This window comes from Narcine bancroftii, chromosome 12, assembly GCF_036971445.1.
Source record: "Narcine bancroftii isolate sNarBan1 chromosome 12, sNarBan1.hap1, whole genome shotgun sequence".
Lineage (NCBI taxonomy): Eukaryota > Metazoa > Chordata > Chondrichthyes > Torpediniformes > Narcinidae > Narcine > Narcine bancroftii.
The window spans coordinates 21750072-21894250 of NC_091480.1; the positions used below are offsets into that span (position 1 = coordinate 21750072).

General features: G+C 40.8%; 2 protein-coding genes across 2 annotated transcripts; both read right to left on the reverse strand.

Moving 5' to 3' along the window:
• Window positions 1-26842: 26842 nt before the first annotated feature.
• pdia2 (protein disulfide isomerase family A, member 2) lies at window positions 26843-48639 on the reverse strand. The gene is made up of 12 exons (XM_069904875.1): window positions 48564-48639; window positions 46322-46486; window positions 45076-45282; window positions 40851-40984; window positions 40591-40728; window positions 38221-38337; window positions 36325-36450; window positions 35304-35498; window positions 33356-33476; window positions 29089-29270; window positions 28157-28258; window positions 26843-28051 (listed from the first exon to the last, which is right to left on the reverse strand). The coding sequence occupies exons 1-12, from the start codon at window positions 48637-48639 to the stop codon at window positions 27953-27955; spliced, it is 1662 nt and encodes a 553-aa protein (XP_069760976.1). The 3' UTR covers window positions 26843-27952.
• Window positions 48640-50086: 1447 nt separating this feature from the next.
• Window positions 50087-100128, reverse strand: arhgdig (Rho GDP dissociation inhibitor (GDI) gamma). Its single transcript, XM_069905083.1, has 6 exons — window positions 99854-100128; window positions 84324-84500; window positions 69148-69231; window positions 58655-58731; window positions 54704-54767; window positions 50087-52087 (listed from the first exon to the last, which is right to left on the reverse strand). Exons 1-6 carry the CDS (start codon window positions 99924-99926, stop codon window positions 51888-51890), a joined length of 675 nt encoding a protein of 224 aa, XP_069761184.1. The 5' UTR covers window positions 99927-100128; the 3' UTR covers window positions 50087-51887.
• Window positions 100129-144179: the final 44051 nt, after the last annotated feature.

Here is a 144179-nt window from a genome sequence, read left to right on the forward strand (position 1 = left end):
CGCTCCTCTTATAATGTCTTAAAATCACAATCCCTCCCCTAAATATCAAAAAATGAAAAGATTTTAAAAAATATATTATTTACCCCAAAAGAAAAACTGGCCATGGTAAACCCCACGAGTGGCAGATGACTATCAAAGATTTCAGTGCCATCTGCCAGCCAGAAATATATTCATTATTCAATTCAACCCAGCCAAATACAGTAAATCTATTCAACCTACTGACTCCAATCCCAATGATTGTTCCGGGTCTTCAATATCAATAAGACTTTGAGTTAACATTTCTTTCTTTCCATTCTTTCTATGTTTCCCATTCTTCCCATTCCCATTCCCATTTGCCCTTCTTTTAGGTGACAGTGGTTAAGATCGACTATTTCCTCGCAAATCTGGTAATGAATTGGCAAAAATTAATGCATCATGACCATTTTCAAATAATTGAGATTGAAAATTACCATAAAAGACTTTTAACACTGCAGGGTAATGAAAAGCAAATTTGTAACCCTTCCGCCACAATACTTCTTTAGCCGAATTAAATTCCCGGCATCGCCTAATAATCTCCTGACTCAAATCTGCATTAAAAAATATTCTATTATTTTGAATCATCATTGAAGTTTGACTTTGTCGGGCCGTCTGCACCGCCAATCGTAGTATCACCTCTCTGTCCTGATATTTCAAACAACGAATTAAAACTGCCTGTGGCGGTTGTCCCGGAAGCGGTTTCTTCCGTAACGCTCTATGTGCCTGCTCCAACTCTAAGCCCTCCGAAAAAAAATTCCTTGCCCAACATCTCGCGAATCCATTTCTTAAAAACATTTATTGGATTGGAACCGTCAATATCTTCTGGAAGACCCATTATTTTCACATTATTCCTCCGACTTTGGTTTTCCAGTGAATCAATTTTCTTCAATAATTCTTTCTTCTGAATTCCCCAATCCTCAAAAGAATCTTCCACTTTCTCCATTTTTTCCTTATAACGTTCAACTTGATTTTTACATTCAAGAAAAGCTACTTCAATTTTCTTAAAATTATCTTGCACTGTATCCATTGATTCGATACACTTATTGACATCACTCTTGACTACTGTCATATCTTCAGACATAGTATTCATTTTAGTTGTTGGGGTGCCTCTGCTCAGGCTCCCCCACAGCCCACATTTGGTCCAATAGCTCCCAAACCCTTGAGCCACCGTGCATGCCCGGTAAGACAAAATAAATGTGTTATTTATATAGACCGCGCGGGTGCTTCTTCCGACACCACCCTGTGCGTCCCCGGCCCACCCGACGGCATCACGGTCTCAGGGGCTCCTCTCTCGGCCAGGTCGCCCACACGCCCGACTTCAAGGGCATTGATTTTAAACGTTACAAGCAGAACTAATGATATCAGTGTCATACCTTTCTGAACAGATTAACGGTATCCCTCGTGATGCCATACTTAACAAAATGTTTTGCATGGTTTGTGATGCCAAATTTGGAGATCAGGAATACCTTCATCAGCCTCATCAAAAAATTTGAATGTCACCTTTCAGGTCCTGTTTGGAAATGAAATATGTTTTATTTAAATTAAAAATACCTGTTCTATTACAACACGACAGAAAATTTAGTGTTACTTCCGTTCAAGCCACCTTCGAAAGGGCTATGTAAACTATTCACACTAAAGTTATCACCAGGGATTTCTTGGCTATATGTCTGTATTAAAAACTTCCAGATTTTAACTAGTTGATGAGTGAAAGGATCAATATTTTCTATTTCTATCTTGTTAATCTTGATGGCTAACAACTTCTCTGTAGTTAAAGCATACATTGAAAAATCTGGATGAGATCTTTCATTTTTATCAATTCATTTCCCAGTGTAACTTTGAGATTTACAGGGTTCAATTAAAATTGGTTGATATTCTTTAAAAATATTTAGAACATAATTTTTGACTTTATAATTCAACTCTGATTCATGTAACAAAATATAGACTTTTGTTCTTTGTCTCATTTGCCCCACCTGCTTCCATTTCCAATTGTTCCCCTCTTTCTCACTCCAGATCTCTTTCTCTCACTCTTTCCTCAAGATTGACACCATTTGCTCTCCGTTAATACATTTATTTTGTTTTATTATATTGTATCACTCCTTTGAGACTCATTTCTTCTTAACAAGTCTTATATTTCTTTCTATTTTATTATGCTATTGTTTTATCTTGTTATAATTTGTCATTATTTTAGTGTTCACATTCAACTGCGATCTTGGGGCCAGAGTTTATTCTCAGTTTCTGCCACGTCATTATTTTCCTTCAACTCCTCCTGTTTCCTCCTCAGTGTTCCAATTCACAGGAATCTGCATAAATCTGAATATAAAGTGCAATGCATCTTGCTTGATATGCCCTTCAGACATTAACTTTAGCAGCTGTTACAAGTTAAAATCCATCTGTGATCTAGTGGGTGTTTGATGCAGAGTTACAGTGAAAGAGATGTGTCCTATGAAGAAACTAATCTGGAAGTTCAAACAGGCATCATGGATCAGAGCATGCATGTGGTGGAGACCACAAATAAGGATACTGAAGATGGAAAAGTATGGAGGGTTATGGAAACAGGGGGTTTTGAAGGAAACTAATGAAGCAGCATGTCAGACTTTAATTATAAAGTAAAAACTTGCTGTTATGGTTTAATTTCAAAGGCATGGGGTGAGAATTAGGAAAATGAATCACGGGGGGGGGTGATGATGGTGGGTATCTCCACACACATGACCCCTGCAATTCCCTCACCTCCAGGACATCCTTTTATGCAGCTTAGCACTAGCTGTTGGGTGCTTTAATGTCTGATGAATCTCTGCACAAAAGATATCCTTAGCAGAGATAGAGCATGGGGAGTGATCTCTGCAACTCCCACTGGGAGATTTGGTATAACTCTTTCTGTGCTACTGCAAGTTTGGCCAATCTGATGATTCTTCATGAGGAAAACAATCTGTCATTAGCACTGAGTGCTGTAATGGTGAAACACACTAATACCATTCATTTGAATAGGTGCATCAAATGGATTTCCTTAAACAAAACCTACAACCACCACATCTTCAGAATCAATAAAAGCTTCAATTCGAGTTATACTGGTCAGTCATTTGTCCTTCTCTTTAACCAGGTGATAATGGAAGATTTGTTTATTACTCCTGAAAAAAAAGGATTCAGAACAACAGAGCATTTACTATTTATGAAAATGCTGATTTCTGAATGTGTTCATTGAAATTCATAGATTATTAACTCAAGAAAAAAAATCAATGCAATTGGTTTCCCTTTCTTGATCTGGGACTTATTATTAAATTTTTCATCTCTACCTGGGGTGCCTCAAGGCTGTTAGGATGCCAATCCATTAATATGTACTATAATAAAAATAATTATATCAGCTGCAAATTGTGTCTGAAAATATCACTTAACTTTTCATGTGTTGTCCTATACTTATGTAACAGATCGTTCATCAATAAATTAATATTATGTCAACTGCAATATTGCATCAGCTTATAATGAATCTGGTCATATCTTTAACTGATTGCAAATGTATAAATCAAATTATTTGATTGATTCCAAGATTCCATATTATTAAACCCTGCTTTAAATGTCAGTGTGAATTAGTCTGACCCAAGTTAACACGTAGATTAATAAAATGGAGGACTAATGTCGTACTTTTAATCTATGGAATATATTTCTTGAAATCTTGACATTGTTGTCTTAATCTGATTCATAATCTATGGGTTCTTGTGCTGTGAGGTAGAAATTTTCCCTTGCCACATGCACTAAATGCATGATATGATGTATTATGTTCAGCTAGCTCAATGCTATTCACCACGAATAATGCAAAGCTGATCAATACAGTAAAACCCCAGCAATCCGGAATTCAAGCAACCAGCAAAAAAAATCACGGAAAATATATAGGTAAAAAACGCTGAAGTTTAAAATTGGTCACCCTGCCATTAGTTCGCCAATTCAACATTACGCAATCTCAAGTAACGCATTCAACCCAATTAACAAAAACATGATTTTATTGAATTCAATCGAACCAAATTTCAGAAGTGGAGTGTCGCCTGCATGTGTTTTGAAGAAATTAGGGTGTTCATAACTAAATGGAATTTGAAGTGCAGAAGCAAACAAAGTAGACCATGTGGCCCAACAGGTCTGCCCTGATAATAAAGGTCCACAGAAGCTTTGTCCCAGTTCTTTTGATCTTATGCCTTCAACATATCCTATTATTCAGGCCTACGTTTTTCATACCGTGATGAAGGGCTCAACCCCGAAACGTTGGTTATGTATCTTTACCTTTAATATATAAAGTACACTGTCTAATTTGCTAAAGTTCCCAGCATTGCTTTTACCTCCTATTGTTCTGTCTCAGCTCAAGGACTTATTCAGCTGCCCCTTAACTAGCTCAATGCTATTCATTCACCACAAAAATGCAAAGATGATAAATGCAGAAAAACCCCTGGTATCCAGAATTCATGCAACAGCCAGCCTCAAGCAACCAGCAAAAAAAAACACAGTAGGTAAAAAATACAGGTTTAAAATTAGTGTGCCTCTCTGTTAGTTCATCAATCGCACATTACACAATCCCAAGCAACAGGAAAATTCACTTATCTAGCATCTACCAAACCCCATAGATGCCAAGGATTTTACTGTATCACAGTGTCTGTCTCAATCAATCTTTTCTATACATGGCTCATTGTTTTAGATTCTCCTCTTATACTGAATCAGCATTTATTTGTTTTTATTTGTACACAGAACATTCTTCCAGATGACAGTGTGCACCATTTAACTTCATTCCCCATGATAATAGATTTTCAGGGTTTTTTTTTTGATGAGGTAATAAAACGTGAAAAAAAGCTGTTCTGGTGAGTGTAAAAGATCTGATAGCACCAGCTTGCTTTGTTCAACTTACACCATCAAAAGCAATTTAAAAATGTTATTGTCTATTTATTTTAGTGTTTGTGAGTTCCTGTTCTCAGCAAGTTATCGGACATGCTTGTCTGCATATCAACAGGGTGCCCACTTTAAAAAGGGAAGCCTAGAATGTGGTAAGATGTTAAGTTTAATTTTTTTGTTCAAGGAGTGAGCAAGGCTACTATAGTGATGGAGTGCTAGTGATCCTCCTGACCCCAAGAGGGAGTCAGAGACTAGTTTGTTGGCCGCTTCGATTGGATTCAAGATTGATGCCTCCACACGGTCGTGAGTGAGTTCTCTAGCTAATAAAGTATAGTTGTTTTAAAAGAACCCAAGTTTCTTTATTCTTTCTTCTTCTTTGGCTTGGCTTTGCGGACGAAGATTTATGGAGGGGTAATGTCCATGTCAGCTGCAGGCTCGTTTGTGGCTGACAAGTCCGATGCGGGACAGGCAGACACGGTTGCAGCGGTTGCAGGGGAAAATTGGTTGGTTGGGGTTGGGTTATTCCTCCTTTGTCTTTTGTCAGTGAGGTGGGCTCTGCGGTCTTCTTCAAAGGAGGTTGCTGCCCGCCGAACTGTGAGGGCCAAGATGCACGGTTTGAGGTGATATCAGCCCACTGGCGGTGGTCAATGTGGCAGGCACCAAGAGATTTCTTTAGGCAGTCCTTGTATCACTTCTTTGGTGCACCTCTGTCATGGTGGCCAGTGGAGAACTCGCCATATCACACGATCTTGGGAAGGCGATGGTCCTCCATTCTGGAGATGTGACCTACCCAGCGCAGTTGGATCTTCAGCAGCGTGAATTCGATGCTGTCGGTCTCTGCCATCTCGAGTACTTTGATGTTAGGGATGAAGTCGCTCCAATGAATGTTGTGGATGGAGCAGAGACAACGCTGGTGGAAGCGTTCTAGGAGCATAGGTGATGCCGGTAGAGGACCCATGATTCGGATCCGAACAGGAGTGTGGGTATGACAACGGCTCTGTATACGCTAATCTTTGTGAGGTTTTTCAGTTGGTTGTTTTTCCATACTCTTTTGTGTAGTCTTCCAAAGGCGCTATTTGCCTTGGCGAGTCTGTTGTCCATCTCGTTGTCTGTTGTCCATCCGATGAAATGGTGCAGCTGAGATAGGTAAACTGGTTGACCGTTTTGAGTTTTGTGTACCCGATGGAGATGTGGGGGGTGCTGGTAGTCATGGTGGGGAGCTGGCTGATGGAGGACCTCAGTTTTCTTCAGGCTGACTTCCAGGCCAAACATTTTGGCAGTTTCCGCGAAACAGGACGTCAAGCGCTGGAGAGCTGGCTCTGAAAGGGCAACTAAAGCGGCATCGTCTGCAAAGAGTAGTTCACGGACAAGTTGCTCTTGTGTCTTGGTGTGACTTGCAGGCGCCTCAGATTGAAGAGACTGCCATCCATGCGGTACTGGATGTAAACAGCATCTTCATTTTTGAGGTCTTTCATGGCTTGTTTCAGCATCATGCTGAAGAAGATTGAAAAGAGGGTTGGTGCGAGAACGCAGCCTTGCTTCACGCCATTGTTAATGGAGAAGGGTTCAGAGAGCTCATTGCTGTATCTGACCTGACCTTGTTGGTTTTCGTGCAGTTGGATAACCACGTTGAGGAACTTTGGGGGGCATCCGAGGCGCTCTAGTATTTGCCAAAGCCCTTTCCTACTCACGGTTTCGAAGGCTTTGGTGAGGTCAACAAAGGTGATCTAGCTAATAAAGTATAGTTGTTTTAAAAGAACCCAAGTTTCTTTATTACAATAAAAGAAATATCACAGTTACAGATCTCAGCTTGATGAGTAATTTGGCAAAAATAAAGAATGAAGAGCAGCAACTAGAAAAACTTGTAAGGATTAAATGCTTGTGACAAATGTGACCTGTGCAATTCAGAGGGTTCTTTCTGTCTCCTTCCACGAAAAATTTCAGAGCTGGGAACTCGTGAATATTGAATTTCTTTACAAGGTCCTTTTCTTCTGAGGCATGAATCTTGCCAAGTTTAGCTTCATAATTTTCATTCTTCAGTTGTTCTGAAGCCTTCTCAAAGTCAACCCACAAAACATGTGAAGGGCCAGACATCTGTAAAAAAAAAATGAAACAACTAATTTAGCACAATAATTTCTGCTAAATTAGTTTCATTTTAAAAGTTTCGAAACCATGCCCACCAGGGTAAGGCTTCCTGCATGAATTAGTTTTATATAAATTTTCTTCCCGTTGCTGTAAAGATTCATATAATTGTGCCCCAGAAAGGCTTTGCAATTTGCAAATAAGCTGATCTAGCTAACCAAAACAAAAAGAGAGACAATGTTGGAAACACTCAGCAAGTTGGATAGTCAGTACTTGTGGAGAGAATCAGAATTAATGTTTCAGAACCCAAGACCCTTCATCAGAACTGGGAAAGAGGGTAAGTAAGATGGGAGTCAGAACTGGAAAAGGAGTTTTCTATACAATCGTTGCCTGGCCAGTTCCAATTTAGGACATCTGATTACTAATGAGGCTGATTGGATACGTTTGTAAGGATACAGTGATCTTCATTTTCCTGATAAAATAGCTGTCTATCCAAAAATTATAGGTCAAGCAAAACAAAGGACAGCATAGTCACAATCCAATATTTTTTTATCTTTAGGTGATTAAGTTGAGTGGAAAACCCAAAATACATTTTTTTCCAGGTTTTGACTTCGAGCTCGCGTGGCCGATGGTTGACACAGAAGTCAATGTTGTTGAGGCTGAAAAAGTGCTGGAGGTGAATCCACGGATACTCTTCGCCTCTGAGGAGACTCTCATTTGTTTCTTTTTCTTATTATTAGGGGCGCTGGGCAATGCTCATGGTGACTCTTTGCCTTACAGCAGACAAAAGTTGTTTATCATGCATATTACATTTTGTGTCCATCATTGTTCTCGATAATAAAAGGAACCTTAAACCTACCTTTTTTTTTATAGAGTCCTTCTATTACTTGCACAATTGTGCTTCAACCATACTTCATGGCAGGTGGAATAAAATGTGGAAGAATGTGATTTTCCATTTTGGTGTACATAACAGAAATTAAATGGGATGTTATTGACTTGTGCTGATGTTGAAAGAAACCTAATTGTGCTTCTCCACAAGTCACTGCATGGAACAAGGCAGTGACTGATACTGATCAATCCCTGACTACTGAATCAATTACTCAAAAGCCAAAACACAGAAATGCTGGAGGAAGTCAACAGGTCTTGCAGCATCCTTAGGAGTTAAAGATGTATTACCTTGAAGAAGGGGTCAAGCCTGAAACATTGATTATTTATCTTTATCTTTGCTACATCAAGTACTCTGTTTGACCAGCTGAGTTTCTCCAATATTTTGTTTTTACAAAGATATATTACCAACATTTCAGCCCTGAACCCTTGCTCAAGGCCTGAAATGCCAGAAAAATATCTTTACCTCCTAAGAAAATTATTGACTCGTTAAGGCAAAACTTTCATTGCTGATTCACATTTCCAACCCATTTCAGTCAGTGATTCATTGAGTTCCACAATATTCAACCAGAGTCTTGAACCCAATTCGCCCATACTGACCATCAAGCACCCATTCACAATCCTAAGAAAATTCCCCCCCCCAACATTCACATAATCCCCCCCCCTCCCCCCAACCCCCAAGGATTTTGACCAGACACCTACATAGCAGATTTGTACACCAGCTGATTAACTCGCACATATTTGGGATGTGGAGAAAACTGGAGTCCTCGGAGGAAACTCTCACGATTACAGGAAGAAAATGCAAACTCCACAGAAACAGCCTGACTTGAAGCCAGGCTGAAGCCACAATTGGTGGCTAGCTTTCTGTTGGTGGCAAAATAGAATGAAAGTCATACGCTTCAGGAATTTGCGACGGTTTGGTATGACATCCGAAACCCTGGAAAATTTCTACAAATGTGTGGTGGAAAAGGTGCTGACCAGCTGCATCATGGTCTGGTATGGGGACACCAATACACCCGAGCATAAACCCCTGCAAAAGGTAGTGGACAGCCCACGTCATCATAACCCTACCCAACATCTTTAGGGAACACTGCCATCGGAGAGCAGCAGCAATCATCAAGGATGCAGGTTCAGGAACAGCTGCTCCCCCTCCGCCATCAGACTCCTCAACCACAAACTCAATCAGAGACTCATTTAAGGACTCTCACTTTTGCCTGTATTGATTTTTTTTCTCTCAGCATTGCAGTCAGTTTGTTGACTTGTGTACTTTGCGTAAAGTTTTCTTTTCTTTTCAATTACTATCAGTAATTGGTACTTCTCCCTCACCTGCAGAAAAAAGAATCTTAGGATTGAATGTCATGTCACGCGTGTATTCTGACAATAAATCTAAAATCTGAATCTGAACCGGCCACTCCCCAAATAGTGCTTCTCCGTGAATCCAAGAGGAGCTTGTATCTTGTATCTAAGCCTAAAGGTTCTGCTATTCTGAGTTTGTTGCTTCTATACTTTCAGTACACTTGGGGAAAGGTGAACTAACGGGGATTCATCATCATCGAGGGCTGGAAGTGAGGGTATTGCTTTCCTGAAGAGATTCTATTAAAACCTTGGCAGTTGGGATACTTTTATGGTGGCATTTAGTTCAGTAGCGCAGGGGGACGGGGCAACAGAAGAGCAGCCAGACCATACTTCAGAGGAGGAGACGGTTCCATAGGCAACCCTAATTGTGCACAGAATCATAGTGAACCAGTGTATAAAAGAATATTTCATCAAAAAGGCAATGAGGCAGCCCTGCCAGATGTTGCCTAAGGGTCTGCACTCACACATATCCACATGCATGGATCCTTTTAAAATTGATCATTGCAATCAACTTTTATGGCACAGATTCAATTCACATAGCTCCGAGGTATCTCTGTAAAGCTAGTCTGAGAATATACATCAACCAACTGATGTACTTTACAGGCAACATGGGAAATTCATCTTTCTCAGCATCACAATGCTCTAGCAGAGAGCGTGGATTTAGTTTCACAGGTCGACTGGCCCTCTAAGGTCTTGGACACCATTTTGCCAAAGATAGCACCTTTAGTGTATAAAATATATAATTTCTGCTCTTTTTCTGCCACCTCTGACTCAATACCACTATTGTCAAGGCAATTTTGGGGATGTACACTCAGAAACCACATCTCATCATCCGACTGGGCACATGACATTCCTAAGGGCTCAACGCAGATAATGAGCCGTATATTCCAGTGAAAGCTCATGAACCTTTAATGCTAATGCCATTTTTTTACAGTCCCGAGATGCTGCGTGATCTGATGAGTATTTCCAGCATTAACTTTCTTCTCAAATTTGCAACAGCTGTCATACTTTGTATCATAATTCCAGCACTTTTGTTCTCTTTATATTAGCAAAGCTAATGAAAACCTCGTACTATTGATTTTTATTTGTTTTTAAGAACTGGCTTTGAATTCTAAGAGAATATCCAAAGCTGCAGACGTGGAAACACTCAGCAGGTCAGAAAGCATCAGTGAAAAGAGAAACAGAGTTAAGATTCTTTGGTCTGGAACATTAACTCTGCTTCTCTTTCTACGGATGATGCTTGATCTGGTGAGTGTTTCCAACAGTTTCTGTTGCATAATATCAGCATTGTTTTAAATTCTCTAGTATCATTGTTTTATCGCTTGATATTCCATATTATTTAATGCTTATATTGTATCAGATTCTACGTTGTTAAGGGATTATTTCAAATTGTAAAAACAATAGCAAAGCAATTTATTGCTGTATCAAATTCAATTATAATGTTTAAAAACACCCAGAAATGCTGGAGGAACTCAGCAGTCTCTCAGGATTCACAGGAGGCAAGATATATTACTTACGTTTCGGGCTTGAGCCCTTCTACAAGGTGAAACCAAAACAATCTGAATAGAGACTGAAGAATGGTGGGAAAGGAGTCTGGACCACCAGCCAAAAGGTTCTAATTGGATATGATAAGAGGAAAGGTGAGAGTTGACTTTAGCCCTGTGAAAGAAGAGAGAGAGAGAGGAAGAAAGCGAGAGAGTGCGCTGGGAGAAAGGTGACAGGGGTAAGAAGGAGGGGGGTGGTTTAATGAAAACTGGAGAAATTGATGTTAATGCCATACAGATTGATATCCAGATGGGGAGATGAGATGTTGTTCCTCCAATTTATGGGTGGTCTCAGTCTGGTAGCGTTTGAGACCATGGACAGACATGTCAGTAAGGGAATGGGATATGGAATTGAAATGGGTAGCCACTAGGAGATCCACGCTATCGTGGTGAACAGAGTTGAGGTGCCCATCTAAGTGATCTCCCAATCTGCATCCAGTCTGTCTGATGTAAAGGAGACCACAATGGGAGCACAGGATGCACTAGATGGCCCCTGCACAATTCAAGTGTTGCTTAATCTGGAAGTACTTTTTGGGGCCCCAACTGCTGGTGAAGTGTGGGTGCAAGTGAGGCAGCTACTGTGTTCACAGGGGTAGGTACCGAGGGGGCGACTAGTGGGGTGGGTGGAGTGGTCAAGGGAGTCCGGGAAGGAGGAAGGACTTTTGTGTTTTACTCAATTTAATTGACGTTGTGCCAAATAGTATATGAAACCTTTCCCCATATTATGAAATAAATAAAAATAGGAGGATTTAGGCTAAGGATTAGTGGTAAATTATTCTGCTACACTAGAAGGCACTGGTTTGATGTTTAATTGGATTCCAATGAACACTGTTCCCTCTCGGCTTCATTTTGCACTAAGAAAATTAATGTGTGAACAAAAGGTTAGTATAATTAATAATTATACTTATTGAAAATAATCTCTTAGATAACTAATCAGTTAAACAAGAAGTTAATCATACTTGTATTGTATTAAAACAATACAGTTTTATTAGCCATGAAAGATAGGCTGTGCCACAATGATCTTGAAACAATTTCAAGTTTACATTTACATAGACATTCAGTGCTCACAGGAAAAATACTTCCACAACCCAAGAGTTATTGTGCACGCTGACTACTAGCTTTTGCTGGCGACACTTTGCTGCCATCTCCTGGTTCGATTACCAAATACATAAATCATTCCTGCTGGTGATAAATGATCCACGTCCTCACTGAATACACTGAACCAAGGCTTTGAGAGAGGCGAACAAAATTCTGAAGGGTTCAATGGAACAATTGAACAATTTGATGAAGTGACTCTAAAAGGATTGACAAAGAATTCAAATTTTGAGCAGCAACTTTTTCTTACCTTGAAAAGACAGCAGAAACAGACTCAATACTAACTGTCAAGGGTGAAATAGGTTAAAACTTGAAGGGTGAAAGTTAATAGGAGGGTCAGAAGGAAGGGGAAATTACACTTACTGCAATGGTCTCTTTGAGAGAAAGCACAGGCATGTTAAGCCAAGGAAAGCTATGGTTAATTCGATGAATTCTGATAATGTTAATGGTGTAGCGGCGGCTACTCTGCTCCTGCAATAACACACACAACCAGACGGTTTGAGCTCAGTGTAGTTTATTGCAGCCTGCTGGGCTACACTTATACTCGCAGCCCAGACTTGGCTGAGAACCACGCTGGAGGGCTCTGACGACATCTGGGCATCACATGGTCCCCAGCGCAGATTTCTGAGCCCCGAGCTGTAAGGAAGGGAAAACCCTGATGGCGCTATTTTGGCCAGCTGCCCCGCTTTACAAGTGGGGCCGGTTCGCCTGCCTTGTGGTGAGCTGCCACACAGCCCCCCCAGAACCGGTGCCAATGTCCTTTTTTGCCGGGCGGCCTCGCTTCTTGGGCTGGGCAATGACCATGGGCTCAGTGGGATCGATGTGCGCTGGCTTCAGCCTGTCCATGGTAAACAGCTCATGCCTGCCACCCAAGTCCAGTATGAACATTGAGCGGGAATGCTGTATAACCCTGTACGGCCTCTCGTACGGTCACTGCAGAGGTGCCGTGGTCGGGCCCCGCCAAACAAAAATGAACTCTGTGGAAAGCAGCTCGCCAGGAATGTGAGTTGGCTGGGTGCCATGCCTGGGTGGTGGTAGGGGTTCGAAGGAGTCCAAGCATGCCCTGAGGTGAGGAAGTAGTTCATGTGGTGACTGCTGGGGATTGTGAGGTGCATTAATGAACTCACCAGGTAGAGCCAGCGGCGCGCTGTAGACCAGCTCAGCTGATGACGCCTGCAGATCTTCCTTGGCAGTAGAGTGCCTTGGTGGCCTCGAATGCGGTGCAGGCTTCCGGGTTCTAAGCGATTATCTTGTGCTTGGGTGTGATGAGGGCGAACAGCGACTACATGATGCGCGCAGCTCCCAGGATAAAAGTTGACCATACCCGCCAACTCCTGCAGCCCCTTGAGGCTGTTCGGGTGTGGGAACTCCCTGATGGCGGCAACCTTCGCAGCGGTGGGCATGGCTCCTTCGGCCGTGATGTTATGGCCCAGGAATTGAATGGACTCTTTCCCAAACTGGCACTTGGCCGGGTTGATGGTAAGGCCGAAGTCAGCCATCCAGGAAAAAGGGCACATAGGTGGGCCCTGTGTTGCGCCCGGTCCTTGCTGGCGACAAGGATATCGTCCATATAAATAAAGACGAAATCCAAATCCCTGCCCACAGAGTCCATGAGGTGCTGGAAGGTCTGATGTTTTGAGCCTGAACAGTATGCGCAAGAATTTGAACAGGCCAAAGGGGGTGATGATGGCCATCTTGGGTATGTCCTCAGGGTGCACCGGGATCTGGTGATATCCGCACACCAGGTCAACCTTGGAGAAGACCCTCGCGCCGTGCAGGTTGGCCGTAAAGTCCTAGATGTGAAGGATGGGGTAACGGTCAGGAACGGTTGCCTCGATGAGCTGTCGATAGTCTCCACAGGGACCCTAGCCGCCAGAGGCTTTCAGGGCCAGGTGGAGCGGTGAGGCCCAAGGGCTGTCAGACCGCCGAATGATCCCCAGCTCCAGCAGGTGCGAAAATTCCTCCTTCACTACCTGGAGCTTGTCAGGTGGGAGCCGGCATGCCTTGGCGTGAACCGGTGGGCCCTGGGAGGGGATGTGGTGGAATACCCCGTAGCGCAGCGAGGCAGTGGAGAACTGTGGCTTGAGGAGTGTCGGGAACTCATCCAGGATCTGCTGGAACTCGTCTCTGGGCATGCTGATCATGGCCATCTGTGGTTGCTCCAAGCGGGAGGCGTTGAGGCAAATGGCCTGGAAGGTACGGGCGTCCACCAGGCACCTACCTCGAATGTCCACCAAAAGCCCGTGTGCAAGGAGGAAGTCTGCACCCAGGATGGCAGTCAGGAGGGACGAGATGGTGAACCTCCACATGAAATTCTGTTGGCCGATCTGGAAGTGGACTGTCTTGTCTCCATACATCCGGATTGCCATTGCGTTGGCCGCACAGAGGGGAGGTCCATGAGGTCGATTCCTGGATTTGATGCCCGTGGCCGGTATGATGCTGATCTGGGCTCCAGTGTCAACGAGGGACTGCCGGCTGCTGACTGAGTCCCGCAGGTAGAGAAGGCTTTGTCCTTGACCAGCCGCCGCAGCCATTAACAGCGGCCAGCCTGGTCATTTCCCTGGAACGAGCAGGACTGACGACACTTCTGAGCCTTGGCTCCCCAGTGCTGGTGGTAGAAGCAGAGGCCTGAAGCGGATGCTGTGGAACCTGCTGAGAAACACGCTGGAAGGTGCCGGCGTCATCCAGGTGTCACATGGTCCCCAAGCGCGGGTTTCTGAGCTGGAAGGAAGGGAAACCCATGATGGCGCCATTTTGGCCAGCTGCCTCACCGCATGGCTTACAAGTGGGGCCGGTTCACCTGCCTCGTGGTGAGCCGCCACAATGGAATCTAAAAACCAGAATAAAATATCTGCCAATTTGTAACAATTGATGATTGTATTTAAGCTCTGCTGTAGGAAATCAAGCTGGGTTCCTTTCTTCAATTGACTACCTGCTGTAATTTTAATTGAGTTGTAAAGGGGATGAACTGAGAGCTGCCCTTTAGTGCGACAATTTCTAGCTAGTAGTTGCACATACCCATGCTGTGAGTGTGTCAGTGGTGGATTAAACTCCAGCCAGGCCCCCCTGACCTTCTGCCCCACTCTTTGCTGAATAAAGTGACATTAATTTACGTTAAATAACTTACATTAGGGGTCTCCGAAGTGGTCGATATTGACTCCTAGGGGTTGATGAGACTATCCAAGGGGTTGTAAAATGCCAGGCCATTGAAAGGAGGCTGATAAAGACCGGGGTATCGATTGAACTTTTTGGGCCGAAAGATTTTTAGAGCCTGTGATCCTCGCTCCTGCTGGGAGCCGAAGGTCCCCTCTCCTTCTGGGAGCCCAACATTCCCTCTCCTGCTGGGAGACCGAGGTCCCCTCTCCTGCCGGAACCCCAACGTCCCCGCAACGCCTGATCCTGAGGGAAGCCTGACATTCCGACTCCGGCTGGGCTCCCCTCCCTTTGGGCCCCTTGACTTAAGCATACTCAGCCTAATGGTTAATCCACTGTGGGTGGGGTGTGTGTGTGTGTGTGTGTGTGTGTGTGTGTGTGTGTGTGTGTGTGCATGCGCGTGCATGCGTGCGCGGATAACAATCAGTTTGTTATTGTCATAGAGGCAGATGGAGTTTAAATTTAGAAAATTTAGAGAATCCATCACCAGCAAGAGGTGATGGTTTTCATGAAGGCCAGGAAATATAAATTAGATTTGGAGAAAGTGAAATATTAATTAGGAAACACAAATAAGTTTAAGAGGGAAAAGTAAAGGAAACAAAGAAAATGTTTTTTGTTTAAAATAAAGCTCCAGTGGCAAATTCTTTGTAAAGGTGTGACATTTTTACAGGGATTTTTTTTCAGGTTTAGAGAGCTTGTTCAGTAGCAACTCACCTAACAGATGGTTTAAAGCTTATTTCTGAATAATTGGTTCTCAACTTTTTTCTTTCCACTCACATACCACTTGAAGTAATCCCTATGTCATCAGTGGTCTGTGATTAGTAAGGGATTGCTTCAGGTGGTACGTGGGTGGGAAGGTTGCGAATCCCTGCTCTAGACCCAATTGTTACTGAAGTATTTTGCTTGAGAAAAATTGTAATTGGCCCATTTCTTTTGGAGTTATGAAACCGTGCACATAACAAGTCATTTAGGTACAATTAAAACAGTTGTTTTCAAACTTTTTCTTTCCACCCACATGCCACCTTAAGCAATCCCTTACTAATCGCAGAGCAACAATGGCATAGGGAGTGGTATGTGAGTGGAAAGATAAAGGTTGAGCACCACTGTTCTAAATAAGACACCAAGTTTGGAGGTGTTTTGGACAGCAAGGAAGACTCTCAAACCTGGCAGTGGGAAAATTAGGCTGTAAAATGGCAGATGGAATTCAATGAGGGTAAGTGTGAGGTCACCTACCTCCAGGAAAGATATCAATAAGATTTCAAAGAGTGTAGAGGAAATTTACAAGGATGTTGCCAAGACATGAAGAGATCAGTTATAGGGATAGGTTAAGTAGGTTAGGACTTTATTCCCTGGAGCATCAGAGAATGAAAGGATATTTGTGGGGGTATGTAAAATTATGGGGAGATTTGTGGGGGTATGTAAAATTATGAGGAGTATAAAGAAGGAACAAACAAACAAGCTTTTTCCACTGAGGTTGGGATAGGCAAGAACCTGAGGGCATGGGTTGAGGGTGTAAGGGGAAATATTTGAGGGGAACCTCTTCACTCAGAGAGTGGTGAGAGTGCAGAATGGGGATCCTCACTTCTGGAGTTTGGGTAGTGTCAAAATGTTGAAACTCATTATATATGAGGTGTGAATGGTGCATCTGTTGATAATTGATCAGTTTCTTTAATGGTTACCAAATAGTGGGATATTCATCAATTTTACTCTGAAACTGCCTTGCAAGAATATGTCAAGAAACGCTTCAACATTTACAATTTACATTCATAAGGTGAAACAGTTTCAAGTATCCTTGAACTCTTGCAAGTTCTTGGCAAGGCCCGTGTGGATTTACAATAGGTGTCCTCTGCACCTAAATCTAACAGGACATTTAAATCAACGTCAAAGCTGAGAAAAAGTGGAATTTAAATATGACTATAAGCTATCTTGCCATGATATTTCACATATCAATGCTCAAGGTAGAACCTGTGCGCTGAATCTATCAAGAACCCAAGCTGATGCCACTTAACCAGACTAAAAATATTGCACACATTATAACACAGAGCCTCAGAATGAATAAACTTACGGAAGGTGACAAGGAGGAATTTGCTCTCTTTCAGCACTTTTTTTTTGGAATTTTTTTTTCAGAAATATACATCATAAAATCTTCAATAACACAGTATTAAACTTTTCATACAAAGAAGAACAAAAACAAAATATTCCCTTCCCCCCCCCCTCCCCCCCATACATATAGATCTGCAAACTGTCAGAGTTTACATATCTTTAAAATGTATGGAATACATTTGGGGAAATCACTTTTGTGTATATATGATATCCTTTCTGTTATTGTATTGGGCCCCTATGTACTCCAGGTATGGCTGCCAGACCTTGACAAAAGTGTCATGTTTATTCTTTAAATTATATGTGATTTTTTTTCCCTTAGGTAACGGCCGTTCATTTCCACAGTCCGTCATGATATAAGTAGAGGGGAGTCAGACTTCCAAGTGATCACAATGCATTTTTTTGATACTGCCAGTGCTATTTTTACAAATGAGGTTTGATATTTTGCCATTTGTTTGCTTATTTCAATAAAATTGCCTGGTAAATATAGCTCCAGTTTGTCCGCAAAGGCCGCTCCTGTTATACTGGTTAATTTTTCTGCAATATCTTGCCAAAATGGCCTCATCTTTACACACCACCACGTAGCATGTAGAAAAGTTCCTATTTCAGTCCCACATTGAAACACATCTCTGAAATTTCTGCTTTTGATGTATGTAACTTCTGTGGAGTAAGATATAATTGATGCAGAAAATTATACTGAACTAGTCCATTTCTTGCATTTATCATTGTCCATACACCAATCTGATCAGCTTCTTTCTGAAATTACTACACCTAAATCTTTCCCTTGACCTCTGTAAACCTGGATTTGCACTTTCACTTTGGAGAACATAGTACATTTTTTAATATAAATTTGGGTGTATTCCCCATTTTTTCCATTTCAATAGTTTTAGGTAGGTTTAACGTTGGTCCCCATTGATCTTTTAGAAATTATCTTAGTTGGAGAAAACTACAGAAGGTCCCATTGTCCACTCCAAATTTATGTTTCAGTTGTTCAAAGGACATAAGAGTTCCTTCTGTGTAACAGTCTTTAAAATATCTTATTTCCTTGTCATACCACAAATTCAATATTCTATTGCTTATGTTCATAGGCAATAACACATTTTTTTTACACAGTGGGGCTTTTATTGATATCCCTACTTTTTTTCCTATACATTCATTAATTTCCTGCCATGTTCTGATCATATGTATTAGTATGAGATTATCTGCCTATTTTTTAGTGAATTGACACCATTCATAGATAAAATCCTTTGCTTCCCCCTCCCCATTAAATACATTCTCATTTGAATTCAAGAGGGGGGTGTGGCTGTCTTTCATAAACAAGGCTGTGAGAAATCTAGCCTGGGCAGCTAGGTAGTATTTCTTAAAATCCAGAAGTCTAAGTCGTCCCATGTGATTTTTTCCAATGCAATTCTTAGTACCTTGTTATTCCATAAGAACTGTCTAATATGATTATTTAATAACTTAAAGTTTTTTTAGGTAACAGAATAGACAGCGATTGAAAAAGATAATGTATTCTTGGCATTACTTTAATTTTAACACAATTAACCATTCCCACTAAAGTTATTGGTAAATCCCTCCATTTCTGCTGGTCTTTTTCTATCTTCCCAAGAAGAGTAAGATAATTTAGTTTGTACAGATTCTGTAGATTATTGTCAGTTGCTATGCTAAGATATTTTATTCCATCCATCTTCCATTTAAATTTACTTCCTTTTTGATCCTTTTCACATTCTAAATGTGTCAATGGCATTATTTTATTGTATAGCAAGATATTCTTCCATATTTTTCTAATGTTCCTTGAAATTTTTCCAAAGATTTAACCGGGTCTGACAGGTACAGTAGCATGTCATCAGCAAATAGACTAATTTTGTGTTCTTCTTCTCCAACTTTGAAGTCCTTTATATATGAATCCCTCATTATCTCTGCTAGTGGTTCAATCATTAGAATAGAAAGCATTGGGGACAGGGGCATCCCTCTCTACTCAATCCACTCAAGAGAAACACCGCTGATATCTGGCCAATGGTTATAATTTTAGCTTGTGGTTTATGGTATAAAGTTTTTATTCAGTTTATAAATGTTCTGCTTATGCCAATTTTTTTCCAGTGTTTTAAATAGAAAGGACCATTCCAAACAGTCGAGTGTGTTTTTCACATCCAGGGAGACTGTAATACTTGGATTCCATTCGAATTTTGCCATGTGTATTATATTAAATAACTTCCCGAGTCTATTTGAGGAATGTCTTCCTTTAACAAATCCTACCTCGTCTGTATGTATCATTTTTGGCAAATATTGTCCTAATCTATAAACCAACATTCTTGCTAGTATCTTATAATCAGCATTTAACAGCAAAATTGATCTATGTGACAAAGTTTTTAATGGATCCCTATCTTTTTGTTTGGTGGTACTGTAATTATAGCATTTGAGAATGATTCCAGGAGGGTCTTTGTCTCTGCTCCTTGATCCATAATGTTAATTAATAGGGGCATTAGTAATTATTTGAATTGTCTGCAAAATTCAGGAGGGAATCTATCCTCCCCCGGTGATTTATTAGCCTGTAGGGTACCCAGGGCTTTTTCAATTTCTTCTCTTATAAAGGGATTGTCTATTTCTATCTTTTCTAGTTTTGGAAGTTCAACATTTGACAGAAATTCTTCCATTTCATTCTTGTCTCCTAGTAATTCTGATTCATATAATTTCACATAATATCATCTAAAGGATTCCTTTTGTTTATGTTAGAGTATCTGTCTCTGTTTTTATAGCATTTATTATTCTTAATAACTCCTGTTTTAATTTATCTTTATGTGCCATTTGCCTAACATAATATTTTTGTTTAGTTTTTAATATAGCCTTTTCTGTTCTATATGTTTGTAATGTATTGTATCTTAGCTTTTTATTCTTCAGTAGTCTGTATTCTCCTTTGATTTTTTTTCTAATTTTGTAATATCTTTCTCCAAACAGTTTACTCCTGCCATATATTCTCTCTAAGATTTTTTGTATAGGATATAATTTGTCTCCTCAGGTATGCTTTGAGTGTGTCCCCTATCAAAAAGCTATTATTAATAGATGGCTGACTTGCTTCACAAAATATTTCTGTCTCCTAATAAACTTGCAGAAGTCTGTTCTTTTGAGTAACATGGCATTGAGACTCCACCTGTATACTTGCTTTTTCATTATCGCAATAGTTAATGCTAGTGGTGAATGGTCTGATAAACACCTTGCTCGGTATTCTGCTTTTATCACTCTACTTTTTAGCTGGGCAAATATTAAAAATAATCTATATGAATCGTGTACCCTTGAGTAAAAGAAATAGTCTCTCTCTCTCTGGAATTTAATTGCCTCCATATATCGATAAGATTTAGATCCTTCCTTTCACCTTTGTTACTGTTCTTGCAGATTTATCTAATCTTGGGTCCAAGCAAAAGTTAAAATTTCTTCCAACCAGTATATTTTGTCTTCCCTCTGCCGTTTTTAAGAAGATATCCTTCATAAAGGCTTCATTTTCATAATTTGGGGCATAGATATTCATGTGTCCATGCTTCTTCCGAAATTTTACGATGTGCCATTACCTACTTTCCAGACCGGTCAACTGATGAGCCTTCTATTAATACTGGTTCTTTCAGCGCTCTCTCAAGGTTTTCTTTGGTTAGCACATGAATCTTGTGCCCTTTCTTGATCTTGTTTTGCTCACTTTTTTGTGCTCCATTTTCATGTCTTTCTTTTTTGACCTTGACCATGAGCTCAGCCCAAACTGAAGATAAAAAAGGCAGGTAATAAACGCACAAGGATTGAGATTCTCATTTTGCGGCAAGGGAAAGGAGCCAAGCATTCCATCACCGTCTATTTGTCGCTGCATGTAACTTTCAGGACAGTTTCAAGATAGCCAGAACAAACAGATCACATGATTGCAAAGCTTTACTTGGGAAATGCAAGGTAAATATCTGCAATCAAAGTGATGAATAATAACTCTTTCACCTTGCCACTGATACAAGGTCACCTCCATGTTCATTGATACCATTTATATTTGCGTTACAGCAAAGAAATTTAGGGCAAAAAATGGTTTGACACAAATGCTCCATACCTATAAAACTGAAAGAATTGTTTTTCTTTTAAGAAAACCTGCTGCACTTCAAATACTTGTACCCTGTGGCCTTACCTGTGAACATTACAGATATGGGAATTTTATGGCACTTTTTTCCCCACCTATGAGGAAGGGAAAAGAAAAGTTCTCTTACATATATAAAAACTAAACTAGCTATGAAAGTTTAATGTGAACTTATGATGACATTAAAATTACTCGCATCATTAATCCACTTACATTAAGCTGTATAAATCACAATGGGCAAATTATTTCCAAGCATTTAATTTCAAATTCACTGCTGGATAGTAAACGAAGAATAGCTGTCAAAAACAGAGATGGACAGAAATTGACTATTAGAGAATATGATGTTTAGAATACTTCAAGTTAGCAGAAAATAACACATCATGAAGGAAATAAACATGAGGTACCATCTTAGCTAGCAAACCAGAAATTCAGCAATGATGAAATCATTTAACATGCCACCGTATGGCAAACGACATACATGCACACATATGCTGCAAAACTAATATCCCACATTCCATAAAGATTCAAGCATCAAAAGTGCCTGAAATTGGGGACACCAACACTCCCGAGCATAAAGCCTTGCAAAAGATAGTGGACACAGCTCAGGACATCACAGATGAACCTTCCCCACCATCGAGAACATCTACAGGGAACGCTGCTGTCAGGGAGCAGCAGCAATCATCAAAGATCTACACCACCCAACACATGCTCTCTTCTTGCTGCTGCCATCAGGAAAGGGGTGTAAGTGCCACAAGACTCGCACCACCAGGTTCAGGAACAGCTGCTCCCCCTTCACTATCAGACTCTTCAACAACAAACTCAATCCAACTCATTTAAGGACTCTTAGATGTTTATTGATTTTTTTTAAATTCTCTCTGTATTGCACAGTCAGACTGTTTACATTCATTATCTATGTACAGCTCTTTATTTGTTCACATGTATACACTGTGTATAATTTTTTTTTGCACTGCCAGTAAGTGGCAATTCTGCCTTGACTCCAGAAAAAAGAACCTCAGGGTTGTGTGTGATGCCATATATGTACTCTGACAATAAATCTGAAATAGCTACAGCCTTCTCCAACTGTTGCTGCTCCCCTTCTCCCAATAGCTGCCCTACCTTGATTCCCAGTTTGTCTTTGTCCTGAGTTGCCGAGCAGAGTCTTCCCCAAAAGGAAGTTTGTCAAGTCACGTTTATTGTCTTCTGATTGCAAAAGTACAATCCAATGTAATAGTATTCCCCGGTCGGTGCAAAACTCACAGACACACAACTGGACATACACACATTCAAGCAAACAATACATATGCAGGTCAAGTATTCCTATATGAGATAAATAAATAAATATAGTTTTATGATCTCACATGGTTAGTGTGAGCAGATCCTTTGGTCATTCAGCATTCTCACTGCCGGTGGGAAGAACCTGTTCCTCAGCCTGGTGGTGCTGGCTCTGATACTCCTGTATCTCTCTCCCAATCTCTCTCAGCATCTGAAAGATGCTGGGTGCTGTGTGGAAGGGATCCTCAATTATTTTGCACGCTCTCTTCAGACAATGATCCCATTAGATCATGTCAATGGTTGAGGTGGGGGGGGAGTGGGGAGTGAGGAAATTGAGGTTCGAGTGATCTTCTCTGGGTTTTATTGATGTTTAATGCTGTCAGTGTAATAAGGGGGCCATCAGTTTACACCTCATAACTTAAAAGATAATGAAAATTCTTAAGATGTAAGTAAAAGGTGATGGACAGATTCTGAATTTCTAGCGTTTTCCTTGCAGAATGTGAAATTGTAAGGTAGAGGAACAGAGCAGAATAAAGAGATTTGTTTGCCAGATAACTGCAAAGCTGTGAAAGCTGGCAGGTTCAGGGCTGTTATATCTGATGTACTATTTACTACAGCAATTTTCATCCAAGTGGCAATTACATTTATTGAAATACAACAAAATTGGTGCTGCTCTGTTCTGGTTCTGATGATATAAATACACATAAATAAATTGAATGCAAGTTCTTCAAACTTGCTTTATTCTCAGAGTGAGACAGACAGTTAATAACTTTACCTTAAGAAATGTACCAGGGGTGTAGGTTAATTGGGTGGCAGAGACTCATGGGCCGAAATGGCCTGTTACCATGCTGTATGTCTAAATTTAATTAAAATTAATTTTAAAAATTATTAAATCAAATTTAAAGAAATGTGCTGCAGGACATTTAATAGTTAGTTGCAGTCATTAAATTCATACAAAAATAGAGTTGGTTTTGCTGTAGGAAAACATCTATAATTTTCAGTCAACAGTGAATATATTGTGTTTGCCAGTGATCTCCAAAGTAAAATCACACTTGCCTTGTATGGCTTCCTGAGTGGGATCTTCCATTATCCATTATTTTGTGGCTGCATCAACAGTGCAAACATTTATATAAATCACCTAACAAATATAAATAAAAATAGTGCACGACAAGTCAAAGTGAGGCAGTGTCTTTAGTTCATTGATCATTCAGGAATTTGATGGCAGCAGAGAAAAAAAGCTGTCCTTGTTCCATTGAGTGCTCGTCTTTAGGCTCCTTTACCTTTTTCTTGATGGTAGCAGAGAGAGGGGGGGCATGTCTGGATGGTGGGGGTCCTTGAGGATAGAGGCAGCTTTCTTAAGACAATGACTCATGCAGATGTCCTCAATTGAGTGAAGTCTAGTGCCTGTGATGTCACAGGTCAAGTTAACAGCCCTTTCGAATGTTTTCTTGTCTTGAGTGTTGGCACCTCCATTGATGCAACAAGCTAGAATGTTCTGCACACTGCAGCTGTAGAAGTTTTCAAGAGTCTTCGGTGACATACCGAATCTTCTCAAACACCTCCCAATGTATAGCCAGCCGCTGGTGAGCCTTCTTTATGATTGCATCAACATGGAGGCTCCAGGACAGACCCTCAGAGATGTTGACACCCAGGAATTTTAAGTTCTTGACCCTCTTCACTGCTGACCCCTCGACGAGGACTGAATCTTACAGTTTGGAATAGCTCATTTCACCCCAGCAAATCCTGATATATAAATGGGGCATTTTCTTATTGAGATCATGCTGTGTGGAGGTTTTGTTTGAGAAATCCCCAAACTCCAATAGATACCAGTGAAGAAACTTGGACAGTCAGCCAAGCAATTCAATTCCTTAACCCAGTTCAATGTTTTAAATGTTTCTGATATTTAGAAATATACAAAAATTGTTAAAGTCCATAAAAGTACATTTAAGCTGTTAAACGAAAACATTAATTAACACTTAAAAGACATTTTAAACCTTCAAATAAATTCAAACTCTGAAAAGAATTTAAACTAACTACTTTGCACTGCTGTGATCTATTCACTGCAGCTTCTCTACCTTTTGTTACTCTCTCTCTCTCACACTCTTTATCTTCCTCTCTCTCTTTCTGTTGAACATCATACATTTTTGCTATCTACCTTACCTATGTCCTTCCAATAACCCTGATAAAGTTGCAACCGGGGGTGTGACCACTGCAGCAGGGTTGCGAGAATTACCAGGCACATCTTGTAACAACTTCCAGTCTTCAGTGTTCATGACTAAGGCATTTCATTAGGTTCGTGGCGAGTTACTGATTTCCTCCTCAAAATCCAAGTTCATACATACAATTTGAATTGACCAACTTTGCAATATAGGTAGTAACAAAATCTGAAACATTCCTTCATTACTATCTTCCAATCCAGCCAGCTCTCCAGCTCTGCAGCGGAATTGGCTGATCCACATTATTATATTTGCCGTTACCGGTTTACAGCTCAGATCCCCAAACTGTGCAAAGTCCCTTCAAAAATAACAGACGATCTCTTCAACAAAATCAGCGCCTCAATGAACATTATTAGATTTTTAGCCAAGTGAAAGTGAAATTCCAGGAACTGTTAACATCTATTTTAATATAATTTGCAATTACTTACACTGAACCCAAGACTATACCCTTGACCACTAGTGCACAAATGTCGAGTCACGTTTTGCTTAAAATTAAGACGCACCCTGTATTATAGAAACATAGAAAACTTACCGCATAATACAACCCCTTAAGCCACACATGTCAAACACTGGCCCGCGGGCCAAATTTGGCCCATGATATAATTATATTTGGCCCGCAAGATCATATCAAATATGTATTAGAGCTGGCCCACTGGCCGCCGCGCCAGTATAGTGCATGCACAGCTAATACTACAAATCCCAGAATGCTTTGCAAATGCATTGGCGCCGACCCGTCAGCCCACTAATCGCCCCCATCTCCTCTCTTTACTTTTATTAGCATCTGCGACCTGTCGCCAAACTCACATGTAATAAACCCCTTATGAAAAATGGCCAAACAAAAGACAGAAAACAGGACCTTTCATTTTAAAAAACAAACCTGTTTGTCTTGTGTGTGGAGCCAGCATGTCTGTAGCTAAAGAATATAACATACGACGACACTATGAAACAAAACACCAGGACAGGTACAAGGAAGCAAAAGCTCCAGAAGGTGGAGGAGATGAAAAGAAGTCTGGTTTTACAGCAAACTTTATTTTATATTTTATTTCTCATTTGTTAATGCTTCTTCTGGAAAGAGTTTAACCAAAACTATTATTAAACATTTATTTTAATAAGAAAAAGTTTAACATTACATATGTTGAAAGAAGAGAAAACATGCAGATGTTGTTGAAAATTTTCAATAAATATTTAGTTTGGCCCACGACAGTCCAAGTTTTTAATTTTGGCCCTCTGTGAGTTTGAGTTTGACACCCCTACCTTAAGCCCACAAAGTCCCTACCTTAGAAATTACTAGGCTTTCCCATAGGCCTCTATTTTTCTAAACTCCATGTACCTATCCAAAGGACCCTAACATATCCATCTCCACTACCATTCTCTGGTTTGTCTAGACAAAAACAGGCCAGACAAAGCCAAGATGTCAGGGTCGTGACATAATCTGATAGCTTTCATGTTGAGTTTTTGTCAATGAGAGAGAGAGATTGTCAATAGTGAGGAAGGAGTTGGCAGTGAGAGGGTGGTGGTCTATCAGTGGGGGAGTAGCAGTGAGTAAAATTCAGGCTGTGGTGCAGGGAGAGAGTGCCATTGAGCAGATGATGAGCAGTGATTAATGGAGTAGATAATGGAGGGAGATAGCAAGGGAGAATGAACAATAGATATACTTGTTCTTGGAGACCAGGTATTAGAAGCCTTCGTCTTATTAACAATACCTCCTTTAAATAAATATTTCATGTAGGGTAAATAATAGCTCATGAGCTAAATGGATGTGAATAATTGTACTCAATATCGAGCTGTCATTTAAGACACCATCACAGAGATATCATCTTTTATTTAATTGAAATCTATGAATAAGAAAGCTTCTACTTTGTGCATATTTTGTATTACAACTTGAATAAAGGATCCGTTTCACTTAAAACAATGCAAACAGTTCTACTTTCATTTTCACAAAAGGAGCCAAATGATGAGGATGAAACAAATGACTGGATTCTTCCAATTCCTACCCAGGATTACATAGGATCTCCTGGGCATTTGAGGGCTGAGAAAAGTTAAATGGGCAGTAGCTCCAATAATGATTTACTTGACTAGATATCCAGAAATGCGCAGTGAACTGCATAAATTCCTTTTTGGTCTCACACTTATCCCACCCACCTTGCTCTGCTCCCAACCCCAGCTGCGCTTATAAATTCGGACACAGAAGTACATAAAATTACTTAATGGCCTCCAAAGGAATTTATTAAAATATTGTTATAAACTCCTTTTCCACATTTGCTTCTTGCATTACAATAAACATTTGGGTTTTTTTTTACAGCAAAAATAGGGAAGAAGTAAAACACAAATGTCTGCAGAGACCGGGGGTTGGAGGAAAAGCACAATGCTGGAGAAACTCAGCAAGTCACACAGTGGACTTTATGTAGCAAAGATAAACAGTATTTGGGGCTTAAGCCCTTCATCAAGCTACTGGCAAAATGTAGGCAGGCACCCGAACAAAATGGTGGAGTGGAGGGGCAGGGGGTGGAGCGCAACCCCACAGGCAGAAGGTGATGGGTGGATAAGGGAGGGAGGGCAAACAGGGGTTGGGGAGATGGCTCTGTGAATGGACAGGGAAGGGAGTGGAGAGCTAGAGGGGGTAGGCTGGCAGATGTTAATGCCATCAGGGTTTTTTTCTCTCTTTATCTTCTGCAATTATATCCTAAAATATAACTGTATTTTGTATAATTGTAAATTTCCATAAAATATTTTAAAAAGAAAATAATATTAATGCCATCCAGTTGGAGAGTGCCTGGAGAGAATATTAGGTCTTGCTCCTCCTATTTACTGCCTTGGTTTGGCAATGAATGAGGCCAATGGACAGACATGTCAGCATGGGAAATGACAGCCACCGGGAGATCCCTGTCATTGATGCAAATAGAGCGAAGGTGCTCAGCGGAGCGATCTCCAAGTCTGTGTCCAGTCTCTCTGATGTCTAGTGCCCCAAATGGCGGTGAGGGAGGAGGTGTGGGCACATGCGGCACTTCCTGCCGCCTCAGGGGAAGGCAACAAGAGAGTGATTAGTGGGAAGGGATGAGATGACAAAGGAGTTATGGAGGGAGCTGTCACTATGGAAGGCAGAGAAGGGAGGAGAGAGAAAGATGTGTCTGGTATTAGGGAAGAAGGTCTCTCTTATTCAGAACTGTTCCAATAAGAAATTATTGATCTTCATGAAACCTTCTGTATTACCAAAGCTGTATTACTCCATTCTGTTTTGCACTCTCTAACTGAGATGATCATAAAGGAAACTACAATTCATTTTTTTCATTTTTACTGGATGTGACCTCATCATTTACATCTTGCTTGCTGGTTTTGTTGCTCTTCTCCAGAGGAATGTCGTCAATATTCTGCAATATTGAGGAAAATAATCACTCATTAGGAAATGGTTCATGTAACTGAGAATAGAAAATAAGATCTAAAAGAAATGCAGATCCAAAATAAAATGCACTGACTGTGTCATTATCATCTCCGCTGCCTTCTTGAGGTAATTCACCAGCATTGTCCAGAAACCTTGCAAAGGTTTCCAGATTTCTAGCTCCATTATAGTCCACAATCTGTGAAACAAGCCATATGCAACTTATTTGCCAGGATAAAATGCCTCCTTCTTTCAAAGTATTGAAATCTAAAATAAGTTCGAGCTCGATCTTGAGATTTAAGAATAGATCAGATAGGTACACGGATAGGAGAGGTCTGGAGGGCTATGGCGTGGGAACAGGTCAGTGGGACTAGTGGAATAGTGGTTGGCACAGACTAGGAGGGTCGAATGACCTGTTTTCTGTGCTGGAGCATTCTATGGTTCTAGGCAGCATTTTGGGAAGTAATGCATTGTCTGTATGAAAGAATGGACTCATCTGACTTGTAACATCAAGTAACTTGCAGCAAGACCAGTTAATCAGTCCCATCTCCAACTCATTCATGAACAACATGGCTAGATTGCTCAGTTGTTTGAATCCCTCGTGTATTTCTCCCACATGAAGATAGAGTGCCACGCGCCATTTGAAGTCCTCACTCGTGACCTTCCAGCACATGGACTGGAAAATGAGGGAAACAGACAGTCTCGTTGCTCTCTGGGATTACATGCCCCCCACCCCCCGATATGGTGGAATGAAATGGAGTTAAGTGTCTGTCTGCAATTGCTGGGGGTGGCGAGTGAAATACTCAAATGTATTGGAGAAATTCAGCAGGCCCCTCAGCATGCATAGGAATTAAAGGGCTCGACAAGATGGATGCTTCCTATGGATGGCCACCTGAGTTTCTCCAGGACATTTGGGTGTTGACTGTTACATAGCCCAGGTTTTCTACATATTTAATAGAAAGGCAGGGACTAATCGTAACTGCAACAAAATTGCCTCAAAGGTGGATCGAATGGGAACTCCCAACATGCCTTTCTTTCTGAGCCAGCAGGGAAATATTTGATGGTTGGGAATCCTTTGACTGTAACTGATTCCACTTCATTTACGGTAGCATCCATTTTTGCAATTACAATATTTTCGTGATCTTTGTACTTCTCGCCCAGCTGCTCCCAGATTGGAGCTAATTCTTTACAATGACCACACCAGGGAGCATCTGCAAGACCAAATCAGAAGAGCCATTGTTAACAGCTTTGATCTTTTCATTTTACTGAACTGATCTTGTTGATAACAGCAAAAGAACTCAACATTTTGCAGGAAAAGGATACCTGTGAAGAAGGGTGCCACCCAGTATCTAAAGCACCACACCTGTCACTAATCTCACACTGTTTACACTAAATCCAATAGTTAATTATTTTAGTAAGAATATTGCAGAAGTTTTGTGTTGTGGATCCTGGAGAATGATGGCATACAACAGAGGACTTCCCAGAAAATGAGAGCTGGCTTGCTTAAGCTCCTTCATTCATTGCATACTCCCTGTGAGTTTCTCTTGGTGCTGATTGCCACAAGAGGTTAAAATATCTTCGGTAATTCCACCGATTATCTGATGGAATGGTGGAGAGATTTTTTTTTTCATTCATTTAAAAATAGAAGAAGTGTTTAATCTGGGTAATTCAAACACCAGCCAATTTTTGTGCACGGATGTAAACCAGTTAAATCTGCTGATCTCAGCAGAACAATTTTTCACAGAAATATTCATTATTTCTGAATCAGTTTTGGATTGATGACGAAGCAGAATTTTTTTTTGTAAAAAAAACAAACCCTAGGATTCAGCGCTTCAGGCAAGGGAGTATTTACTGAGGGCATTAAATGTGAGGCCGGAAATTTTATGAAAGATAAAATAACAGATTTTGGAAATGCTGAAAATGACTCCGTCTGAAGCTCAAGTAGAACGAGACTAGGACAAAAACTAAACTCAGTCTACAGGCACAGGAGGGAGAAGCAGAACTCTTGGCCCTGCATTATTGCTGTTGAGCTGGTGGGTATGATTACAGCATCCATCACTTCACAATTCTGTCACTGAACCCAGAATTGCAGGTTGAAGACTGTATGGACGTGTCACTAGTTGTACCCTATTGACAATTGTTGTACCCTATTGACAATCTGCCCTTGGAATTGTTAGAACATGATTTTGGTGGGCATGCATGGTAGAGTGGCTTGGCCTATGTAGTGGTTAGCGCAATGCTGAATCTGGCACTGCCTGTAAGGAATTTTTAAGCTCTTCCCGTGTCTTTGCTCCAGTTTCCTCCCACCGTTCCAAACGAGCTGGGGGTGTAGGTCAATTGGGTGTAATTGTGCGGCACGGGCTCGAGGTTACCGTGTCCTAAAAAATAAATTTCAAAATTTTATAATTTAAAACAATTTTAAAGCACGACTGATGACTTGGGGACCTTCTCATATTTGCCTTCATCGTGTTCAGTAATTTTGGGGAAGTTTGCACAAGTGCTGCATTGTAAGTTTTGCATTAATTCTGCATCTGGCAAGGTCACTGTTTATTGTCCATTGCGAAATAGCCTTGAAAAAGTAATGTCAAGCCTTCATTTTAAGATTCTTGGTGTCACTGTTCAGGTTATACTACCCTTTGATCATATTTACACATCATATCATTTAAATACAAAAAATACAACTGGGGTTTTCCTGAAGAGTAATCTGGAATGAAAATATTTTAGCTGGTGGCATAATGTTCCTTGTAAATTTTGCCTCATATACTTCACATAAATAGTGATCAATGGGGGGAGTCAGAGGTAGAGAGGGTGAGTGAATTTAAGTTCTTGGGAGTCACTATTTCAGAGGATCTTTCCTAAATCCAACACATTAATAGCATCATGAAGAAAGCACATCAACGCCTCTACTTCCTCAGGAGTTTGCGGAGGTTCAGCGTGACACCAGAAACCCTGGTAAATTTCTACAAATGTGTGGTGGAAAGAGTGCGAACTGGGAGCATCACGGCCTGGTATCAGGACACCAGTACCCCTGAGAATAAAGACTTGCAAAAGGCAAAGGACACCATCGAGGACAACACAGGCAAAATCCTCCCCATCACTGAGAACATCAATGGGAAGCTCTGCCATCAGAGAACAGCAGCATTCATCAAGGAGCCACACCATGGTCTTGCTGCTACCATCATTCATGAAAGAGATATAGGTGCCAGAAGACTCATACCAGCAGGATCAGGAATACTTGCTACCCCTCCACCAACAGACTTCAACAAAAAGCTCAATCAGATACTCATTTTAACGATTCTTACTTCTGCACTTCATTTACATGTCTTTATTTGTTTACATGTGTACATTGAGTCCAGTTTTTTTGCCTCACAGCAGGAAAAAGAATCTCAGGGTTGTATGTCATTTATGTATGTACTCAGTAAATCTGAAATCCAAAGTAACTACGTCTACAGATGTAGATGTGTAGAGGACCAGCAGATGGCCACACTAACCTCTGGGACAGACAAGCTGAATTGTGTGCGCTTTCAAAAATTCTGAGGGAGTGGATTCCCAGTGGGCTAACCTTTCAAAGGCAGCTTGAGGAAAGGAGGGGTGAAAGGTAGTAACAGAGGACCCAGAAAAACAAGTCTAGGAGAGAACATTTATAAACTTACAAATAATTTTCTGGATTCCCAGTTAAAACAAATTCTTCAGCTCCACAGCAGACAAAGCTCTTAAAACTTCACCTATTCTGCCAGGCCATTACAAACATAAGGCAAAAACAAAATCAACCCCACAGAACAGGAATGAGTCCCAAGCCCGAGTCAGGAGAGATTGTCAGGGAATTTGGAAGCAGTGCTCTTATGCACTTGCTGCCTTCACTGTGCTCAGTGATTATGGGGAAGTCGAAGCGAGTGCTTCATTATAAATTTTGTCTTCATTCCTGGAGCTGGCAAAGTCAGTGTTTATTGGCCTTAAAAAAAATATTGGTGAGCCTTCATCTTAACTTTTTAAGCATTTTCAGAAAGCAATAAAGAGTCAACTCCGTAGTTTCTGATTCTACAGAAAAGTCAATACCTTCCCTAAAAATGAAGTGACAATCCAGGCGTGTCTTGGTCATGACAAAAGGTCTTTGACCTCAATTATTAATTCTGATGCATCCCCACAACTGAGACCTGACCTGTTGAGTATTCTCTGTTTTTAGTTTTAGTTTTGTGGGGTTACCACAATATCAGTTTTACTTCAGGGTCAAATCAAATAGCTCTGTGCTCCTTTTGCACAATTTATGGTGAGATTTAAGCATGTGTTCCCAGATCAATAATTCAAGTTTGGACTTGATCCTATGTTCACCAGAATCATTTTGCACTCTCTAGCCATGGAGTGTTGATGGAGAGATGAGAAATTTAAGGCAGTGGACTGTTTTGAGTGGATTTTTTTTTTTAGCATAGCTATGGAATGATTTACTTTTACATATTGGATATTTAGCTGAAAATTCATGGACCACAGAAAATTACCTTTGACTGAATTTCCCACGGCAGGTTGTGCATTGAACACACGTCAGTGATAAAAATACAGTTATCAACGTCAAGTGATTTAATATTTAACATAATAGTACAGGTTGTACCTCTCTTATCCAGTGTTCTGTGGTCCGGCAACTCCCACGGACCGGCATGTTTGAATCTGCCGCTGTTAGTACAAACTCCTTATAGACAGAATGGGACTCAATCCCCAGTCCTTAAGGTTGAACCTGCCGCGATTGGGACCAGGGTTCGCGTCCTGCGCTGCCTGTAAGGAATTTTTATTAACAGCGGTAGATTCAACTTTTATAGCGTCAGTGATCTGGACCGGGGTTTAAGTACTGCACTGCCTGTTAGAACTTTGTACCAATGTCCTGATCGCTGCCAATATTAAGGCATTGTGTTAACTGCTACACTAACTGTGCCACCCGCAGTATTATTTCCTGTTTTAAGCTTTGTTCTACCTTTGTTATGTTTATATAAGGGTCAATTTCCATTTTCCGGCATTTTCTGTGGTCCGGCAATGACCAAGCCCTAACATCGCCAGATTAAAGAGGTACAACCTGTATATAGTATTTCATAATACAATATTTAACATCAATATTTTTAGCTTTATATTTGTTGAAACTAGACTACGTGCACACACGCAGAGTGGACTCATTCTCTACAGGGGTAGAGTGGACCTATTCTAATCATTAACCTGGGTGCAATGAAAGTAAATTTTATCTATTGGAGTATGTCAATTATACTTTTTGAATATACAGACTTCAAAATCTAAAATATATGGACCAAATACTTACAGAACTCAACAAACACATTCTTCTTCTCATCAAAAGCAACTTCTTCAAAGTTCTTCCCAACTAGAACTTTAACTGGATTCTTGTCCCAGTCCTCTGGAATATCTTCACTCTTTAAATAAGGCTTCAAATGATTGAAGATATTTTCATTGTAGTGGATAGAATGGGAACATACATGATTAATAATTTAGAAATGTTGGTGACTAGAGACACTAGACTGCAGATGCTAGAATCTGGAACAAAGCAATATGTTAATTGCATATTGTTGATGAACTGAAAATGGAGATTGATCCGACATCCAGGATGTCATCTCCACTTTAGAAATAAGGTCACCCTAACCTCATGTACATATACAGAGGCTCATTCACTGAAGTAAAGGAGATTATTGGCCTTATTATCAACATCTGCAAGGTAAACCTTCTCCATTTTCTTGCTCTGTAAGCACAACAATGTCCTCTGACAATAGAGGTTCACAGCAGGATTCAACAAATATGCCTTTTATACAGCCCCTGCGTTCCAGGAAATTATTCCCAAATTCCCGGAGCGCAATCTGTGTAAAAAGATCGGAACGGGAATAAGTTCCGACATTTTACCTCCTCGACCCCTAGTAATTTTCACTGATCGCCTGCAGTTTAAACTGAACTGCAGGCTATCCGTAAACAATAGGCTAATGAATAAGACATCCAGCCTCCTTAAATTTGGCAGTTCAGGTATTCTGTCTAAACTCGCGGTGTGACACGAAAATTTGGAGCTTTAGCCATTCGTATGTGAACGGCCAGTCCCAGAAGATAGGGAGACACTTCAGAACTGAAAAATCACTTATGTAAAAAAACAAAATACAAACATTAAAAAGAATTCTTTCTCACAGCCATTGGTCGACTGAGGAAAAGGGTTTTTGAAAGTTAAGTCTGTAAAATCAAAACAAAATTCCTGGTCCACTGGGCAGGAGAGACCCCTCCCCTTCCTTGAATTTTTAAAACTTGCATAACCTATGGGGGACCCTGCAGTGAACTGAGATTCACTGGTGGTGTGTTATACTGATGGCCCCATCTACCCGGATATAACCCTGGTTTCCCGCCTAAACCCTGAGCCCCTCTCAAGACCCTCAGTTAGAAGCTAATAAAAGCACATGTTCTCCCTCCAGTCGTGAGAGTTTTTATTCACGCTACAGACACCTAAAAGCTTGGAGAGAAAGCATCAATGTTCCAAATCCACCTACTGGGTAAGCAAACTAGTCCCTGGAGCAGAATATCTCTGATCACATTAAATGAAGCTTGTGGAGCAAGTGCCTTCCTGCTGCTCCATTTCCTTACTTCCTTATTTGATGCAGAAAATGCAATCTGGAAATTAGCCCCTTTAACTCTTTGGTTAATATTTACAAAGTATGGAATGGTCTGATACAACTTTGAGGCCTTAGCTATTTGCACTACATTTTTCACTTTAACAGGAGTCCTTGGTACATGCAGCAACTGAGCATAGTTTGCAATGACTGAACCTGAAATTTTGGGGCTCACAGGAAAAAAAGAATCTCAGGGTTGTTTGTGATGTCATGTGCTCTGACAATAATTTGAACTTTGAGCTATGATGCATTTCTGTTTCACGCTTCAAACCTTATTCACAATAAAGTGCATATAAAATACAGTAAAATCCCCGTTATCCAGAATTCAAGCAACCTCAAAAATATTGCGGAATATCAATAGGTAAAAAACATGAAAGTTTAAAATTGGCGCCCACTAGTTTGCCAATCCTCGGAACATGTAATCTCAAGAAACCATAAAATTCACTTATCCAACATCTAACTATCTTCAGAGATGCCAGATACTAGCGGAAAACTTTCAAATCCATATCAAAAAGTAGGAATAATACAGTGAATTAATATTTTTACAATATTTTGTAAACTTCTCTCTCTAAGGCTAGAACGTCAGTAGAGATCTAACATTGTTGTGAATACCTCAAGATGTCCATCAAGACTATTCTGACAGAAGTCTCTCACGTTACTTGTGCTAATTTCATCAAATGGAAACTTGTATTTCTTAACACGGCTGATGTTAATTAAACGAATTGTTGGTGCATCTTCTTTCTTCACAGCGAAATAGTCCAGCACATGATCATTGTCGCCATTAACATCAATATAAACAAAAAGGACCTGAAAAATGGAAATGCCATGTTTGAAGCTGATCTCTAATCAGTGGTTTGCAACAAACATTATCCACTGAAATCTGGTAGTTGGAAAAAATACTGATTTTAATATAATTGATGGTCTAAACTAGAACTAACTGCACTAAAAACTAAAGTCACACAATGAAGCCTTGGGTCACGTTTAATGGCATAAAAACAGTCACTCTACCTTCTGGCCAATGTTATCTCAATTATTTGGAAAGATTATGTTCTTATGCAGCTGTCCCTTTCCCACCTACAGCATGTAAACTTTCCTAAAGTAATTCCAGCACTTTGTTCTCTTTGAAACTAGTGGCTGTATGTGGGTGGGTGTGGGGGTGGGTGTATGTATGAATGTGGGTGTGCGTGTCTGTGTGTGTGGGATCGGGCGCGCATCTGTGGGGGTGCGTATCTGTATGTGTGGGGGTGCACACGTGCATATCTGTTTGCGTATGCGCGCACAAGTTGTCATGATCTTGAAGATAAAGTTTTCAAATTGAAGAAAATGTTTTCACTACATGTATTACCTTGGACCAATTTTATACTGGAATTATAATTAGTTAATGATTCAAATGTATTAAAGTTCTATAGACATCAAAAAGTGTCAGAAAAACCCGTTTCTCAAAACAATTATATATAATACAACTACTAAGAATCAGACTTAAAACTTGCTTTTCAGAAGCCATTTAAAATTCAGTGAATCAAAATGAAAATGGGGAATAAGGAACCAAAACTCTTGCAATAAACATTTGTAATTGGTTCGCTGTGAAACCATTGGAGGGTTCAATAAACTTGCAGTCTTGAGAATTCTGTACCTTGCCTCTGAAGGAAGCTGCAGCATCTCTAAAATGCTCCAAACATTGATTCTGTTCCTTAATTGTCTTGTTGATGAACAACAGGATGTGGTTGTCAATTTTAACGTCAAAAATTTTGGCATTATTCTGCAAAATTAAAATATTGTGGATTAAAGGCAGCTGGACAGAAAGCCGCGTAGTTATGATGACAGGATCTTTATTACATGAAGCCAATTGATGACAACACGCAAACTACTGTAAACTATTATTTCTAGTGATACATATTATTGCACGCCTCTTGCCATTTTTTATTTAGGGCTGTAGAGATGATACGGAGGCAATGCTTTGTAAAACAGCCAAACAATTCCTGGAAAAACACTGAGATATTTTTTCTCAAGTCCCTCTGCATGGTTAATACCTCAAAACACTCTTGCCTAACCAAACCCTTCTTCCCCAATGTGCCCCAATGTTGTTTAGATCAGAGAAGAAGAGTTTTTCCATTCAAGACTTTCCATGTTAATTTATTTAGCTTAAGTTCGAAATCAAGTAACCAATCTTTCAAAATGTAACATATTGTTCATTATGTGTGGAAAGTTTATAAATTTACTTTATATTCTGCTCTTCACACCTAATCTTCAATCCATGACAATTTATCTCTGACATTTAAGAATATTTAATATTTTTGGGCAATCAATTTTTCCAATCCTTTATGGGTGTGGTTTTCCCAATACACCCAAATTTAGTTTTTAAAACTCAACTGTCTTTATTTAGGGATTATTAATTGATTTTTTTTTTACTGAACAAAAGGATGGTAGATTTAATTTGGACTGATTGTCAATTAAAACTAGTTTTATTCCTAAGAGAGAAAAACCACTTGGATTGAATTGAACTGTTTATTTCCATGAGTATCTAGATACAGTGAAAAACCTGCTAGGGTTTACATACTTCACATTGATAACTCATTTTGTATGTTAAGTGTTTGGAATTTATAACGAAAATCACCTAAGATAATTGGATCCCTGCTAATTTACCTGTGGCAAGATTTCCTCGCTATAAACAAGGCTCAGACAAACTTCCTGTTAAGGTTTCAGAATTGGGATAGGAAATAATGAAATCTTTCAGCCTGCCACCTGCCCAAACTCTAAATTTCCCATGATAATGAGTTCCAGAATTTCTGAATAAATAATGCTATTCATATGTTGCATATTTGTTTCTTCAAGTTTAAAACAAAAATGGTAATGGTTGTTGAATTTACACTGGAATGTTTTTTATTTCAAACTTGTTGCTAGTAATTATCTACCTTTAGACTAAGAATCATCCCAATACCAAAGCATTAAGGTGTTCCCACACACTCACAGGGAGAACTTGCTAACTCCACCCAGAGAGCACCAAAGGTCAGGATCAAACCTGGATCAATGGAGTTATGAGACAACAGGACTACCTGCTGTACCATGAGCTACCCCATGGTGGTCTATTTCCTGGAAACAAGCCTTTGCTATCATTTTCTGGGGAAGGTGCCCTCTTTCTTGTGAGTACTTACCCCAGGATCTGATTTGATGTGGCTTTACTGTCATTGCACAATGCAATTATGATGAAAATGTGTTCACTAAATCAATTTATTGTCCTACCCTAGTCATGTACTCCTCCAGAATAAATAATAGCTTTTTTGTATAATAGTTGGACTGACCAGATTCCTCAACAAATTATTCACTTACAGCTCTATCTAGTTTGCTATCAAAGTCAACTTTAAAATATTGGCCATGATGACTCTCAACTTCAATCATTGTTTCTCTCACAGAGAGAATTGGAAATTGTTCAGTACTTTTGTGGGTGTTTTAATTTTAGACCTTCAGCATTAACCGTCTTTTATTTTTCTTCTACCCGACTAAATGACTAATTGTAGGAAACAACACCTACCTCTTTCAGAAATTCAGTAACAAGATGCATCTCATTAATGTTGATAAATTTACTGAGTTCATCCTTTACCAAACCCGTTTCATTATCAATTTCAAAATCTTGTCTCCTGTCATCATACTAAAGAAAACATATTAAGTCAATTATATATTTGACAAAGAAATTCACTACTGTTCAAAGACAACTACTATCAATTAAGAGAAGGAGGCTGTTTTGTACAATTAGGAACATCAGCAAAATGCTGTTAACAAAGCCGAGGGCTCACTTTCTGCAATTTGCACAAATTAAATTATTTTTTAATGATATAAATCCAGGTAATTGTCTCACAGCTTGAAAGTTAGCAGCCAGTGCAGGTTTGAGTGGAAATCCTAGATGACATCATTATAATTGAGGATGTGAGTGCAACGAATCACAAAGCAGGGTTTAAAATGTATGCTGTGGGGTAAGTAGCTGTGAAGACTGTTTAATGGTTGACAATTCTAATTAAATACTACCACGCACGAGCTCTCTACAGGCGTATAAGTGAACTGCACGCATATTGGCCACTAATGAATCTCTGGTGGATTTTTTTCCAAACGAAGTTGGGACAAAGCAAATTTCTTTCAGTACGCATCACGATTCCCTGCTTGCATTTTTAAAGCATCTTTAACAATGTAAAAAAAGAAGTCCCAAAATGGCTTACAGAGGTGATTATCAGATAAAATGTAGCTTTCATTGGTTGCTACAAGATTCAGGACTGAGAAGCGCGGAGCTCTGGGAGGGCTGGAGAAGTCGCAGTGAGGGGGAGGTGTGAGATAACGGGAAAGCACAACATCAAGGGGTAAATTTTAAAGTAAGTTTAAACATGGTGATGGGGTTTATGAGGCTTCATTAACTGACATGTGAAGCAAAATATTGTCAATGCATAACTATGTTTAACTAAAATTAATAACTCAAACAATGTATCCTGTATTTTTTGAACCAACTTAATTAATGATTTTCTGTCCATTTCTCCCATTTTGCTTCCTTAAGTTCTCTTTTGCTCTTCTCTCTAACTTGTTTTGCTGTCTTTTCATTCATTTTCAGGGAGAGGGGGGATATGCTATGGTTTGATATGGATAAGAGCCAACTTCATGGGTTAACTGCATCCTCACCACACACATCCACCTCCCCGCTCATTTCTGTCATAAGTATTCCCTTTCTCACTGACCTACATAATCAACCCTCAGAGCTGGAACTCCCATTATTACCTGCATTTCCTACATTACCATTCATCTGCTCCTCCATTCCTTAAGTAACTCTCTTCAAGAGCATTTCATTTGTTAGTTGCTTGTTTAAATTTAAATCTTTAATTTTAAATTTTTTTTAATGTAAATTAAATTAGACATACAGCATGGCCACCGACCATTTCAGCCCACGAGCCCGTGCCACCCAATTTACACCCAATTAAACCACGCTTCAAATGGTGGAAGGAAACTGGAGCCTCTGGGAAAAACGCACGCAGACACGAGGAGAACGTACAAGCTCCTTACAGACAGCATGGGGTTTGAACCCCGGTCCCAATCGTCGGTGCTGTAAAGGCGTTGCACTAACTGCTACGCCAACCATGCCGCCCAATCACTCAAACTGTTCTACCCTTTGATTTTCCTTCGACTAATTCCCCACAATGCAATTCGCTGAAGCAACGGCTGCTGACATTCCACCAGAATAAAGGGATCGATAGTTATTAAGGCCCGCAAAGTTGCACTTCTCAGAAATTGTGAATTCTTTACATATTAACCTTCCACTCCAGTGAGGGATAATGAAGAGACAGTGGAGGCAGAAGCACACAGCATGTGTTAACCCAGATCAGGGGGTCAGTAATTGTCTGAAAATGGAAATAAAATGATAGATGTGTTCAATGAGATTTGAGGGAGGCTGGTGGTACTGCGGATAGTCATGGGTAAGTAGGACTGGATTGGGTCTATATCTTCCCCAGTCGAACCAATAGTGCTGTGTGCTGTCCCAACTTTTGCTTTGTCTTTGGCCAATACAGGTGACCGACCACAGAGAAAGGACCACATCTGTTCCCAACAGCTGCCACCAGACAATAGCATCTTTACCATGTATGAAATATTTTCAAAGTAGATAAAACTATTCCCTTACCCCCACACACTCCCGCTCCCAAATGCCTCAGAAGCAAATACACCTGCTCAATTTCTTTTTACAAAGTACTGCAATTATCATAAGCCAATTAGAATTTTGGCTGCCTTGTCTGCAATTTGGGGAGAATTTTCCAACCTTCATCCTACATTTCAGATCGGCCTTTAACAAGAATTGTAAAACTGAGTCGAGGATCTGCTTGCCCAATGCCTAAACATTCTAATTGAGTGAAGACAACTTCATAAACCTTACCTTTTTGAACAGTGTAATGGTGCTCGTTGAAATGCCGTACTTCTCCAAAACCTCTGCATTGTTAGCAATAGCGAATGGTATTTCTACAACATCATTTGCTGTCTCCGAAAATGTTTTCACATCATCATTTTCAAGGTCCTCAATAAAGAAATGCAAAATCAACTCTGCAATTTTTTTCAGTATAACAAAGGAAACATCAAGGGAATAATTAAAAGCCTATTTTGCAAGTCTTTGAAAATGTGTGAAGGTCCAGTCATTACCTTGAAAAAGCCAACAATAACAATCTCTGCTGAATCAATAAATGTTTCAACTTCAGCTCCACTGTCCAGGAATGTATAGCTGGGACCAGCTCTTCTTTTTAACCAGCTGACAATGCCTTTTGCATTTCTTTTCCCTTAAAAGCATAAAATAGCAGCCAAGCATCAAAATGGTGAAGATAATCCAACATCAATGTTTACCACATTCTAATACTTAAAACATTTTAAATAATTCAGTTTTAAATTTTCAATTTAAATGTTAAATTTTAAACATTTTTTAATTTAGTCATACATCATGACAACAGGTCCTTCCGGCCCTGGAGTCCATGCTCCCCAATGGCACCCAATTAAACTACAACCCCTGTATGTTTTTAAAGGTGGGGAGGGGGGAAAAGCCGGAGCACCCGATGGAGACCCACACAGGCTCGGGAAGAACATTCAAACTCCTTACAGACAGCGCCAGATTTGAACCAGGGTCGCTGGCGCTTGTAATAGCGTTGTGCTAACCACTCGTTAACCGGACCTCCCTTGCAGAAGTCCACGTGGAAAATATTTGCTGTTAAAAAAAAGATTATGCCTATTGAAATAAGTTTCATGTATCAGACCTGAGGAATGGATAAAGTGGCAGACATTGAGTTGTGAAGACAAATTTCACATCCCTATGAGGCATACATGTAAACAAAGTGTGCCAGTCATCTCTTTGGATGAATAAAATGCTCTTCTGATTAAATATTCTGCCATTAGGGAATTGTTCATATGAACACAATTTAATCAGACCGAAACTACATAGAAGTTCACACCTAATTTAAAAAATGAATAGCTCTACAGGATTTCATGGAACATTATCAGTCCTAATGAAAAGGATTAACATGTTTAGTTTCTTGAATCTGTCCCACCATTCAATGATCTATTGACAAATTAGTGAATTGAACGTGTATACATTGTTAACCCCCCCGCCCCTTACCTTTTAATATCCTGGTTTAACAGAAATCCATCCATTTCAGAAAAAAAAATAACAGTTGACCAGCATTGGTGACTATTTTCAGGCAAGAGCTCCATCATACTTCCACAGCAGCTCTAACTTTTTGACCCGATCTTTCAATTACTCTTGCCAGTAAAAACCATTTTGTCTACACCATCAAGTTCCCTTCAATCAAAGCACATTTTATCCTTTTAAAGTCGAGGGAATACAGTTCCGGTTTCTCTAATCTCTCACAATCAAACCCTGAATTTTAAAAATGGAGTGGAATAAATTGGAGTGGTGGGAAAAGGACAAAAGTAATCTAAAAATCAATTATTCCATTGAGGACAAAGCTTTGGCTCTTTAGTTGAGATAATATCCAATTCAACAGCTCATGTTTGAGGGAATTTGGTCCCTTACAAGGCTAATACTCAAATACAGTAGTTTCTGAATCGTAAAATCCTTCATGGAAAATGCACTAGAATTAAGTTCAGATGCTCATTTATCATTTATGAAGTCTTCAAAGTAATAGAGGAACTGTTAATGCAACTAATTAAAAGCACAATAGAAAGATGGTGTTCCATTGGCAGGATTTAGGATTCAGGTCAACTAAACCATGCCAGGTATCCTGTAGCATCATCGATCACAGAATGGTTACAGCACAGGTGAAGACCACTTGAGCTGCCAAATGTATGCTGGCACTATTCAAAAGCAATCCAGCTAATTCCACATTGCCCATGATTGTGTCAATTCTTTCCTTTTTAATCCTTACACACCTCTGCTTTGCTGGGCAGTAAACTGAAATTACTTCCCTATGAGCCATGGCAGTTCATTCCAGACCCTAACCCAGTGGTTCTCAACCATTTTGTTCCCACTCATATACCACCTTAAATAATCCCTTACTAACCACAGAGCATCTATGGGATCCTTAGTAGAAAAAAAAAATTGAGGACCACTGCCCTAGCCATATGCTGTGTAAAGACACTTAATGTCAAGGTTAACATAGCGCTTAGCACAAAGCTGTTACAGCACCTGCAATTGAGACTTGAGGTTCGAATCCTGCATTATCTGTAAGGAGTTTGTACGTTCTCCTCGTGTCCTTGTGGGTTTTCCCTGGGGCTCCGGTTTCCTCCTACCCTTCAAACATACCAGGGTTATGGGTCACTTGGGTGTAATTGGGCAGCATGGGCTTGTGGGCTGAAAGGGCCTGTTACCATGTTCTATGTCTAAAAAAGTCTAAAAATCTAAAGTCACTTCTGATTTTTTCTTTCCAGAATACTTACATTTTATATACTCCTAGTTCTTGACCCTTTCACCAGTGGGAACAGCTTCTTTCTCAATCTGTCTACAAAGTTATCTTAATATCCAAAATTATCTTAACATATCTCTTTCGCATGCTCACCAAAGCCTTCATGTCTTTCCCAAAGAATGATCACTAGTCTTGAGATCAATACTCCTGTTGTTTTGAAAAGGTTCATCCTGAGTTCATTGATCTTGTAGGCTACAGCTTTACTTCTATATTCCAGGATCCTGCAAGCTTTTCAAAGTGTTTTTTCAACATATATCCACCCACCACCTATCAGAACTCTGTCCTCCAGTATATGTTGCCTAATAGGCTTCCTAATATACCACACACTGTTAGGGATGGACACACTGAGATGTTTATTTGAACTGCTTCTCATTCTCCTGACTTCTTTGCAACATTAAACACATAGGGATAAGTAGCAAAGATTTTAAGATTAGAGGAAGACTCTGACAGGGGTTCGGATAAAGATAGACCCTTCAACCTATGTAACTGCTGTACTCCTTACTCCCATTAAGATTAGATCTGGCATTCAACTGCCACGCAGTTTCTACAACAGTTAAACACAGACAACGTTTGCAGCAGTAACACCAATGTGTGTTGCCTGCCAATTCTGTCATTGTTAACCTTGCTTATCAAGCAGGTAACACTTAAAAGATCCCTTGATTATTATAGCCTGAATTTACAAAGCATGGCTTGCCATCCAAAGTCTAATAAGGTTTGCACGTCTACATAAAATTTAGTCAGGTGTTTGACAAAGTCCCACTTGAGAGATTGATCCAAGGGATTACAGCCCATGGGATCGAGGGCAAGTTGACAAATTGGATCCAAAACTGGCTTGGTAATAGGCAATAGAGGATGATAGTGGAGGGTTTTCTAGATTGGAAGTCTGTGACCAGTGGTGTGCCAGGGAGACTGGTTCTGGAACCATGCATGGGACCAGAGCCTTGTCTGGACAGAACAAGTCACACAAAACTTGAGCTATCTGAGAAAACGTTGGCTGAATGCCAAAGTAATTCCCCTAACCTTGCTGTCTGTCAATGCTTCTTGTTGATAACACTTAAAAGCATTTCAAAACTTTATTTTCAAATGTCAAATAAACAATTAACATGTTTTTAAAGTAATGAATATTATTTTTAAAACTTTTAAACAATTAGTTGCATTGCAGCAAACAAATATAATTATAATAAGGTAACTCACTTTATTCTTGTAATTTCTGTTCACATCCATTAAATCTGCATTGAAATGAATGAGTTGGTGTGTCCTGGGGCAGATCAAAACTCTGCACCAGATTCCTGCTGCATTCAGCAACAATGTGAAGTCAGAAAATGTGCCACATCCACATGGAACAATTCCCAGTAGGTTCTAGTGCCAGGGAAATGCTGATCCCTACAACTCTCTATTTTCCTAGAAATTATTGACTAGCGATAGAAATTATTGTCCATATTTTTTTTTAGATCAAGGCACATTTCAAGAGCCTGATCAGACGGATTATTATGACAGCACTGGAGGATACCACAAGACATCCTTTAGAGTGCATCAAATAAAAATCAGCTAGTTAGGTGCCTATTTATGAACGTCCTCAAAAGGGGACTGAGGAAGCTTAAGTAAGAAGCTATAATGGCCTTCATCATTTGCAAGACGTTGCCTCTTCCAACGAAAAAATCTGAGGATTTGAGCACTTTGGCAGTAATATAATGCAAAATTTGCGCATTGTGAAGGCGATTATAATGCAGTTTGACTCTACGTCGGTGACATAGTACACATTATCTCTCATTGCTCAAAACAAAATAATATGAAGTTAAAAGTTTAGACTTTGGTGACCCACGTTTAAAGCCAATTGTCTATGAAGAATCTTAAATTTGTGTTCATGTGTTCCAGCTATGTTGTCATTCCTTAATCCACTATTTTTCCCCAAATGTATCTCGTCTGAAACCAGTAAATAACTGTTGGAATCATTTTACCTGTGTAGTCAGCTGGAGTTTTTCTGTTACCCCCCTTAAAAAACTTCAATGTGGGATAGCTGCGTACATCAAATTCTGAAGCCAGCTCCTTCTCCTCCATGGCGTGAACCTTGGCCAGCTTGAATTCGGAAGACTCATTCTTCAGCTGTCCTGCAGCTGTCGTATATTCTGGTGCAAAGCTCTGACAGTGTCCACACCAAGGAGTATCTTTGGCAAGAGGTAAAAGCAACATTGAATAATTATCTGAAACTCTATGCATTTAGAAAGCAACATTCAGACATCAAATACAAATGCTTATCATTTACTAGATTTGCTTATCGTCAAAAGCTCTCGGACATAATACAATATATCAGGCAAGCTTTTGATAAAGGTTGTCACCATAAGGTGTAAACTTTGTAAAGCTTTTACTTTGAAGAATCCTATACATAGAGCACACAAATCTTCCCCAAAATAATTGAATTACTTTCATAAAACTAAACAAGCAAAATTTCATAAGTGTGTTTGGTTTTCTCAGAATAATGCCAACCTTGCATTCAAGTCTGGTATAACTTGATCAATCCCAACTCCTAACCGGGTTCTTTGAAATGTACATACTAAAATAAATTGGAAGCCATTCGTTACCACGTCCTGCCCAAATTTTTCATTTGTTTTGGGGACTTTGTAACTTGAGCAAATTATTATTCTGTTTTTGAGTTTATTACTCAATATTTTAAGCATGAATAATATTGTTTTGAAGGAAGTATAGAGGCAAAAGTTTAATCTAATTCAATAATAAAAGTGTCTAATTTATATGAAATGGGAGCTTATAAGTAATATTTTTCTTGCACATTATTTAACAGTATATTTATTCATAGTTGCCAAAATATATATTGTATTATAATGCAGTCTTCATTACAAAAAGTTGAACTATCTTGCAATAATTAGGTGAAATTATCTGTATTTACAAATTATTTTTATATCCAGAAGGATCAGAAATATACTTACAAGGAGAAAGGACTATTATTTGCAACGATAGGCCATCAACTTTGCATTTGATTCCAATATGTAACTCTTTCAGAAAGTGGCCAATAGTCCCTTGATTAATTGACTAAATATATTATTGGACACAGTACTCACAAATCTGTTTAGGTCTCTTGGTAACACGTTAAGTTGACATTTGTACACATTAGATTTGTCAAAAATGTTTTATCTAACCTTCAATCAAAGCATGAACAGAGAATTTGAAACGTTAATCATGCTTACTTACAAAATTCCACCAGAAGATATTTGTTCTCCTTTAGAGCTCTCTCAAAATTGTGCTTGTTAAGCACTAAAACACCTTGGTCTTCAGTAATCTCATCTGAAACAACTTCATCAGCATCTTCCTTTGGCAGTGAAGTATCATTTTTGAGCTCAGTGTCTTCAGCCTTTGCTACAAGGATGAAGGCAAGGAACATCAAAAGGCAACACTTGATCATGGTGACCAGAACTGCACACTGATTGCAGGCAGCACTGATAAAGACAAGGCCCTTATGACGCCTGAGGACAGCATTTCGTGGAATATTATTACTGGCTGTGATGATAATGAAACAGCTCAGAGATTACTCCTGGTCTGTAGAATTGGAATATGATTTGATGTTGTATTTGATGCAAGTGCAAGGGGAAAAAAAATAATTTTATCATTGCTCATGTTGACATGCAACAATAATTTTACTCTTGCAATCAGCAGTGTGTACCTGTGATCTGATATGATCAGAAAACTGTGGAAAATTTGCACCAAATTTTTCCAAAGTGCTGCCAGTTTCTGAATTTGACGTTGGCACTATGGACATGCAAAATTATCTTACGTTGCAAAAGTGCCAAAATGTTTATATTAGTGTTTAGCCCACAGCATATAGCCAATTGTGAAAAATTAAAGGAATTAAAAAATAAATGCTATGCATTTAATAACAATTCATTGGTTTTGATTTCAAAGTTTGTTTCACAGATTTAAATGACAGTGGCTTGTACAATTATTGATGACCTTTATATGCGATAACATTGAATTTATTGCATATTTAAATCTTAAATATAGATGTGAGAATTTGCCAATCCTGACAATATGTGTACATGTTTGATCTGGTGGATTTGTCAGGCAGCTTCAGCCTTACAACACACAAATGATGAGAAACTGTTACACTTCCAGCAGATGCAATGATCCACGTGTTGACTGCTGGTAGGAGCAGGGCGGTCACTCAATTTGTTGACTTTTCCTGCTAAAAGACTTCCAGCATTGGTGATGACTTTCTCCTTGACTAACAAACTAATGACAAAGGTTGTAATGAGCCATAGAGAGAGCACTAACAAGCATAAGTAAAGATATTGTTCAATATACTCCAGAATTCAAGTAACTGGAAACTCAAGCAGCCGGTTGCGGAAAATCAATTGGTAAAAAATATTAAAGTTTAAAATTGACGCCCCTAGTGGTTAGTTTGAAAATCCATGCAACCCACAATCTCAAGCGACCGGAAAATCGGTATCTATCAATCCCCCCATAGGTGCCAGATACCAGAATTTTTTTTTTCTATACTAGTTAATCATTGAAATGTTTAATTTTTCTTGCTTTGTTACACAGATGTTTGGGTTCATATAAATTATTGTCATAATTTCTGTCTAGTATTATCTCATTTTTTGTCTTATTTTCATGAGAAGAATTTAAAACTTATTTAAACCAAATCATTAATCAACCAATATCATCTGCTGAAAATTTGTTAATTCTTATCTAATATGCAATGATAGCAAAATAGTGGTTAAATATATTGTAGCAAAGCTAAGCAAAGCTTAGTGATTTTAAGTGAAATATCTGAACTTTGACAAGTATGAATGTTAGTACCTGGGTAAGAGGTATAAAAATCTCGCGTGACAAAATTATCATTTCCTAATTTTGAGAAACAAGTTCCCACCGCATAAACTTAATTCTTCTCTTTGGCTTGGCTTCGCGGACGAAGATTTATGGAGGGGGTAAAAGTCCACGTCAGCTGCAGGCTCGTTTGTGGCTGACAAGTCCGATGCGGGACAGGCAGACACGGTTTATTACAAGGGTTCCTTGTACAAATGTCAAATCATTGGTTCTCCAGTGGAGGAGTCACTGTGGAGGAACAGAAGTTGCGGGTGGCGTGCGTCAGAATTAGAATGGTACCTTTATCGTGGCCCTACAGTCTTTTTAAAGGTACCACTCTAACTTTGAAGGACGCTGGTAGCCTGGCGAAGCAGTTCTTCAGAAGCAAGTTGGTTTAAGATGGGAGATTACCCCTTCATGAAGGAAGTGACTGTAAATGACCTCCTGGCCTAGGCAAGCGATAAAAGAATCAAGAGGGTGACGATGGGCAGTAAATGTGGCAGTAAAGAAAATGAAATCTAACGGGATTACACCAATATGAATCAGTATGGATCTGCAGGGAAGAATTAAATGCTCTTACCAGTAAAACAATGCATTGTTTCGCTCCCTTTTTTATTTCTTGAGCACTCACCTCCTCCTTTAAAAGTAACAGCTCCAAGTCTAATTCTTTGCAGAGCAAAAGGAAATGTTTTGATTGCGTATACCATGCTTGTGCAAACACAAGGAAAAATTAGCTTTCGTAGTATGCATCAATGAGATGTGCACCAGCTTCATGGAAACCTACAGCATCGGGGATCAGAACTAATGACAACTGTTGCCAGAGAAACACAAATTAAGTATTTCTGGAATTAAAAATGTAGGAATACCATCAGCAATGAAGAATACTCAATTGTTGTAAAGACTACCTGGTTCACAAGTTTCCTTGATGAGTTACCACCCTTACCCAAATAGACCCATGTGGCCAATTAATCCCATATATCTTTGGAACATGGGATGAAACCAGAGCACCCAGAGGAAACCCATGCAATCAAGAAAATGTACAAACTCCTTACCGACAATGCCAGATGACCCCAATCACTTGCACTGAATAAAGAATTGCAGATAAAGTTGATGCAAAAAGAATATCTAAGGCTATGGGGCAAAAGCATGAATTAGGATGACTGAAGAGTTCGGTCAAAGAGCCATCATGAGTCTATTGGTCACAGTGACTTTTTTTTTCATGTTTCCAATGTCAGCTCTTTCCAAATTGAGATGCATGACTCTTTCCCTTGTCAGTTGATGTTGGTCACATATTCAACTTTCAAAGATTTCATGTGAACCAAACATACTAAAGAAACACAATGCTGTGAAATCTCCTCAGTTCAGGGGAAGTAAGGAATGGACAATAAGTTATTGTTGTAAGTGAGGGCATCACGGTTAGCGCAATGCTGATGCAGTGCCAGTGGTGCAGTGCCAGTGATACAGTGCCAGTGATACAGTTTCAAAGCTGGTGGTGTCTGTCAGGAGTTTTTGTACGTTCTCCTCATGTCTGCGTGGGTTTCCTCTGATTTCCTCCCAAAGTTGAGAAGAAACATATGGGGGTTGTAGGTCAATTGAGTGATGGGAACATGAGCTGGAAGGATCTGTTACCATGCTGCATGTCTAAATTTTAAAAATTAAATCATGTCAATAAGCAAGTTAAAATAGATTCTATTTGCATTGTCCAGTTTTTTAAAGAAATTGTACTGCACGTGCATAATTACTTGGATAAATTTTGTCAAAGTACATGACTGTTACAGAATTGTCCTGTTTCATACTTGAATCTTAGTTTTGAAGTTTCTATTTCGCACAACTGACTATGGAATAATTTCTTGGGGAAAAATGCCATTTTCTGCACATAAACAAGGATGAAGTCAATGTGTGAAGAGTTTGTGTAATTTTTTTCTGTTTTTGACGAGGTTGCTAAAGTATCTTAATTAATATTGCAATAATGTTAAGTCTATTAAATCAAAGTGGAGCATCGCTGAGCCAGATTGTTCCACCGTTCTTTGCCTGGCGTAAAAACTAATAAGGACTTCTTGAGGATTAGCTTTGATCAAAGGTTTGTTTGTGGTTGTATTTCCATGGTTTTCAAACAAATATGAGGATGATCTTTAGAGTTGTGCTTGTGCCCAATGTTTATTTAAAGCATCAAATACAAGTCACAGAAAAATAAGAGCCCCACAAATAGATAGGACAGTTGTAACGTACTGGGGGGGGAAGAGAAAAAAAAAACAGGCTTTGGTCACACAATGGAATATAGAACTGCATTAATAAGAGCCCATGTTTTCAGACCCCTGTCTTATTACAATTTAAGAATCTTGCTAAAATATCACAAACTGCTTTAAAATGATCAAGTCTAACAAGGTGCACATTTGTAATATTTATAATTTACTCTCAGTGAGAGCAGTAAAGCAGGGGAAGCTGGAACTGAACTGTACTAGTACCATTATGTCATACCCTTGAGCACCTGAACACACATTTTCATAGTATTTAACATGCTGCCTCCACCACAATAAATCACAAAAAGCTTTCTGAATCAATTATGCTTTGTGGAAGGCAAATTCAAACAGTCAGAATTATAGTAAAGCAATAAAATTCTAATTCAAGAGAATCTGCATCTTCAATAAAAGACAGTGTTATGAAAGAGTGAAAACAAAAATTACTGAGTCAAACAAATCTAGAAAATTTACAATCTCATCAGCAAGGACGAATGGCATTATTTAGAACAGTGCTTTTCAAACTCCTTCCACTCACATACCACTTTAAGTATTCCCTACGCCATTGGTGCTTTGTGACAAGTAAGGTGGTCTGAGGGTGGAAAGAAAAAGTTTGAAAACCACTGTTTTAATCGTCCCTCATTGACTCGTTATGTGCACGGTTTCAGAACTCCAAAGGAAATGGGCCAATGACAATTTTTCTCCAGCAAAATATTTCAGTAACAATTGAGTCTTGAGCAGTGGTACTCAATCTTTTTTTTCCCCACTCACATCCCTTACTAATCACAGAGCACCTATGGCATAGGGAATACTTAAAAAGTGGTGTGTGAGTGAAAATAAAAAGTTTAAAAGCCACTGGCATAGAATATGCAGTGAATCAATGGCAATTTTTAAAATCAGCAGGGAGAAAAACTAAAAAACACAACCTCACAATGTCCGAAAGTGCTATACAGCCACTGAATTATTTTTGAAATGTAGATGCAATAGTTAATGTGCTTAATGTTACAGGTGTTCAATGTATGGTTTCAAAGTGACTATCCGTATTAATATTTGATTGCAGCAAAGTGCAAATATTTCTTCCATCATGTTAAAGTTTAAGACAGGATTGATCATTTTTAATTTAAAGTAAAATCCAGAATTTACTTTTTACATTGAAGTAAATTTCAAGGTAATACAAGTTCCAATGAAGCAGGCATCTCCAAGAGTAATGCATTTTCCTTTTAGTCTGTCAATTAAATTGCTGTACACTTCCAGCATTTTGTGTTTTTATTTCAAATTTATGTTTATGAAGCACATGTGCCTGAAAGCATAGTTTAGCAACATAGTCCCAGGCCCACTGAACACATTATTCATTGATTTCCTTTTCACATTATGAATGCCATTACAGTGTATTTTATTGGCCATTTTGTAATATCTAATCTTCTTCATATCACATTTAGCCATTTTGTAATATCTAATCTTCTTCATTTCACATTTAGCCATTTTGAATAGTCAGTTTTGATATTGATCTTCATATCACCAATAAGACACCAGAACACACATTACTACTGAAAGCTCTTGTACTAAAAAGCGAAGGATTCTGCAGACCAAGTTACATTTGTACAATTAATGACAGACACAATTAGTAACAGTAATAAAAGCCATAAAGTAACTTTGGTACCAGGACAGTAATCCCTCTGACTACTGGGTTTCCATCTCACTTAAAAGCAAGCCAGATCCTAGTCCTTCCAATCCTTCTTTATATTCAGCTTCCATTCCCAATGCAGGTGATCACTTTTGTCATCATCTGTGAAATGGGACTTCATGGTATACACGCCCCTCACCATCATTCCTTTAGGTGCTTCTTCAATTGGACTTATAAACTCGTACTCATCTGCTCTGGGGCCATAGCTGCCAACCATATAGGTGTCTTTGCTTGCTGTTTGCAACAAATAGTGAGAATAATTAGGGCTTAGGAAGAAAATTTAACATTGTCAAGCAGTTCCCCTAATAACATAAGGAATAGGAGTAAGTGTGGACCTCCGGCCTGTCAAGCCTGCTTCGCCATTCAATGAAATCATGGCTGATCTGATGACAGGCTCATCTCCATTCCCTACTTCCCCCCCCACACCCCATATCCCTTAATTGCCCTATCCAACCTTGTCTTAAATACATTTACTGAGGAAGCTTCTGCTGCTTCAATGGGGAGCGAATTCCCCAGAATGGGCACCACCCTCCCCATTTTCTTTTTAAAATATTTTTTTTATTGAATTTAACATACAAATCCTACATACCAAGTCTTCTAATATAACAAACAGCAGGTCAGATCAAACATATCACAAAATAAATATAATGCATAAAAATAATAATCCTTAATTATCCAATTATGGATAATAAACAATTATCCATAATTGTTTATTTAACAATATTTATTTAAAATGTTAAATTTTATCAGTAGAGTAATGAACTTTCTATCTCTTTCTCATAATATATTCCAAAATAGTTCTTGATAGAAAATAAATAGATAAAGATATTGTTTAATATAGTCTTAAACAAAGAGTAAATTCGGTCTTATTTAATGACAACCATATTTAAACCCATGTTTAACAAGTTAATCTTTTTAAAAAAAGATAAATATAAAACAAAAGAAAGGCAAACCTAAATCTAATCTAACCCCCTGCCTCTAATCAAAACCAACTTGTAAGGATTGCAAAGATATGGATCGAATAGCGACCTTCTGATAGCAGACAGAGAATCGCTGGAGCATCCAGACTTCTTAAATCTTCCAATTATGTTAGTAATCTATGAATGGGCCCCAAATCTTGGCAGATTGAAACTTTCTATCTTTAATGCTGTATCCAATTTTCTCCAAACTTTAATAGGACATTATATCGTGTAACCACTGTGTATAAGTAGGTGAAGAGTCATCTTTCCATTTCATTAAAATTGCTCATCTATCAACATGATAAACGCTAAAACTTTTAACCATTTAACCACCCTCCCCATTTAACCATGTGACTGAACACGTTCAACCATCAATGACACAGGATAATATAATGGGTCCTATTACAGCTCTTGACGTTTATGATCCTGGAAGCACAATTTTCAAATAGCTTCATCTAAAGTAATTTCTTCTTTCACATTTCTTGAAAAAGCTGGAACATTAATGTGTTCATGGAAGATCATTGCTCAAAAACATAGCAACTGTTTGCTCGAGTAGGATGATTGCCCATGAAGAATGTGGCAAATTGAAGATTAAATGTATGTCATAGCATTACTCTTGGCAAAAAAAATCACCAATCAGAAATGAAAAAGATGTCTTTTTTTCCGCATTTGAGAAAGAGTATATTGTGCTCAGAGCCATGTATTTAAAAATACATTTCTGGCTTCAAATAAGGTAAACTTCAGCCTGTAAAAACAGCATGGTACTATAGCCACATCACAAAGAGTGAAAAAGATTGCTCCGCGACATTACTGTTACCCCCACAAGGGAGAACACATATAACCTTTGGATTTGCAGAGGGCATCACAAATTCCAATCATTTGGGTGAAGAATTCAAGGATAGCATCTTGAAGTTCAAAGAATGTGAGCAGTGAAGAATGAAAAGAGGCTCCAATTCTAGACAAGTCAAGTGAATGGGAAAATGCATACAGTTTAATGTGAATAAGTATGAGATTTACACGAGATATGTACGAGGATTCTCTATGATTTAAAAACAGAAAGCCAATTTATAATCTGAATCATGATCACTTGGGAAAAGGGAAGATATAATTGGACTGGTCATTGAAATCATGCATCTAGGTGCATCAAGCAGTTCAGGAAAGTTCAGCATATGTTGGCTTTCACTGCAAGAGTTTTTGAGTACAGTCTCAAAGAGGTCATGCCGCAGCGATACAAGGTTTTGGTGAGACCTCATCTTGAGTTCTGTGTGCAGTGATGGTCTCCTTGTTTGAGGAAAGATGTTTTTGTCATGTCGGGAGCTTAACAATCTTTACAATCCTGATTCCTGGAATGGATAGACTGACATTTTGAGACGGTACTGGGTCATTTAGGCTAATATTAACTGGTGCCTAGAAGAGTAAAAGGGAATCTCACAAAAATACTAAGATTAGACAGATGAGGCATTAGTACAATGTTCCTGATGCTGAATAGTCCTGAACTCGGAGTCATAGCATCAAAATATGGCACATGCCACTGAGAACTGAGATCAGGAGAAATTTCTTCAGCCAAAGGGTGGTAAATATGGAGAGTTTCCTACCAGAGAGGGCAGTGGAGTCCACACATTTTCATGAAGGTATATTTATTTTTTTAAAAAGAGATGAAGGGATATGGGGAGAGGAGAGAAAGAAGGTGCAGAGGTGGATGCTGCCATAATTATGATGAGACATGAAATGGGTCTGAAGGGCTGACTCGCCTTCTCCTCCTGCTGCTTTCTGTATTTCTCGGCTGTAATAGTTGAAGGCAATGCATGTGCAAAATCACACAAAGTTTATTATAGGTCTTCTTACGTTTTAGACAAAAAAAAGGGTTATATAATCCCCATGTGTAACTTACCCTGCAAACGTCCTTTGCACGTGTAATGGATGTACTTTAATCCTGAAACAATTTCACCGTTAACCTAAAGAGAAATCAATAAGCTATTTCATTCTTAAGTCTCAACATTACCAATGTGCTTTAGCCAATTACATTTTACAAATGTAACATAATTTCATGAGGCACCTGGGGCTGAGTACAGACCCATCCTCCATTCATTTTTCAGTCTCCGTTCACTGACTGTTTGACCACAAGGGGCTGGCTATACTGAGGTCCACGGTTTCCTCATCACATCAACGGCAAAAGACAGCAAGGCAATTCTATTAGTCAATGAGGTTAGCCAAGCTCCATGGTGTAAGTGAAAGGGTGAAATTAAAATAGATTACTGTATTTTTCTCATCTTCTTGTGACAAAGTACTTAGACTCAATTTGCAATTGTAGTGTGATGTGACTGAAATCAGGACTGTCTATATTCCAGGTCCACAGAAGTATAGCATAATTTTCACAGAAGTCTTCTGCGAGATTTTTGCTGCATTTAACAGAACAACGCAAATGTGAGATTATGCCTTTTGAACAATACTGTAGTTGAAAACCTGGAATAAAAATGAAATCTTGCCCCAGATTCTCCCCTCAACTGGAATAAACTTGCCCCATTTCAATCCAGACATCAAAAGCACATCTTTTAAACACAACTCTAACAGGGTGTTCATAAAAGTTAAAAGACTTTTTCTTCTGATGAAACGTGACAATCAGCAACATTAATTTGCCGTTTGTGTCTCCGCATGCCAATAAGTGAGCTCTTCATTCTTCCCAATTTTTCTTTTATAAATATGTAACCATTTCATAAGAACATAAGGAATAGGACCAGGAGTCGGCCATCCAGCCCATCAAGTCTTATCGGCCATTCAATGAGATCATGGCTCATCTCTACCTACTTGCCTTTTCCCCATATCTTTTCATTCCCCTACTCTGCAAAATTCTATCCAGACTTGTCTCAAATATATATACTGAGTTAGCCTCCACTGCTTCAATGGGCAGCGAATTCCACAATTTCACCACCGTCTGGGAAAAGCACTTCATCTCCATCTTAAATCTACTACCCTGAATCTTGAGGTTACGTCCCCTACTTCTATTCTCACCCACCAATGGAAACAACTTACCTACCTCTATCTTATCCATGCCTTTCATAATTTTATACATTTCTCATTCTTCTAAATTCCGGCAAGTACAATAACAGATAACTCAATCTCTCTTCATAGGTTAACCCTCTGCTCTATACCACCTCCAAAGCCAGTACATTCTTCCTCAAGTAAGGAGACCAGAACTGTACCTAGCACTCCAGTTGTGCCTTCACCAGCATCTTGTACAGTTGCAGCGTTACCTCCCGGCTCCTAAATTCAATCCCTCTAGCAGTGAAGGCCAACATTCTATTTGCCTTCTTGATAAACTGCTGCACCTGCGATTTATGCATCAATAAACACTTCTGCATGACGGCATGCTTCAATCGCACGTGTTGGCCATTAACTATTCACCCACGAGTCACCAGCCTTTCCACGGTGGTAGCATTGGTCCAGACAGATATCTGAGCCCCTTGATCCCTCAACTTAATTGCTCCAGGCCCTTCACTCTGGCATGTCATCTTTGCCTCTCCCTTCCCATTTGATACACACTTTTAAACCCTCCTCTATGGCTAACACTTTTGTCATCAGCTCTAATCTCTCATTACATGGCTTTACAGTGCTCCTTTAAAGCCCTTTCAGATGTTTTTATTAAACTGCACATTCCCCTTAAATGATCATGAAGATCATACTGAATGCATAGTGAATGCACATTCCCCTTAAATGATCATGAAGATCATACTGAATGCATAGTGAATGCACATTCCCCTTAAATGATCATGAAGATCATACTGAATGCATAGTGAATGCACATTCCCCTTAAATGATCATGAAGATCATACTGAATGCATAGTGAATGCACATTCCCCTTAAATGATCATGAAGATCATACTGAATGCATAGTGAATGCACCAGCCACCATCAGCACAGATGAATACACAAATATACAAATTAGGAGAAGCTTCCTAAGATGCCTTTTTAAGATGCCTTCAATGAGATCATGACTGATCTGGTAGTAACCTCAACTCCACATTTCACTCAACAACTTCTCACACTCTTGCTAATCCAGAATCTATCCAACTCGAGTCTTGAAAACATTCTGCATCTGCTGCTCAATGAGGAAGGGCTTTTCAACTGTTCACAACCACCAGAGGAAAAAGAAATGGCCTCAATTTTGTTGCATTTTTACACGGCGATCCCTCACTTTAGAATTGCCTCCCGAGGCCTCACTCAGGGTTGCTGCAGCCACAGCCAGCCTGGGTCTGTGGAAGTCTTTGTGGGTCAAAGCCTGTTGTACAGTCTTTACCTTGTGTGTATCTGATTCTATCTAACAGTGCCCCACATTATTCTAAGTGAAATCATTCCACTGGAACATCAACATGAATCAATCATACAACATGATTTGCCAACCAAATTACTGGGCAATTCAATTTATAGGATTTTTCCCAAATGACATGGTTCAATTGCCATAAATCCATGTCCATCTAAGGGCTTAGCATCATTGAAAAACAAGTCATTCTCTTGATGACAGAGGAGAGATAAAGTTGAACAGCCATGATGACCTATAAATAATGAACAGATTCCTGGTTCATCTTCCTGTCACACACCAAACAAGAAAAGAGCAATTACAGATGACCATCATTCATAACAACATCGACAGCGTTCTTTAATGATATATACTCTACTTCGGTATCTACATGATGCTTGGGAAGTCATTTTTTTGTCACTTAATCTGACACTGCTAGTTTTATGCCCTGATGATGTCATCTTTCATTCCCCCAGGCCTCACATCACACCAGAAAATTTCAAAAAGAATCGGACCAACTAAAAAAAAAGTTACTGATTCCATGCCTCCTCTGACAGTTTCAGATGTCAACTACTCACTCCTCAGATGCCCTTTGAAACTCCTTCCTTTCATTGTAAATCTCTGCCTCTTGTTTTTGAACCACAGGTATCAATCCCTCAATAGTAATCCAGGGAGAGAGAGAAAAATCAGGCATGTGAACAAGTTGAAAGTGACAAATATTGGAAGTGACACGCATGGGTTTCCAGATGCTCCGGTTTCCTCCCACCTTTCAAGATGTACTGGGGGTGTAGGTCAATTGGGTGTAATTGGGCAGCTTGGGCTTGTGGGCCAAAAGAGTCTGTTACTCTGCTCTATGTCTACATTTAAAAATACTAAAATGATCTTGAAGAGAGAAGAATTTATTTAAGCCTGTATATAAAGTGTTAAAATAATGCAAGGGACCGTGTCAGAATCATTGTTGACCAATTTTACTCTCACCTTGCCAACTGATCAGCTAACATCGAGCACAAGAAGCACACAAAATAGTTACATGGTGCCTAAAACTAAAGAGGGCAATAAACTCAGGCAAATAAAAGTCACTCACTTTAAGTTTTAAAACATCAATAAGTAACATGACAGCCATAATATAATCAAAGCAATTGAGGAATTACCATCATTATTTGTGATGGTACACCACCGGCCTACTGCAGGGGGCAAACTCTGTAACTGCAGGAGTGTAAGGGGACAGGACAACACGTGGCCGGCTGTCAATCAGTCGGCCTGAAGGGATCAAGCCCCACATGGTCGGGTGTCAATCACCCTCCAGGATATGAGCCTGCGCCGGCCTCCCGAGGCCTCACTCAGAGTTGTTGCAGCCACAGCCAGCCTGGGTCTGTGGAAGCCTTTGTGCATCAAAGCCTGTTGTAGTCTTTACCTTGTGTGTGTCTGATTCTATCTAACAGTGCCCCACATTATTCTAAGTGAAATCATTAAGATCAAGGCTTTGAAATCCTCTCAACTGTTCAATAATAAATACTCCATTGTACAGTGTTAAAACAGGATTCTTACTTTAAAGTTAATTTTCAATCTGTATTCAACACCTTCCTTCAGCACAAAGGTCTTCTTCTTCAGAGGCGCCAGGTCACCTGGAAAATAAATTGTATCACTCATCGCTTTGTGCCTTTGACCACACATTATGGTTCACAAAAGTAGCTGACTGCAAGACATTATGAACCAGCAGTAATGACTTCTTAATACAGCTTTTACGTGGCATTTGGGAACTGTTTTCCTGCCTAATAGATAGGATAGACAGCCTTTACTGGCACAAGAAGTCACAGAAAACCTCTGTGGAATTTTGAATTCTCAGTTTAGAAAGGTTAGACTCTGGAAAAAAATGATAACAATTATTTAAGCTCACATTGGTGTAGAAAATCTGGTCAAATATTACTAGCTCAGAGCTGCATGTACTTAAGTCAAGTTTATCATTATCTGAGTGCACAACTACAACACAGACACACAGCCAGACATAACACACAAGCAATGCGTATACATGACAAGTATTCTTCTTTGGCTTGGCTTCGCGGACGAAGATTTATGGAGGGGTAAATGTCCACGTCAGCTGTAGGCTCGTTTGTGGCTGACAAGTCCGATGCGGGACAGGCAGACACGGTTGCAGCGGTTGCAGGAGAAAATTGGTTGGTTGGGGTTGGGTGTTGGGTTTTTCCTCCTTTGTCTTTTGTCAGTGAGGTGGGCTCTGCGGTCTTCTTCAAAGGAGGTTGCTGCCCGCCGAACTGTGAGGCGCCAAGATGCACGGTTTGAGGCGAGATCAGCCCACTGGTGGTGGTCAATGTGGCAGGCACCAAGAGATTTCTTTAGGCAGTCCTTGTACCTCTTCTTTGGTGCACCTCTGACACGATGGCCAGTGGAGAGCTCGCCATATAACACGATCTTGGAGAGGCGATGGTCCTCCATTCTGGAGACGTGACCTACCCAGCGCAGTTGGATCTTCAACAGCGTGGATTCGATGCTATCGGCCTCTGCCATCTCGAGTACTTCGATGTTAGGGATGAAGTCGCTCCAATGAATGTTGAGGATGGAGCGGAGACAATGCTGGTGGAAGTGTTCTAGGAGCCGTAGGTGATGCCGGTAGAGGACCCATGATTCGGAGCCAAACAGGAGTGTATACTCCTGTAACGGCTCTGTATACGCTTAACTTTGTGCGGTTTTTCAGTTGGTTGTTTTTCCAGACTCTTTTGTGTAGTCTTCCAAAGGCGCTATTTGCCTTGGCGAGTCTGTTGTCTATCTCGTTGTCGATCCTTGCATCCGATGAAATAGTGCAGCCGAGATAGGTAAACTGGTTGACCATTTTGAGTTTTGTGTGCCCGATGGAGATGTGGGGGGGGGGGGCGCTGGTAGTCATGATGGGGAGCTGGCTGATGGAGGACCTCAGTTTTCTTCAGGCCAAACATTTTGGCAGTTTCCGCAAAACAGGAAGTCAAGCGCTGAAGAGCTGGCTCTGAATGGGCCCATTCACAAGTATTCATATATACAAATAAATACATATTGTTTCATAAAAATGAGTCTCAGATGGTTAAGTGTGAGCAATTCCTTTGGTCACTTCTTTGAATGATAAATTAGAACTACTGTAGCTCAGAGTTGCATGTACTTAACAAATAAATGCTACAATCACCATTTTTCCCTATCATCAAGTCAGTGAACACTTAAAGAAATGTTTAAAGCTTATAATCCTCATTCTTGTCTAAAATTTTTAAGAGCTAAAGACTAAAATGTGATTATAACCATGTTGGGGCATGAGACAAAGGTTGTTCCATATCTGTGATTCTGAGTTTAGAACAAAATGACTTCCACAAAACTTGAACATTCTGACCAACAAGCTGCAGGGGAAAGTATTTAACAGATTAGGAGATAAGGATCATTGGTCTGTTGTTGACTTCAACTGGGATTTTATCTGAAGGCTGCACCTGGCAATTGGAGCCAGGTGACTCAGGCAGCTGGATTTGAAAAGCTCAGATCAGCCAGAAGCTGATTAGGTAATAGAGAGCAAGTGATCTTGTGACACAGGGTGCTATTAACTCAGTAGTCCAGAGAGATGGATTTTTTTTTGGACATGAGTTCCACACGGTACATGCAGCAGTGAGGATGAAATTTAGAAATAATTAATTTTTTGGTCTTATGGGTCCAAATAATTGATAGGGTGAATCATGGCATGCAGGTAATAAACCATAGTTTCCAGGGAAGGAATGTTGAAAACTTGCTGCAACCTGCTTATTTTAATGAATTCCACTCTCCCACTCCCACCAGAGGTCATCACATAACTGACTAGTTGGATGTGCAGGTGAAGAATAGCTTTTACCTATTCTAAGGTTGATGTATTGTTAATACAGTAGAGGCCATTCAGAGCCCATTCAGAGCCAGCTCTTCAGCGCTTGACGTCCTGCTTTGCGGAAACTGCCAAAGTGTTTGGCCTGGAAGTCAGCCTGAAGAAAACTGAGGTCCTCCATCAGCCAGCTCCCCACCATGACTACCAGCCCCCCCACATCTCCATCGGGCACACAAAACTCAAAACGGTCAACCAGTTTACCTATCTCGGCTGCACCATTTCATCAGATGCAAGGATCGACAACGAGATAGACCACAGACTCGCCAAGGCAAATAGCGCCTTTGGAAGACTACACAAAAGAGTCTGGAAAAACAACCAACTGAAAAACCTCACAAAGATAAGCGTATACAGAGCCGTTGTCATACCCACACTCCTGTTCGGCTCCGAATCATGGGTCCTCTACCGGGATCACCTACAGCTCCTAGAACGCTTCCACCAGCGTTGTCTCCGCTCCATCCTCAACATTCATTGGAGCGACTTCATCCCTAACATCGAAGTACTCGAGATGGCAGAGGCCGACAGCATCGAGTCCACGCTGCTGAAGATCCAGCTGCGCTGGGTGGGTCACGTCTCCAGAATGGAGGACCATCGCCTTCCCAAGATCGTGTTATATGGCGAGCTCTCCACTGGCCACCGTGACAGAGGTGCACCAAAGAAAAGGTACAAGGACTGCCTAAAGAAATCTCTTGGTGCCTGTCACATTGACCACCGCCAGTGGGCTGATATCACCTCAAAGCGTGCATCTTGGCGCCTCACAGTTTGGCGGGCAGCAACCTCCTTTGAAGAAGACCGCAGAGCCCACCTCACTGACAAAAGGCAAAGGAGGAAAAACCCAACACCCAACCAACCAATTTTCCCCTGCAGCCGCTGCAACCGTGTCTGCCTGTCCCGCATCGGACTTGTCAGCCACAAACGAGCCTGCAGCTGACGTGGACTTTTACCCCCTCCATAAATCTTCGTCCGCGAAGCCAAGCCAAAGAAGAAAGAGGCTGATAGTAGTTCAAGTGAATGTGACTGGGGAAATATTGAAGACTGGGAAATATGGGAGAGGGTGAGGGTTCCATGGTTTCTGGGCATTGGACTGGAGGCAAATGGAGTGATGTCCCCCTCCAGATGCTCATCAGGGAAGCAGTGGAAATAGCCTTGAAGATCAATGCCAGGAATCAAGCTTCAGGAAGCAAATAATTAAATGACCTCAAATAAGTGGTCAAGGTCAATAAATGCATTTTTCAATTCTCCACAGTGCCAGCAGACACTACTTAATGCACTCCAACCATTCTATCAATATCAACCTGTATCTAACATTCATAAAGGGCTATTATGGTGCATACCAAGAAAGGACTGTTGAGACTAATCCATTATTGTAATAATCTACAAACAATTGAGGTGCTGTGAATATTGGTTATTTAGCTGTATCTGATGCATGAATGGTGTACAATCTTGTGTGTGAGTGCTATCCTTGTTTGGTTAAAATGTGTTCAGACTAGTAATTTCTTGGGCCCTCTGAACTTGTTCTCATCACTCCTATATTTTGAATGAACAATTTGAAAGCAATGTCAAGGCAGTAGCACAATTCACCAGTATAATGGATGTATTCATTTTCATCTCACTTCCTCCAATGTGGAACTCTCAACAGGTTCCAGAAACAATGGACAACACTCACAAGGTAAATTCAGAGCATTACCTTGCTTGCAACTAGATTGGACTTTCTTGTCTGGAGTCTTTGGTCCAGTCTAATCTTGTTTATGATGTTCGTGAATTGAGTTGTATCAATTATTTCTGCAGCACGGAAACTCTGAGCTTATTTCTTCACTTGCATAGAAGTAAAATATTTTATTGCAGTATAAAGTAACTGCAGTTCAAAGTTTGAGCAGCTTTCATGTTCAAATTAAGGTCCTATTTATACTCTGTGTTAAAGCTCAAATTCATAATCTTACATAATGTAGCCTGACTAAAGCTATAGCCTACCTCAAAAATATTTAACTTCAATACAGTTTACAGGTAATTGTAAGAATTGAAAACAAAACTCGAACCAGATATCAATTGCAGTGGCTTGATTGTGCTGGCTGTTCAAACCATCAGATAACAAGGTGTTCACTGCCAAAGGTGAAGGTTCCTAAATTATTAGGAGCTGAATCTGTCAGTTCACTTCACTCTGAAAATCTATTGTTGAAATAGAGCCTTGCTGGGTTTTTACAGAGTGCATCTGCAGCAAGAGACCAGATTCCATTGATTTCAATGTATTGCCAGGCTTGTGATTAATCAGGAAGGGGGAATGGTCGCGACTTCAATCATTTTGCTGTAGGTTCATGCTTTTAATTAATTGTTTTCAGTTATTTTAATTACTAGCTTTTACATTTTTCTTTTTAAAGTGGCTCTTGTTTGCAAAAGACAAAAGCATTTAAAAAGCACTTCCAATATTTACAGCCTTCTCTGCGGGGCAATGCTTGTCAGCTAGCAAAAGGGCTTGGTAATATTTTGGCAGTATGGCCTCCATATCTGCTATTGGAGGTCCAGTGGCTGCTTGGATCATGCCTCTGGGCAATGGGATGCTTCTGACCAATGAGGTTGTTCCCTCTGCAGGTAGTATCCGGTTGTAGAAGCGAGGTAGCAGGTGGTGATACTGGGTGAGGGAGACAGTGGGCAGTGATTGTGGGAGAGGGAGTCCGCCTCTTGCCCTTCTCCATTTCATTGGGCATCCCGCATAAATGTAAAATTCTCACCAAATCCAACACTGAAAACAAAAGTTAACTTCACTGACAATGTATTCAATTGAAGAGGGCTCGACAATGAAGCCCAACAACTTAATTCAGCTGAGATCCACATTGAACATGACAAATTCAATCAATTAGTATATTTAAACCAACAATATTGAATTGTTTAGTTCTGACTCCATAAAAGTCTTTTTATTATCAGCCATTGATTCTCTGAACAGCACAGAGGAGCCTTTTAATTTTTATTGAATGATTAAAAGCAAGTTTTCCCACCTATATCATCAAAAGCCTTTTAAAGAATTTCATACTTCCGAAAGCCACTATATATATGTCAGGTTTCCCAAATGCATCAGTGAGAATGATGGGTGATAAAGTGGATCACATCATTGATCTCCCAGCTCTGGGATTTGATAGCTTTCACAACCTGAGCATGTTTGACAGTGTTTCACAAAAGCTAACTTTAGTACATAGTAACTGCTATCAGGTAGGAAATATGACCATCACAGAGGGGTTCCAAAACAGGTAATGGCCACAGAATTCAAGTTCTAGAGCACACATGTCAAACTCAGGCCCGCGGGCCAAATTTGGCCCGTGATATAATTATATTTGGCCTGCAAGATCATATCAAATATGTATTAGAGCTGGCCGCCACGCCAGTATAGCGCATGCACAGCTAATACTACGAATCCCAGAATGCTTTGCAAATGCGTCAGCCTGCTAATCGCCCCCACCTCCTCTGTTTACTTTCGTTAGCATCTGCGACCTGTCACCTAACTCGCGTGTAATAAACCCCTTACAAAAAATGGCCAAACCAAAGACAGAAAACAGGACCTTTCAAGACAGGTGGGAGGCAAACTCTGACCCCAGAGTTTGATGAACTTGCATCTAAGAGGAGATGCCAAGTATCTGGTTTAGACCCAGGTGCATCAGGGTAAATCACAGTGTAGCAAGCTAAGCTTGGATTCATATTTTCTTTGGTTACTTTGGACTGTTCATCGTTGAAAGATTGGATTTTCATTGAAGCAAGTTGTTATTTTTTTGACTTGTTGGCTTGTGGAAAAAAATACATTTAAAAGGAGCTTAAAGGCTGTAGAGAAATATTATTTATTGAATATTTTATTTCTCATTTGTTAATGCTTCTTCTGGAAAGAGTTTAACCAAAACTATTATTAAACATTTATTTTAATAAGAAAAAGTTTAACATTACATATGTTGAAAGAAGAGATGTTGTTGAAAATTTTCAATAAATATTTAGTTTGGCCCACGACTTAGTCCAAGTTTTTAATTTTGGCCCTCTGTGAATTTGAGTTTGACACCCAGTTCTAGAGCGTCGCTATCTCAGAGGATCTTCCTGGAGCCAACACATTAATGGAATCACGAAGAAAGCATGTCAGTGCCTTTTCTTCCTCAGGAGTTTGCAGAGGTTTGGTATGTCATCAGAAACCCTGGCAAATTTATACAGGAGAGTGTGTTGACCGGCTGCATTATGGTCTGGTATGGAGGTGACAATGCCCCTGAATGGAAAGCCCTCCAAAAGGTAGTGGACGCAGCCTAGATCATCACAGGCAAAACCCTCCCCACCATCGAGACATCTATAGGGAACACTGCCGTTGGAGAGCAGGAGCAATCATCAAGGATCCACAAGGGAAACCAGCTCTGTTCTCCTTCCTACCATCAGGAAGGAGGTATAGGTGCATCAAGATTCGCATCATCGGATTCAGGAACAGCTGCTCCCCCTCCACCTTCAGACTCCTCAATGACAAACTCAATCAGAAACTCAATTAAGGACTCTTACTTTTGCACTTTATTTCTCTCTCTGTATTGCAGTTTGTTTACATTACTTTTTTTTACACATAGACATCATCTTCAGTAAAATTTTTGAACTACCAATAAGTGGTCATTCTGCCTTGCATGTGGAAAAAGAATCTCAAGGTTGTATGTGATACTATGTATGTATTCTGACTATAAATTTGAAATTGGTTGAATTTCCTACTACATTTTGTGAATCTCGCACAATATTTTAGTGTGACTCTCTGATGGGCATATTAAATAATATGCTCATAAATTTATTGCACGAGGATGGCAGAAGTTGATGACAACAAGTCATGTGCAATCCTAGCTTGATACCATCTCTGCGAACAGGACCTGACATTCCAGCGAGAACCCTTGTATTGCTCATGCATTGACAATCTGGTGTTTAGTCGCTAGAAGAATCCCTATAACCTCTACTAATTAAAGGGAAGCTGAAAGTCCTGATTAGCATTCAGCTTTTGAGTGAAATGTAGTGAGGAGGTAAATTCTGCTCTCAAAATAGTGCACTTGTGTGTGGTAACAGTGGAATTTCATTTACTTCAATAGCCATAAACATTGCATGGTGCAAATGTGGGTAAAAGTTGGTGTTCTGTTGAGTCTCTGAATATGAAAAGAAAATGAGGATCTTCAGAAGCAGGAAAATGCTAGAGGAACAGGAATTTGCCTGGGAAGGTGTATTCAGAAAGCAGAAATAAGCTGCTCAGTTGACAGTGGAGAAATGAGTCTGCTTCTCCACTACTTTTGTACTTCCCTGAGTCGGGAATAGTGCCGGTCAGGGGGGCTTGGCTGGGTGGTGTTTTATGGGATGAAGAAAGAGTTTGTAGTGGCTGAGAAGAATAAAAAAGATTGACTCCATTTTGTACTGAAGAACTAATGAGTGTGTTCTTTTGATTGTTTACTGTGTAACTTATAGCCGCTACACTTTCTCAAGGGTTCAAAGAATAGAGAGTACTACAGCACAGTACAGGGCCTTTAGTCCTTGATGTGCCAACCAATAAATACCTACCAAAATAAACTAACCCCTTCCTACTTCATAACTATTTTTATTTCATCCATGTGTCTAAGAGTCTCTCAAATGTCCCTAATGTTCTATCCTCCACCACCACCCTTAGCAAGACATTCCAGGTATCCACAACTCTGTCCTGGCCCCTGATGTCTTCTCTAAATTTCTTCATTTTGTACAGATGTCCTCTAGCATTTGCTATTCCTACCCTCAGAAAAAGGTGCTGACTGTCTAACTTGTGGCTCTCAGAATCTTGAAGATTTATATCAAGTCACCTGCATTCTTTCTCGCTCCAAAGAAAAGTACAGTGCAATAGTCATGGAACACTGACCTGCCAAGAAATATAATAGGTGAATGCAAATAAAGGTGGCAATTTCTTCACTCATCATCTTTTCCCTGATGATCAGATCTGTATCTGCTTCTCTACAATTAAGAGATGCAAGACTAAACCAAATCAACATTCTAGATTTGTACGTCCAATCAAGATAAGATATGCAACTGTAAGCTAATCAACTTTGCGCTGTTCTGCTACCTCACCGGTGCCATGCAGCTGGAGGACGTGTGCCCTGTAGCAGTGAAGGATGGTACAAACTGTCTTGAAGAATTTCCTTGAGAAACTCTGGACTTGGATGGTCAGGCATCAAACTGTCATTTGCCCCACAACTTGGGCCAATAGGCTATCAGCGAATAATGACGCAATGGTGACATCATCAGCTCCCCAGTAGCATAGCTCTATAATATGAATGGACTGGGTGTGCTGTGTTGTGCATCACTGAGCTCTGGGATCCAGAGATGTGAAGGCAGTAGCCTGAATGTACACCAGGAATCAGAACTTCCATAGCAGCCCTCAGTCACTGCATGACTCCAAAGGAAGATGAATCATCAGAAACTGCCTGGTGTTGGTTCTGAAAGTGTGGAGGGCAACAGAGTGCCCGCTGTCAGGGTTCCAGGGTCATTGTTACCTTGCTGGCTTGGGATGTTTCTATGCATTTATTGGCTGCCATGTTTCCTACCTCACTGCAGTGACTTTGAAAATTTCTCAAATAATTAACTTAGTGCAGCCAGTAGGTAAGTGACGAAAGATCTAAAGGAAAATTGATGAGTGTGTGAAGGGATAAGATGTAGGGCTGCAGGGAAATAAAGGGAGGGGGAATTGATGGAAGCCAACATGGATTCTGTGCCATGTTGAAGAATAGGCCCTTCCTCTTTCACAATGAGCATGTAACTGCACAAAACTATCCAAGTCCAGATTCAGAGAACAGGAATTTGGCTGGAAAGGAATCTCCAGCCGGTATTTCAGAAAGCAGAAACAAGCTGCACAGCCGACAGTGGAATAACGAGTCTGTTTCTCCACTACCTTCTCGAGGGTGCATCACAATAATCATTGAACACTGACCTGGTTAAAAAATAGTTCATTGATTTGTAATAATAATGTCAGGCCTATGAACCATTTTTCCCAGTATGAATCAAATTATTCCAATTTATAGTTAACAGGTGCTGTTATCTATTTTATAAATGTCCAATATAATTTCCTCCATGTGTTTAAAGTTGGGCTCTCCTGTGACGACCATCTCCTGTTGAGTCTTTTCACCAACCACCAGCAGTATATTCATTAAATATTTATCTCTTTTCAACCATTCTTGAGGTATATACCCAAAATATATGGTCTTACTTTCTAAGGGTATTTCACATTTTTTTAAAGTCTTGTAGGGCATTGTGTATCCCACTCCAATCTTTGATAACAGGCCAGTCATAAAATATCTGGTAATGGTGTGGATGAAGCCTAATATTAATCTGAGGAACAACGCCATATTTCTCCGAGCCAGCCTTAAACCCAATAGCATAACCATCTGCATTTCTAAATATAAGTAACTCCACCCCCATTTGATGCCACTCCTGTTCTTACTTTTCTCAGTAACTTTCTCTCACCCTCCTCTCCCTCTACCTGTTGCTTCACCTCTCCTGCCTTCTATCCAACACCCTATCACCCCGAAGCCTCTTCCAATTTTCTTTGCCACCTGTTGTTTCTTTCCTCCTCGATATACTTGACATCACCCCAGAAGTCAATAGACTTGGGCATGATTCCAGAAGATTGGAAGGTTATAAATGTGGTTCCACTGTTTAAGAAAAGTGATAGACAGAAAAAAGGAAACTATAGGCCTATTGGTCTGACATTTCCTGTAAAGCGGTGATCAAAATTTAATGCAATATTCCAAGTTTGGGGTCTCTCCAGAGATTTAGAGAGCTGCAACATTACTTCACGACTCAAAACTGCCCCAACCCAATGTGGTGATATGTAATTAGACCACTAGATCACCAGGGGTCATCCCGGTGACCTTGTATATAAAACAGTCCAGAGCTACAGTCCAGCCTTCCAGGTTCGTCTTGCAGAGACAAGTCCTCTTAGTGTACATATTAGTTTATTAAAGCTGTCTTGTACCCGCACTGCTGGTGTGGTTGTCAGTACACCCGAAACATTGACTGACCATTTCTACCCATGAATGCTCCCTGACTTTTTGGGTTCCACCAGCTTCTCGCTGTTTGCAGCAAAGAGCAGAGCAGGAATTCTTGCATGTTCCTGTGCTCTCACTGAAGGGAACAGGAGGGCTACAGCGGAAAAGAATTTTGTTACCTGTTAAATCCATAACAATAGGCTCCGGTGCAGCAGGACAGATCAAAGTCAATCTTGTGACTTGAACGTTGGGTAAATTAGGATCTGGAAATAATAAACATAGATCAGAATTGCTTTCAAAAGTTGGCTTTTACTTCTAAAGCACAACAATGTTTACAGACGGCTAAGTAACTCGGTAGAATAGTTCAGCAGCAGTAATTCACATTAACAGAAAACTCCTTAAGCGTTCAGTTACTTGATCGGAACAGTTCGAATTACCAGATATCTTTGAGGATGAGTAACACTGTTCATTGACAAGATTGCCAGTAGCAAGAAATGCCTTGTTCTGAATGGAAAATGCTCTGCTGCCTTTGTCACCATCATATTTCACTATTAAGTGTAACTTGGCACATGTCTCTCACACTGCTTCAAAAATGTAACCCCAAATACAGCAGTTCAGACCAGACTGCAGATTACTACTAGGTTGGTGTAGCGGTGAGCGCAACTCTGTAACAGTGCCAGTGATTGGGACTGGGCTTGGAATCCCACACAGTCAGTTAAGGAGTTTGTACGTGCTCCCCGTGTCTGTGCGGGTTTCTTCCAGGTGCTCCGGTTTCTCTCTTCCCCCCCCCCCACTTCAAAATGTACTGTGGGCTGTTGGTTTTGAGTGCAGTTGGGCAATACGGGCAGAAAAGGCCTGTTCCCATGCTTCGTCTAAATTAAAAATTTGCTGTATTTTAAATGTGAAATTGAGGCTTCATTTTATTTCTTCATCTCATTTGTTGTGTTACACTTAGTTAGAAATGTATCTCCATTCATTACACTAAACCTTCTAGACCTGCTTAAAGTAAACTTCAGATGTATGAGAGCCACAACAATCACACGATCATAAACTGTACCAACTAAAACCACCATTGTGAGCACCGGCTTGAAAGATTCCTGTCTCAGCCGTCGTATTTTCGCAAGCCTCGCATTATTTGTCGATGAGCCGCATGTGGCTTGGAGCGGTGGTTTGGCCACCCCTGCAGCAGCTACACTGTTGTCAGGGGATGAATTTCTGGATATTGGTCTTTCAAACGTTATTCAAGTTACAATTGATGGACGTTATTTTAAAATGGAACTCCTTAATTTATGCTCGCCTGCTGCTATTGGAATCATTTCAATGGGAACAACAATTGCACAGTCGGGGGGGGAAACAGGAAGGCACTTCACTTTCCTTTCCTTTGTGTGGCTGCCATAGATGCATGTCATGCCCAGAGGCTCGATGAAAATTACCACCCAAGCTCTCTTGTATAGTTCCATACATAGGCACAAATTGATGTTCTCCCCTTTTCATGAAACTGACATCTTATTATTTGGTAAAGTGAAAAATAGCCTATTCAACAATCCCCAGACAAAGAAAACCATGATAATTGTAAAAATAATAAGGATCAAGAGGGATTAGATTTGACAGAGCGAAAGAAGTCACAAGCCAACGCTTTAAATTTAGACAAGGAAAATCTCAAAGGGGTGAGTGAAAATGGACCACAATAAAATGAGCTGAATTGTTATTAAGTCTCAAAAGAAACATTCAGAAATATTCATGTCGGTTCTTAGAGAAAAAAAATAAAGATAGTACAGTACATAAACCTGAAAAGCTAGGGCTTCACTCTTGTAGTAACGACAATCCACAAAAGAGGCAACAGATGGTTTCAAGGTAAAAGAATAGAGTAAAGCAGGTCAGAATAAGACTGGTGGATGATGTTGACAAAATTTAAAGATTGATTCGAGCTCATCTTTTCGGGCAGTAGATTATTAGCATAATGTAACTATTTTTTAAAGCCTGGAGACCATGCATCCAGGTTTCATACTCTATCATAAGATTTTTATTTTGGAGTGGTAATTGAGAGCCCCAATCACCCACTTCCAAATAAGGCATGTCACTAGTTGGTTAACAGGCTATGAGATGGTTTTGAAGGTCTCAGCTTAAAAAAAAAGGCCACATGGAGACTTTGGAGCAAACGAGTCAGATTCGAAGAGATGCCTTCTGGCTGTCGTGGGAAAGAAAAGACCTCACTATCCTTTTTTTTTTGAAATTTATTTATAGTATCTCCATACATTCATTTCAAATTGACTTAGTATAATATTACATAATAGATACTAAATAATTTTCAAATTTTCACCCCCCCCCCCACCTCCCCTAACCCCTTAGGAAACCACCTTGTGGTGGTTAATTCCCAAAAACCCAAATGGGTGTGGTATAAACCACAAGTGGCATATGACTTTCGGGAGCAGGAGTACCACCCCCTCCCCCCCCCCCCCCCCGGCAGACAAAATACACGTATAAACCGAAAAATCATCATTTCTTATATCCATAAAACCCCGGTCCATCAATTTAACCAATCTTATTCATAAACTTTTCTTTTGAAAATCCAAACTTGATATTAAATTTTCACCCTTTCCACCCTCCCAACACTGAGTTAAACATTGTTTACAATCAATAAAAGCTTTTTTTTAAATTTTTTTTTCAAGTCTTCCTGAATTTCATCCACTGAATTAAAACACCTCTGAACATCCCAGTTCAACACCGAATCTTCCATTCTTCTCAGTCTCAAGTTAAATTTGTAGCTTACTTTCAAAAAAAGTTTTTTCAAATCTTTTAAAATTTTCTTGAACATAATTCCTTCAGTCTTGATCTTCTAAAGCATCAATGTTATTCATAAGTTCTTTCTTCTATGTTTCCCAATTTAATATCAAATTTTCCACTTTGTCAATCTTCTCAATGTTAAGTTAAAATTATTGTTTATTTTCAAGAAAAACTTATTCAAAATTTTTAACTCTTCTTGGACATTGCTCCTTCGACTTTAATTTTATAAATCATCAATCTTGTTCATAGTTTCTTTCTACTGAATTTCCAAATTTAATAATAAAGTTTCCGTTTTTTCCAATTTTCTCAATATTAAACTGATCTTGTTGTTTAGTTTAAAAACAAACCTTTTCAAAACTATTAAAATCTGTTTGCAATGTATGTATACTCACAGATAATGAATTCACTCTTCCAATATTCCATCCAAAAAAAATCACTGATAAACCTTATTGCAGGTCAAGGAGTTCCATATATATGTTTATCTTCAGAAAATATTTCAAATATTTCAAATCAACATTCGTCGCCATCTTTCAAAAAGGAGTCCGAAATCAACTTTAATAAGTTCTGTTCTTGAGAAAATTCCAGCACCAACTCCGGCTCTGTCTGGGCAAATAGGTCAAATTTCTTCCAAAGTCAAAGAATGTAATTTTGCTCTGTATTTATAGATAATAAGTTCATCCTTCTGATATTCCATCCAAAAAAAATCACTAATAAACTTTAATGTTATCTGGATTTTTAAAACTCACGGGCAACCAATGCCAATTACTGCAATTTATCTTCATAAAACATTTCAAATCAATATTCATCACCATCTTTCAAAGGGGTGTCCAAGGTCAGCTTATCCGACAGTCCAATTAATGAGCTCCGTTCTTAAGAAGATTCCAGCCTTGACTCCGTGGTTCTGTCTGGGCAAGTAGGCCGAGTTTCTTCCAAAGTCGGAGAGTGCAGTTTTGTCCTGTATTTGAACTCTATTTTCCTTAATTTTTGTTGCCATTTTAAACTAAAAACAATTGATAAACAAAACAAAGACTTTTAACAGAAAATAAATATTCTTAAAACGGGTATTTATATAACTGCCTGGGGGAGACCGGGAAGGCACGTCCGCTCCCTACGCCATCTTGCCACGCCCCCCGCCATCTCTTCCTTTGACTGGATTCATTCCATTTGCCTTCCAGAGCAAGGCTGCAGGGGAGGTGGAGGAGATTTCTTAAAAGTGGGTGTATAACCAAACACTTCAAGGCTAGGATCTAGTTTTTTTAAATGTACCGTAGTTTGGAACTTAAAACCTCTCCAGATAAAAATATTAATTGGTAAGTGCTCCAGAAAGTCAGTTGTCTCAAAAAAACTTTTGAAATACAGTCTTACTCCAACACAAAGTAAACATAGTGTAGCTTTAAGTATTGCTGGAAATTCTTGGGTGCCACTTGTTTGCTGCCATACAGTTCCTCACTGCAATGATGAATTATTAAGTGAAGCACAAACATGAACAAAGCCTTGGAGCATTTTTAATGGGCACCTGCAGCAACTAACAGTCAATTAGAGTGTCAGTGGACTTCAGGATGATGATTTGTGATACCTGATTTTACTCATTTACCAGAATCCATCCTGCAATAGTTTTTTTTTAAATCCATAGGTGTTGGGCATAACAACTGGGAAAGTCAGAAGTATCGGCATGCCAGGTGGTCTCAGTGGAGAGTGAACCAGTTAATCTTGTAGGTTCTCAATCTTTTCTAGACATGAAATATTAACTTCAGTAAAACCCCTGGTATCCAGCTCCTACAGTGTGAATTTTCCAGTTGCTTGAGAATGCATGTTGCATGATTGCTGAACTCATGGTAAGCTGCGCCAATGTTAAACGTCCATTTTTTTAACCTATTTTGTGATTTTTTTTTTAATCTCTTGAATTCCAGATAACAGTAGCTTTTCTTCTTGGTTTGGCTTCGCAGACAAAGATTTATGGAGGGGTAAAGTCCACGTCAGCTGCAGGCTCGTTTGTGGCTGACAAGTCCGAAGCGGGACAGGCTTTTTCTATTGCACGATCTGCTGAGTGTTTCCTTACTTTTACTGCAATGAAGTCAGACTAAATGGGTTAGGCGTCTCTGGGTCCTTATTCTGCCAGCTCAGATTGCCATTGGTCCTGAAAGCAACCAGGAAAAGTAGCCCACAAGAATTGTACAAATGCAAGGAAAAGTAGAAATCCAGCAGATTCCAAAAAAAAAGTAGGGAAGGGTACCTTCAAAACCTCAGACAAATACATTGAATGGGAAAGTGGTTGAGATGAGTACAAGTACACAAAAATGGATACTGGCTGGACGACAATAGGTAAAAAAGAGATGGAAGATAAACTATGGTCATACCTTAAAAATAATGAATGCAAAGGATTTAATCTAAGAAAAAATTTTTTTAATTGTATTAAAAATTAATGGTTCTTAATATAAGCAAAGCACTAACTGGTCTTACTGTTAGTTCAGAAAATGCTATTTGTTACATGCTTGTCTTAAGGCTAATTTGATTTGTTTTTTTTACTTATCAGTCTCCAACTCTGCTCAACCATAGAAGCCACTGTTTTGCTTTCTTCAGATGAAAACATCTACTATTGCGTAAAACATCCTCTATCTTTTCCTAAAGCACATTCATGTGCTTCGATCTTGGCATGAAATACAAAAGTGTAAGGAATTCATTTTTTAAAACAATGTTTAGATATCTCACAGCAGTCTCAAATTTGCAACTCCTGCTACCCATCCTTTCAAGGATGTCTGACGGTGTGGGATGATGAACAGGAATTGAGTGGGGAGGTGGGAAACTGAGCACTAATATACATATTGAAATAGCTGCATTGTTTTATATGTCACCAAATACCTCATTATATCATTTAAAAAGTGAGATATTTTGACAAATGTTTAATAAAAGCAACCCAATAGAGGAAGAAAATAGTTGCAACATTATCTTGTCGATAGCTTTAGCTGGCTGGGGTGCTTTCATCTGAATAAAGTCACAATTACATGGGGCAAATCCTTTTATCAAAATAAAATTGGTTTGGGGTGTTGAAGTTCTTAAATATTTTAATTTAATGTTATTATGTACATTATGTTAGAAATAGTAACTGATTCAACCAAAATCATCTCCAAGGAAGAAAATATCTCTTCATTAATCACCTGACTTCCTTTCTACCCAGTGGGGTTTGCATCTACTTGAATAAAATTTCTTTTAACAAAAATCAATTCATTGGACTGGATTCAAGTGCTATCTGAAATAGGAAATAAATAACAGTGCTGTTTGCCAGAAGCACGTGTTATTATCTGTGCTCAGAGGTCTTTGAACATTTCACCCTTTCTAAAAGTTATCACAGGAAATTGGGCAATTCATAGAGTTGTGGATACAGACCTTGCAGACGGCCGAGTCCACACCAACTAGCAACGATCCACTTACACTAATTATGCATTCATCCCATTTTATTCCCCCATGTTCTCATCAAATCCCCCAGATTCTACCATTCATCTGCACGCTAGGAACACTTTACAGTGGCCAAATAATCTATCACCTGGAAGAAACTCCTAATAAGGAATAAATTCCCTAACATGTGGCGTTGGAGAATGTCTGAAAGAAACTGGAGTATCATCCCTCATAGCTGAGGGATGTTGTCAGCTCAAATGAGCTATGCTCCAGCAGCAAAATGTTTCAAGTGGTCTGATAAAATCCTAGATTCTTCAAGAATTTTAACTTCAAGACTCATTTAGAGGCCTAATTGTTGCATTTGAAGGGAAACTAGTTAAGAATAAAATCCTGAGGGCAAACTGGCATATAAGTGACAGTACATACTTATTTAGTCTCAACTAACTCTTGATGTATACACTGCAAGAGCAGAAGCTGCCACTCCAGAAACCCTGAGTAGCATACCAACTTCCTCTCTGTATGACGTTGCTATAGGAATCTGGGTTGTCCTCATGTTTCGCATTCATAAGCAACTTTCTGAAATGCATCTTAGCTGTATGTAGTAGACACCTTCCACCTCTCAATCACATTAACACATATGTGAAAATTGATTCCATTGTCACACAAGGTTTAGTTGCCAACTCAATGTTCTTTAAAATTCCAGGATGAGGATCCTATTGTAGCTGCCGATTTCTCAAAATTAAAATTGATATCTCGTTTCACTGCATCTTCCAGATATTATTATGCATTGAAAATGTGTTTATAGAGGGACACAAGTCTACAAGGCATAGAAGTGCCTATATTTATTGCACATTCACTTTGATCGCAAACTGTCACAAATTAGTATGGATTGACTTGCCCCACAAAACAAGGCTTTTCAATGTATCCTGGTGTATGTGACAATAAATAATTCAGTTCAATAATTCCCTAAGTGAATAGTGAACATACTTCGGATGCTTCCTGCAGCTACCTCACCTTTTGAGTGTTGAAGGTTTGAATTAGACCTTTGAGACACATTGGAACTCTTTCTAAAAATGGTTTGTTAAGATTTATCAATATTTACCCCTGAAGGAATACAACAACCACCCAAAATTATATCTTAAACAGGAATTTGGATTTAGTAACACATTGCTCCTCCCACAATCTCTTAATAAAATATTCTGCTTTAAAATTCATCCTTTTACATTTAATTAGTTTCCCCTAAATTTAGTGAATGCTGGCCCTTTAAATAGCCCAGAACAACAGGCCAGATCACCGTAGTGTTGTCCATTGCCTACGAGGAGCTGCATGAGGAGGCAACCCCCTCTGACTTCCTCTACATATAAAGGGCAGACGGAGCTGTGAGGTGGTTGGGCTCCACACAACAACCAGGCTTCAGGGGCAGTGTCATGGGCTCGAATCCTCACCCCCTCTAAGACAATTCAAGTAGATTTGAATAATTAGTATTAAAGTATTTTAAAATAATAAAACAAAATGACAAACTGGTGAAAATGCTAACAATGAAATACATTTAATAAGTTTATATCTGAAATACCATCCTTTTTCCAAAAAGATAGCAACCAAATTCAAGCTAATGGGTTGCTAATTGGAAGCAAATACTCGCCACGGAGTTGGACGTGGTACTAATGCAGCCCTTCGACTCGGCGCATCGCTACTAAGGTTGCTACTCTAGCAGTGAGTTCAGAGGGACCATCTTCCAACCAGCTCGCCTTGAACATCTGCACGTTGCTGCGGATGCCAACAATATGCGGAGCAGGCATCAATGCAGACTTAAACTGCGATGGAGGGCTCAGGCCCAAAATGCTGGTTAACCTTTACTTTGACGAAGGACTCGGGACTAAAATGTTGGTCACCCTTTACTTCCTAAAGATGCTGCATGAAATTGCACCTGAATACCGAGCAGTATTTCCTCTGGGATATTGTGCCAACTTTGGCATTTGGGGTGGGCTTCCAAAATGCAGCAAGCATAAAAATATCATGGGATATCTACTGGAAGCTGAAGTAATGCATTAATTTAGCTTCTTTTAAAGTGGTATAATTAGCAAGTCAACGTAAATCTGTTCAGTCAATCCTTGCAGAAGAAATCAGTATCAGATCATTAAATCTCAAATTACATTTTACACATTTGTTTCGGCATAAAAATGAAAGATTCCTCTATAATCAGTACAATATTCTATCAAGTTTATGAATGATTTCTCTATGGTCTGGTATCCAATCCACTTGTGATCATCAAATTGCTGTATGCTGAAAGATGCAAATAAAGTATCTTTGGTATCTTCTATTCCTGGATTTTTTTCCCCACAATGTGCCCTCATGAATTGAGATTGCATTGTCAAAGTGGACATATTCATTTTCTCCACTTGGGAATGTTCCACATCAAGCAGCCATAACAAAAGGACAGACTCCTAACCTTAAGTTCATTGCTACGAAGATGCTCGATCATTAAAAACTGTAAAGGCAATACAAACAGATATATTCCAATTGTGAGTGGGATCTCTGTTTTCAGAGGTTATTATTAGAATCCAGTTCTAATTGTTTTATAGAACCTGTGCTCTCGCTCAATCTCTTTGAATGAAGTAACCTACATGAAAATCCCTTCCAGTACTTGCAAGCCTAAAGGAAGCTGTAAATTATGGGTTTCCACAATTCAAATCGCACACTGGCGCAACAAAACAACCAGTCAGTTACAATACAATGGGGCAGTACGGTTAGCGCTACACTATTACAGCCATGTTTGAATCTGGCGCTATCCGTCAGGAATTTGTACCTTCTCCCCATTTCTGTGTGGGTTTCCTCCAGGTGCTCAGGTTTCCTCCCACATTCCAAAGACATGCGGGGTTGGTAGATTGCTTGGTCACGTGGGGTGTATTTGGGTGGCATGGACTCAAGGGACACAGAGGCCTATAACAATTCTGTATCTCTAAATTATTTTTAAAAATATAGCCTGATTTTTCAGATCATGTTAGTGTGATTTATTCAAATTAGGAAGAAATTAACTATTTAATGTTTTTTAATTACCTTACATAAAGATAGAATGACAGAGATACACTTTTAGGTGCTATGGAAACTCCAAGATGGACAAGGTGGTGACTTCAGCTTAAATGGGAATTTATCCAGCTTATAAGATGGCATCCTGCTACAAAGGTTTGTGTGCACTGGGATTGATTGCTTGTTAAAGGGCTGATCTTTGCTTAAGTTGCAAGCATAATGCTCATTAAAGGTCCAGCAAAGTAGTTTGTTGGAGAGCAGTTAATCTGACATCATCCTATTTGCTGAGCAAGAGTAAAATGATCAATGCTCAGTACTTCAGCCATTACTTACAGGTGCATCACTGTTCGGGTCAATCCAGGTGGTTTCGAGATGACTTTTAAGATGCAATCGTGATGAGGCTTTCTGGGATATTTCATCGACTTCATGAAACTCTATCAAACTTAAGATCAGAGTCCTTCACCTAACAATGGAGTACTTCAATACCACCATGGACTTAACCTTAAAGAATCAATAAAACAAAGATAGTTTTGGTGAGGGCATCCTTCAGGAAGGTTCTTCTTAGGAGGAATAAGAAGAATCTCTCTCTCCACCTCTCCCTCCTCTCTCCCTCTTCTTTCTCTCTCTCAGTCCTTCATTGAAAGAGCCTTCATTTATTGTTCATGAAAATTACTCCTCTCTTTCAATTGAATTATAAATTCGGTAATCTATTTTAGCAAAATTTGGGGAAAATTCAAATTATGTTAATCGTGTTAGGGATGTCTAATTACCATTATATCTATTTGACACCCCAAATCTTAAATACCATCTGACTGTTGGACATCAAGTTAGGGACTAGTTCTTCTGTGTTACATTCTTTCTTTTTTTTTCTTTTGGCTTGGCTTTGCGGACGAAGATTTATGGAGGGGTAATGTCCACGTCAGCTGCAGGCTCGTTTGTGGCTGACAAGTCCGATGCGGGACAGGCAGACACGGTTGCAGCGGTTGCAAGGGAAAATTGGTGGGTTGGGGTTGGGTGTTGGGTTTTTCCTCCTTTGTTTTTTGTCAGTGAGGTGGGCTCTGCGGTCTTCTTCAAAGGAGGTTGCTGCCCGCCGAACTGTGAGGCGCCAAGATGCACAGTTGGAGACAAGATCAGCTCACTGACGGTGGTCAATGTGGCAGGCACCAAGAGATTTCTTTAGGCAGTCCTTGTACCTCTTCTTTGGTGCACCTCTGTCTCGGTGGCCAGTGGAGAGCTTGCCATAGAACACGATGTTAGGATGGCGATGGTCCTCCATTCTGGAGACGTGACCTACCCAGCGCAGTTGGATCTTCAGCAGCGTGGATTCGATGCTGTCAGCCTCTGCCATCTCGAGTACTTCGATGTTGGTGATGAAGTCGCTCCAATGAATGTTGAGGAGTGACAAATGATAGTCAACACTTCAATGTTTAAAATTCCCTTTGTGGAAATATGTTATCGGTAAGATTTAACAATAACTTTATTTTCATAGTATTACAACAGAAGTTAAGTTGATCAATGCTATATACAAAGACATAAAGAAAGAAAATTTGGCACTGAACCTCGTTTAGCAAACGTTTAGTGAAAAAGTTAGACTGTAAGGAGTGCTATGAAAAAGGAAATGAAGATGTGAAGGAGCCTCGCAGAGTCACTGGCCTGAAACGTTGGCTGTTTCTCTTTTCACGGATGCTGCCTGACCAGCTCTTTTTCAGCATTTTCTGGGGTTTTTTTTTCAGATTTTCAGTTAGAATTTAATGCCATGCTTTTTTAAATGCACCATGACTAATGATGGAGAAATTAAATCTGGGGATAAAATCAAGATGCCAATCTCTAAGAATGCCTGAAGGTAGTTACAGAGATGGGGAGGGAGATGCCATGGAAGGATTTGAAATTAAAGGTGAGAATTTGAAAGTTGATGCATGAATGTGACTTGAAACACAGCCAGGAGGGCTTTGAAAACTATTTTCAAAGGTAGAAGAAAAAAAATTTCAGCAAGAAATGTGCTCAATATTCAGGTTGAGAAGTTGTAAAGTCATGGATACAGAATTTTTCCTTAAATAATCCCAGGAAGGGTGGAGTCTGATGTGGAGATGAGGTTGAAAGCTCATTGAATTTGTCACTGGAAATTCTTCTACTGTGTTTTGTCACTGAATGAGAACATAACAAATACATTCTTCCACAGCAGTCCACTAAAGTGCAGGAGAAACTTAGTAGATTACGGAGGGTCCATAGGAAGGAAAAGCCAGTCAACGTTCAGGCCTGAGCCCTTCAACTTTTACTTCCAATGGCTGCTGCATGACCTGCTGAGCTTCTCCAACATTTTTGTGCACGGTATTGCAATAGATCCCAACAACTGCAGATTTTCTCAATTGCCTCACTGTTGCACAGGGTGCTTAACTCCTTCTTTGATCAAGCTGGACATATAACACTCTACCTTTTATATTGTTTTGTCAAGATGTGTGTGTATAACAGGCAAGTGCAGCAGTTCTTGTCCATTTTGTAATCTCCTTGAAAAAAATATCCATGAGGGACCTTCTTGAACTACTACAATACTCCTGGTAAACGATGAGCATCAGTGTGTAATTCAACACTGAATCGGGCCCTTTTTCTGACTCATCCATGTCAGCTGAGATACCCATCTATACTACCTGACTTTCCTGCAGTTGGCCATTTCCCTCTATTCATTTCCTGGCCACATACTGTATGATTGTACCTGCCTCTACCACCTCTTCTGGCAATGTATCCTATCTATTGCACAGAATTGTAAAAACATTTATTAGTTCACCTCTCTTCCTCCTACACTCCAGTGAGAACATTCCAAGTCTATCCAATATCTCTTTGTACCTAAAGCCCTCCATTCCAGGCAACATCCTGGTGAATTCCTTCTGCATCTTTTCCAACTCTCCCACATCCTTTTTTTAGTGTGATGACAGAACTGTACACCATATTCCAAGTGTAGCCTAAACAGTGTCTCATACTACTACATCGAGATGTCCCAACTCTTGTACTTAATGCCCGTACCTATGAAGGCAAGCAAACTGAACTGCTCTTCATTACTCTATCCCCCTATGGCCATTTTTAGGAAACTATAAATTTTGCAAGCTCTGTAGATCATGTTTATAAGGTCTCTGCCATCTACTCTATATGTGCAGCCAGACTTGTTTCAGACTCCTGTGAAGTTCTCAGTGATCAGTTACTATACAAGTGATAGACATCATAAATGTGTCATACCTACTGAGTGAGGCCAGTGATCTTGTGCCATGTAAAACACCTGTTAGTTTTCAAAGGTCTTGTCTCTTAGTTTCTATTTATGCCACTGCAAGCGGTGTAAATATGAGCTTCTGGGATAGAGATGTCCTGAATCACAGAAATCTGTCTTTACATAAATTCTCCCATGCATTTTTAAACTCGTAATAGATTTTAAAAGTTAATAACAATATGTTCATGGTATTTATTGATGACTGGAAACAGTGTTTAATTGTTTCATTATGTTAGGATGATTATTCAATGAAATGGAAGAATTACAGGAATACGACATGAGTAGCCATGGAAATGGCTACTTCTAACTTTTGGAGAACTCGGTTTATGGATACATAAAAATCTCATTGTGGAAAAAGTGGGGTTGTGCTAAATCGGGATTTCAATAAAATAGTGTTCTTACAGTTGAAATTGAAACACAAATTAATTTTTAGTAAACTACAAATAGCAAACAAATAAAGTGGGTGACACTGAACACTCGTAGCTTAATGTTGTTCCGCATCATGTTTATACTCAGCACCATGCATCTGTGTTTGCAACTGCCGTAACTTGCCTGAGGTCCCTGCTCCTGCCTCGGAGCCCGACACTCTTGCTTGCTTAATTTACCCCTGCTCAGTAATGGACTTGAGCATCTGTGGATTTTGGTATCCGCGGGAGGTCCAGGAACCAATCCCCACATGGATACGGAGGGCATGAGTCCAATAACTCATCGCACTATATCTGAATTTGCATTAAATCGGGGTGCTTAAAATTGGGGTTACATGTAGTTCCCAAAAATAGAACCCTTCCACAACTCCAGGACTGTCTGCAGTGTCTTTGTACACGATACAGATACTTCTTGAGAGACCATGTCTCATTCAGTGACCCTTGAGTTTTTAAGCAACCAGTTCAATGATACATTATCAGTAATTTACCCTCAGTCCCGCCAACTTGTGAAATTCAATCTGCTCTACTCATTCTTCTAACCTATTCACATATTCCCTTCAAGTGCTCTCTCTCTCTCTCTTTCTCTCTCTCACACACACACACACTCTTCAGGCCCACAATGATTTAGAATCGAAAGATACAGTGAAAGTAGTCACTTGAAAGAAATTAACATAAACTTGGAGTTTTACAGTACATTTAATGCAGTGAAGTATCACCTAATGCATCAAAGGAACCTTTGGACAGGCAACAAAAAGGTTTGTTTCCAAGGATGGTTCAGGAGGGATGTCTTAACTGAGAGAGCACATGTTCAGCGAGTTTTAGAGGGGGGGGATAGGTCTGAATTACACTGTACTTAAGCCATTATTTTTACAAATAAATGCAAACCAAACTCTAAATCTCAGAGATCACCTTCAAATCCACAAAAAAATCTAGTAATACAAGACTCGAAGAATTTAATAGTATCTAACACATCATGACAGATTGAATTGTCAGACTTTCCCTGGAATTGAGGTAGTATACTGGTGGTTTCTGTAGATCTTCTATCAAAGTTACATGGATTGATTTCTCCCATTTTTTTTTCTCAACACAAGTCCACCAAGTTGACCCTTCTCAGGGTCAAAGTAAGTGCTTGTCAAGGCTTGTATTTAACCTCCCACCCCATTTTTTTTAACTGAATCAACAGGGATTGTGACCAATTGTTCTCTCTCCCCATCAACATCCCAAAACTTACAACTGTCAGGCTTGCTCCATCATTCAATGGATCATAACTATGGACACCACTTCACCTACCTGCCATTTAAACCCCTACGGTGCAAAAATCTATCTAACTCCGTCTAAAAATAGTTAATGTGGTGAATTCCTTGAACAGATTTTCACACGTTCACTTTTCTCCGGGAAAAGCACTTCGTCCTAAATGTAAACCTCCCACCCCCCACCAAATATATGTCCCCTCATTCTAGCCTCAGATACCAGTGGAAATGACATTCCTGCCTCTACCTTATCTATCCTTTACATTCTTCTGAAAACAAAAGCATCGACACAAGTGACACAATCTCACCTGATAGCTTAATTTCCTCATCTCTAGAATCAAACTGGTGAGCCTCCTCTACACCATTTGCAAAGTTTATATATTCTCGTGTAAGGAGGCCAGAACTGCATGCAGTACTCCAAATGCAGCCTCACCCGTATCATGTACACTTGGCACAGAACCTCATTGCTCTTAATTTCGATCTTTCTAGCAATAAAGGCCAACGTCCCATTTGTGTTCTTCAATTCCTGTTGCATCTGCAAACCAACTTTTTCAATTCTTGCACCAGCTCTCACATGTTCACCTGCGGAACAGCACGCTGCAGTCTTCAAACATTTAAATAATAATCTGATCTTCGATTTTCCTTCCAAAGTGGATGACTTCACATTTACCATCTCCATCTGCCAGGCCCTTGTCTACTCTCTTAACCCATCTCTATCGCTCAGCATCCTTTGCACAATTTGCTTTTCCACTCTGTGTGATGTCATCAGCAAACTTTGTTACACTACACTCAATCCCCTTTTCAAAATGGACAAGACTGACCTCTGCTTAGAAAAAGCAACGGCACATCAAATATTCAGTGATTAAATAAATCAGGGATTTATGAAAGAAATAGTATTTAGGAAGATTTTTTCTTGGTCGGTAGTGAAAGATCATTTGAAAAATGTGGCTCAATTTGTTACTGAGGATTTTAATTTTTCCACATTCAGTTCAATTCATGGTCCAGCGGTAAAAGATAGCGCTTCTAATTACTCCCATCTTCTGATTCAGGGTTCTTTGCATTCTGCTTGCATAATAAGGCCTTTGGCACCTGAAAAGAATTATGAATTTAAGACTTGGAAATAAATCAGATCTTTGCTTTGACATGGTCAGGAGGCAGCAAATTAGGTCACCATTCCTTTAATTTATAATACAAAACATAAATATTAATGAAGTACTAACCTACATCCTGAGGAGAGGAGCCAAGAAGAGCCTGTTTGTATTTATTCAAACTCTCATCATTGCAGTCGAGCTCCTGAATTTCTTTAAGTGTTTTCTGTGCTGGTGCTTTATAGTTTGAATCAATCAAGGCATTTTCTTCAACAGGATACATTTCTGGATCCTTCTCAGCCATAATATCTGAGGATAAAGATGGTTTATGTTTATTCCATTAGACAAAACCATTTGATATAGAAAAATACTGCTTAATATTATGTGAATATCAATTGTAAAGACTGGATATTACCATTTAAATTGAGTGCAGTGAATGGAGAGAAATTTCTTTTGTTTATTCAGGATTATGCAAATTTAAGAATTTATCAGTTCCAGACTGGAAATATCATACACCAACACAGCACAGAGGAAATTTCCAAATTATTGGAAGAGTTAACCCTAGTCACAAAGTAACAAAACCCAAGATGTTTGCACTGAAGTCAAGTACATCATATACGTTTGGTTCTGTTGAAATAGGTGCAGTGGAGATGTAGAAATGATTCACTAATAGCTCCATCTTTGCCCCTGCCCTGGAGGAAACACAGCTAAGGAGGAGTTGACCTTAAAAACATGTGTCCATCGCACTTTTATTGTTGGAGCCTGTGCTGGAACCTCGCAGCAAACAGGAGCAGGGAAGGAGAGCTTGAAACTGGTTTCAAGGTGTGCTTTTCAATAAAATCACAAGAGTATAGCAACTTCTGTTTCCTTTAGTGTGCCCGCGTCACTGCATGCTTGCAATCAATTAAATGTAACTCTCCAGTAAAGTATCTCCATGCAATAAAATAATAATTTCTTTGACAGATCAAGGTGTCAGAATCTTGTATCACTTTACTTATGGCTCTAAAACAATTAACAGTATACCTTGCTCATCTATTCATAAGTAAAGTTAATTTGTTAATAAGTTATGGAATAAAACTACAGTAAAACCCATCGTATCCGGTACCGACGGGGAATGGTAGATGCCAGATAAGCATGTTTATCGGTTGCTTGAGACTGCGTGTGGCGTGAATGGAGAACGAATGGTGAGGCATGCCAATTTTAAACTTCCATATTTTTTACCTATATGTTTTCCACAATTTTTTTTTTGCTAGTTGTTTGAGGTTTCTTGAATTCCAGATAACGGAGATTTTACTGTAACGTGGAAAATCTGATATGCGAACCAATTAGGACAAGTCTCTGCATGCGCAGTAAACAAACTGCTGGAGGAGCTCAATGGGTCAAGTGGCATCTGTGAAGGCAAAGGGATCCAGGGTCATGAATCAATGAACATTACTTTGCCTCCTCAGGTACTACTTGACCCATTAAGTTCCTCCAGCAGTTTGTTTCTTGCTCTATGTTCCCAGTCATGCTGTTGTGATTCTAGAAGTATCTGTCTTGACAGGTTAATGTGAGACCTTATGCTGGCAAAAATGTTGTTTTCTTTTCCCTGGAGAAGCAGGCTATCTTATTAAAGAAGAATTCTGTAAAATGTGTCAATAATACCTTTCCCAGTCTTGTAACATTTCAAAGTCCGGCAATGTAGAAGGAACCTAAGTTTCATTCGCCCATTTGTTAGTTTCTCCTAATTATATTTTGCATTCAAACTCTACCATCCCTTCTTGTAGGAATGACCCAGAAATTGTAGGTCAGTTACTAAAGATAACCAAGCGCACATCCTTTTGCAACAACACTGCAGCTAAGCAACACTGTTGTAGTCAAAGCTAAACATCACACCCTAGGGACACTAAAAGACGCATCTTGAGAGGCCTGAGACCCATTTGTAATATGGCATGGAGTCTGGGTTGGTGTGAATGACCCAATGTCATTTGACACAGAGGCCAAAATTTGAAGAATACGTGGGTGGATGTTCTCAACAGAAAGAACCTAACACCCATAAGTGTCAAAGAAATGGTTGAAGAATTTGTCATTTATGTGATCTGGTAAACCATTGGAAGAAAGGTGGCAATTTAAGCAACCAGCACAAAAGTAGTTTTGATGGGGGAAAAAATGGCATTTCTTATCATTCCCTTCAACAAAAGACAAATATAAGGCTTTAACTGAAATATTTGGGGCAACATACTGCAATTTGTCACATGCTGCATTTGTATGTGAGATAAGTAACATGCCGTACAACTATGTCCCAGCCTTGCGCAAAATCTATTTGCGTTGAGAGGAGGAAATTATTGTTCTGAATGCAAATGGTGTGCTCTTAGGAGGCTTGGAACCAGTGCCTCTGCAAGCATGACAATAAATTATTCCTACAGGAGAGCAGGCAGTTGCCAACATGCAAGTGAGCGTCAGACATGATAAGCAAGGAATTGGTGGTCTCAGGATCAGAAATCGGACTGTGGGTAAAGTCTCCAGACTTCAGTTCACACTCAAGTTTCCAAAGCTCAACTTGAGCGTGGACTGAAGTCTGGAGACAGGCCAAGCAGTATTCAAGCTGAACAGGGGAAAGCAGAAAGCTGGAAAAGCCAAAGTTTGGAAGGGTGGTATAAGCTTTTCTCTGTTACTGATGTGTAAGATTGATCTCCCCGTATGAGGCACTAGGCCTCTTCTCTGCACACGCAGCTCTCACCCAATGCCAGCTTAAACCATGAATATTTTTGGGCATCAATTTCTTCAAGAGCCACTCAGTCAACTTCATTATCAATGCTACTTTGACACTTCAGACTCAGAAGCTACTATTAAAACAATGAACAAATCAAATGCAATCGAAACAATTAATGTAATAGCAACTATAACTGCCTTGTATCCATTTTCACCTGTGCTTTTTCCTAAAATAATGTTTCATGTGATAACTATTGTCATGGTTTGAACAAACATTGCGAAAGATTGGTGCTGCTTGTGTGAGAAACCTTGAGATGTGTTCAGCAAGGGAACTGGCGGCTTGGCAATGTAGACTCCAACACCGCAGGCTGCTGTGACATACTGGTGCAATGACAGGGACTGGTTGTAGAGAAGGTGCAGTAGGGAATGAGTTGCATTCCTGAGAAATGACAACACAAAATAGTCCCTTTGGTGTACAGGTAAAGGATCTCCCCCCTTCCTTTGAGCTATTGATCAAGAATTTTTGTTTTCTTCATCTCACTTCCATTCACTAAAATTAAAGATCTTTCCATTGGCAGGGACAATGGTAATGACCAACATGGTGAACGGTGATAGCCATAAATGTAGGTGGTATGGTGACATACCTCCAGTAACCTGCTGCAATCCTCACCTCTCTGAGGGAGTTTGTGTGTTCTGATTGTGACCTCCCATTAGCCTAAAGCTGTGCAAGTTTGGCAGTTAATTGGCCATTGTGAATTGCCCTCCATGTATAATGAGCTGTGGAATCAGGAGGAAGCTGGTATGAATTTTGCACTTGTCCTTTTCTGGAACAAATTTGTGCAGACTCATGGGACCCCATGATGCAGCAGGTGTCCCAGGATATTCCAATTAACAATTCACCTCACAAGGTCTTAAGACATGGGCATCCTGTTTGGAGCACAAGACATCTTGGTCGTCATGTATCTTTGAGCAGTGGACCCCATGACAATAGCTATAGTTGTAGATATGTGAGACTTTATCAGTGCCATCCAACTTTAAGATAATATTTTGATTAATTTCTTCCAAAATATTTTTCTCCAAAAACTCTGACCTTTCAAAAATTGCTTTGTTGACTGCTCACTTAGTGCTATGGTTAATTTCTATTTGAAGACGATCACTGCGTTTACTGCACCACTGCAAATGTAGCCTAATCCATTCCATCAAATGAAGCCCTGGGCACTGATTACGCTAATAGTACCTTGAATTCTCATTGGAAGACCTGCAGTTAATCCTATGCTTTAAACCAGTGCAGATGTCCTGGTGGTTCTGCTAATCTTAAAACCCAAGAGTTAGGGCCTGTCCCCAAAGCTCTTTCATAATAATTGCATAAATTAATATTTATTTAAAAATTTAAATTGCATAAAAACGAGTTCATTTATCTTCCTATGAAAATGATCAAGTTTGCTGAGAATTTGCAAAATTTGCAGGACAGTTAACACAACGCTGTTACAGCGCCAGCGGCCGGGGTTTCAATCTGGTACTGTCTATTAGGAGTTCGCATGTTCTCTCCATGTTTGTGTGGGTTTCCTCCAGGCGCTCTGGTTTCCTCTCACCCTTCAAAACGTTACTGGAGTTGTAGGTCCAAAAGGTGTAATTGGGCAGCCCAGGCTCGTGCGCCGAAAGGGCCTGTTAATGTTCTGCATGTCTAAATTTAAAATGTAAATTTAAAGACATTATATCACACTCACCTTCACTTCTGACTTTTGATTTTATTTGAGCCTGTGGAGTTTAATTCTACATAGTTTCCTCATGGATGAAGCCTTGACATAAGACCAAAATGTATCTAAAAGTAAATGCTTATCCCAGGTTTTTGTTCAAATTTTCACCCAATCCTATCAGAATATGACCAAATTTAATATGTGGCAGGGGAGTAAATCAACAAGGAAAGACAGGAGCCCAGAATAATCTCAGTCTCAAATCAAATACTTCTTCCTTAACGGTCCACGCAGGGGGAGACGGTGGGCAAGGAACGGTGCCGTCTCCAGGGGCAGCTGAGCCAGTCATGTATGGTCCAAGCCAGGGATCATGGTCTGGCACCACACAGCCCAGGAGGGAGATCCTCTCCAAATGAGCAAGAGATGACAGCAAAGCACCAAATATGACCCCCTCACTGGTGACAGCTCTATCCAATCTAGACCAGTCAGAGTTTGACAAAATTGTCCACCTTGATTCAGATCTTCATGGAAAGCAAAGACCAGTGACTCTGGTCAGGGCATCAGCTGCATCTTTTTATTCCTGTGTGCTGTTGGTTTTCAAAAGCAGGTCCAAACCTTTGATACAATGCAAAGTAGAAGATTCCCAAACATTCTCTCTGATCGAAAAGCCTAGGTTTGGAGCAGGAACCCATTCTGGCTTTCGAGCAAGTTTTGCAGGCTGAACTTTGCCAAGGTATGGAGAGCTAGGGACTGGGTCCAGGTCAGTGGGACCAGGCAAACAAAAAAATGGTTCGGCACAGACTAGGGCCCATGAGGCCTGTTTCTGTTCTGTAGTGTTCTATGGTTCTATTTGCATCAGGTAAAGAAAGTGTGTTTAGAACTTAATCAATTTTTAATGTGCATTAAAAATGCATTAAAGGAAACAAAAAAATACAGTGCAGGTCCCGCTGAGGATATGTACGGAAACTAAACCTTATAGGAACCACAAGTACACAGAAATCCAGTGTATCATGGGGGTGGACTAGCATGGTCTACATTCAAGGGTGGCCATAACAACCTTAGTCATTACCACACTGCATAACTCTTCAGTTGTGACCAGAGCCATAGCCTTCTTTCCATGTTGAGTTTAAGAGCCAGGTGGGAGCAGAAGGGAGATCAGCAGGAAGACCAAAGGGGCAGGAGGAGGCTCACACATTGACTAGAGATGAATGTGCAGGTATTTGGGGCATTGTATGGGGGAATAGAGTGCAAAGATCAGGTACTTATTTAGCATGCAGAAGTGCCATTTCAGTGGTGTCGTATGCCCACATGCTCAAAAATGAGCAGCCCCAGGGCAATGTGGTCCAAGTTCCCTGCAATGTTCCAAAAGAAGAATTGAATGGGGAATTAAATCAATCTTTGTAGCCCTTTCTTCAACATTGAGTTGTTATAGACCCTGGACAATTTTATTTTCAGACCAGGAATAGGACTGAACCTACGACGGGAGAGAGAGAATTGAGCACTGCTGTGAAGCGCTGAAGTAGTGCTGGGAAAACTGACAATTGCATGGGAAGTGCTGAAACAGCGTTGGGAAATTACAGCTGTCAGAAACACGAGAGCCATGTGCTGGAAGCCGGTGGGCTCATGGAGAGTATGCCCGCTGTAGTCAATCTCTCTCCACCAATCAGGAGAGCTGGGACAATTGAAGAGCCCAGCATCCTGAGTTTTGAACAGGTTAGTTGGTTAGTCAGATGGTCAGTCTGGGTGTGTGTGCTCACCCGGCAGTTTCAGCAAGAGGCTGAGTTACTTTGTTCACGCCTGGTAGCACTGCTGTCCATAACTTTCTGTAAGTGTACTCACCCAGTAGCTTCAGTGGGAGAAAGGAGAGCTAATTGGTCTGCGGGTGCCAGCGCCATTGTCCTGACAGCATTGTCCACTCCATTACCCAGATTGTATGTGTGTGTGTGTGTGTGTGTGTGTGTGTGTGTGTGTGTGTGTGTGTGTGTGTGTGTGTCCAAGCTGGACTTCCCCAGTCCCCTTCCAAGAGGAAGACTTCATGTGACAGGAGACACTTGTTAACCCTAAAGTGGGCTAGGTAACTCGGAGGTCACTGGATGAAAATTCCTGTTTGAGGAAATCACAGGTGGTTGTTGCCACATTTGAAACTCAGGAAAGTCATAAGTCTACAGTGATCACAGCCGTCTGTCTCCACGCCCAACTAAAAGACCAGCGTGCAACCAAACTAAGAATCCCAAGCCTGGAGACCAGACTCTGTGAGATGTTCCTTTTTGACTGATGGAGGATGTGATGGACTTGAGGCTTTGTTTTGAGAGTTTTCTTTTGGACCATTTTGAGCTTGGACCGTAATGGTCTGGGTTTTTTTTTCCCCACATACACCTTATAAATATCTATTGTTAATGTAGACTTGCATTCAGGTGTTAAGTTTATTGATGTAATTCTACTATTGTTAATTTGTGAATACATTTTGTGTTAAACTTAACCCATCTGTTTATGCGTCTCTCAATTGCTGCTGGAGAGGTGTAAACAGAGTCAAAAATCAAGTCTGACACACAACCAAAAGAAAATTTGACTAAATATAGCCAAAAATATGGATTGATTCCTAAATGGTCACAATACATCTCTCTCGAAAAGAAAATCCAGTTTCAGTTTGTACAACACTGAAATAAAACAACGTTTGATGATCAGGTTGTTATAAGAAGACCCAGTACAAACAAACATAACCCAAGGGTAAATTTGCTTTTGAAAAGCATGAGAAACAGCATGTCCTGCTGTATGGGAGAGGATGTATTCAGGAAGAGGGCTTAATGAACTAATGTGAATTATTAAGGGAAGTTGGGAGAATTATAATAACTCTCTTTGCACACATTTTTATTCCACAAATACTCCAGACACATTCCACTCATAAATTAGATGATCAAAAGATATTGGGAGTGAAATTAGTCTTGAGCAGAGCACAATATGAGAAAGAAAGTGCAAAATGCTTAATGCCTACCATATATATTTGTGTAAAAGTTGACTTCATGTAAAAGTTTACCTGATGTAAAAGTCGACTCCCTATTTTTTGGCCAAAAAATCTGCTATTTTCCATGTATCTCATGTAAAAAAATTGACAATAGTCCATCAACTTGGTCCCGGCTGGCCAAAGGCCAGAACTCCCAGCGCCTCATTCGCGGACTCTCGCCTTGGCCCCCGCCGCCTGCCGATCGGAACTCCTGATGCCCCTGACGACGCAGATGCTTATTGTGGTCCCTGACCTCCCTCATGCTAGGACATATTTTGATGTGCAGTCTCTATTATTACTTTATTTCATTGTGTTTTTGTTTTTTTTATACATTTAGAGATCATTTGGACTTCTGCTTCTTATATGGCATTTTGGATTCTAGTATGAATTACAGCCCCTCAAAAGTAATATCCATGTAATATCATCCCCATAGATTTCACTTTTTTTTTAAATGGTCTACAAAATTAGACATTTACAATGCATGATTAGATATGGTACATCATGTGTTGCTGCCTGCCCTCATTGTGTCATCGCTACATGGAGATACTAAGTGTTGATATAATGAGATCAAACTGCCTTCAAAGATATCGAAAAATATCTGTTAATTAAAGTATTGAGCAGCGACAATATAATGAATTTAAAGTAAAAGCACAGACAAAGAATGCTTCAATTGATTTAGATTTCCCTGTACTATTAGCAGACACATTAGAATATTAAGTAATGCTTTCATCTTTACATTATGAACTTAATATTTCTATAACTTCACTATAACCTTTTTCAAGCTCTCAGTGATGCACAATAATGATGGCTCTTGCTAATGGTCTATTAGACTTTGAAAATAACATTTTCTAGCTGAATATATCTATACAGGGTTAGAAAACAATAACTGTGTTACTCACCAGAAACCAATGACCTCATTTTTAGTGAAGGATTTGCAGGGAAAGAATAGATCATGTTGATTTCACCCTTTGAATCACTGAGGGAGGACCTATATTTGGCCACTTCAGAAGCTTGTTACGTGTTGGTCTTTTTGGGGTCAAATTTGAGCCACAAGTAAGTTTTGTAAGAGGTTGAATCTCAATAAGAACAATGTAATTCCCTTCAGAAATTAGACATATGTTCGATGAAGATTCCAGACCTGAATCGATGACTGGCCATTTATACTCATGAATGCTGCAAAACCCATCGGGTTCCTTCAGCATCTCACTGTTTGCTCAGGCTTTTACAATTGAATTGGTCACCTTTTTATCGAATTCCTAAAGTTTTGTACTTCAATATATAACACCATAAAGCCATAAGAGCCAAAAGAGGCTATTCAGCCCATCAAGTCTGCCCTACTATTCAATCCTGAACTAATCCATTTTGCCACTCAGCCCCACTGCCTGGCTGTCCATAATCTTTGATGCCCTGGCTAATCAAGAACCTATCAATCTCTGCCTTAAATACACTCACAACCTGTAAAAAACAAATTCCACATGGGTGACATAGTTAGCGTAATGGTTAGAGCAATGCTGTTATAGCACTAGCGATTGGGACCTTGGTTCAAATCTCGTGCTGTCTATAAGGAGTTTGTATGTTCTCCCCGTGTATGCATTGGTTTTCCTCCAGGTGCTCCAGTTTTCTCCCACCATTCAAAGCATACAAAGGTTGTAGGTCAATTGGGTGTAAATGTGTTGAAATGGCCTGTTACCATGCTGTATGTCTAAATAAATAAATAGATTCACCACCCTCTGGCTAAACCAGAAGTTGTGCCCTCTTGCCCTAGAGTCCCCCACCGAGGGAAACAACTTTTCTACATCTACTCTATCAATGCCTTTCAACATCCAATATGTTTCAATGAGATCTCCCATCATTCTCCTAAATTTCAAAGAGTACAATCCAAGAGCCATCAACATTTCCTCATATGACAATCCTTTTATTCCTGGATTCATCCTTGTGAACTTCCTCTGAACATTCTGCAATGTCAGCACATTCTTTCTTAAATGAGGAGCCCCAAACTGCTCAATAAAAACATGCAACTATTGCAGTTGGGTTTTTCAAGATATCTGGATTCAGGAATGGTCAATTTTTATTTTATGCAAATCATCAGTTTAATAAAACTGTAACGAAGTTTCCGCCATTTACCTAATATTGTAGCCACATTAATAAACTGAAACTTTCAGCGAAGTGCTCACACATATTAGGAAATAATGATAGATCTGATCTGATTAATTCATTTTTTTCTAACCTGGATCCATATAAAAGATTTTTAATAAATTAAAGGTTACAACATTGAATATAATTGTGTATCTCATCCGGAAAGCAGAAAATAGGAATATGGGGCACATTCTCAGGTTAGGTTGTGCAACATGACGATCACTATTCACCAGCACTGGATGAAAGAATGGGCAACTGATACTGTTAGCAAGCACAGTAAAGTGGTTATTTTCATTCATTGATGGAATGCAGAAAGGCCAGCATACATTGTCCATCCCTAATGAAAGTAGTGGTGAATTTTTGGCTTAACTCAGTAAAGTTTCCAGTGTAGAAAAACATTGATAGCAGAATTATGCATTCTTTGTCACACTTTTCTTGGCTTTATATTCTCTGGGTTTATTTGCACAGATTAACATTCTGTGGGCTCACATGTCAAAAAGGCTGAAGAAATAGGTGGAAGTGGATAGTTTAATGAATTCGAAAATGTAGTTCAGGAGGGGAGATAATGAAGAAATATGTGAAATTACAAGTTGAGAGAAAGAGATGGAAAAATAATATTGGAAGAATGTGGTACAATGCCTGGAATTGCCATTTGTCTAAAATTGATGAATTCTGCATCTTTCAAGGTGACAGGCAATTGGAAGCTCACACTACCTTCAGAGAGTGAACAGACCTGTTCTGCAAAGCAGCCATTCAATCTGTGTCTGGTCTCCTCAGATGCAGGGGCATTTTGTTCAGCTTCCCCCATCTACAAGTTCCTCCAGACCTCCCTCATTTACCACTCTATCCCATGCTCTATCACCCATTTATCATTTAAGATCCCCTGCCTTCCTTTCAGCTTTGTTGTTCTCTCCTCATCTGCTCTCTATATCTCCCTCATTTAAACTTGCAACTGCTTTATGTTTAGCTTTCACCAACTTCTGGCAGAAGACCGTCAATCCAAAATGTTAACTCCGCTTCTTTCTCCTCTGATTCTGCTGCCATGCTGAGAGTTTGCAGCATTTTCTCTTTTACTTCATGTTTCCAGTGCCTGCAACATTTTGTATTTGTCTCCTTCTGGGCATGTTGGTCGCTGTGTGTTGTTTCATTGGGGTAAGTATCCAAAATTCCTCATCATTGAGAAAATCTACAGGGAACACTGTTCTCGGAGAGCAGCAGCAATCATCAAGGATCCTCACCACCCAGGACACGCTCTGTTCTCGCTGCTACCATCAGGATAAGACTTCCATCACCAGGTTTAGAAACAATCATCAGACTCCTCAACAACAAACTCAATCAGGGACTCAATTAAGGACTCGAACTTGCCCCCTTTATTTATTTTTTCTCTATCTCTGTATTGCACGGTCAGTTTGTTTACATTTCTTTATCGGTTCACCTGTGAACATTGAGTTTGTTTTATTTTTGTACTGCCAATAAGTGGTAATTCTGCCTCACCTCCAGGAAAAGAAATCTCAGGGTTGTATGTGATGTATGTACTCTAACAATAAATCTGAAATCGGAATTCTTCATTTCCAGGCTCAGTAAAAGCCAGATAACTGTCCTGACTCCCTTCTCCACCACCATTTTAACACCACTAATTTTAAATCAGGAAAAGTGTCATTTCCCTACAAATCAGTAGAGGTTGAACAGCAGAAAGACAATTTAACCCAACTGAAACTGGCGAGATTTAGGAGTTCAGACCCCACTGTGCACATGAGAGCCACTTTTATAATGATTCCCAGAATCCCCATGTCCACACTAATTTGATGTGAAGTTGGCAAACATGGAATGCGATATTAATATCTGAAGACGAGGACAAATAGTGGGAGTGCATTAAGGCTGAAGCAAACTGTGTGATTTCAGGGTCCTGATTTCAACCAAGCTTGCCTACAGAAATGTTGTGTGCAGAAGACTGAAATGGCAGCACAGCAGTGTTCACTTCTCACTATATTGCTCTTCTGTCACGTTTAAGATTTTTCAGGAGTTTGGAGGGAGGCTGCAAAATGTTGACACTTCAGGTCCTATGATACCTTTGGAACTTGATGGAATTTAACTTAGAAATATGTGAGCTATGGATAGTGCTCAGGCCACCCGCAAGCATTTGGTAAATGTGAGGTTATCCACCGTGGAACAATAAATGGAAAATCAGATTATTATTTAAATGGCAAGTGATTGCAGCATGCTGTCGGGCAGAAGGACTTGGAAACGCTTGTGCATGAATTGCAAAATGTTGGTTTGCAGGTGCAGCAGGCAATCAGGAAGGCAAATGGAATGTTGGCCTTCACTGCTAGAGGGATTGAATTTAGAAGCAGGGAGGTTTTGCTGCAAATGTGCAAGGTACTGGAGAGGCTGCATCTGGAGTACTCAATGCAGTTCTGGTCTCCTTACTTGAGGAAGGATGTAATGGCTTTGGAGGTGGTGCAGAGAAGGTTCACCAGGCTGATTCCTGGGATGATGGGATTAGCCTCTGAGGAGAGACTGGGAGTGGACTCACTAAAATTTAGAACAATGAGAGGAGATCTTGCAGAAATGTATAAAATTTTGAAAGGCACAAGATTCAGGGTAGTAGATTTAGGATGGAGATAAGGAGAAAGTGCTTTTCCCAGATGGTGGTGGATCTGTGGAATTCGCTGCCCACTGAGGCCACCTCAGTGAATATACTTAAGACAGAATTTTACATCGTAAGGGAATTAAGAGATATGGAGGAAAAGACTGGTAGGTGGAGATGAACCTAGCATCAGATCATCCATGATCTCTTTGAATGGCAGGCCAGGCCCATTGGGCCTTCTCCTGCTTCTATTTCTTATGTTCTTGTGCATCATTTAATACTGGGAACACTCTTCTTGAATTCTCTTCTGATCCATTGACCTTGGTTTCTCTCATTCTTTTCTGATTATAATCACCATTCAACCTGCAACTCCATGACTAGCTTCCATGTCATCTTTACTACCTATGGCAGGACTTTGCCCATATAAATGAGGACTGAGTGTTTTGAAGGTGAGGAACGAGCAGAATTTTATTAAATAACTTAACCCAAAGATGGTGCAATGTGCCATTGACTCTTTGCAGCATAATTTCCAAAATTTTAGATTTCTGAAAGAATTGAAGTTTGTTTATTCCTTCCCATAGTCAAAAAATCTATTATCTTTCTCCAGTCACTGCCAAAGAACTTTTACTCCCATGCCTGCATCATTATCTTTGGTTTCACCCAAGGATAGATTCTTGGGCCTCCTATTTCTCTACTACAAGTTGCACCGCTTTCCACATCATCCATAGTCATGGCATTGAACGTGTTAGTGAAGCAGAGCTTCACCCCACCAAAACTCATCTTGACCCTTCCATTGTCTGTACAGTCAGACTGTTTGACCATGATTCAGCAAAGGATGGGCGGAAATTTTCCCCACGCAGGAAGCACATCATCTTCTGTCCTTGTCACAAACTCCATTTTCTTGCCCTACACTCCATCCCTTTCCCTAGCAAATCTGTGAAATTGAGCCAGACCATTCACAACCTTGGTGCTGTATTTGACCTAAAATGAGACGAGACCTCATATCCTTGCCATCTATAGAACCACTGGTTATCACCTCAATAACATCACTGAATTCCAGCCTGATCACTTTTCATCACTTGCTGAGTCCCTTATCCAATCCTTTGTAACCTCGAGATGTGGATTTAATAGTACTGTCCTCAATGGCCTCCATAGTTCTATATTTTTTTTAATTTAGACATTTCGGGCCACATGTCAGTTCTGTCCAATTTACACTCAATTAGCCTACATCCCCAGTACATTTCTTTAAAGTCATTCAAAGTTCTGCTGCTTGTATCTTAACTCACACAATTCATTCCTATGCATTGATTCCAGGTTAATCCATGTCTCTATTTTAACATTCTCATCTTTCCCATTATGTCATCTCTCCATCTCATAGTTATCTCTTCAAGTCGTATAAGTCTCCGAGATGCCTGCAATCCACCAATCTAGAGTAACTTCAAATTCAATTATAAGAAGTATAGCACAGAATTCTGTCGACACCGTGCTTGAAGTAAAAACACAAAATGCTGGAGAAGATCAGCAGGCCAAACAGTGTGGTTTATGTCGCAACGGAAAAGATACATAACTGACGTTTTGGGCTTGAGCCCTTCATCAAAGTATGATAAAATCCCGGCAAGCGTCTCAACAAAAGAGTACAGGGGTGGGGGGTGGGGAGGGGGGAGGGTGGCAAGACAGGAGATGATAATTGGAGAAAGGAGGGAGGGGGCAGCAGCAATGAGGGGGGATGGCAGGGCTGTGTGGGTGAAAGAAACCGAAAAGGACAGGAAAAAGGGGGGAGGGGAAAGAAAAGACAAGCAGGTTTAATGGAAAGCAATAAAGTCAATGTTCATCCCATCTGGCTGGAGAATCCCCAGATGGAAAATGTTGTTCCTCCAATCTGTGGGTGGTCAGGGTGGATCAATTATTCTATCTTCCCTGCCAAGGACATAAGTTCTGTAGTAAACACCTAAAACATCTCTGCCTTCCTTTCACAAGACCAACCCTGACTAAGCTTTTGGTCACCTGCCTTTCCAATCACTTACTTTGGTTTGGACAACAATCCTCTGAAGTGCCTTTCAATGTTCATGCTGCTCCGACAGGGCTCCATGAAGGGACTTCAATGATAATGTGGTGTGTGAAAAACTGAAATTTAATCTTCTCTCGACATTTATTTCAACTAGTATTTTAGCAGGAAGTTTAGTAGTAGCCATGAAACCAGAATGAAGCAATCCAGAGACATTAGGTGCTAGTCCAATCTCACCATCTCGAATGAAAATGTCAACTACGTTGGGATCACAACCAGAAGAATTTTTCCAAAGGAAGTAGGCATAAGCGGACCTCCCTCCCAGGGAAAAGGAATAGAGGCACGGCAAGATGATGCAAACAAAATTAAACTTGAAATGAAAACAGCCCAAATTATCCTCCCCAGAATCAATACTGTAAAATTATATCTGAGACAGCACCAATGTTGTGAATGAAAAACATGATGGAAGTTTTACACCTCAGACATTATAATTCTGCAGTCTGGAGATTGAAATACAACTCAAAATCCTTTGAGTGAATCAAGACCACTCAAGATGCATGAGGTCATACTGAAATCCAGCATTTGTACATGTAAAGGTCATGCCAAAATTGCACCATATGGTAATCAGTGAAAACACTCTTTGCAGGCATCATGTAGTTATATATAGAAAGGCTTATTGCATTGTTCCTTCTAGTAGCCAGTAACAAATACCACATCTTTTTGTACACACATTCATTGTACCCAGCCTATATATTTTTTTAGAAACATTATTTTTGTTTAGTCAAGAAATGCTTTACACTGTTAAACTACTTCAGCGCAATAGTTTCACTGTTATGTTGGGGGGTGGAGGGGGAGAGAAATGTGAAATAACATTCCAAGGACTTCACATAACCGAGGTAATGTAAACGAATTAAACTATAAGCTTGGAACATTTGCAGAAATTAGGCGTAAAAACACAGTAATATGAATTTTCAATAATATAAGTTTTTTTGTAGAAAGTGAATTCCAGTAGGCTAAAGAGACCAAAGTTTAATTTGCTAAAAAGAGAACATAAACTCTCAAGGACAAATAAACACACATTCATAAGGAGTATTGATCAAACTATAGAAAGCAAAACTGTGATTAAACATAATTCTTAGACCGGTCTGAAACGGACACACCGATGCTTCTCAGTCATGTTTGCTGCTCATATTTACAGAGCCTTTCTCAATATTCAGACATATTCCCCAGCAACAAAAAGTTATTTCTCATCTGCAAGATACATATGGGTGTGGTTACCTATGCTAATTTACACTTACACACATAGCACACTACACCACAAAGTCATATCGGTCTTAAACATCTCTCAACCAGAGCTAATTTAATGAAATGTTGGATTAGAAATGTGAAACAAATGTGAACATCTTAATACAGATACTGAAGAGAATTTGCTCAGTCAGCAGTGATGTGCGTCGGCTTGTTCTTGCAGGAAACCCATTGTACAGCTCTTCAAACAAAGGATGGAATTCTGGATTTGAAAGAACAGTAATTTAAAAACTCTCAGCTCACCTTTGTAGCATACTGTCAACCACATAAGTTCCAGTAGCTGGCTGCCAAACTCACACACATCCAAACCCAACATGGTAATCTTTCTCCAAGCAGTGTGGAATGCTGACTCACTCAAAAAAAAAGCACAAAATCGCCAACAAAATATCCTTTATACTGCACCCATAAAGTACTGGAGAAAATTAATCCTGGAACAGAGGATTTCACATGCTACAAACTGACTGCAATGAAACTGCAAGAAGCAGTAATGTAAAAATCCTATTCGTCTGCAGACGCTATTGATTTGCTAGCTGCCCTAATGCTATGCTGCTCTCAACTCCCATCAGTCATTATCTCGCAGATGTCTATGATCTCATCTCCCTCCCACCACATGCAGCACACACTTGAATACAAACACCATCTTCCCCATGTAGAGAGAATATGTAATGTTTCCAATTCACTAACTGATATTTGAAGTCATTGTGTAACATTGCTAACTGGGAAACTGCAATATATCTTTGCCATTGCAGATAAACATCGCTTTCCACCAGCGTTAAAGGTGCAATGAGAAGGAGCACATGAAACACAAGAAATCTCCTGCACTTAAACCATCAAGCAATCTCATGTATTCAAATGGTGCCCCTCCATTTCCTGACAGAAAAGCAACATTTATTTTTTGCACAAAAGGTGTAAATAAATAGAGATTATAATAAGCCACTAATACTAAGGTTACTGTTAAAGTAAATGATCATGAACATACTGGGAATATTGTTATTCGCTTAGTTTCTCCCCCCCCCCCTCCCCCATCACTGCATCACCTGTTCACAGAAATGTATGATTAAAAATAAGGAATGATTTACTTTCTAAATACAATTAGTATTAAACACAGCAAAATGCTACCATAACTATTTTTCAGCCTCAAATATTAAATGAATCCCCATACAAACTACAATAAATCGGTTATACGTAAAACAATTTTCATAATTATATCCTGTATAATTTATAAGCCTAAATACAAACAAGGATATACAGAATATTCTAAATTAGCTTCTTGTAGCCAATGGGCATTGCATGATGTGTTCAACAATGATGATCGGTTTACATTGCAATTACAATATCAGTAGTTCTTTTGTGTAATACTTCAACTGGACCCAAGCAGTTAAACACCTAGACTGCTCAACAAGGTTGAAAATGATATGATTATAGCCGTCAATCAATCAAAAGCACACACTTCAATTTTGTATTTAATCAGAGCTCTTTTCAGCAAGAGGATGAAGTAAGATGTGGAGGCTGGGATTTCCGTCTCACAGGATGGAAAAGATGACATCATCCTTCTTGAAGCTTGTTGCTCAACAGCTCTGAAGCTAACGGCCGTTTGCCTCTATTATGAACAGTTGGTCTTCCCAATAGAGGTGATTCTGGGGAAGTGAAGGATTCAAATGTGCAGTATTATGCAGTGCACACGTTTCAGTTAACACAACCAAAGGAACACACACGTTTAACCAACAGGAGCAGCACCATCCCCCACATTGGATGAGAAAGGCTCAGAAGAGCTTTGAACAAGAAAATCATTCCTGACATCCCATGCATCTTTTATTCTTCGACAAAGATGAGAAATGTCACTTGCATTGCATTTTGCTGCAGAATTGGAGCTGCACTTTAATTTGCCTCATTTCCAATAGAGGAAACAAGACAGGAAGTCCAAGCTCTGGACTTCCACAGGAGAGTGGATTTGCCATCTGAGCAGGACTCTGCTGTACAAACTTAAAAATAGTGGGCCTGTTCATACAATCCACCCACTAGGGAAAACTGCTGTGATTCAGTCAAAAGCTGGGCCTTTATAACAGAGGTGCATGCCAAATGAAGTTCCAACCCTCTGACTACTTTGTCCACCAATTAAGCCAGCCCTCAATGTGTCTCACACAGCTCAGAATCTCCAGACCTAAGCATCAGCAGATGTTCAAATTACCAATGACCAAGACTTGACCAAACCTGGATTGCTGAGAGGTGGGAGGTCTCAGGTTGAAGAAATAGGGTCGCTGGCTTGGTCCAGAGAGTAGGGACAAGTGGTCACAATAGCCAAGGTCCTAAAACTGCACTATAAAAATCAGAAGGTCTAATCAGGGCTGCAATGCAAATTTTTTAGGTGCTGGAACTCACCAAAATCAGCGACAAGGAGGTCTCACGAGACCTGGGCTTGGTGGCAGCCATGTGGTTTTTGGCGCTGTATAGTTGACAGCGAACTGTAGGACTATGAAGTAGGATGACCAGTCAGAGAAGAAAGGGTGTGTCCAGAATAGAAAATAGCACTAGGCAGGGTGTGAAGGGGCATGCATGTTTCCCTGGCACTGGCAGAGTGGTACAAGCTTCATGGGGGATTATGGGTAACAAAGACAGCCATTTATACCACATTGAGCCATCGCTGCCGCTGCCCTGAGCGGGCCCATGAGGTGTCAGAGTGACCCAATAAAGTGTTGGAGCAGTGCTCCAATGAGCTCTGGCAGCACTGCACTCCTGGCTCCAATGATATCCTCCAGAAGACAATCTAAAGGCACTTTCAGGTGGCCAATTGCCCCGCATGTAAAGCCACATGTTTAGGCAATATGCGGCTGTTTTGAGGCCACCTGAATGTGCAGGAAGCGCTCTTGAGGCGAGCTACGTAACCCTCCTCCGAGAGGGATAATCAGCTCAGGCAATATGCGGCTGTTTTGAGGCCACCTGAATGTGCAGGAAGCGCTCTTGAGGCGAGCTACGTAACCCTCCTCCGAGAGGGATAATCAGCTCAGCTCAGTCAGTGGCTCTTCCAGCCACCTGAATGCAGCTGGCTGAAAGCGGATGTGAAAGGGTCAGGCTGCTGATCACAGCTGACACTGGGAAGGAGTTGAGTGTGCTCTGAGCCGCCTCCTGTGCATCTGTGTCCTTCAGGTGGCCAGCGTTGCACTTTAAACGCTGCTACCTGAACGGCAATTTAAAGGGCTGCTTCTGCTTCTTCAGGCACATTCTTAGCGTAGAATTGACCTGAAAAGGCCTTAAGATTAAAGAATGTGAAATAGCCCCAGGCTCGTGAAAGGAAGAGTCTTTTGTAGCTGTTATAAATGTTGCCTGAATATACATAGGGTCCTTTGATTATAAATATCTGAGAACACAATGCTGGAGAAACTCAGCAGGTCAAACAGTATACGTTATATACCAAAGATACAGATACATAACCAACATTTTGAACTTAAGCTTTCATCAAGGTATGAGCACATTGCAGGCGGTCACCGAATAAAATATGACAGGGGTTGGGGGGTGATGAGGTGGGGAGAGGAGCACAGTCCCACAGGCAGGAGGTAATAATGGATGAGGAAGGGCGGGCAGACCAGCAAACAAGGATAGGGAGCATGGCTCTGTGAGTGAAGAGGGAAGGAGTGGAGAGCTGAAGACAGAGGGATGGGGAAGAGAGGGAGAACAGGGAGTGGTTCGCAGAAACTGGAGAAGTCTACGTTAATACCATCTGAATGGGGGGTGCCCAGATGGAAATATTCGGTGTTGCTCCTCCAATTTATGGGTCATCTTGCTTTGACATGAGGCCAATGGACAGACGTGTCAGCGCGGGAGTGGGGCACAGAACTGAAATGGTTGGCCACTGGGAGCCCTTTCACTGACATGGACAGAGCGAAATTGCTCAGCAAAGCGATCTCCCTCAAAGGGAGCACTGGATGCAGTAGATGGCTCCTGCGGATACACAAGTGTTGTTTCACTTTGAAGGACTGTTTGAGGCTGTGAATGGTGGTGAAGGTAGAGGGGTGGAAGCAAATGGGGCACTTCCTGCAGTCGCAGGGGAAGGTGCCAAGGGGGAAACTACATTTTGCTCATACCTTGATGAAGGGGTGAAGCCCAAAACATTGGTTATGTATCTATCTTTGCTATACAACAGGGGTGGCCAAACTATGGCTCACAAGTCACATGAGGCTCTAGACGTGTAATATGCAGCTCGTGGCAACGCGGGACGTCGGGGCTGGGGCCATCAGGGCAGGGGTGGCTGGTGGAGGATGTAGGGATTGGGGCGTCCGGCGCGGGACGTCAGGTCAGGGGCAGCAGCCTGACAGCCCCTTGGAGCTGGGGCAGCCAGCACAGTACTTTGGGGCAGGGGCGGCCCACGCCAGCCACCCCAGCCCCGACGTTCTGCGCCGGCCACCCTAGCCCTGATGTCCTGCGCCAGCCGCCCCAGCCCTGACGATCCACCAGCCGCCCCAGCCCTGACACCCCGCGCAGGGAGGCTGTCAGGCAGTGGGCAGTTGAGTCGCTGGGGAGCGGGGAGGAGGGCTGTCAGGCACGGAGTTCGGTTGCCGGCTGATTATCATCAGCCCGCCCCCTGCTAAGCACCTGAAATCTGCTAGCCACTTTCAGGTGCCTAGGGGGAGCGCTCGGAAGCAGAGAATATACCTCCCCGAGGTGGGTTGAGTAAGTACACCTCAGGAATTGGTTCTCCGCTTTCAGGTGGCCTCCTGACAGCCACATTCGGGTATTATGGCCACCTGAAAAGGGCAACGATAGTGTTAGTGGGCATGGCTTGCGATCGCGTGATTGCTACGGCTCTCAAACATCTGAAGTTTATGGCATACGGCTCTTATGTCAAGCAAGTTTGGCCACCCCTGCTATATAAAGTGCACTGTTTGACCTACTGAGTTTATCCAGCATTGTGTTTTTGCTTCAACCACTGTGGCTGCAGACTTTTGTGCTTTACTTCCAAACTGCAACCTGTCTTGGCTTTGAACATAATAGAAGAATTTCGACAGCACATTGAGCCTCCAGGTACAGGTATACCCTGCACTACGAAGGTAGAGCATTCATGAGAAACTGTTCGTAAACTGAAAATTCATGAAGTGAAAGCCCATTATAAATTCATTATAATTTCTTTGTAAAGGTAAATTTTAATCAAGCGAATATTTGTAACGCAGGGTTTAACTGTATTACAATAATATTCTGGTGCTGAGTTGACTGTGTCCTGACTCTCAAGTCCATCCATTGAATATTTATTTTATCTAAGCACTGGGCTGTACAAACAGTAGTTCTTTTATCATCCAATAGCAATGCAATAAATATTCCAAAATGGCTAAATGTCATCTTAGAGTGCAATGATTTTTCATGTAAACCATTTGCACTCATTTTGTTTCAAGCTCAGGTAATCTATAAATGGTCTAATACTTCAAAATATGCTTTGGGTATATCAAGGACCATTCCTACATTTCCACTGCTGCATCATAAGTTTATGCTTAGAAATATTGTTCCACAAGCATAACTCGGTGGTTTGGACACCATATGTCATTTTTTTGGTTCATAGAGTGTAAAATCCACCTTGGGAGTGAGAGAGTTCGAGAAAAATGTAATACTCCTGTTCCATTGTGGGCCCTTCCAGATTCAAATCTTGCCCCAATGGACTGTTAAAGCATTGAAAACTATCAGCCTGGCGCCAACATTTTACTCCATGAATCTCTGCTATCATTAGCCCACCTCACTGACAAAAGGCAAAGGAGGAAAAACCCAACACCCAACCCCAACCAACCAATTTTCCCTTGCAACCGCTGCAATCGTGTCTGCCTGTCCCGCATCGGACTAGTCAGCCACAAACGAGCCTGCAGCTGACGTGGACTTTTTACCCCCTCCATAAATCTTCGTCCGCGAAGCCAAGCCAAAGAAAAAAAGAAGAAGAATACTCTGCTTTTTAAAGAAATTACCCAATTGTCTTTGAAGGGAAAGATTTATAGCAGACAATAACACATCCAGTCATTTAGTGTAAAGTTTTGCTTATTTATCTTAATTTCATTTGCGAGTGCTTTAAACTTTAGCCTATTTAACATAACATCACGTTAATACATTTATTCCTGATTCATCGCAGCTCCTCAGAGGAACGGTAGCCTTTCATCAAATCATCCTTATCTGAACCTGCCTTCTCTTTCCTTAATATCAACACTGTGTTGCTTTGAAATCCATCCCAATGCATGACAGCCATAACTGCTTAATATGATTGTTCTTTGTCACTCATATTTGAGTAATTGTGACATCTAGTTTTTAGTGTTGAGATGAGTATGAAGGGGGTTAATCTCGGCTTGAAATTTCCTTTTACTCAGGTGATAGACCCTGTAGCATCAGCCATGCTTGATTTAGTGATCACAGACAAAGGAACAGAACCAGGCCACTAGGCCCATTTATTCCATAAATCTACACTAAGCTACTCTAGTTCTCATTTTTGGCCTTTCCCCCATAATCCCTTGATGCCCTCACTAATGAGATATTTGTCGTTCTTTTTAAAATACTCCCAGCGATCTGGCTTCCACTGCTGTATGCCGCAGTGAGTTCCACACATCCACGACCCTCTGGCTGAAGAAGTTCTTCCTGATCTCTTTTATATGGATAACCTCTCATTTTCAGACTATGAATAGTATTCTGCCTGTTTAATATTTCCACTGGTAGACGAGGCTTGTATTATACGTTATCTTTTCCAATGGAATACAAGACCTCCTTTCTGAATGCCACCATTGAATACTCGTCATTTTCTAGCCACAGCTAAAGCCAATCTCAAAGAGCAATTTGAGACTCATCTAATTTTAATTCTAAACTCAATTTCTTCATATATCCCAATAAAAATACCTTAGGATCAAGTGAAAGTTTAAATTTTAATAAGTTCCTTGATTCTATCCCAGAAAGGTTTCACATAATCAAGTCGAGTGCAAGAAAGAGCCAACTTGCTTATGGCACCTAAAGCACCGATTTACGTGAAACTCCACGAGTTCCACCTACCTACTTCCCTTGCCCATAACCCTCCCACCCCCTCGCATCCATGTACTCATATAACCTCATCTTAAATGACAGAATTGACCCTGGCGCAACTTCTTCCAGTAGATCATTCCACTCAGCCACCACTCTGAGTGAAGAAGCATCCTCTTGTATTACTTCTCAAGTTTTGCACCTTAACTTATGACCCCTTGTTCCAATCTCTGCTCCCCTTAGGGGAAAGAGCCTATTCACAGCTACTCTTTCTATTCCCTTGATAATTTTAAATACCTCTATCAAATCCCCGCTCAACCCTCTACGCTCCAATTTCTGAGATTTTTTTCTTCTTCTTTGCTTTCTCCTTTCTTGCTTCCTGTTACCTATGAGCAGGGGTGCAGGGCTCATTTTTTAGGAGCCAGAGCTCACGAAAAATGGCGACAAGAAGGTGCCGGAGCCTCTTCTCCATTTAGGTTGAGTTTGGTGCGCTCCCAGAAATGTAAGATTGTGAGAGAGAGAGGAACAGGAGAACTCAGCGCACACCCCCGCCCTATCATGACAGTTCCAAACCGCAAGTTCAATCGTTTAAACTTGCTGGCCTTAATGTGAAGACTACAGTTCTTATCCATTTCCCTGAAGAATTCTGATCTCTCACCTGATTCCTTTGGCAATGTCTGCAAGATGCCAGTGAGACCTCATTAACTCCTTATTTTTAACTCTGACCCATTTCTGAGTCAAGTACAATGGAATAAGAGATTATGTGTGAAATCTCAAAGAAGGAAAGGTTTTCTATACCTGCACAACAAAAAAGATGTCTATAATTTTAACATCTATAAGAGGGGGATATTGTCTTGGGATAACTTCAGCATGAATGGAAGAAGCAGGAATTCTCCTTCTGGGATATGATAAACTTTACAAGTCTACATTCTGACTCTCTAAGTAAGAAAAGCAGATGATCTTCAACAGAGAAAGCCAACCACACATACAGGCAAACCCCGCTTTACACGATTAATTCATCCTAACCTTTACTCGCATAAGACTAATTCACGATAAGTGATTAATAGAATCAATGGGAATAATTACAATGTATTCCCCTCCTTTCAGATCATCCATCAAGGCATAAAAATGTCCTTTAAAAACAACTTTTAGCTGCATATAATGCCAAAACTATTAAGGTTAATAAAAGATAATTATGATATTTTTCATTTATTTCACAATGACATCATAACTAAATTATTTCTCAGAAAAGTATTTGTCCAAAGTTGACTGCACAGACTTTTAATATTTGCCTATCTTTGTAATTTGCCTTCTTCAACATTTTTTTTGAAAATTTTCTGGAAATTTTGCGGCAGCATTAAAGCAGTCCAACAGCAAAAGTTTCCGTGTCCCCTTGAAATATATTTTCTTTAAACAGCAAAAAGATGTTGAAAGCTTTGGTTTGAATGTTTCTTCTGTACCAAGTGGTATTCGCTTTTGGTTACAATCTTCAATCCAAAGATGAAGTAGCTGTTCCTTTTCAGTTATTACTGTTTCGAGTAATTTGCGCTTAGAGAAACTGATGCAACTTTGCCTTGTTCTTTATATTCATGCTTCTTACTTAAAATTGTGCGTCCCGTTGACTCGCGGTAGCCCAGATCATGTCTGATTTTCATATTGCTGGTACCGTCTTCATGTCATTTAATAACTTCAAATTTTTCTTCTTTTTTTAATATCACTGTGAGATTCCATTCCACATTTTCGTTTATCCAGAATTAATAGGGGGCACACATTTGCGCATATTTTATTTAGGGACATTCGCACAATCTACTTGTAACTTGAGTTTTCCAGAAAAATCTCGCAGTAACTGAATAATTGCACACTTAAAACTTATATTACATTGTTACCATTCAGCTTTTCATTTAGGTGCCAAATATTAGAAGAGTATTTGACTTAAACCTTCTCCATTAACATCTACATTTTAGTTGACTACTACAGCAAGTTCAAACATAACAAGCCAGCATGAAATAAAGATCTTTGATTCTAAATTCATGCTTAGTATTAGAAAACATGATGCAGTCGTGGATTTAATTTTTTTTTTCTTACTGATCTGTGTAATGAGACGGAGTGAACTGCTTTTTTTTACATGTGATTCGAAGACTAGCAAAGATTTGCCATTCTCCACATCACCCTGCAATAGAAAGTCCTTTGGAGCCGGTAAGGATCACACCAGTTCCACCTTGGAGACCCCTCCACTGCCCCACAACTAGCAGGCTGCTTTCCTTTGTATCTCCTTCCAGTCAGAGTGGAGTCTGCACCAGTGGCAAATGAGTCTTACCTAGAGACTGCCATTGTGGTCTTGGGTGAGCAGAAATCAACTTTGCAGGCTCCAAGTTCTTGATAACTGTTTAGAAGTCTCTTTTTTTCACTGGTTGTGCTTTTGTTTTCTTCATAGTTGATTTCCAGAGTAGATCAACTAATTTTTTTCTAAAAAGTTATAAAAACTTTAAAAGTCAGCTTTTTAATAGTTCTGCTGGGGGAGGTGTCTTTCCACATCTTCTCCCTACGCCATCACGCCACACACCCCCCCCCCCCACCCCCCTCCCCTTTGTATCTCCTTGATCAGTGGTCACAATTCTGTGAAGCTGTCAGAAACTGGAGGCCCCTACTGTCCGGTGGCAGGCCTAAAGCCGGGGCCATGGGTGCTGCAGCCAAAGAGAATTTAGACATCCAGCATGGTAACAGGTCCTTTCGACCCACGAGCCCATGCTGCCCAATTAATCTACAACCCATTTTGAACGGTGGCAGGAAACCAGAGCACCTGGGGAAAACCCCCTCAGACAGTGCTGGATTAGAACCCAAGTCACAGGCGCTGCAACAGTGTTGTGCTAACCTCTGCACTAACCATGCCACCCCTAAGAAGCTTGCCTTATCAAGCTAATTTTGCTCTGTCAAATTCAGCGCCTTCACACCGTATCAACCCGGCAAGACAGACGGAGATTCACCAGCAACATCGGCCATGACTGTCGAGCTATTGCTCACTTCTTGTCCTCAGACCTCTGAGATCCATGAGTTAGTCCAAACACAGAAATGCTGGAGGAGCTCAGCATCCAAAGGAGGAAAAGATATATTACCCAAGTTTTGGGCCTAAACCCTTCCTCAAGGTATGAGTGAAGGACATCATATTTCAATCTATAAAAGACACAGCAGTACAGGCCCTTCCCCCCAAAATATTATGATGATCAACAGAAACCTACTCCACAATCAATCTTAAGCCTTCCCTACCTCACACCCATAACCCATGTGCCTATATGAGAGTCTTTTAAATGTCGCTATTATATCATCCTCCACAACCATTCCCGGATGTGTTTTGCAGCACCCATCACTCGCTGTGATAAACAAACCTACCTCTGATATCTCATGCCACTCATGACCTGTGGCTCATGATCTGCCTTCTTGAGGGGAAAAATCTTTGCTCCTGCCTTTTTTGCTTCGGTTGATTCCTCTGACTGGGGAGGTAGCTGCCTTCCAGACTCAATACTGAATTCTCCAATTTTTCAGGTGACTTGCTCTTTCTGTCTGCATCAGGAACGAGTTCTTCTCTTATTGTCGTGTTGTACATTATAACAGGCTTCTGAAGTTTGATTCCACTGGTCAACAGAGCCCAATTTCAGATGCTACAATGTAGTGCATTCAGGGTTAACAACCAGGGGATAACCGGTCCTCATCAAGGGGTCAGCAATGGAGAGAAGCATCAGTTTCCTGGGTATCAGTATCTCTGAAGATCAGTCCTGGGGCCATCATGTCAATGCAATTATGGAGAAGGCTTGCAGCAACCATATTTCGTGAGGAATTTGAAGAGATTCAGGATGTCACCAAAGACTCCTACAGGTGTACTGCGGAGAGCATTCTGACTGGCTGAATCACTCTCTTGGTGTGGAGATGCAAATTCACAGGACAGGAATAGGCTATCTGTCTTGGGGAAAGGAAAACAGAAGACGCTAGAAATATTCAATTATACAGGCACTATCTACCTATCTCGGCTGCACCATTTCATCAGATGCAAGGATCGACAATGAGATAGACAACAGACTCGCCAAGGCAAATAGCGCCTTTGGAAGACTACACAAAAGAGTCTGGAAAAACAACCAACTGAAAAACCTCACAAAGATAAGCGTATACAGAGCCGTTGTCATACCCACACTCCTGTTCGGCTCCGAATCATGGGTCCTCTACCGGCACCACCTACGGCTCCTAGAACGCTTCCACCAGCGTTGTCTCCGCTCCATCCTCAACATCCATTGGAGCGCTCACACCCCTAACGTCGAGGTACTCGAGATGGCAGAGGTCGACAGCATCGAGTCCACGCTGCTGAAGATCCAGCTGCGCTGGATGGGTCACGTCTCCAGAATGGAGGATCATCGCCTTCCCAAGATCGTATTATATGGCGAGCTCTCCACTGGCCACCGTGACAGAGGTGCACCAAAGAAAAGGTACAAGGACTGCCTAAAGAAATCTCTTGGTGCCTGCCACATTGACCACCGCCAGTGGGCTGATAACGCCTCAAACCGTGCATCTTGGCGCCTCACAGTTTGGCGGGCAGCAGCCTCCTTTGAAGAAGACCGCAGAGCCCACCTCACTGACAAAAGGCAAAGGAGGAAAAACCCAACACCCAACCCCAACCAACCAATTTTCCCTTGCAACCGCTGCAATCGTGTCTGCCTGTCCCGCATCGGACTGGTCAGCCACAAACGAGCCTGCAGCTGACGTGGACTTTTTACCCCCTCCATAAATCTTCGTCCGCGAAGCCAAGCCAAAGAAGATCTGAGACAAAGAGAATTAACATTGCAATGATGGCCCTGTCCTCAGAAGTATCTGATGAGGCTGTGATTGGCAGGTCTGAAGGAAAATCCAACAGTCCCTCGACCGCTTGAAAACATTTTTTTTTTCAAAAGGTTTGCTTCCTGAATAAAAATTGGAGATTTTGATAGACGACTTCAAGCTGAACACAAAGATAATTTCAGATTTGCTGCATCATGTAGGAAATTGCAGAAACATTAAATGGACTTTTATTGAATTTAACATGTTTAATTACAGAATAATGCTGACACATTGCCTTAGTTCAACTGTTTGGCTGCTAATTTTCATTTGTATTCAGCTTTGTGTCAGGATCCAACAATAGTCAGCTAGCACTGATGGATTCCAGTTGCCTTGCCATAATGTCCTGGTGAAACCTTTCATCATATTCGTCACTGACGGCACCAAGATCAGCAGGGAAGAAGTCTAAGAGCAAATGCAGAAAATTAATTTTAAATGACATGCTGCACTTTATGGTTTTGTATGCTTGAAATAGACTTAAAGAAAGTCACAAAAATAAGTTGCATCTAAAAAAACAGTCCATGATAAAAAGATTTTAAGGGGATTTTTGTGATCAGCAGGTCAAGATCCATAAAATGCGCCAGAAGTTTTCAGGAAGAAAAATCTTTGTTCTCCAGTTTATACAATGTCATCTTTTGTATCCATCTTTGAGATACGGGGACAGAAGATTTCTGTTTAGTATCTCACATAAAGATTGCATTTCTTAAAATGCAGTCTTCTGAAGCACAAGCCAGCTTATTCATAGAACTTGAACCCACGATCATCTATTCCAGCAATGAGAGTTGATTAAAGGTGGTATAATTGGAGAAGAAATGAAAGGGTAGACATTCCAAGAAATATGATAAATATTGAAGAGAGCTTTATACAGTAACATCAGAATTACCACAAATAACTTCATGTTACATGGCACAACCAGACTATTTCCTTAACATAACATAACCTAACATAACAACAATTACAGCACGGAAACAGGCCATTAGGCCCTTCTAGTCCGCACCGAACCAAACACCCCTCTCTAGTCCCACCTCCCTGCACAATGCCCATAACCCTCCATCTTCTTCTCATCCATATACCTGTCCAACCTTTTCTTAAATAATACAATTGACTCCGCCGCCACTATTTCTCCCGGAAGATCATTCCACACGGCTACCACTCTCTGAGTAAAGAAGTTCCCCCTCATGTTACCTCTAAACCTCTGCCCCTTAATTCTTAACTCATGTCCTCTTGTTTTAATCTTTCCTCCTCTTAACGGAAATAGTCTATCCACATATACTCTGTCTATCCCTTTCATAATCTTAAATACTTCTATCAAATCCCCTCTCAATCTTCTACGCTCCAAAGAATAAAGACCTAATCTGTCCAATCTCTCCCTATACTCTAGATGCTTAAACCCAGGTAACATTCTGGTAAACCTTCTCTGCACTCTCTCCACTCTGTTTATATCCTTCCTATAATTAGGCGACCAGAACTGCACACAGAACTCCAAATTAGGCCGCACCAACGTCTTATACAATCTCAACATCACCTCCCAACTCCTATATTCCATGCAATGATTGATAAAGGCCAGCATACTAAAAGCCTTCTTCACCACCCTATTCACGTGAGTTTCTACCTTCAGGGAACGATGTACCGTTACTCCTAAATCTTTCTGCTCTTCTGTATTCCTCAATGCTCTCCCATTTACCACGTATGTCCTATTCTGATTCTTCTTACCAAAATGAAGCACCTCACACTTATCTGCATTAAATTCCATCTGCCATTTTTCAGCCCACTTTTCTTGACCACTTACTAGAGAAAAAATGTGCTTTAGTAACAACAGATTAAAAATAGTAAAATAATTTCAAGCTATGGCCCTTTGTCTAAATTCCACACTGGGCTGCAGATCTGCATCTACAGGTTCCAAACTTTACAACCTTCAAATCTTCAATTCCACGGCTCGAATAGTCCTCATGCAGCTGAACACTACACTCTATTCCTTGAGCTCTGGAATTTGTGAGCTGCTTTCCCTTATTTGCATTTCTTCCTGTATTTATTTTTTTTTGTTGCATATCACACTGTACACTGCATACCACACAATTGCATGCCTCTGCAATTCAATACTAAAATAGATAACCAGATCTCCATTACAAATCTATTCCAACAATATTGTAAAGAAGCGTAAAGCACATATTTTCATATTGGAACTGCAGAAATAAATTATGGGACAACAGAGGGAGATGGTCTGTCCTCGTGCATACAATGTATTGTATCAATGCACATCTGATCAAAGTGCTCAGGCCAAATCCAGTCCAATAGCCCTTTCATACTACTGGATATGAAACCTGCAGTCAGACGAAGCGAGAGGAAACTTCCAGGCAAACCTCAAAGCAAAGCTCGACGATGCAACCCGCCTCACGGACCCGTCCCCTGAAACCCTCTGGGATCAGTTGAAGACTACCATACTGCAATCCACTGAAGAGGTACTGGGCTTCTCCTCCAGGAAAAACAAGGACTAGTTTGATGAAAACAGCCAGGAAATCCAGGAGCTGCTGGCAAAGAAGCGAGCTGCCCACCAGGCTCACCTTACAAAGCCGTCCTGTCCAGAGAAGAAACAAGCCTTCCGTCGCGCATGCAGCCATCTTCAGCGCAAACTCCGGGAGATCCAAAATGAGTGGTGGACTAGCTTCGCCAAACGAACCCAGCTCAGCGCGGACATTGGCGACTTCAGGGGTTTCTACGAGGCTCTAAAGGCTGTGTACGGCCCCTCACCCCAAGTCCAAAGCCCGCTGCGCAGCTCAGACGGCAAAGTCCTCCTCAGCGACAAGATCTCCATCCTCAACCGATGGTCAGAACAATTCCAGTCTCTTTTCAGTGCCAACCGCTCAGTCCAAGATTCCGCCCTGCTCCAGCTCCCTCAACAGCCCCTAAGGCTAGAGCTGGATGAGGTTCCCACCCTGGATGAGACATATAAGGCAATCGAACAACTGAAAAGTGGCAAAGCAGCAGGTATGGATGGAATCCCCCCAGAAGTCTGGAAGGCTGGCGGCAAAACTCTGCATGCCAAACTGCATGAGTTTTTCAAGCTTTGTTGGGACCAAGGTAAACTGCCTCAGGATCTTCGTGATGCCACCATCATCACCCTGTACAAAAACAAAGGCAAGAAATCAGACTGCTCAAACTACAGGGGAATCACGTTGCTCTCCATTGCAGGCAAAATCTTCACTAGGATTCTACTAAATAGAATAATACCTAGTGTCGCCGAGAATATTCTCCCAGAATCACAGTGCGGCTTTCGCGCAAACAGAGGAACTACTGACATGGTCTTTGCCCTCAGACAGCTCCAAGAAAAGTGCAGAGAACAAAACAAAGGACTCTACATCACCTTTGTTGACCTCACCAAAGCCTTCAACACCGTGAGCAGGAAAGGGCTTTGGCAAATACTAGAGCGCATCGGATGTCCCCCAAAGTTCGTCAACATGATTATCCAACTGCACAAAAACCAACAAGGTCGGGTCAGATACAGCAATGAGCTCTCTGAACCCTTCTCCATTAAAAATGGCGTGAAGCAAGGCTGTGTTCTCGCACCAACCCTCTTTTTAATCCTCTTCAGCATGATGCTGAACCAAGCCATGAATGACCCCAACAATGAAGACGCTGTTTACATCCGGTACCGCACGGATGGCAGTCTCTTCAATCTGAGGCGCCTGCAAGCTCACACCAAGACACAAGAGAAACTTGTCCGTGAACTACTCTTTGCAGACGATGCCGCTTTAGTTGCCCATTCAGAGCCAGCTCTTCAGCGCTTGACGTCCTGCTTTGCGGAAACTGCCAAAATGTTTGGCCTGGAAGTCAGCCTGAAGAAAACTGAGGTCCTCCATCAGCCAGCTTCCCACCATGACTACCAGCCCCCCCACATCTCCATCGGGCACACAAAACTCAAAACGGTCAACCAGTTTACCTATCTCGGCTGCACCATTTCATCAGATGCAAGGATCGACAATCAACAGACTCGCCAAGGCAAATAGCGCCTTTGGAAGACTACACAAAAGAGTCTGGAAAAACAACCAACTGAAAAACCTCACAAAGATAAGCGTATACAGAGCCGTTGTCATACCCACACTCCTGTTCGGCTCCGAATCATGGGTCCTCTACCGGCACCACCTACGGCTCCTAGAATGCTTCCACCAGCGTTGTCTCCGCTCCATCCTCAACATCCATTGGAGCGCTTACATCCCTAACGTCGAAGTACTCGAGATGGCAGAGGTCGACAGCATCGAGTCCACGCTGCTGAAGATCCAGCTGCGCTGGATGGGTCACGTCTCCAGAATGGAGGGCCATCGCCTTCCCAAGATCGTGTTATATGGCGAGCTCTCCACTGGCCACCGTGACAGAGGTGCACCAAAGAAAAGGTACAAGGACTGCCTAAAGAAATCTCTTGGTGCCTGCCACATTGACCACCGCCAGTGGGCTGATAACGCCACAGACCGTGCATCTTGGCGCCTCACAGTTTGGCGGGCAGCAACCTCCTTTGAAGAAGACCGCAGAGCCCACCTCACTGACAAAAGGCAAAGGAGGAAAAACCCAACACCCAACCCCAACCAACCAATTTTCCCCTGCAACCGCTGCAATCGTGTCTGCCTGTCCCGCATCGGACTTGTCAGCCACAAACGAGCCTGCAGCTGACGTGGACTTTTTACCCCCTCCATAAATCTTCGTCCGTGAAGCCAAGCCAAAGAAGATATGAATAACATATTTGCTGTTCAATAATTGTGAATAACGAGCATTTTTGGAAGTGTAACGGCGAGTCCATGAATAACATTAGCTTTTTTTCCCTCACACTGCTAGTTACGTGGGTTTCTGTCTCAAGCAACATTGTGTCAGGCATGAAACAAAGATCATCTTGCTTATTTCAGGAACAGAGTGGATGAGGGAGGCAGGGAGCATGAATTTCCAAAGTAGAATTCTCCAGAGAATTTAATGAAGTAAAACTTTAATGTTAAAAACCTTTTTCTTCCTTATGAAATAATACTCCAGCAAAGGTCATTCCTGAAACATTCCACGAGGGGGCCCAGAAAACAGACGACTACAGAACCACATTGAAATGTAAATGTTCTCAAACATTCCTGTTCTTTCCTGCCAACATGTAAGGGTGGAGTCAGTTTAGAAATGATTGGGTCTCAAGCACGCCTGTGGAAATGTAGTTGAGGAATGAGACCGTACATTGTGGTAATCACATGGTGTCAGGATGAAATCTATCTCCCAATGTCAATAAAACATTGGGCAGCATGGTTAGAGTAGTGGTTACTACGTCTACTACGGTGCCAGTGACCTGGGTTCCAGTCCAGCGCTGTCTGTAAGAAGTCTGTGTGCTCTTCCCATGACCGCATGGGTTTCCTCCCTCCCTCATAAAAACATTTGGGGTTTGAAGGTTAATTGTGCATTTGGCCAGCAGGGGCACATGGGCCAGAAGGGCCTGTTCCAAGATTCAAGATTAAATTTATTGTCACTGTAATAAAATGGTGTCATATCACAAGAAATTGCATTTGCCTACTGTAAGGCAGATAGATTCGCCAATGGCCTGAAGTGCCTCTTACAGTTAGAGAAAGAGGAGCACAGATGAGGCCCCCAGAGTCAACGAGCATGTGTAGATTTGCCTTCAGCTCTTCCAAAGCATTGACAGCCCAAGCTCCAGATCCAAACCCCTGACACAGCCAGGAACCCTTCAGTGCCTTCGGCACCCTCTTACATCCCGGTTCTGATACTCCTTCAGCCAGTTTCGAGCCAGTCTCCAGCAGCCTGCAGCCCAGCATGAGTCTCCCGACAGCAGTCTCCAGCAACCACCAGCCTCTGTGGCTTCCTCGCCTCGAGTCGCCAGCAGCCAGCTGCATTCATGTGCCTTTCAGACACAAAGCCCCCTCAATGTTCCGCTGCTGTGGTCACCATCCCGTGGGTCATCTCCTACTTCTCAGATGGGGGTTGGCCTCCCCATTTTATGGTGCCCTATGCCTGTCCTCTACTCCCCTGCAGTCTGAAACTCCTCGTGGATGCTGCCGATCATAGGCACTGCTATCTTGGGCGCAGACCCTATGTCGCAGGATTTTAAATAGAACTACCATTGGCTCCTTTAATGGGCTGTTCAAAGCCTATGCAGAGCTGATGGACCCCGTGAGAGCGCTGTATCTCCTCGCTCCCTGCGGATCCCCGCTGCCGTTACAGTGCTTCCAGCAGCTCCGCCACTTTGAAATTATGCTCTACCTCTAAAGAAAAATAACAATTTTTAAATTTTAATGAACAAAGGAGCTGATCATAAGCTTCATCAACATAAACAGAGTGGAAAAGATCCATTTGCTATCACGGTTGTAGGAAATGTCTGTGCAAGATGCCGATCTGTATCAAAGGTATGAAGTCGTGAACTTGAAGTTCCTCGGCATTAAGTATCAACAACAACTTCTCGTGTCCAACCACTTTGGCACTGCAGCCAAATAAGCACACCAAGTGGAGGCCGGGGAAACTGAATGAACCAAATGGTCTTCCCAATTTGCATAGCGGCCCCATAGAAATTACCCTATCTGGATGCCTCACCACTCTGTCCAAAACTGCAAGAAATTCCAGAGAGTTGTGAATGCAGCTCAAGCCATCACACATACCAACCTCCTCCATTGTCTGTTGACACTTCCCACTGCCTCAGGAAGCAGCCATTGTAATGAAGGAACCATTCCACTCCAGTCATCCTCTCCTCCCTTCTCCTAGCAGACAGAAGAAGCATCTGAAAGCATGTACCACATGATTCAAGGAAGCTTCCTTCCTGCTGTCATCAGATTCTTGAACTGATCCACCCTATTGCTGTCACTATTGGTTCTGTACTCCCCAGCTAAGGAAACATCTTCCCTGTGCCCAACCGGTCAGGCCCCACAGGGATTGAGAAGCTTGTGCGTGTGTGTCAAACTGTACACAATACTCCAGCCGGATCTCACCCAGGCCCAAATCATCAGTTATATCTTTATCTCCTGCTGCGAAACCCACTGAGTTCCTCCAGTATTTACACTGTGTTTTTTCTACGCAGCATCTACAGACGTTCGTGTTTCTCCCCAACACAATTGCTGTTTCTCCCCAACACAATTGCTGTAGAATTCCTCGCTCCTGAAGTCAAATCTTGTAATGCAGGTTAACATACCATTTGCCATCCTCAACCCTTGATGGATTTTGGTGATCTGTCTACTCCTAGGACCATTTGAACATTTAATATTACACATTCTCACTAAACTAGATAACTTTACACCCTACCACATTATATTGCTGTGTTCTTTCCCATTTACTCTGGATATTGCCCGCACACTTCACCACCCACCCCACTAACAGCCCGAAACATTGGTTATATGTTTTTTGAAGGGGTCAGGTCCATAACATTGGGTATATATCTTTACCTCCTGTGGATGCTGTGTGACCTGCTGAGTTCCTCCAGCAATTTGGTGTTTTTGCTACAATCACGGCATCAGCAGATTTTCATGTTTCACTGTTTTTATCATTCACAATCTCATCCTGTTTCATATCATCAACACACGTTGAATTATGTCACATGGCCCTCTTAGCCCAATTATTGCAATGGAAGAACAGCTGATCTCCAAGCACTAATGTCTATGGCATCCCACTAGCACAACCTGTCTACCTGAGGAGGATTCATTTATCCTCACTCTTTGCTCTCTGTTCCATAACCAATTCTCATTCCATGACAAAATTTAAGCCCCCAAATCTGTGTGCACTAACTCTTGATGGGAAAGCTTCAGTAAAATCTAAATCTACCGGGATCATCGATCTCCCGGGATAGTTGTCTGAAGAGGGTGCACAAAATCATTGAGGACCCCTTCCACCCTATACTCTTTCAGCTGCTCCCTTCGGAGAAGAGATGCAGGAGCATCAGAGCCAGCACCACCAGGCTGAGGAATAGCTTCTGCCCACGGGCAGTGAGAACGCTGAACGACCAAAGGAGCTGCTCACACTAACCATCCAAGACTCTCATTTGTACAAAACAATATTTATTTGTTTTTATAGATATAATACTTGTCCTTCGTATGTATTATTTGTCTGTGTGTGTTGTGTGTCTGCAGGTTTTTGCACCAGGACCAGAGTACGCTGTTTCATCAGGTTGTACTTGTACAGATGACAATAAAAATGACCTGATAAATACCCAGCAGTAACAGCACCTGCCTTGTTTATTCTACTTACCTTGTTGTCAAAGAACTACAGTAGATTAATAAAACATTATTGCACAGCACCAACAGCATTTAGTTTTCATCTGGAAGGAAACCTCAAACAATTACATCTGCTGAGCATTGTTTCCTCTTTCATTGCCAACATTGTTCCTTCCACTAAACACGCTGCTGGGAACTGGCTTCTAAGCACACACAATTTACGATGACTTACCCACAGCATGCTCTATTTCAACAATCACTCTCTATGTCTCTATTTCTTTTTTCACAAGGACAAAATAAAATAAACTGCTGACAGTCAGTTTCCGCCCTCTAATATCAGCATTCCTTTGGACAGGATTATATCTCTTCCTACCAATGCTGCCTTTTCATGAAGAGTCACCAAGCAACACCCAGGAGGCAACAGACACTGGAATCTGAAGCTAAACAGAATCAGACACATAGTTTCCTCTACTCCCTTCTCCAACTTCCGCAGAGACCGCTCCCTCCACGACTCCCTTGTCCACTCATCCCTTCCCACCAGTTACCCCCTTGGTAATAAAAGTGTCCGCAGGAGATGCTCCACTTGTACCAACACCTCCTCCCACACCACCATTCGGGGTCCCAAATTGTCCTTCCAAGTGAAGCAACACTTCACTTGTGAATCTGCAGGGGTCATCTACTGCACCCGGTGCTCCTTTTGTGGTCTCCTCGACATTGGACAGACTGAATGCAGTCTGGAAGGTTGGTTCACTGAGTGCCTTCACTCGACCTGCTGTATTAGCGTGGATCTCCTAGTGGCCACACATTTCAATTCCTAACCCCATTCCCATGCAGACATTTTTTGTCCATGATCTCATGCTCTGTCCAACTGAAACTACATACAAATTGGAGAAAGAACACCTCTGGGTGCTCTCTAACTTCTCCAGTTTCCATCAAGTCACCCTCCCCCCCCCCCCCCACCACTCTCTTGCTCCCTAACCCTATGTCTCCTTTCCTCCATCTCCCCACCCTTGTCTCTTTCTTTGCCTTTCCTTCTAGTTCCTTTCCTCTAGCTCAGCATTCACTCCCCCAATCAATTTTCAGCTTTTCACTCTTGTCCTCCTATCTATGTTCTCCTGTGGCCTCTTGGCTGTCAGCCTACGCTTCTCCCCCTTCCCCACTCACCCCATACACTTTTATTCAGGCTCTGCCTGCTTTTTCCTCATATCTTGACGAAGGGCTCAGGCCTGAAGTGTTGGTTATATATCTTTGTCTTGCATGGGCACTGAAGGATCTGCTGAGTTTCTCCAGCACGTTTCTGTATTTACTTTATCACAGCATCTACAGACCTTCTCGTTTCATTGCTGAAGAAACGCAGAATCAGTGGAAGAAAAAAGAATGGTCATCCCTTCAAGTTAAGATCCTTTAGCGAGACTGGGGAAATGTAGAAGTTAAATGTAAAGAGGACAGTGTAGGAGGGGTGGAACAGTGTCCATGTGGGATTGAGGAAGCAGGTAGAGCTGTGATTGTAGTAAAAACGCAGAAATGCTGGTCTTTTCAGCATCCTTGAAGAAGGGCTCAGGCCCGTAATTTTGGCATTATATCTTTGCTTTTTTTCTGAACGCTGAAAAGACCAGCTGAGTTCCTCCAGCATTTCAGTGCTTTTACCAGGTAGAGGTGAAGGACAGAAGTGGTAGATTGACAGATGCCAGGAAAAGGGAGAGAGAGAGAGAGAGAGAGAGAGAGAGAGAGAGAGAGAACCATGAAAAACAAGGGGTCAGGTGAAGGAGATGAGTCACACAGGGTGGTGTGGATTATCTGAAAACAAAGGCTACCTGGGTTGAAATGTGATGAGAAGGTGAGAATGGTGGTATAAAGAGAGAGCAGATGGAACGCAAGTTGGGGGAGGTGGGTGGAAGAGACAGAACCTAGTGGGAGGGGTGTGTGGAGGTGAAGGAGGAGGTGCTTTGATCTCTCAATTTGATCAAACAACTCCATGGAGTGGCAACTTTTCCTTCCAAGTCAACGTTCAAATTTATTGTTGGAGTAAAGGTAAAGGTTCCATTATTGTCACCCAATACTACATTTAGAATGTAAAATACATGAAATTCTTTAACTTTTCTCCATCGTAAGGCAGACAGAGTCGCCACTTTATCCAGCGCCCCTTGCAAAAATCTACAATGTTCCTAGGTAGTTTCCCCTCCAAGTACTGACAAGTCCTGAGCCTGCTTAGTTTCCGAGATCAGACAATCTCAGGCATATTCAGGCTATTAGGCTTCTACATGTATAAAATCACATACAACCCACAGATTCTTTTTCCTGTGGGCCAGGCAGAATTTCTATTTATCGGTAATGCAAACTGTACTCAAGAAAAAGATACATATACAAAAGCGAGAAACGTAAACAAAGAAAAAAATTAAACAAACTGACTATGCAATAGAGAAAAAAATAAATATTCAATAATAAATAATGTGCAAAGAAGGAGTCCTTTTCAGACAACGATCGCAGGGTGTGGATGGGGAAGGAGACTCCAGTGATCCTTTCTGCTGCTTTCTTGGTCCTATGGATTGACCCCCGATCTATTTCTCTGCACTAACCGTACCACACTGTGATGTAGTCAGCCAGGATGCTCATATAGAGGGTTTACGTAATGGTGGTTGGTAGTCTTGCCCACTTCAGTCTTCTCAGGAAGTGCAGTCGCTGTTGTGCCTTCCTGACAAGTGAGGAGATGTTGAGTGTCCACAATAGGTCACTTGTTAAAAGAGCTCCAAGGAATGATGCTCTTCACTCTCGACTACAGAGTTGTTGACGTGTAGTGGAGGGTGGTCGCTCCTGGTCCTCCTGAAGTCCACGATCATTTCCTTTATCTTGTCCATGGTTGAGACTCAGGTTGTTATTCTTGCACCATTTTACGAGATTTTCCTCCTCTTCTCTGTAGTGCGACACATAGTTCTTGCTGATGAGGCCGACTTCTGTTGCGTCATCTGCAAACTTGATGACCCTGTTGGAGGTGGATCTGGTGATGCAGTCGTGGGCCAGTAGTGTGAACTGGAGTGGGCTGAGCACACAGCCCTGAGGGGCGACAGCATTTGAGGGTACCAAACTTTTGGAACAAAATCTTTTCTTACTAATGATGTTCTTGACTAATTCTACGGTGCCAGATAAATGTCCAACAATATTCCACTTCGTTGTTTCCATCGTTGCTGTAATATACATTTCTTTTTCTGTTACACAATCATTGAATCCAAAACCTTTACCTTTGTTTATAAGGAAAATGAAATTAGTTCCATTAGATGACCCACTTCAAGAAGTAATGGACATTTTATGGGCATTGAAATCATTGATCTGAAAGAGGTAAAAGCAAAGCTCCAGTGAGCTTTATTGCCACTGAATGGTTCTTGAAGTCTAATCAGCATTATGACTTGAGGGAAATCATACAGTTAATGGATGTGACAAGGTCCCATAAACAGCAAGTAAAGAAATGAATAGTTGTTTATGTTGGGCAAAGGATGGAAGTTGGCAAGAACATTGGTAAAAGCTGCTGCTCATCTTTGAATACTGCTAGTCCTCTATACCCAATCACTGCTTGTTTTAGTATCTCATACCAAAGACAGTTTAAAGTGATTCAAATGTTTGGGAGCAGATATACTTCTGTACAAATTGGAATACAATTTGGTGATGGGTCATGCAAGAATACAATTATAGGCATTATTTATTTTAGCCTCCATGGCATTCACTCCTTCTTCATGAACACTAATTAGAGTTCCTGAGACAACCTAGTTTTCCTTCTAAGTTCTGTTTTTTTTTCTGGTTATGCTTCCACAAGGATAGGAAACAGTGAAACTAGTCACGTACAACTGGGAGGTGTAAGTTCTGCCTCAGTCACCCGTGGAGTACAATCCCGTTATTTCTCGAACTGCGAAAGTGGATAATCTTGGTAGAGTATTTCAAAAGTAAGAAGAACATCTGTGTGTTTAAACAGTTTTCTCTGAGCAGTGCAAATTGAGCCATTTTAAATATAAATTTGCATTTACTGAAAATAACCAATCTATTGAAATAGGCAGATAAATGTGACTCCATGAAAGAAATTCAATAAAGTAGGTACTTCATGGTTATAATATTAACAAGGTGGAACCTCAATCTCCACAGAACCAAACACTTAATGTTGATATTGCTAATGTTATTATTGCACTAGATATCTTAGGCTAAAACATAACAACATGGAAGTGTACAACTGTAAAATTGAACTGATTGCAAACAATGTCCAATTAATTCCACCATCAGTTTTATTTTGTTGAGACAATTGAAGTGCTCTTGCACCCAAGTGTACAGGGAACCAGCAGGCACATCTTTATTGCTGGAGACCACCTCCCTCCTTTTGTCTGCGTCTATTAGCTGGTTGAAAAACTTGCACATACCTTAAAATTCCAGTCAAATTGCTCCGGCAACTTGTCTGACGCTCCCCGCTAACACAATAAATGCTGAGGAGAGAAGAGCAATGTCCCTGTGCCACTAATCCGGTCTCTCACAATTCCTTGAACTAAGCTGAAGTTAAAATTTAGTATCTTTTCCAACCCTCTTTCACCTGCATTCAAAGCAAAAGCAATATTTCTGCATCTGTTATTCAAATGTTCTAACATAAGCTTATTCTTGCTTTGAAAAGCAAAAGCAACTCCTTTTAGTTATGTTTTATGAACTTTACTACAATATTTCACACCAGAGACTGTCCATTACTGTGGTAAATCACTGTAATACTGTGATTGGCTACTGCCTTCTGGACACGCCTCCCGAGACCGATCCTACCTATCACCCCTTGCATGCTCCCCACTCTTCCTGCCATGATCAGTTAATGAGGTTTGTTGCTGCTCCAGTCTATAGTCAATAAAAGCCTATCGATTTCACAACGTCAGTCTTTTGTGGTATTTACAAAATCCAAAAAGCTGTATTTGTTAAGAAAGATTAATAGTGAACATAAAGAATATGATCAATAATTTTTTGCTTTATTCTGCCAATTCTTTGAATTGTTTTAATATGAAAATGTATAAATTCCTTGTGCACTTGAAATTGAATGATAGGTGCAATTTAAATGCTTCATTTTCACAACCTGCCATCTCTTTGCTGTCTCACTACTTCAATATGCAATGAAATAAAATAGGGCAGCACGGTTGGTGAGGCGGTTAGCGCAATGCCTTTATTGCACCAGCAATCAGGACCAGGGTTTGAATCCCATGCTGTCTGAAAGGAGTTTGTACGTTCTTCCCATGTCTGCGTAGGTTTTCCCCAGGGTCTCCAGTTTCCTCCCATCATTTGAAACATACCAGGGAAGGAAGGTTAATTGGGAGTAAATTGGGCAACATAGACTTGTGGGCCGAAATGGCTTGTTAACATACAATAAATAAATAAACTGAAACTACAGTCATGCTTCTTTGACTTGGGTTGGAACCTGGATTATCAGATCAAAGTTGCCTTTTCCCTTCTGTGAGAAATTCTGTTACTATGGTGGAACATTGTTGGGTGCCAATTTGAAGCCCACACTAAATCTTTGGCACTACCATCCTGCTTTTTGATGCAATTCAGACAAACTGATGTCTTGCTGTTTTTATGTGGCTCTAAAGACTGGAGAGTAATTGATGTACATAATTTTCAATAGGATGGGCTTTCAATGTTACTGCTGTTGTGCATTTTGATGAAGGCAATAAGAAATGTAATAAGAAGCAAATCACTCATAAATGCTTGTCCCTTGTGCTTGAGTACATTTATAAGTGGTGGCAAATAAAAAATTAGAAAATGATTTAGAAAATCAATGTGAACTTAGAATCCTACCTTTCTTGTCTACCATCCATTCTACATCCTTTCCCAAACAAGATCTTCAACAAATGGTTATTGTTAATGTGATCATGCGTTCTCAGTAATTCTGCTCTGCCTTATCCAGCAGCAGGAGTTCACACTGCTGTGGAAAGATACAGCAGAACTAATGTACAATGTATATTCAAAGCCATCACACAGAGATACACCTTGCAACAAAATTGGTAAGGAATGGAAGTGCAATTCATTTTCCAGTATGATTGAAATAAAGGCATCTGTCCTGCAGCCATCATAATGATGGAATGTATAGATTTGTTGGTGGAAAACAAAGGCCCATGTCACTAATATTTCATGAACATTGTGTTACATCTCTGTATTTGATTAAGCATGGTTGTCAGTAAAGCCATGCAAGAACAAGAGCATCAGTTTTGAAAACTTGGAGTCTGCACAAGAGCAATCTTCTTTTCTTTCTTCTTCTTCTTTCTTCTTTGGCTTGGCTTCGCGGACGAAGATTTATGGAGGGGTATGTCCACATCTGTTGCAGGCACGTTGGTGACTGACAAGTCCGATGCAGGACAGGCAGGCACGGTTGCAGCGGTTGCAGGGGAAAATTGGTCGGTTGGGGTTGGGTGTTGGGTGTTTCCTCCTTTGTCTTTTGTCAGTGAGGTGGGCTTCTTCAAAGGAGGTTGCTGCCCGCCGAACTGTGAGGCGCCAAGATGCACGGTTTGAGGGGAGATCAGCCCACTGGCGGGGGTCAATGTGGCAGGCACCAAGAGATTTCTTTAGGCAGTCCTTGTACCTCTTCTTTGGTGCACCTCTGTCTCGGTGGCCAGTGGAGAGCTCGCCATATAACAGGATCTTGGGAAGGCGATGGTCCTCCATTCTGGAGACGTGACCCACCCAGCGCAGTTGGGTCTTCAGCAGCGTGGATTCGATGCTGTCGACCTCTGCCAACTCGAGTACTTCGATGTTGGTGATGAAGTCACTCCAATGAATGTTGAGGATGGAGCGGAGACAGTGCTGATGGAAGCGTTCTAGGAGCCGTAGGTAATGCCGGTAGAGGACCCATGATTCAGAGCCGAACAGGAGCGTGGGTATGACAACGGCTCTGCACACGCTGATCTTTGTGTGTTTCTTCAGGTGATTGTTTTCCAGACTCTTTTGTGTAGTCTTCCAAAGGCGCTATTTGCCTTGGCGAGTCTGTTGTCTATCTCGTTGTCGATCCTTGCATCAGATGAAATGGTGCAGCCGAGGTAGGTAAACCGTTTTGAGTTCTGTGTGCCCGATGGAGATGGAGAGCAGGTATGGATAGAATCCCCCCCAGAGGCCTGGAAGGCTGGTGGCAAAACTCTGCATACCAAACTGCATGAGTTTTTCATGCTCTGCTGGGACCAAGGAAAGCTGCCTCAGGACCTTCGTGATGCAAACAGAGAAACTACTGACATGGTATTTGCCCTCAGACAGCTCCAAGAAAAGTGCAGAGAACAAAACAAAGGACTCTACATCACCTTTGTTGACCTCACCAAAGCCTTTGACACCATGAGCAGGAAAGGGCTTTGACAAATACTAGAGCGCCTCGGATGCCCCCCCCCCAAGTTCCTCAACATGGTTATCCAACTGCTCGAAAACCAACAAGGTCGGGTCAGATACAGCAATGAGCTCTCCAAACCCTTCTCCATTGACAACGGCATGAAGCAAGGCTGCGTCCTCGCACCAACCCTCTTTGCTATCTTCTTCAGCATGATGCTGAAACAAGCCATGAAAGACCTCAACAATGAAGACGCTGTTTACATCTGGTACCGCACGGATGGCAGTCTCTTCAATCTGAGGCGCCTGCAAGCTTACACCAAGACATAAGAGCAACTTGTCCGTGAACTACTCTTTGCAGACGATGCTGCTTTAGTTGCCCATTCAGAGCCAGCTCTCCAGCGCATGACGTCCTGTTTTGCGGAAACTGCCAAAATATTTGGCCTGGAAGTCAGCCTGAAGAAAACTGAGGTCCTCCATCAGCCAGCTCCCCACCATGACCACCAGCCCCCACACAAGAGCAATAATAGAGAGACAAAGGTGGTAGAAGTTGGAAACAAAGTTCCATGAGAAAGTTGGTGCATCCAAGATAAAACTCATCATGTTGGACAGTGAATCATAAATCCAAATAACAGGTGAGCTGGGGTCATAACAAAGACTAAATTGCATGGCATCTGGAACAAGGTAGTATAAGTAATTTTATATGTGACTGTTATTTCCTTAGGTATTGTTTCATGTGATTAGCACTCTGGGTTGTAACAATATTTATAGAGGGTTTCAGAGAGCCAGTGAGAAGAATCTTTGTATAAAAGGACAATGTTTTACAGTACATGCCATATGTCAGCACACACTGCAAAGAGACTTTGCTGGATATTAGGAATCCACAGAGATCACATATTCCACAAAAAAAAGTAGTTATCACATCAATGGAAGAAGACTGGGGGGTGGACAGTCAATCCACCTATGAAAGGGATGCATAAGATTTTAGCATTCTTGTTGATGTAAAAAATTCAAAGTATCATTCTATATCTTGAATTAATAAGAGGTGTTATACTATCTAATCATAAATTTGACCAGCATTGTTGCTCAATTACAATGCTAAAATCTGATTCCCATCGCTCCTGAGATCTATGTAATTCAATTTTTGGGCTTTGGCCTTGGAGCAAGAAATACATAGTAGAAATAAATTTAGTTGCCTTCCCTTTTTGAATTTAGAACCTCCATGTCCGTGCACATTGGTAGAACCAGTGATGGTCCCAACTTATCCCCTAAAAAAGATTGTAATTGGAGATAGCTGAAGAATGTTCTATTAATCAAATTATATTTATTTTTAAATTTTTCAAAAGACTTGTTGATTCTAAAAATCCTCAATACACCTGATACCATTTTGGTACTAGGTGCTTAAAATTTTATTCCCCTAAATTGTATTATATTATTTTGAAATAAAGGCATCTTTGAGGATAATCCCTCTTTTAGTGCCATAAATTGTTTGATCTTGTCCCAGACACGCCTCAATAGAGGATTGTTTGGGTTTTTTTCTGATTAATTTAGAGTCTCGTTTATGTACAAATTCTTCTGCCATCTCTTCCTCTACCAATTGTAGCCCAGGAAGGAATGGCCATCTGACTAAAAAGGGAAGCAACAAATCCAGTCTGTGCCGCTAAGTAATATTTCTTAAAAGCAGGTAGTTTATAATCCCAGGTCAATTTTTCCATGGAGAATCTAGATATCTTGCTTGACCATAACAATAAAAGAACATGTCCATTTATTTTTTTTTTAATTAGTAGGAAATGGGATAGGAAACAATTGAAAAAAATATTGAAGTCACGGCGTTATTTTCATTTTAATACTATTGACTCTGCCCATCAATGTGATAGGCAGATTCATCCATTTTTGTAGGTCCTCCTCAATTTTCTGCAGCAAGGTGAGATAATTAAGTTTATATAAATCCTTTAAATTACTATTACATTTGATCCCCAAATATTGCATTTCTGTTTTAACCCAATTAAAGTGATTGTGATGTTGATATTGAGTATCATCCGTGATAGCTAAAGGTTAAATTTTGCTTTTGTCCCATTTTATTTTATAACCAGAGACTATACTATAATTATCCAATACAGTCTTAAGCCTAAACAAGGAACCAGCCAGGTCAGCCAAATATTTTAGAATATCATCTGCAAATAAATTAATTTCATATTCTTTCTGGTCTACTTTAAACCCCTTTATGTCTGGATCCAATCTGATAAGCACAGCTAATGTCTCTATTGCCAAAACAAATAGAGCTGGAAACAGCAGGCAACCTTGTCCAGTAGATCAATGTAATAACAAAGTTGATGAAATCTGTCTATTAATTATCATTTGCATCAACTAACTTTCACACCTCAAAAGTTACATAAAAGTAATTCAGAAAACTCAAATATGTATTTTAGGTGTGGCAGAGATATTGTTTTTTTTTTACATTCTACCTGGTTACGCATGAAATTAAGGCCATTTTTGATAAATTTGGGGGAAATATTAACAAAATTTATAGGGGATGGGCTTCCCTCTTGCTCTGCAATTGTTTCTTTTGGGGTATTTGGCTGTCATGAATGTTAACTTCCCCAAAAGTAATCTAAATTTATTAAAATTGCTTTGGCAATGGCCAGGAAATATATAGCAGTAACATGGAAATCTGAATCCCTCTTACATATCAATTGTTGGAATATGGAGATGCAAAGTTGGAGAAAATTACTTATAATAATGAATATAACGTTCATAGATATTTGACAGCATTATTTGAATTATTTAAGCACCAGATAGTTTAGTCTATGTATGAAATTTTTCATATTTAATTTTCATCCTTTATTAATAATTTAATATTTTTTACTTTTATTTCCTTTTTGATTGTATTAAATGTTGATGCCCAGCTTTCCCCCTTTTCCTTTTTCTTCTTCTCCCCCTCTGGCCACAGTTTCTTTTCCTTTCTCTTAAGGTGCAGAGGGGTTGTTTCTAAGTATTTTAAGGATATAATTTTTTTGTATATTTATATGTACATTCATTGAGTCCTTTTTGTGTGTGGGTATTTTTAAGAAAAGAGTCCTTTTCTTAAAAATTAAATAAAATAAAAATATTTTATTGAGGATGTATACATGATGCAGTGTTTGAATGTTACAATGAGGCAAATCTTTCCTAAACTACAACATAACCTATAAATTATTAAGAGAAGTTGCTGTGTTATAAATTATTAATTTTAGAAATATTGATGATGATCTAGAATTTTCCATTGTTGAGGGTTTGGAAAATTGTCCTTTTAACTTCCTTTTATGAGCTTCAAAATTATCATGCATTTTTTCTACTGCTTTTGGGATGAATAGCAATTACAACATATATAATACAAGTAGCTCCCGACTTACGATGGAGTTCCACTCCGGCACTCCCATTGTAAGTTGAAAAAATTGTAACTCAAAAAAGAATACCGCATTTGCCATTTTGTATAATTGAGTGTTGAATACAACACATTAACTGTTAAATACAGTGACTGCAAGCCTGGTTGAGTCAGCATTGCTACTCTCGTGCAATGATGCCATCGTGCAAGAGTAACGTCCCGCATAGCATAGGCGCTGGGACACATCGGAACTCAAAATCGAAAGCGAGGATTCGAACCACTATAACTTTGAAAATTCGTAAGTAAAAGTACCAAAGAAAAATTGAGTAGAATAGAGCTGGTCATAACAGATGTAGGGAAAAGATTAGAAAATGTGGAAGAACGTGTAATGGCGGTAGAAATGGAAATGAACGACTTAAGAAGAAAATTGGAAAAAAGTTAAAGAAACACAGGAGTTGTTAAGGGACCATTGGCGAATGTGACAGTAAATGGATATATAGCGAACCAATTTAAATTAAGCAGGTCAACTAGGCAGGGATGTCCAACATCTCCCTCACTGTTAGCTTTAGCTATAGAACCCTTGGCAGAACTGAAAAGAACAGAAAATAAAATAAATGGGATAAAAATAAAAGAGAAGGAATCTAAAATCAGTCTATTTGCAGATGATATCATAGTATACTTAACAGAACCAGAATTATCAATAAAAGAATTACATAAGAAACTGAAGGAATATGGAGAAATATCAGGGTACAAGATCAACGCAAATAAAAGTGAAGCAATGCCAATGAATAATGCGGATTTCACGAAGTTTAAGAAAGAATCACCATTTAAATGGCAAACACAAGCAATCCGATACCTAGGTATGAGACTAGATAATAATCTAGGCCATCTATACAAATTAAATTATCAGCCAATAATGAAGAAATTACAAGATGACTTAGAACATTGGAAAGATTTACCACTAACACTGATAGGAAGGGTAAATTGCATTAAAATGAATATCTTCCCAAGGATACAATACCTATTTCAATCATTACCAATTCCCTTAACAGAGAAATTCTTCAATGAGCTAAAGAAAATAATAAGGAAATTCTTAAGGAAAGGGGGGGAAACCGAGGATGGTGCTAGATAAATTAACAGAATGGTACAAACAAAGGGGCTTACAGCTACCAAACTTTAAGAATTATTATAGAGCAGCACAATTAAGATAGCTATCAGATTTTTATCAAACAAGGGAAAAACCTTATTGGACCAGGTTAGAGCTAGATAAAATAGAGGAGAAGGTATCAGAACATATGCTTTATAAGTGGGATGAAAAACTGGTGCAACATAGAAGTTCACCAGTACTGCACCATCTGCTCAACATTTGGAAGAAAATTCATGTAGAAAGGAAAAAAACAAATGACCAACTACCAAAATTATTATTGACGCAAAATCAACGAATCCCTTTCACAATAGATAACCTTTCCTTTAGAGAATGGGAGAGAAAAGGGATCAAAAGAATAGAAAATTATTTTTTGGGAAATAATTTATTATCTTTTGAACAAATGAAGTACAAATATGGTATAACTCACGCTACAATGTTTGCATACCACCAACTGAAAACCTACTTAAAGGACAAATTGGGAAGCAGGCTGAGGTTACCAGAAGGAAGCAGCTTTGAATATGTGATTACAGACACAATGATAATTAAAGGATTTATAACAAACATGTACATCAAGCTGCAAGAGAAAGAGAACGATGAAATAAGCTGTAAACCCAAACAAAAGTGGGAACAAGATCTAAGCATAAAGATAAAAAATGAAAAATGGGAAAAGCTATGCTCCAGAACTATGAGAAATACAATAAACACGAGGTTACGCATGATACAATATAATTGGTTACACAGGCTATGCACCACGCCCCAAAAGTTAAATAAATGGGACCCAACAGTATCAGATAGATGTTTTCGCTGTAAGAAGGAAACGGGAACAACAGTACTTGCAATTTGGGCATGTGAGAAAGTGGAAAAGTTTTGGGAAGATCTAAATCAGGTATTAAATAAAATCACAAAAAGCAACATACCAAAAAATCCAGAGATCTTTCTTCTAAGTAATATAAGAAGTAAAGAACTTGCCCTCAAATTGGATGAAGTGCAAAAAAGATTTATTATGATAGCCTTAGCTGTAGCAAAAAAAAATCATGTCAACTTGGAAATCAGAAGAGAGCCTGAGAGTACAGCAATGGTACATAGAAATGAATAAATGTATTCCATTGAAAAAAATAACATATAATTTAAAAAATAAAGTCACAGTATTCAAACAAATTTGGGAAGCATACACGGAACACAACAGAGAGGGCCTACCGTGGACCTCCACCCCCTAAAATGATAGAATGAGAAGAAGACAAAATGAACTGTCCCAGTGTGTAAAAGTAGATGACACAATTTTCTTGTTTATTTTCATTGTGTGATGACATTGTTTAATGGGTTTATTGTATTGTATATGTTGAACGTTTAGTGGGTAGGAGGGGGGGTGGGAAGGATGGAGGGAAGGGAGGGGGAAAAAGGGGAGAAAATGACACTATGTACATTCAAGAGGGAAATGTTTGTGTGTATTTTGGTCAATATGGTTCATAGTGTGAAAAAATGTTTAAAATTTTAAAAAAAGAAAATTCGTAAGTCAGACCGTCATAAATCGGGCACTATCTGTACACAAAATTAGATTAATTTGCAGCGCATCGATCAGCTCTAAACTAACCCACTGCAACTACAAAGCCACCATTTCATATTTCTTTAAGGTTTTTGCATTCAATATGGTGCCTTTGTCTTTTTATCAAGATGAGCTTTTATGCTGAAGCCAAACCATCCTTCACTTGACATTCAATATTCCTGAGTACATCATGATCAATTTTCACTCAGCATGAATAGAGAATGTTTTTACTGGAGCTTCATATTCTTTCGCCATCTTATATTTTAACACATTTTATTTATTGAAATGAAAGATTTACATCTTTTCGACCTGTTCAACAATAACAAGCCATTAAACATGCATGATCAGCTAAGAGGGATGCCGATAACACAGCAACTTCTCTTGAAAACTCCTTGATCAGTGGGGCCATCCATAAAGTATTTCAGAAACACTCGTCTCCATGGATGCACAGTGCTTTTCAGTATTTGATTAGAACGGCTGCAGCACACAATGAAGGAATGCCCTGCTACTCTGAAGTGTTGCATTTGCCACAATGATCGCTCAGACAGGCTTTTAGCCTTTCACCTCAAACATGAAATATGGATGTGGCGTATCTGACTTAAAGATTGTTGCAAATCACTCTCCAAAATTTGCCACTGAGGCAGAGCCCAGAAGGTCCATGTCTGGTTGTACATGTCCAGTCAGATGATAATTAAACTTGCAGAGTTGAGTCATACCATCAGTCCCATTCCCTTTCTATTGTGTGGCACTGCAAAGTATTCTCTCTCACATGTCCATCTTCCTTATCTCGTTTTATTCTCTTTTTCTGACTGTTAGAGGGACCGGGCTCATGGTGACTCTTTATTTGCCTTACAGCAGATACCTTGTGTCTTGGGTAAACTTATACCTCTCATTTTGTTCATTTTAGATTGGTCACAGTGTTTTAGCTACCGAAAGAAAATAGACACACACACCGAGAGCAGTTCAGTTTATACAAATGTTTATTACTAATTCAAAAGCTGATTTCACACTACAATATGCAAGCCCTTCCCAACTATACTTATCAACGCTTGGACTGGTCCCAACTGCCGAAGCGAGGCAACAACTGCACACTTGTAGTAGGTTGTCAGGGCGCTGGTAGCAGCTTCTCCACCTCCCCCGACTGGGACGTTGCTCGGACTCTGGCTGTTCTTCCTTCTTGACAAGGGGTGTTCCCACCCCTCGGAGAGTCTAAACTTCAGCAGCAGGACCACAGACTTTTATACCCCAAAAACAATTAATCATGCACCCACTCCCTCTAACATTTGTCAGTCAAAATCAAAGCTGAGCATACTATTCTACAATTTAGAAGATTAATTATTATGGAGCAGGATGCTATGATATCCTGGTTTATCTCGTAGATACAAGGACTCATTAAAACTTCTTGAGCAAGACAGGTTGTGACCAATACGTCAATTTCAGAGTGTCGTATTTGACAGCTGCTTTCCCTGGGCCTCACGGTGGAATTCCATTTCAAAGTGTATCTTCAGATAAGTCCCCATGGCTGAGTTTAATTACATCTGCTAGTTCTGAAAGTTAGGTGACCTGCGTGTGGACCCAGTGTCGTCAGTTCCACATAAGCAAAAAGCATCTGAGTACATGGTTTTAATCCTCCATTACATTCCACCCCTTGGTCACAATCTGTCATTTGCGAGGCCTAACCAGTATTTGAGTACAGAGGGAGCGAAAAAAGAGAAATCAAAACAACAATTACAAAGATAAGCAATGACGCGAGCAACCAACGGAGGATAGTGTGGCCCACTCCCCCAAATGTAGCAGTTAGCCATGAGAAAGGATTCCAACCAAGGCTCAAATTATCCTTGTTGGCCACAATACCCAGATACTGGAGCTCACGAACAGATTTTGAAACATGCTGAACAATAACATATTTATATAAGCTGCACTTGAGGCTGGTGACCGAGGACTTCCTTGGTGTAATGCATCGGACCGTGTTTCCCACGGGGAACTCCCTTGGAACGTCCTCGACATTACAAATCCAATTGCTGGCATCAAAGCAGCTGTTAAGCCAGATCACCAGGAGTGTAAAATGGAGAACCTGGAACAAAGAAGCCTGACACATGTCACTCACGATACCATAAGCGTTCAGTGTTTAAACAGACTAAATCATCCTGTCCCTCAATAGCTACCCACCGAGCGTTACCCTGGGCAGGTGTCACTATTTCCCCTTTTACAGGAGGGCCACTACCTGGTGGTGCCACCCATACCTTTTGTCCAACATTCTCTAGTTCGGGGATGGGGGGCAATGACTGTTTTTCCTCTGGAATAGGCTGTAATTCAGGAGCGTGAAGAAGTCGGTGGAAAGGTGTACCTCCTTTTAAAGGGCGATGATTCAAATTGTCGACTGCCTGCTGCAGCACATGGCACCATCCCTTCTGGGTCCCCAGTGATGTTAACAAATGAATTTGTTCCTTCAGTAAGCCGTTCATTTGTTCAACTAACCCGGCAGCCTGCGGGTAATAAGGAATATGGTGGACCCATAAAATACCGTTGTCATTTGCCCAATCACAGATTGCTTTCCCGGAGAAGTGCGAGCCATTATCAGAGTGAATCTCCTCTGGAACATCATAACGATAAATCAAATGGTTTTGTCCTTGGATAGTGCTAGCTTGGTCAGCCGTCTTGGTGGGAAAAGTAAAAACCAGGCCCGAAAAGGTGTCAACCATTACTAGGACGTAATATTTACCCATGCAGTCTAGCATGGGGCCTATGTAATCAATTTGCCAGACCGCAGCTGAGTGAGCACCCCATTTTATTCGGCCATGCGGACCAGGTGGAACGGTATGGAACTTCACAAGCTGACATTCTGGGCATGTACATATGACCATGCGGACATCATCCTTATGGATGGATAAAGCATGTGTATGGGACCACATAGCTGATCCCTTCTCCCCCAAATGACCACTCTGTTCATGTGCCCATCGAGCCAGGGGGACGGTATCAGCACAGCTGATAGTGGCAAGCTGATCTGCTACTGCATTATGTTGAGCCATGTTAGTCGCCATATTGGTATGGGCATCAACGTGATAAACGGTTATCTCATGATGGTGGGAAGCATCCCACAACAGCTGCCACAACTCTTTGCCCCATACTGGGCGGTCATGTATCATCCAGTTGTTCTTTTGCAAATCAGGCATCCATACCACAAGTCCATTAGCCAAAGCCCAGGAATCAGTAAACAGGCGAAGAGGGTGATCATGGGGATCTAGTGGTAAAGTGACTGCCTTCAACTCAGCATACTGACTGGAGCCACCATCCCCCTCCTCCGATAACTGAGTTCCTGACCTAGGATGGTAAGCCACCTGTTCGTGTATGCGGCCCACCCCTTCAGGCCCTCTGGTCGCACGACTCTGAATATACCACTTCCATTTAACAATAGAAGACTGCTGAGCCCGCCGGATCTTTAGATTAGCATCATTAGCCAGGACCCAATTCATTATAGGAAGTGCAGGTCGCAATTGAACATCTGCATCACCTGTCATTCTTTCAGTCTCTAGCAGGGCCCAGTAACAGGCTAGTAACTGTTGTTCAAAAACAGTATAAAACGAGTGGCAGCCTCAGGCATGGTACGTGACCAGAATCCCAGTGGGACTCGGCGACCCTCTTGTTTCTGCCAGAGGCTCCAGGAGGCCACATCATCAATATAATGGTGAATTGAGAGGGAAGGCGATACTGGAAGGTGGGTGAAGGTATACTGGCGCCCCTTCCAGGTAAAGGCGAACTGATCCTGTGAGTCCTCAGTTATAAGAATACTGAAGAAGGCGTTAGCGAGATCAATGACAGCACACCATGTTCCTGAGTTCCCAGTAGCAATGTTTTCAATAAGGGTGACAATGTCCGGAACTGCTGAAGCAAGTGGTGGGGCATGTTTGTTCAAAAAACGATAATCAACTGTCATTCTCCAGGAGCCGTCCGGCTTCTGGACCGGCCAAACAGGGCTATTAAAGGGCGACGTTGCGGGCCTCACTACCCCTTCTTCTTGCAGAGCATCGATGGTGGCAGTAATCTCTTCCTGCCCCCCAGGGAGATGATATTGTGGAATGCACACTGGTTTCATGGGGGCTGGCACCATCACAGGATCCCACTTAGCCTGACCCACTACTAGTTTTTTTGTAATAGTTCGAATTCCAAATTCAAATCCCCCTTGGCTAGTATTAAGGGCCATACCGGCCAACATATTAATACCCAGGATACACTCGTCAGTAGCAGCCACCAGGGCATGTAACCAGACAGGGGAAGGGCTATCACCCACCATGGCACAGACTTTTATTTCCTTTGCCAGGGTGACCGCTCCTCCCAACCCCTCTATTCGAAAGGCCGGTCCAGTCCAGAGGTCTGGATTACCAGGAATCACCGAGTGCTCTGCACCGGTGTCGACCAAAGCCAAGTATTGGCGATCATTACCCCCACCCCAGTGGATTGTTAACGGTATGTAGGGCCGCGGATCCCCGTGTGTGCGCCGTGTCTCGATGGAGTAGACACGGGAATCCTGCCCACACCTTCAGGCTTCAGAAGGGTTCGGGGGCTTCCAGGACCACATGCTATTGTTATCTTTAAGAGCCTGTTTAACCCATTGTTTTACCTCATCATGAGTAACTGGAGCAGGAGAAGCCAGCTCGATAGAAGCAGCAGTGGGAGCAGAAAGCACAGCTGGGCCAGGAGGACTCAGCAGCTGGGGATGATGTTCCCCTGCTTTTTGCCTAAATCGATCTCCAATGGCAGCCAGCTCTTTTACAGAGAAATCACGGATCATTGACTCCTTCCGACCCCTGTTCCCACTTTGGCTCACAGGGTCCTCCACCCAGTCTAGGGGAGGAGGTGGAGGCCATCCAACAGAGGGAGTAGGCCATAGAGCATAAGCAGGGGTTTGGGTATTTTCCCCTGGGTCCACATGGGAAACCGGGGTATCTATCCCTTCCATCTCTACCCTTACATCATCCCCCCTTCTGTCTGTTTGGGAAATCTGCTGCCTTATAGGGCGGGCATGAACAGCAGATGGAGAGGGTAGTATGTTAGACACATGCTGAGGAGTATCTGCATTATTACCATTGTCATTCCAGATATTCCCATCCCAATCCTCAATTACATCAGGATCGTCACCATTCCTTATCATGGCATGAATACGATATGGATCGGGTTCTACTCCATGCCTTTCCTTATCTGCACAGAGCTGCTGCCGGAGTTTAATATTACGGCAAATCATTTGGACATGCTTATCTTCCCATTCTTTGGCTCTGTCCTGACTGGTACGAACAATCTCGCTCATCATGGAACAGCATTGTCGCAGGACTTCTAGCTCCTCCTCTAATTGCTTTCTTTTGCACTGAGATTCTACTTCTCTTTGAATTAATTCTGCTTCACGCTGAACGGAGTGGCGTAATGCTGTGGCCAGCAACCAAAAACCATTCGTCAGCATTCCCTTTTTATCAGGAAATTTACTTTCTCGAAGGAGAGTGGCAACCCGCTCTCCCAGAGGTGCACTTGATGAGTCTAACTTCTCATCCCAACTAATGGGTGGTCCCAACAAAGACAGGGTATTGGCCAACATGCCAAACCCATCGTCTTTGGAAGTCCATCCAGGAATCAAGAACTGCTCAGGGCTCACCTCTTTCTTTCGGCGAAACATCTTGAGACCAACCCTGCTCGCAGCGCCAATTGTCTTGGGTAAACTTATACCTCTCATTTTGTTCATTTTAGATTGGTCACAGTGTTTTAGCTACCGAAAGAAAATAGACACACACACCGAGAGCAGTTCAGTTTATACAAATGTTTATTACTAATTCAAAAGCTGATTTCACACTACAATATGCAAGCCCTTCCCAACTATACTTATCAACGCTTGGACTGGTCCCAACTGCCGAAGCGAGGCAACAACTGCACACTTGTAGTAGGTTGTCAGGGCGCTGGTAGCAGCTTCTCCACCTCCCCCGACTGGGACGTTGCTCGGACTCTGGCTGTTCTTCCTTCTTGACAAGGGGTGTTCCCACCCCTCGGAGAGTCTAAACTTCAGCAGCAGGACCACAGACTTTTATACCCCAAAAACAATTAATCATGCACCCACTCCCTCTAACATTTGTCAGTCAAAATCAAAGCTGAGCATACTATTCTACAATTTAGAAGATTAATTATTATGGAGCAGGATGCTATGATATCCTGGTTTATCTCGTAGATACAAGGACTCATTAAAACTTCTTGAGCAAGACAGGTTGTGACCAATACGTCAATTTCAGAGTGTCGTATTTGACAGCTGCTTTCCCTGGGCCTCACGGTGGAATTCCATTTCAAAGTGTATCTTCAGATAAGTCCCCATGGCTGAGTTTAATTACATCTGCTAGTTCTGAAAGTTAGGTGACCTGCGTGTGGACCCAGTGTCGTCAGTTCCACATAAGCAAAAAGCATCTGAGTACATGGTTTTAATCCTCCATTACACCTTGACAACTCTTTGGTTGCCTTATGGTAGATAAAAGTTATATCATGTATGTTACATAAATAGGTATGACAATAAAGGCAATCTTGAACCTTGAATCTACCTGCACCAAGGGGTAATTTGCAGCAACCAGCCAGATAATTGTCCTACCAACATGGCTCTGAGATGGGGGAGGAAACCAGAGCACACAGCACATGTCACAGTGATAAATGCAAACTTCACCAAGGTGGCACTCAAGGACAGGACTAACCCAGGTCCCTGGAGCTGAGAGACAACAGCAATAATTGTTGCCCTGCTACGATCTTTTATTTCTGCTTATTGCTGCTATGTCCATTTGTTGACTTTAAAGGTCTTCTCCTTCTTGCAAGATTATTGCTTCCATTCCAACCTGTTGATTCTGTGGCTAATGAAGCCAATATAGGGACTGCAGACTTTTTCCCACAAGGAGGTAACTGAGCGGGAAGGTAGATGGGTAGTTTTTGACGTCCACCTGCATGCTCCTGACCCATGCTACTTTTAAGTGAAAACACACTCCACCCTCCTTTCCACCACACAGCAAGGTTTCTAGGCCTAGTGAGACATCAGTGACTCATTGTTTTCTGCACTGTTCTGATCAATTGACATTTCATACGAAACAGTCCCATCCTTTAGCACAATGTTTCAGGACAAGATGTATAAATGGGATCAGGATGTAAAACCCTGGCAAGAATTTGTACAGTAATCATGATAAAGACATATTCATTAGGAAAAAACGTTGAAATGACCAATGCTTATGTTTTGTTTTACATTGAGAAAATGTTGCCAATCACATGGATGGAGTTGAGGGTAATGAGGAAAATAGTTTACAGCTTTATGAAAACTCACTTTACACAAATTGGCTTTTACGATGAAACTTGCGCTCGCTTTTTACGAAAGGATGACCACTTTTACGAAAGCAGCAAGCCATTATGGAGGTTGTGTGTGCATTCTGAGCACCTACTTCTCCCGGGAACTACAATGAGATGCCAACAGATAGATGGCTCCCCTTCCTCTTGCTCCTATATCCCAGTCTCCTGTACCTCCCACCCAGTGGGGGTCACTAGGGTTCTTGTCACCCTAGGCGGCAACTCATGGTTTCACACTCCCCCCCCACCCCACCACCATGGACTGAGTGTGCAAGTGTACCGAATGTAGAAGAAACAGGTGTGTACCGAGTGTAGAAGAAACAGGTGTGTGTTCCTTGTATGTCCAAGGTGGGAGCAGCAGCGCTGAGCAGAGTGGGGGCTCTGACCAGAGTGGATTAGAAGGTTCCAAAAGTAAATTTCTACTTTATAGGCTATCTTTTTATCATATTGTTTCTGCTTTTAATAGATGTTAGTATTATTTCAGGTTTTTTGTGTTATTTGGTGGATTATTTTTTTAGGTCTGGGAACACTCCAAAAATTTCCCATAGAAATCAATGGTAATCGTTTCTTCGCTCTATACTATTTTGGCTTATGAAAGGACGCTCTAGTTTCATAAAGTGGGGTAAAGTAAAAATTGTGCATTAATGAGGAAAATATAGATTACAAGGAAAATTGAGTGGGAATGGGATTGCTCTCTCTGTCAGCATGGAGGTGATGAGCTAAATAAGCCTCCCCTTGAGCCATAAGGAAATAGGAGATTTATTAGGTTTCCATGAGCAAAATCTGAAATATTGTAAAATAAACTGTTTGGCTGTTATGCAATTAAAAGCTACCAAAAAGGCTTAATTTTTTTCATTAAAAATCTACCTTCAAAAAATTGTAAAATTGTAAATTATTGTATAACTATGTGTTTACAGCAATAAAGAATGTAATAACATCCTGTGAAAAAACTTCTTTCTTTTCCTTCCATCTCTCCTCCTTTTTAAACTGCAGCAACCTCAAGATTAAAAACATGGCTGAATGTTGTATTAACAACACCCTCTCACTCAATGTCGCCAAGACCAAGGAGCTGATTAGAGACTTTAGGAAAGAAAAAAAACCAGAGGTCTACGATCCAACGGTCACTGGGAGAGCAGAGGTGGAGAGGAAGAGCAACTTTACATTTCTGCAGGTCACTATTTCGGAGGACCTTTCTGGACCCATCATATTAATGCCAGTGTGAAGGACGCACGTCAGTGTCTCCACTTCCTCAGGAGTTGGCGGAGGTTCGGTATGTCGTTGGAAATAGTGGCAAACTTCTACAGATACGTAGTGGGAAGACTGGCTGGTATGAGTGAAAAATCCTGCAAAGCTAGTGGACTCAGACCAATACATCACAGGCAAATATCTATGTAGAACGTTAATGTCAGAGAGCAGCATCAATCATCAAGGATTTGTACCATGCTCTGTTCTCACTGCTGCCCACCAGGAAGGAGGTACAGGTGCCTCAGGACGCATACCACCAGGTTCAGGAATAGCTGCCACCCTTCAATTATTAGACTCTTGAACAATAGTCAGAGGTTCATTTAAGGGCCCTTCATCCTCATTTGCACAGTTTCTTTTCTTTCTTTTTGAGTATAGTTTACCCGTGTAGAAATTCTGCCCGAAGAAAAAGAATTTCAGGGTTAGATGTGATGTCATGCATTTACTCTGACAGTAAGTTTGGACCCTTACGTTGGTCGGGAAGATTTGCTCACTATTATTTGTTTACACTGTGATGAATAGGTTTTCCAAATTGAAGACGTCAGCTGAGGTGTGAATATTGAAAGAAATAGTTTGGTGATCGTTTGTCAATTATGTTGTTTTCAGGCATTGGAGCTAAAGGCTGAGATGACTGTGTTCAAAGCTCAGGTACAAAACTTCCAAGCAGAGGACGCTTGTTCAGTTGAAATAGAGAACAAAAATTCCCCACACATGCAATTAATTTATAGCATGCTTCTCTTGCACCATTATGAGAATCTGTATTTAATTTAATTTTATCATTTTAATGTCATATTTTTATCCATTAACTATTTTGTGCAAAAATGTGGAGAAGAGTGTAAATTTGACCAGGGTCGGCGCCTCCCACCCATTCATCGCCATTGCCTCCGCTAAATGAGATATTATAACCCTCCCTCCCACCCCCACTCACAGCACAGGCGTCACTAGCGTGCGCCAAACGTCACTAGTGTCCAATGCCACTAGTCTCCATGCAATATAAGCAGCACATTTGTCTGCTACGCCGGCGCACGGAAAAGTTTTAGGTAGGCACCACCATCACCCCTCCTCTCGCCCCACCCCCAGATGAGTGAGTTCTCGAGTGTCAGATTGTGCCCCCCACCCCACCCCCGCGTGGTTGCTCTAATGCCCTGGCTAAGACTTGTTCCAGCATCTATGCTGGATTTGACCATAAAAGAGGAAAACAATACAAGTAGATATCAAAAAGACTCAATAGTATGGGTCCAAAGTCATTGTCAGTGCCAAAGACGGTGGCTGAATGTATAGAGTCTTTTTCAATTCTTTTCTGTGCAAAGACTGCAGACTTCTTCATAGCCTTGCAACTATCAATTGTTAAAAATACTTTTGCTTAAAAACTACAAGGACCTCTACATTAACTACTCATTGTGGCAAAAGATTCAATGCTCCATTAATGACCTTTGTGAAGAAATATTCCCTAACTTCTCTCCTTGGTCTCCTAGTGACATGATAAATTGATGATTCCTTGTCACAGACTACTGATCCAGTAGAAATAATCTTTCCTTACTCAGTCCCTCAAAGCCTTATGTCGCTGTAAATCTTGGTTTCTCCTTCTTTGCTTGAGTGGTTAAAAGTCGCTGTCTCTCAAGCTATCTTTTCTCTTCATAGTTGATGACCATACTTTTGCTGCTCTTGTTTCAGTAAAAGAGAGTCTTCCCTGTTTTATCTGTTTACCATTGATACCAGCAAATGGAAGAGAATGCAATTCTCAAAGATTGATCTTACTTTAAACAAAGGTTCATTTCAATTCATCTGTCACATTCTGGCCACATGGTACCAGTGAAATCTGGAGATTGGAGGGATAGTAGATGGGTGATGGAAGGGCAGTGAAAATCAAAGTATTTTTACTTACATTTTAATAAGAAGCTTGAAAGGAAACATTTTTTTATTTATTACTCAGTTAGCATGGTAAATTATTTAATGATGAATGCAGCTGGTATCAGCAAAATTCATTAAAAAAAGGAGTACAGTACAGTAACAGGCCCTTCGACCCATCTTGTCTGCACTGAACATCATGACTGCACGTGATCCACGTTCTTCCAATCTTGTCATGAACAGGAGGAGAATGTTCATAGAGAAGGCCTTATTTGCTCATATTTGTGAAAGAAATAGGAGAAATCAATGGGATGGAGCTTGTGGGAGGTCAGAATTGGATGGGATTTAGTGAATTGGTGTACCTTTCGACTACTGTTCTGATGCATGTGTCGCAGCTGGCAGGTGAGGGTGGGAGTCCAGATATGGCAAGATTTAGGCTGGTCATGTTCCTGATACCAAACTCCCAAAACTGGCACACTGTTGTGAGAGGTTACCAGCCACAGCAATAGGTTCAAGGCAGGGGTCAAACACCCCTTCAAGAAATCCAACATTCTCTTGAACCTCTGGTCCATGAGAGGGAACTGAGAACTTCAAAGATCACAGTTTAAATTTATTGTCAGAGTACATACATGATATCATATACAACCATGAGATTCTTTTTCCTGCGGGCAAAGCAGAATTTCTAAATTATCGGTAATTGGAAGCTACTCAAGAAGAATGAAAATGTATACAAAATAAAGAAATGTAAACAAACTGTGCAAATATAGAAATAT

What these genes read in the sequence shown, in the direction of transcription:
- pdia2 (XM_069904875.1), bottom strand. Translation starts at nt 48,639, where the DNA reads ATGGTATACGCAATCAAAACATTTCCTTTTGCTCTGCAAAGAATTAGA. An exon ending in TGTTACTTTTAAAGGAGGAG is followed by an intron (nt 46,487 to 48,563) that starts GTGAGTGCTCAA and finishes TCATCCTTGTAG; the next exon opens with CAAAGGCTGAAGACACTGAG. An exon ending in GCGGAGATGATAATGACACA is followed by an intron (nt 28,052 to 28,156) that starts GTCAGTGCATTT and finishes TCAATATTGCAG; the next exon opens with AATATTGACGACATTCCTCT.
- arhgdig (XM_069905083.1), bottom strand. Translation starts at nt 99,926, where the DNA reads ATGTTGGGTTTGGATGTGTGTGAGTTTGGCAGCCAGCTACTGGAACTT. An exon ending in GTTGACAGTATGCTACAAAG is followed by an intron (nt 84,501 to 99,853) that starts GTGAGCTGAGAG and finishes CTTTATCCTCAG; the next exon opens with ATATTATGGCTGAGAAGGAT. An exon ending in GTGCAAAGGACGTTTGCAGG is followed by an intron (nt 52,088 to 54,703) that starts GTAAGTTACACA and finishes TGTTGCAAACAG; the next exon opens with CAAGCAAAGACACCTATATG.